At 50.8% G+C, this 140,581-nt stretch overlaps 5 protein-coding genes across 7 annotated transcripts; all 5 read right to left on the reverse strand.

The window, feature by feature from the left end:
* Positions 1-423: 423 nt before the first annotated feature.
* Positions 424-27,396, reverse strand: POLA2 (DNA polymerase alpha 2, accessory subunit). Of its 2 annotated transcripts, none has more exons than XM_080817106.1 (18): positions 27,220-27,396; positions 22,982-23,106; positions 22,404-22,483; positions 22,179-22,236; positions 17,703-17,809; positions 15,156-15,349; positions 14,469-14,557; positions 12,724-12,879; positions 12,050-12,112; positions 11,283-11,325; positions 7,534-7,658; positions 6,994-7,032; positions 6,223-6,296; positions 3,173-3,281; positions 2,836-2,942; positions 2,023-2,082; positions 1,663-1,789; positions 424-917 (listed from the first exon to the last, which is right to left on the reverse strand). In XM_080817106.1, exons 2-18 carry the CDS (start codon positions 23,063-23,065, stop codon positions 765-767), a joined length of 1,668 nt encoding a protein of 555 aa, XP_080673232.1. In that variant the 5' UTR covers positions 23,066-23,106; positions 27,220-27,396; the 3' UTR covers positions 424-764. The 2 variants fall into 2 exon arrangements, with proteins under 2 accessions (XP_080673232.1, XP_080673231.1); XM_080817105.1 differs by lacking the exon at positions 27,220-27,396 and adding an exon at positions 26,628-27,103.
* A 22,835-nt stretch (positions 27,397-50,231) lies between these two features.
* Positions 50,232-61,833, reverse strand: LOC308351652 (solute carrier family 22 member 20-like; the record flags this gene model as incomplete). Its single annotated transcript, XM_080817498.1, has 10 exons — positions 50,232-50,337; positions 51,302-51,505; positions 52,107-52,215; positions 53,428-53,642; positions 53,950-54,065; positions 55,369-55,492; positions 56,596-56,764; positions 57,296-57,450; positions 60,167-60,270; positions 61,450-61,833. 10 exons carry the CDS (start codon positions 61,831-61,833, stop codon positions 50,232-50,234), a joined length of 1,686 nt encoding a protein of 561 aa, XP_080673624.1.
* Positions 61,834-79,093: 17,260 nt separating this feature from the next.
* LOC308351521 (solute carrier family 22 member 20) lies at positions 79,094-100,155 on the reverse strand (the record flags this gene model as incomplete). The annotated part of the gene is made up of 10 exons (XM_080817250.1): positions 79,094-79,583; positions 87,087-87,290; positions 87,490-87,598; positions 89,610-89,824; positions 93,093-93,208; positions 94,097-94,220; positions 94,755-94,923; positions 97,804-97,958; positions 99,585-99,688; positions 99,781-100,155. 10 exons carry the CDS (start codon positions 100,153-100,155, stop codon positions 79,487-79,489), a joined length of 1,668 nt encoding a protein of 555 aa, XP_080673376.1. The 3' UTR covers positions 79,094-79,486.
* A 1,444-nt stretch (positions 100,156-101,599) lies between these two features.
* Positions 101,600-127,208, reverse strand: CAPN1 (calpain 1). Of its 2 annotated transcripts, none has more exons than XM_080817219.1 (22): positions 127,170-127,208; positions 126,079-126,346; positions 125,849-125,918; positions 125,454-125,572; positions 123,679-123,812; positions 123,422-123,590; positions 122,499-122,582; positions 122,071-122,156; positions 121,688-121,762; positions 121,393-121,553; positions 108,102-108,280; positions 107,335-107,346; positions 106,421-106,632; positions 106,285-106,324; positions 105,691-105,756; positions 105,542-105,599; positions 104,698-104,762; positions 104,120-104,188; positions 103,823-103,901; positions 103,125-103,241; positions 102,729-102,787; positions 101,600-102,394 (listed from the first exon to the last, which is right to left on the reverse strand). In XM_080817219.1, the coding sequence occupies exons 2-22, from the start codon at positions 126,343-126,345 to the stop codon at positions 102,368-102,370; spliced, it is 2,148 nt and encodes a 715-aa protein (XP_080673345.1). In that variant the 5' UTR covers position 126,346; positions 127,170-127,208; the 3' UTR covers positions 101,600-102,367. The 2 variants fall into 2 exon arrangements, with proteins under 2 accessions (XP_080673345.1, XP_080673344.1); XM_080817218.1 differs by lacking the exon at positions 127,170-127,208 and adding an exon at positions 127,004-127,092.
* A 7,561-nt stretch (positions 127,209-134,769) lies between these two features.
* SPDYC (speedy/RINGO cell cycle regulator family member C) lies at positions 134,770-136,140 on the reverse strand (the record flags this gene model as incomplete). Its single annotated transcript, XM_080817282.1, has 5 exons — positions 134,770-135,171; positions 135,257-135,428; positions 135,522-135,607; positions 135,698-135,756; positions 135,999-136,140. 5 exons carry the CDS (start codon positions 136,138-136,140, stop codon positions 134,770-134,772), a joined length of 861 nt encoding a protein of 286 aa, XP_080673408.1.
* Between the last annotated feature and the right edge of the window lie 4,441 nt (positions 136,141-140,581).

The following is a 140,581-nucleotide window of genomic DNA, read 5'->3' on the forward strand; positions in this document are numbered from 1 at the left end:
CAGGACACACGGGGTGTTTGGGGACCCTCGAGGGCCCCACCTGGCCAAGAGCTCCGGGCTCTGGGCGAGCCCCACGCGTTGTGCAACTTTGGCAGGGCCAGCGCCGGGGAATCCAGCTTTGGCTGGGCTCCGGGAGGCCGCCCCCTCCAGATGGAGTGGTCAGGCTGGGACCACCGCCCGCAGAACAGGGCTGCGCGGGGAGGGCCAGGCACGCCGCCAGCTCCTCGCTCTGCAATTCTCCCAACTCCTCGGCCCCCCCCGCCCCGCTCCCCAGCACGGAGGCCACAGGGGCCTGGGGAGGGTCAGGGCTGCGGCCGGACGGACACCCAGTGTGACAGACGTGCCGCCTTCACCGGGCACAGGTTAAGGAGGCAACGTTCTTTGTTCCCTGCCAGGAAAAAGAAAAAGGAAAAAGAACTCCGCTCAGGAGTCACCCTCAGAATTTACTTTTATTTCTCCGAAAGTTGTTTCTGTGTCTGATTCCCGCCGAGAGATCACCAAGCCTTCTGGCCTTTTCCGAGCACGCTGCGTCCACAGCCAGTTTGCCCCGGGCTCTGTGTGTCCACGAAGAAGCAAGAGCTTTCTTCCAGAGCAGCTCAACTCCAGGTCAGGGTCAGGGTCAGGGTCCAGCTTCGCCGGGCCCGAGCCCCCGCAGCCTCCCTGCGCCAGGTGACTGTCCGCTGTCCTCCACCTTCCAGCGGCCGGGCTCCCGGCGGAGGGCTGCTCCTGGGCTCTCAGACGTCCGTGAGCGCCACGCGACGGCCTCAGATCCTGACCACCTGGGCGGCCACGCACGGACTCCGCCTCCCCTCCCCGCCCGCCGCCGGCTGCCTCCTGACGAAGAGGCGGCCGAAGGTGCCCCCCACCTGCCCCTTGGTGAGGCGCCCGGGATTCACACAGACGCAGCCGAGGACGTCCTGGGGAAAGGAAAGGAGCAGACGTGAGAAAGCTGGAACCACCTAACAGACCCCAGAGAGGGGCTGGGAAAACGGAGTGGAAGGCAACGGAACACATCTCAAGTCCAATCTGTTAACTTACTATTGGAAAGCCCTGACTTCCTTTTGAGCCTCTGAACCAGAATTAAAAAGGGTAACAATCAGCTCCCCAACTTAGGAGACAAACCTGACCTGGTTATTGTTTCCAACAGCGGAACACATTTTTACCTCTTGAGGTCCCACTAGCTGATTTGGCAAGAGAGCTACGGCTTGGGTAGATCCCGAGGGACCCACCCCGGGGGTCGGGGGCTGGGGCCTCAGGTGGCCGAGATGAGAATGACCCAAGGGCTTCTTCAAAGTTCTCATGGCGGAGCCCTTTCTGGAGGTCACATCGGAGTTCCGGGGAGTGGGGCAGGCAAGTGCACGTGCGAAATGTCCCCAGGTCTCCCGGATATGGCCCCACATGACAACCACTGTGTGAGGGGCTTCCTACCTGCCCCTGGGCCTCCCAGGCTGGCTAGCTGAACACCCGGGAGGTACATGGGAGCAGGGAGACGGCTTTTACTCAAACATTTTACTAATAGACTCATTTTCTAGTCCTTTTATCACCTCTCCCAAAGAAAGGAGCACCATCCCCACCCAGCATGAGGAGTGGGGACCAGCGGTCTAGAAGGGAAAGTCAGACAGGTCCTGGTGTTTTGGGGGAAAAAGCAGAGTTCAAACCTACCTTCACAAAGTATTTCAGCTCTGATGGGATAATGAAGACGTCCGGGGTGACGGGCAGCTGTGCATAGGTGTAGAAATTCTCGTAGTCAATGGCCATGTCTTCCTGGGGAGGGTAGAGCGGGTAGTAGCTACAGAGACGGAGAGAAACAGTCAGCAGTGGCTGGGCCGGGGGCCCCTCTTCCCACATCGTCTCTCCCACTCCTCCCTGTGTTTGGGGGACAGAAGGCAGGCTTGTCATCACGGGGGCGGGGGGAGAGTTCCCAGGTAGTGGCCCAAGGAAGATGCTCGCAATCAAACCCATCAAAGCACCGGACCCCAAAGCCCACTTGTCCTGGTCAGAGAGCCCCACGAGCGAGCTCACCTCCTCTGGGTCAGGATGTGCTTGAGGATTCGGCTGAGTCTGTCCGAAGGTCCAGAAGCACTGGGGAAGCGAGAGAAGCAAGAAATGGAATGTAGAGCCTCGCCTCCTCAGCTTCCGTGTCTCTTTGGGGAGGACCTGAGGACTCGATAAACTGGGGAGAAGCTCCATGGCCCACAGGCAGTGATGAGAGGGTACCTCTGGGGAAGTCGAAAGACCCCCCCAAAAAAGAGCTCGGTCTGTTCCCCCCGAGAAGGGGAGCCGGCCACCGGGCTGCAAAGGCAAAGAGCAGGCATCCCAGGTGATCAAGACCACGCAAGCTGTTGGCTAAAACCACAGTGTGCGAGAACGTGCGAGAACGTGTTAGAAGCGCACCAGCGTGCGCTTGGCGTGAAGTCAGGGTGACCCTTGCACCTCGGACCCCAGCCAGCAAGCACACACCCATCTCGCCTAACACACACACTGCTTCACACGCCCTCCAGCGATGGAGGGACCGCCGGACGGCGGCCAGCAGGCAGGCTGGGTCTGGGTTTCTGCAGACCGACACCCGGCTGACCAGCTTTGCAGTCACTTGCACGAGCAGGGACACCCACTCCTGCTTAGGTCACGAGAGTGGGAGGTGAAGAAAAGGAGATGAACTTCTACGATGAGAAACGGAGTGCAAAGCAGAACGGCCGAAGGGTCTGGCACAAAGCGCGGCTCTGAGGACTTCCCAGTCAAGGCTCTGCCAAGCGGCCCCTTGGTTTTCTTGGTGGAAGAAAGGCCCGGGGTCCAGAGAGCCAGCGTCCTGCCTGCCGGCCCAGAGGTGCTCCCCACCTACTGATCTCCTCGGCTCCCATGTGGAACAGCAGATCCGTGGACGTCAGGCCGAGGATCACCCCGTTTACGGCGAGGCTGCAGGGCTCAGACACGAACTGCACTCGCTGAAACGAGAAGGGGCGAGACGAGCATTCGTGCACCCAACTTAGAAACGTCCTGCCCTTGTCGGGGGGGACAGCGGAGGGGGGTCTCCCGGGGGGGTGGGGAGACCACCAAAAGGGGGGGCCAAACCGATGGACAGTAAATCACAAATACATCCGTCTGTTAAACAAAGATGCTTAAGAGTCAGGCCCATCCACCCTCCACTCGGGGGCCAGAGTGGGGGCGCCGCTACCTTTCTGTCGTCTCGAAGCAGATCGGAGTAGTTGAAGGGCGGCTGCGGGTACACGGGCTCGCGGTGCACGTCCCTCACGGACGGGACAAAGACGAGGCGGGAGCCAGAGCTGCTTTGTCAGAAAACCGTCAGGAGAGGGAGAAAAGCGAGTGCAGCCGAGTTAGAACAGCTGGACGACAGACGGCAAACGTCGCGCTCGGGACAAGGGCCCCTGTCCAGGGAGGAATTTCCGAGCTGAACTCTAGCAGGAGAGAGGCTGTTTCCCACGGGACACTGTGAGCACAAGACACCTTGTTCCCACTTCCGCACATCTACCTCAGCGAGGCTCGAGTCACCCGGGACACGCTTTCTCCCTGCCCTGTGTGGTGTGCTGCTGGTGTGCAAGGGCAGGACCGTTTGGTAGGAAAGAAAGGGGGAGCCGAAATTGGGATAGAGAAAATCTAGAAAGACAAGGTTTTGACCAAAGAATCAGGGCCTTGCAGCCAGATAGGAAACCAAACCTCTGACTCCACACTGTGCACACACACGTGGTGTACAGGCGGGAGTCTCCCTGACCTGGTGGGGCGGGGGGACTCTTGCCCAGGGAGACACCAGCCATGCCGGCTGGACCCCCACACTGCTTCACACAAGGGGGGGGGTCAAACCACAGCCTCCTACCAGAACACTGGGTCCTTATTACAACAACGGACAGACACCTCCCGAGGGATGGGGAAGAACACACGTGGCCTTTCCCCGAGGCCCTTCCCTCTCGCACAGGGAAGCGATGCTCCAAGTTTCTCTCAGCAGACTGTCTAGCCAGATTGACAGGACAATTTAACAGCAACGGCACACAGAGATTTTCTTCGATGGAAGCAGAAGGGGGATCTCCAAGGTTCAACATGTAAGCGAAGAAAAACCTTCAACTCTAGGACCCAACTATTTATCCTCAGCCACACAAAAGAGGAAAGGGAAAAAAAGTCCTGTTTCCTTGGTTCCCTCAGCTGTGCTTGGCAGGGGGCCTACTACAAACCACACAGGCGCCCAGTGTCACTTTGAGGGCATGTTTAAATCCCTCCAACAGCGCCCACTGCCAGCTCCCTCTCTTGCTTAAACTCTACGGCCTTCCCAGACGCAGGTACAGCTCCGTAGCTGCCTGTCCTATGGGAGAAAGGTATTGGTGACTGTTGTCACATCTGTCACCTGTCATACCTGCTCAGAGCTTGAACTGAGACTTGTGCAACAGAAACCAGGACCTTGAGACCACTTTGGCCATCAGTTACGTCCTTGTGACATGGAGAAGTACACGATCAAGTCACCTGAAGCCAGGGCTGACCATCCCAGGACTAGCTGAGCTCCAGGGCCAGGGGCTCGGTCTGCGAGGGACACTGAGGGTGGAGATGCCGCTGGCCCCGTTTAAAGGGGGAGAGCTGCTGCTTCAGGGAAGGTTCTGGAAGAGCAATGGTTAAGGAGGAAACAGCCCTCCTGCTCATGGTTGTGAAGTGGCTGTAGGGGGAGGGATCAGAAAGAAAATTCCAACTATGCTAAGCATTGCACAACCTCGTGCACGGCGGTGGGAGGGTCCCCACAGCCGCTCCCTCTGTGGGGCTGCTGCTCAGCGCAGCTCGGCTCTCTGTGCAGGGGGCACTTCCGCGAGCTCTGACTTTTACTGATAAATCAGCTCTGCACATCTGATCTCTCAGGGATAAAAATAAATTCCCCCAGCACGGAGTGCTTATATACTGTTTTGGGCAGGGCGGGGCAGCTCCCCCTGCCCCGGGGCGCACGCTGGCTGCAGATGAAAGTGCCTGGCAGCGCTGGGCGCTCGCCACACAGTCACAATGCCTGGTCTGTTCTTTGTTTGTCCCACTGCTGTCACCACCACACGGGGCGAGGAACCAAAAACAGAACCCGATGTTGCACTGAGAGCACCCGGCCCGCTGGGGCACGGCTACTCGGTCCCTGACCATCCCCAGGGGACCCTTCTGAATAAGGACACCAGCCCTGCTCCTGGCAGCCGGGACGGGGAGGGGTATCTCTGAGGGGCACCAGGTGCTCCCCAGGTCTGGCCTGCGTCAGGACAAGCGGCAAGAGGGGAGGCACCTGTATTAACTTCATTTGAGGGACGGAGCGGGGAAGGGGCAGACCCAGATGCAGGCCCAGTCCCCTGAGCCCCAGGTAAGTTAGGGGGGCTTCTCCTCAGTCCCCGAGGCCTGCCAGAGCGGCCTTGCTGCCGATACAAGAAGGTAGTATTACGACTAATCGACTCCGGGATCAGTTCTCACCGCGAGCGGGCGGAAGATTATACATCTTGTTTTAAAAACCACCTTTGTTACAGACTTGTTTTCAAAAGCTTAGCCTCAGGAATGTTTATTTTCTCTGAGCTCAGCCACGGGCAAGGCAGATCCCTAGAGGAGAAGATCCATCACCTGTACCGGATCCCTTCAAACCCAGGCCCTGCAAGAAGAGGGCAGGAAGTGAGGACGTCTGCTTCCCAAGCAACTTCCTACTTGTAGTTTGGGACTCTTCCTGGAATAGTGCCTTTTCTCTCAAATTAGAGTTGCACGTCTCTCCTCAGTTCCTGCCCCTTGGTCTACAGCGAGGATCTAAGATCCCCCCCGCCCCCCCATGGCCTGCTCGGCCGTCAGCAGTGCCCCACGAAGCGTGGGGCAGCTCGGACTCTGGGGAAGGACTTGGACTCACCCCAAAACAATCACTCATGCAGCGAGATGCTTGGGGCCCCCGGGGATTTCGTTGGGGAACTCATCAAACACTTCTCAGAATCAGCTGGGAGGGTTCCCAGGAAATAGAAGTTTACACAAAAGGGAGCGAGAAAAGGAAGGAAGCAAAGGGCAAGCAAGGGAAGAGCGAAAGTCTGCGCAGCCTCTCCCCGTCGAGTGTGTTTATCTTTGTGTTTTAGAGACGCCTCTAAGCCCGGCGTCCATGCACTTGGGGGTCAAGAGGGGGATCTGATCTCTGGAGTTCAAAAGGATGAAGGGACAGGAGCTACCGTTACTTCCTGCCGCGGGGAACCCGGGCAGCGTGAGGTTCTGTCCAACGGTCTCAATTCTGACCTGCGCGTCCCTTCGATAATCGTCCGCAGACACTGCTTGAAAATATCTTCAAACGGACTCGTGAGCAGGCAGCTCTGCAAGAGGAGGAAGGAGACGATTCAGAGGGCAGACGCCGGCCTTCGCTGACCGGCCTGGCGTGCTGAAGGACCCCGGGGGCCGGCTGCTCAGCGAGGAGCTGAAGGACAGTCAATGATGAAAGACACATGCTCGCGGTCTCTGTCGTCAAGAGCAGTCTGTCTGGGGGCAGGAAAGCGGGTGGGGAGTTGTTCATCCTCTAGAACGTAAGCTGAAACACTAGAAGCAAGAGTGTTCTGAAATCCTTTCTGCGGAAGGTGCGACATCCTGAGACAAAGGGCAGGAGGCACAGACTCTCCGCCACGGAGATGTCCTAGGAAGGGCCTTTTGTGTTTTCTGCATCAAAGGACAGCAAGACAGGGGTCCTGGAGCCAAGGGTAGCAGCTTAATGAGCCACAGACCCCTGTGTCTGTGCGAGCGTGCTCAGGCCTTGGAACCGAGCATCACACGGGGACCCCAGACTCACAGATGTGTATTTCTTTCCCCAGCTTCCAAACGGGCCTTGTATTCTGGTGACACGAAGCCTTCCAATGCAGTATCTTTATAAAAATGCCCTGCTACAGTGTTTTTCTGATTAGCCACAGGGATTAATTTAGGCTTGTGACAAATACTGCATAAACTCCAAAATATGGGAACAAGAGTGAGGGCTCAATGGGAGGGAAGTATCTGGCACGTCCCCTTCCAGCCTCGACTTACCTCAACCTGTTCATGCTTTGCGTCCAGGAAAGGTCCAAACTGCAGACAGAGAAACGAAGTATCAGAACCACACGGGTCCGGGAGCGCCTTCACACACCCTCTCCTAGTGGTTCTCTGCCTGGGGTCCATCTGTCCCTCCGGACAGCAGACGGGGTTGGGGTGCCCAGCCAACATCACAGGCAAAGGCCGTGACCCTGGATGGAGGGAGGCCACCAGGGTCCCCTAACCAGGTGTGCTGCCTCCTACAACAGAGGGCCTTTCTTGGAAAAAAAAAAAAAAAAAAGACTTTATTTGAGAGAGAGAGAGAGAGGAGGAGCTGAGAGAGAGGGAGAGAGAATTGGAAGCAGGCTCCATGCCCAGTGCAGAGCCCGAGTGGGGATTTGATCTCACAACCATGCGATCATGACCTGAGCTGAAACCAAGCATCAGATACTTGACTGACTGAGCCACTCAGACGCCCCTGGGCCTTTTTCTAAGGTCTCCTCCCCAGTTTCCCCTTGGTGCCTCCCCCAGCGAAGCTGTCCCAGGACGCTGTCCTACCAGGATGCAGACATCCGGCAGATCGCGGTTGATGACGGTGATCAGATCGAGCAGGGGGTCGTACGTGATGCTGTCAGATGTGGTGTATGGGCCACAGGCTACCAGGACCATGTTTTGCTCAAAATCTAAGACAGAAAGGATTATAAGGTATTGATTAGAAGGTAATGGGATGGTGGGAGAAAGGACAGTTAGGGAAAAATGCCACAGGACTCAATTAATTGAGAGTCTCCCTATGTGTACAGCTCTAGGAATCCAGGATCTCATCCCCATCCACAAAGAATACTCTGCCAGCTGCTAGAGACAGGGAAGTATGCGAATAACTAGGGAGTGACAGGCAGTTTGCCAGCAGCACACGTGGGCGATGGGAGGAAGCAGCAATCAGGAAAGACCTGATCAAGGTGAGATTTGCTCATGCCTTTCCCCTATTTTTTTAATGATAAAACACAAATAACATAAAATTTGCCATCATCACCATTTTTAAGTATACATTTCAGTGGCATTAAATAAATGCAGAGTGCTGTGCAGTCATCACTGCCATCCGCTCCCACAACTCCTTCATCTCGTGAAACCGAAACTCTTGTCTCCATTAAACACGAACTCCCGCTCTCCCAGACCCTGGCCACCATTGTCTGTCTCTAGGATTCTGGCTACTCTAAGCAGCTCATGTAAGTGGAACCATACACTATTTAGCTTTTTGTGACTGGCTTATTTCACTTTGCTTATGCTCGTAAGTAGAATTTTCCGGGAGCAAGGGCAGGACAGGACCCTGGAGAGTGTGCGGCTTGAGGGAACATCTGTGGTCCAGTGTGGCTAGAGCACGTGGTCCGGTGAGGAGTGGAGAAAGACGGGCTGGGTGTGAGGTTCGGGCTGGGATTCCCGTGTGGGGTACGGAGGTGTGACGTTCGGCTACTTGTCTCGCACGGCCATTTCCCCACAGCATCGGCCTTCCTTTGGGAGAGCCGGCCCTCACTCGCCTCCACCAGGCAGTCCGGGGGACTGTAAATTGGGTGTAATGTTGTCCCCTAGCCAAGAGCCAGGTGTGTGATCAGTCTGAGCCATCCATACTCTCCTCTCGGGTTCTGGAATCTCGAGGTGAATCATTCAAGGAGAGAAGAAAAGGCGGAGCTGACCTATTCCGGCCGGAGGTAACTGGACGAGAGCTGGGGAATTCCTGCCGGCTGGACACCTAGAGTTGCTCCCAAGTCTGCATTTCTAGCTTCCCGTCCTCGCCGCGAGCTAGCTGGATTTCCCCTAACAAATTCTCTTTTTCTTAGGTTAGTCTGAACCGGTTTCTGTAGCTTACACCAACAAAACCCAAAGATCTCTGACTTAACATGGAGTTGTGTTAGTTTCCTATGGCTGCTGAGACAAATTATCACAGCCTTAGTGGCTGAAATCAAACACGTATTTATGATTAACGGTTCTGGGGGTCAGAAGTCCCACAATCAAGGTTCTGGCAGGGCTGCATTCCTTCTGGAGGCTCTAGGCGAGGGGTTCCCTTGCCTTCTCCAGCTTCTAGAAGCCACCTGCATTTCTTGGCTCAGGACCCCTCTTCCATCTTCCCAGCCAGCAGCCCACCTTTCCTACTTTTGATGTGGATCGTTCTGCCCTCCCCCTTACAAAGACCCTTGTGATGACACTGGGCCCACCCAGCCAATCCAGGATAATCTCAGGATTCTTAAGTAAAGGACACCTGTGAAGTCCCTTCTGCCGTAGAGAGAAACACAGTCCCCGTCCGAGGAAGTAGTAGGCCGTTACTCGTCTACCAGAGCAGGAACGCCGTGAGTCGGGATTGAGAGTTCAGGGAGAAGAGTCTGTTTCACCCTGGGCTAGGGCAGGGGGCAAAGTTAAATCTGGTTCTGAGGAGCCTACGGGAGATGTAAACCCTGGAGGAGAGCAAGGGCCAGCAGACCAGGGCCCACGTCGTATTCTGCGTCTCCAAGTGCATTATCTCAGTACCTCGGTTAAGACTGTTTGTTGTAACTAACTCCACGGCTTCCGGAGGCTTCCCTGGCGCGCGGCTCAGGCTCCCGGGCACCTCAGCCACGTCAGTTTCACCTCGCCATGCACAGTGGATCTAATGCCACCACGTTCACTGGTTCGTTGCCAAAAACATGGGTCTTCTGATACGACGTGCAATGTCATAAACCTCGAAATTTCATTCCTGATTCTAGGTCACCGCCAAGAACGCCCTCATCACGCACCGTTACTGTGCATGGGGTGCTGACAATATCCTTGAGTCAGCCGTCTCACTAAGAGTCCTCACCAGTCTTCTGTTTTCCTTCCAAAAATGCTCTGAATGATTCTGAAACAGTCTGTTAGAATTTCTTTTTGTCCTTTCCCACCCAGATTAGTTACCAAATAACTCTAGGCCTCCTTAGAAATTTGTCTTTTTTGCGGGGGCACCTGGGTGGCTCAGTGGGTTAAAGCCTCTGCCTTCGGCTCAGGTCGTGATCCCAGGGTCCTGGGATCGAGCCCCGCATCGGGCTCTCTGCTCGGCGGGGAGCCTGCTTCCTCCTCTCTCTCTGCCTGCCTTTCTGCCTACCTATGATCTCTGACTGTCAAATAACTATATAAAATCCTAAAAAAAAAAAAAAAAAAGAAAGAAATTTGTCTTTTTTTAAAAAAAAGATTTTATTTCTTTATTTGAGAGAAAGAGAGCATGAGCGCAGCGGGGAAGTGGCAGTGCCAGCGGGAGTGGGAGAAGCAGACTCCTGCTGAGCGGGGAGCCTAAGTAAGAGCATGACCCAAGCTGAAGGCAGACACTTAACTGACTGAGCCACCCAGGTGCCCCAGAAATTCGTCTAACTTTTTAATAAACTTTCAATTTTGGAATAACTTTAGAAGAATAGGAAAGTTGCAAAGATAATACCAAGTTCTTGTATATATACTCTTCCCCCCATGTCCCCGAACGCCAGCACCCTGCCTGACTGGGTGCATCTGTCAAAATGAACCTGGGGGCACTTGGGTGGCTCGGTCAGTTAAGCATCTGACTCTTGGGCGCCTGGGTGGCTCAGTGGGTTAAGCCTCTGCCTTCGGCTCAGGTCATCATCTCAGGGTCCTGGGATCGAACCCCACATCGGGATCTCTGCTCAGCGGGGAGCTTGCTTCCCCCCCCATCTACCTGCCTCTCTGCCTACTTGTGATCTCTGTCTGTCAAATATATAAATAAAAATCTTTAAAAAAAAAAAAAAGCATCTGACTCTTGATTTCAGCTCAGGTCATGATTGTGAGATCACGCTGTATGGGGCGTGCCTCGTGCCTTCTGCCCCCTCCCGCCCAATCCCTATGGACTGCGTGCATGCTTTCACTCTCTCTCTCAAATAAATAAATAAATCTCTAACAAAACAAAACAAAATGAAGGAATTCACGCTGGCTTATTATTGTTAACTCCTGACTGTTTGGGGGTCACTAGGTTTTCCATAATGTCCCTTTTCTCTTCCAGGATCCTAACCAGGATCCCACAGCACATTGAAATTCCTTTTAAAACCATTCCTATTTGGTCTTTTATAAAGTAACTTCCAGATACACATGGCATGCCTCGTGTAGCTAGAACCCAGGTGGTCAGGCTCACTGGGCTCAGACCCCGGCCTTCCAAAGGGCCCGGGAAGCCAGCCAGCTGCTGTCGTTCCTGGCCTCCCCCCGGGGTGCTGCCAGCCACAGTTTGCAGCTTTCTCGGGGCCTGAGGAACCCAGATCCTCCTCCTCCACCCTCGTGGTTAGCAGAACAATGTTTGAACCCAAACTCACCTCCATCCTCTTCGGTGGGCTGATAAAATGGAAGTGGCAGACCCTTAAAAACAGGAGAAAAGCTGAACTGAGTTCCTGGTTGAACAAAAAAAAAGGGAGGGGGTGGGCCCTGAATGTGGTTGGGGAACCGCAGCATCGGCAGGTGGGGAGGGAGGGCTGAGGTGTGGAGGGAAGAAAGCAGCCTCAGTCTTGCTCCTTGGAGCTCAAAGCTCGCAGAACTGATGGTACCTGCCGTTCTCCTACATGGCACAGAGCGGCAGAGAAACTCAGGTAATGGGAGGTCACGGCTAAACACGTTAACACCCAGCAGAAGGTGGGAGAGCACAGGTGCCCGGAGTCCCAGTATTCTAGGCAAAACCCAAGAGTAGGGAATCTGCCACTTTTGCTCGAGTTATTTGCAAATCCGTGGAGGACTAACTACTGCCTAGAGCAGGGGCTGGCAAACTAGGGGCTTTGGGGCCCATCCGGCTACCGCCTGCCTTCACGAAGCTAGCCACACTCACTGGTTGGCAGGCTTCTATGGCACTTCTGAGCCACCAAGGCCAAGTCATTGTGACAGAGACCGTAAGACCAGTAACGCCTCAGATATTTACCAAACGGCCCTTTACAGAAATGGTCTGCAGGGGGCCCAGAGGTAGCTTCCCATTCTATAGCTAAAGGATTGAGAAGCAAATAAATAGGTTCTCCTGTGTTTCCAGGACAGACGGAACGGCCCATACTGTGTCTGCAGCAGAGGAGGAGGGAAGGCGGGGCAGTGACCCTCGTACCTCGTAGAGTTTGGTGGCAATAAATTTTCTACCAGTCGTGTTGATTCCTTCCATAATTACAACCTGAAGGACAAGAAGTAGAATGGGAGATAAACGAGATCGGCAATAAAACTATTTTGATAAAGTTAAAAAGTATGAAGGTACTGGGGCGCCTGACCAGGTCAGTGGGGAGGACATGCGACTCTTGGTCTTGGGGTCATGAGTTTGAGCCCCACATTCAGCTATTTCACTTAAAAAAACATCTATTAAGTACTAACTGCACCTATCTCATTTTATAATTAGAAACTCGGGGGTATTTTTCTAGAAAACAAATTAAGAAGGTTGCACCAGTAATAATAATTATGCTCCATACGGATGATCTAATTTTTGGTAACAATCCTATGAGGTAAGAAGTATTATTTCCATTTTAGAGAGAAGACACTCTGCTTCAAGATGATAAGGAGCTTGTGACAGGCCCTACTGGGGTGGAGCTGGAGGCCGAACCCGGCAGCAGGTCTCAGGGCTGAGGTCAGAGCATTCGGGGAAATCTGGAATCTGTACACTGGTGTCTGCCCTCGGGCCAGCGCTCCCGCCACACCTCAAGAGAGTGTGAGGCAGCCCGGGAAGCAATGTTCATCCTACCGCCACCCCCATCCACGCTACAGAGTACACAGCACGCGTGCGTCCCATCTCACCTGTCCGGGAAACAGAGAATATTCTTTGAGCTCAGATAAATCCACTGGAATCTGAGCCCCCAAGGAATGTTCCCGGTCCCCCTCGAGAATCACGGACTTGCTGTTCAGCTTCCCGTTGGTGTCACAGCCGATCTGGCCCAGCAGAGTAATGGGCTCCTACCGAAGATGTAACATACGTGTGACAGTCTTGGGGGCAGGAGCTCGAAATCTGGGGTCACCAGAATGGACAGCGGAGCAAATCCCAAGCAGGAAGGATTTTTTTTGGCCGGGCCACCCTACTGACAAGCATCACCAGTGACTCTCAGGGCATCTGGTCTGCCCACCCACCCACTGCTTGAGGCCCTCTAAGCCGTCACCTAAGCTTGGGCATCTCTAGGGAAGACAAACTTGGTTCCTGCGCCCCAAGGCAGCCCACTGCATCTCTGGATAGTTTCAAACATTAACAGCTCCCGTCTGTTGGGCTTACGGGATACCAGGCACGTTCTAAAGGCTTACATGTATTAACTTGTTTAATCCTCGCAATGACGGTGAAGTGGACACTATTTCTGGACCCACTTTACAGAAGAGAGAAATCAGCCACAGGTTACATAATTTAGTTAAGGTCAAAGTGTGGGTCAAGTCTGGGTTTGAAGTGTGGCTCCAGAGCCATATCCTTAACCACATACCATATTGTCTCTTAACAGGAAATTCTTCTTCAAATTGAGCTGAAATGTCTCTCTCTGGCTTCCTCTGTCCTGTTCCCATTCCTGGGGGCAGACTGAGGAAGTCCAATCTTTCCCCACAAGACCGTGCATTGCTGCCTCCCCTCCACTGCTTCCTCCCAAACTTCCTTATATGACATGGTTTTGTGTATCATCCCCAAGTGGTCAATCTTCTCTGAATGCAAACAATGACAGAAGTTCCTTAAGGAATCTTCTAGAACACATTTCCCCTTAGGTTAAAAAATGTTTCAGGGGGGGCGCCTGGGTGGCTCAGTGGGTTGAGCCTCTGCCTTCAGCTCAGGTCATGATCCCAGGGTCCTGGGATTGAGCCCTGCATCGGGCTCTCTGCTCAGTGGGGAGCCTGCTCCCCCCCCCCCGCCTGCCTCTCTGCCTACTTGTGATCTCTGTCTGATAAATAAATAAAATCTTAAAAAAAAAAGTTTCAGAGAGAAAGCACTGGAACATATGCCAGATTAAACCACAATTAAAGATATTACTGGCAACGGTTGATCCATAAGGACAGACACCAAACTAGGGGAGTGACTATGGGTCACTGCTCCTGGAAACCCTACCCTTGCTGTTGTCCTCATAACCTGATCACTGAACACTTCTATCCGTGGGAAATCTCCAGGGGGCTACCTGCCTCACACTAAAAAGGGGAAGGCCTCAGTCTTTGCTTATGTAGAAGACCCTAATCCAAGTGCAAAGAAAATGTTATCAAATTCGACCAAGACAGATGTTCTAACTAGAACGTAGACAAGAAGTAAAAAAGGGAGCAAGGATGCCTTTTTACCATTAGTTTAAAATACAATATTAGGGAGCTGGGTGGCTCAGTGGCTTAAGTGTCTGCCTTCAGCTCAGGTCATGATCTCAGGGTCCTGGGATCGAGACCCGCATTGGGCTCTCTGCTCAGCAGGGAGCCTGCTCACCACCCCCCCACCCCCGCGCCTGCTTGTGATCTCTTTCTCTCTGTCAAATAAATACATAAAATCTTTTAAAAAAAATACAGTATTATTTAGGAAGGACTGTTAGAACGATTCTTACTTGAGCTGGGACCAGAACAGGAGCAAAAGCCTCGATCTTGTAATGTTCCTTGAGTTCACTGCCAAGTTCCTCTATCTTACAGGTCAGAACTGAAAGCCCAGAGGGGAAAAAGTATTGTGTTTAGGACATTTCACTTGCAAGGGGAGAAGATACAGCGCATTGTAAAATATTGAAGTCAGTCAATTTACAGAAGTAGGAGGGGCCCAGGACTTCCTTCTAAAGCCCTAGCCAATCTCCCAGTATCTGGTGGCTGAAATTTGGCCACAGATCACGGGGCACACTCCCCGAGAGTCAGCACAGATGCCCACAACCCAGCCTTCCTTTCCTTCTGGTCATCAGTGAGGATTAGGGCAAGTCAAGTCCCACCTGGAGAATCTTCCATTCTTTACAAGGAAGACACCACAAATGTCTTTGATTTTCATCGGCTTCTACACAGTTCAAATGGTTGTCACCGGGAAATGGTTATGTGCTTTCTTTTTAGGGAAGCGGAGTGACTTGGGAGAACTGCTGAGAGGGTCATGTCCTGTCCCTCCACTGCTAGGGGCATCCTGAGGACATCTACGAACTTCTGTATTCAAAGGCGACCTTGGAACTTGTTCTACCGGCCTAGCTAAAGCTGTGTTACTTACTCTACGCCTTTCCAGGTGGTTTTATATTCTCCAGAATCGCAAAGAGATAAACAATTACCGTCTCGAATATCTGGGAGCTTCTGGAACATTGATTTGTAGCTCCTGGTGAGGGACTCTGGACCCCCCAAGACCTTCAGGCTGAGGTTACCGGCCCCTCCTCTTCCAGACCAAGACACTCCCTGTGCTGAGCCAAAGGAGGTAACCACTTCTCCTCGGTTATTTCTCGAGTTGTATTTCTGAGAGGGAGTAGCACTGATTGGAAGCAAAACAGATACGCATTACTGAATTCCTATTTAAAGAGTGAGGTGAATATAATGAGGTAACCTTTTGGAAAGGGGGACTGGAGAAACGTCAAGCTGGCCGCACATTTTATAAATCTTATCAGCTTAATGGGGTTGGATATACCCAGACCTTTAAGGAATTTCAGGAATGGGGGTAAGTTTAGAGACAGACATATTTCAGAAGGTTTTCTCCTGGACTACAGCTAAACAAAGGAAAACCAAACCAAACTCTGGATTGATTAAAAAGCGAGTTTGAAGGACCACTTTCTTTTCTCTCTTACAATTTTTTAAGAGATTTTTTTTATTAGAGAGAGAGAAAGAGAGGAAACAAGCTGGGGAGAGACAGAGGCAGAGGCAGACCCCCCGCTGAGCAGGGAGCCCGATGGATGCGGGGCTCAATCCCAGGTTCCCGAGATCATGACCTGAGCCGAAGGCAGACACTCAACCAACTGAGCCACTCAAGGGCCTCTCTTACGAATTTTTTTTCCCCCGCACTTACTAGAATACCCTAGAGCCCGGCTGTGGATAAGCCCAAAGTTGCTGTGCATCTCTAATACGGCACAACACGGCTCCAGGTAGACACCACACTGAAAGGAAGGTCAAAGGACTTAATCAGCTCCCCCGTGTGTGCAGATGGGGCTGCACTGAGTTCAGCCAGCTGGTGGACAACCGTTCCCACTCTCCAAGGCCCAGCTGACAGGCTCTCGTATTTCCACGACCCGCCTGGTAAACAAGAACACGGAGGTCACTGAGCTCCCCGGAAGGCCGTGCGGGCCTCGCACCCCCTGGCTGGGAACGCAGCTGGCAGCGAGCTCACTTGCAGGCGTTCTGCCCCTCAGGACCCGAGCTCTGCACGCACCGGTTTCACGGGCGATACCGAAACTGGAGCCATCGTTCCTGCTTCCCACAGAGGCTACGGGAGAGGAGCTCGGTTAATGAGCTCGGGCCCTGCGCTGCTTCTACCTGGATAATTTACAGGTTACTTCCATAAATTACAAAACCAGTTTCTGATGTCAGCTTTATTAGCGTGCACTTAAAAAAATGCCGAGGCAGCGCACGGCTGCCTTCTCTGAGCTCCTCCCCGAGTGGCCCCGTGGAACAGCCATCACTGCTGGCCCCTTAGTGCCAGGACACTTCAAGGGACTGCTGCCGTCACCGTGCTGGCTCGGCTGATGAGAACCGTCTCTAGCCGGCAAGTTTCAAAGAGGCCCTCGTACGTCTAGAAAGCTCATTTCCCAAACCCGTCTGAGAACTCCCGAAAGCAGCAGTGGCTCATGCTAGGGAAACTGTCCTTCCGGGTCCCATGGCCGCTCTTCTGGAGTGACCGCTGTCACCTCCTTTCTCAAGCGACAGAGCTGGACAATCTTCAGCTCTGCTCTGTCGACAAGGGGACCGCGGCACAGGCAGTTCGAATTTCTCTAAACGGTGAACGTGACGGGTCCTTGGCCGGACGCGGCAGCACCAAGCTTCTCTTCTACCCGGCAGGGCCATCGCCTATGGAATGTGCTAACAGGAGACATGTCATTTACGGATTTCAAAAAAATCACATGTGATCTTTGTGGATTTACGTGCAGAGGTGGCAGCAGGGATAAAAATGCCAACTAAGTCCGCGTAGACGCACAGTGACATGCAAACTCTCAGAAACTAGTTGTAACCTGAGAGAGGAACAATAAGCAGGTTTTCCAACAAGATGAACACAGATACGTGCTTTTCTTTAAAAAAAAAAAATAGACGCTGTGGGGGCACCCGGATGGCTCAGTAAGTTAAGCGTTTGCCTTTGGCTCAGGCAGGCTCCTGGGATCGAGTCCCGCATCGGGTTCTCTGCTCAGCGGGGAGCCTGTTTCTCCCTCTCCCTCTGCCTGCCGCTCCCCCTGCTTGTGCTCTCTGACAAATAAATAGAATCTTAAAGAAAAAGTTGATACTAGAGATGAAAAGAAGAGGAAGAACAAGGAGAAGAAACCCAACAACAACAGAACAGGGGCAGATGGGAACCTATCTGTCTCCCCTGGCGAGACTCCCGAGACTCACGGGCTTCTGAATAGACAGGTTGTTTTCCGGAGAAGGTATCTGTTCCTGATCTGGGAAATGAGCCCCAGAAAAGTGGGTGGAAAGTGAGTTTCCTTAACGACTGGAAGACGCAGTAATTTTCCACCCAGGAAGGGAAGGCAGGGAGGGCAGACAGCAGTAAGCCCTCGAGCCGGATACCACAGAGCCACACGCTCACCTGCACGGACTCCCTCACTCTGGAGGGTCAGTCCCCCGACAACCACAGAAAGGGGAGAGCTGGCCCGCTGTCCGGCAGCTGGAGTCATTCTGATCCATACCTTGGAGAGAAACTCGACGGCGAAAGGAGTTGATGCGGGCTCCGAGTAGACACAGTCCTTTTCGTTAGGGGGGTCTCTGGAGTGGTGATAGCTCGCTTCTGAGAACCCTAGGAACAAAACAGAAAACGAGATCCCAGTCACCGAAAACCCAAGTTGTTACCTGAGGGTACGGCCGCTTAGGAAGAAAAGCCCGGTCGGTGCCCAAGAGAAGGGCACAAGGTAGGGCTGGGCTGGTTCCCTTCTTAAAGCCCCAGCTCCAAGCATAATCCCATATGGAAATCTTCAGCAGCTATCACCAAATCCATCGGAACCCTGTCCCCATTTTGAAGGCAATTAGGAAAAAGTATCAACATTTCCCAGAAAGGACTGCCAGGCCAGCAATCTGTCCTGTCAAACTGTGCATGTGGTCACCTTCTTTCCCTGCCCCTTTGCTTTGGAACAGCTAGAAATTTTAATCTGCACAGACACATTTTCCTGAGAAGGGGTGGGACCATGTTACGACTCATTTTGGCAAAATCCCAAACGTTTTCAAAATTAGAGAAGGGAAATGACTCCGGGAAGATAACATGGTTGAGCTCATCATAGTCGGAGTGTTTAGCAAACACCTCACTTCTGTTGGTCACTTCTGTTCTGAGCGTCACTTCTGTTCTCGGGCTTTTGCTCATCCACAGGAATCCAAAGGGAGGCCCAGGATTGAGACCCGTGGCTCCGAGATCTGCTGCTCCCCAGAGTCTAGGACAGCTGACTGGGGCAGAGCAGGGGTACACTCTTCGCCAGGACCACAACCAGGAGGCCGGCTGCTCTGCAGAGGATTCCCTGCTCTTGGGCTCCTCCTGGCTGCGTACCAAAGTCATGTCACCACAGCCACCTATTGGCGACGACTGGGCACAAACACCGGAGAACAGATGGCAAGGCCATTATCAAGTAGCTGGGACAGAAATTAGGTTTTATTTTTTATTTTTTAAAGATTTTATTTATTTATTTGACAGAGAGAGACAGATCACAAGTAGCAGAGAGGCAGGCAGAGAGAGGGAGGGGGAAGCAGGCTCCCCGCCGAGCAGAGAGCCCAATGTGGGGCTTGATCCCAGGACCCTGAGATCATGACCCAAGCCGAAGGCAGAGACTTAACCCACTGAGCCACCCAGGCGCCCCAGAAATTAGGTTTTAAAAAGACTCTGATGCTACCACTCTTGTACAATAACCAATTTTTAATACTCCTCTCTGCTATTTTCATATTTTTCCAATTTAAAAAATATATAAATTCTAATATTTACAATCTTAGTTTAAATATAAACCTTTATTTGAATATTACATATACTGTTTTTTTCACACTATACTAGCTATGAAGATTTTCCCACAAACTTTGTCCTTTTTTAGTAGCTGTGATTAAACTGATACATACAAGAGTTGACGTGAATACTTCTCTACTGCTGGGTGAATGGGTGCTTGTACCTTTGGCTGAATCCTAAATAACGCTGATGTCCATCGTCACACAGATGGCTTCTCCCATAATTCAGATTACTTCCTTAGGAGAGATTCTGACTAGGGACAATTAACGGGCCAAAGGATGGGTGAGATTTTATGGTTTCGGTGTATTTTCTCAAACTAATATCTTAAATGACTCTTGTAATCCACAGGGATATGGAACTCTAGGGTCAAGGTTGGGTGGGGGTATTTCAAGAGGACAGTCCGTCTCCTAGGACATGGCAAGAGGGTGGGAGACAGGGCAGTTTCATGGCCTTTGTCCTCAGCGCTCGCAGCCAAACCCGATGGCATCAACAGACCAAGTCCAGTCGGACTTCTCAGGGACGCGCTCACTCTAACTGCGCTCAAGAGATTTGCTATAAACGATGCACGTCTAGGCATCTGCAGTGAGAAGTGCCGGGACCGAGGAGACCATATTCTCATATCCTGGGGCAAGCACATTCTCATACCATCCAGAAACCCAAATTATAGCCCAGGTTGCCAATTTATTCACTGAAAGTGGATGCTGGTGGCATGGGAACTTCACATCCGCAGGCTAACCCATTCCCTCCAATCAGGCAGGGCATGTGGAAAGCCAAATGATCACCAGGGGATTATGGCGAGCACAGAGGCAGAAGAGTTGTTAACTGTACAAGTCAAACATTTAATGATGATCGGAGAAGGCCAACAGGTTACTCGGCTCTACACCACGGGCACGCCTGCCTCGGAGACCCAACAAGGGTCTGGCAAGCTCGCTGTGCACTGTTCGTGAGGGGAAAGGCCAACATTTGGCCCCATGACCACGCAGCCAGGAGGCCACTGATGAATGGCCTAACGATGACTGAGCAGTTTCCCTGGGACAGGTACGAATCAAGGTATTTCACGTTCCCCTGGGCCAGACCCACGTGGCGTCTCCTCTGAGCTTTCCACACGTCTTTCAACTCGTTTGCTCATTTCAGTCCAACCCACTTAACTCTGATTCCGTGGTCACCAGCTATGATTCCTAACTGAGCGTCCGTGGCAGGAACGGGCATCCTTAGGACGGTATTTCTGTCCCTGGAAGGGCATATACTCCCCTGGGGAACCAAGTAGATTTGCATCTGATCTACGCGTCAGTCCACGGAGCGCTGGGTGACCAGGAGTCAGTCCCCAAGCGCACGCTCGGCTCTGGACAGACAGACAGATCACACATGCTGGAGCTGTGAGACCGTCACATGAGGCAGCCCTACCAGGGTCCGCAATCCCGGCTGGTGCTACTTAGAGAGCCAAGCAACCGTCCTTACTCAGGTCTGTCCTTTAACAACGATGAACATGCCAGGCTCTGGAAAAACAGCAGCGAACACAGCCGCGTCTGTGCCGTCTGTGCCCTCTGGGAGCTTCTGCTCTAACACAGGGAGGCAGACTGAAACAGAGCAGAAATACACAACCTGCCTCAGGTTAGCAAGTGCCGCGGAGAAAAGTAAAGCAAGAGAAGGAAACAGAGGCGGGAACGAGGAGGGGCTCGCTCTCGGCGGCGGGTTTGCTCCCTCGGACGGGGGACAGATGAGGCGGACCCATGTCTGGTGTGTCTGAAGAGCAGAGAGACCGCCAGAGTGAGGCGGAGAGGGCAGTGGACACGGGAGTGGGCGGACTCCGACGGACCCTCACACACCTTCTGAATGTTATCGGGGCCGATGGGGGGAGCCGGCCGAGGGCAGTGAGCAGCAAAACCTGGCGCGACTTGCATTCGAGCGGAGCGTGGCACGCGGTAGCTGCTGTGTGAGCGGCTCAGAGGCGGACACAGCAGAAAGCAGCCAGGACAGGGAGCTGTCCCGCTCATCCAGGAGAGGACAGTGCCGAGGACCTGGTGGCAACAGGTCCCGGGGCACAAGGGGAGAGGGCTGGTGAATGAGCTGGGAGGGGGGCATGAGAGAGACGGAAGACTCAGGGAGGTCTCCGAGGCTCCTGGCCTGAGCAAACCCAAGAAGGAAAGCGCTTTTTAGTAAGACACGGGTTCTAGGGGCGCCTGGGTGGCTCAGTGGGTTAAAGCCTCTGCGTTCAGCTCAGGTCAGGATCCCAGGGTCCTGGGGTCGAGCCCCGCATCGGGCTCTCTGCTCAGCGGGGAGCCTGCTTCCCCCTCTCTCTCTGCCTACTTGTAATCTCGCTGTCAAAAAAAAAAAGACATGGGTTCTAGGACAGGACCATCTCTAGGGGGAAAATCAAGCACTGAGTGTACGATCTCTTCAGTTTTAAGCTAAGGGAAATTGCGGCGTGTCCAAGTAATAGGTTACGTGTGCCCGTCTTGTGTCAGCAACCTCACAGGGCGTGTTTTCGGCTTTCTAACTCTCCACAGGCGCACCTGAACTACTTGCCTTCTTCCTCACAATGCAACTTGACTTTGAAAAATTAAGGCTTCCTCCGTGTTTATGGATTTCTACAGATTTATTTTGAGCTTCTTGAGGGCAGAGCCCAGCCGTGCCTGTTCTCTCCACCACTGCTCTCCCGGCGTCTGGTACAGAGCCTGGCACACGGCAGCTGCTCGGTAGATGAACGGAAGCATCGGGATCTTAGAGGTAAGGAAGCTGCAGCTCAGAGGGATAAAACAACTCACCCAAGGTCCCCTAGGTCTTCTGACACAGGCTTTGACGCCAATACTATTCCATAGTCCACTACCCTAGCCTACCCCTCACGCTGGGATCCGACACTGGAACTGAACCATTCAGTTACAGCACCTCCACCGGATACAATGCTCTGCAACTTTTACGACGAGTAATTATGGAGAAACTGTATTTATGAACATTTCATGATGCTTATGCTAGTTGAAAAAAGGCAGGATAGCTCTATGGTTCCAAGGACTGCCATTACGTAAACATGGCTATGCCTGTGACGGGAAAGGACGACATGTAAGTGGCAACACAGTAGGAACCATATGGGTGGCTCCTTTTCTCCCTCAGAACTTCAAATGTCGTGACACTGTTTTTAGAATAAAGAAAAAAGGCTATTCATGGGAAGCGATCTCCAACATACACTGACCTTAGAGGGTGTGGTGTAGGAGTCCAAGAGGCTCTCTTCTTCTTCCTCCACTTCGATTCTACAAACAGTGCTCAGGAAAAACAGACTTCCACCCAAAATTGAAGGCAAGGGTTGATTACATAAAAAAGCCGACTAGTAGGTACTCTTATTATCTGTTTTTAAATTACACAAATTACAAGATACAGCACCCGGCTTTCTACAAAGACCAGCAGCAGGAAAGGATACAGCTCTTGGATGGAAACAATGTCTCTGGCTCCGGCATGCCCACCGTCCCTGGACGCTCTGGACAATTTTTTGCTTAGACACTGAGGAATAAAAGATAATGACTGTATTATTCCATAGTCAAGTAACAGAGGAGGTGTGTTCCACAGCTGTGAGGTAATAACAGGCACTCAAAATACAATCTAATATATAAAATTCCTCCAAGTACGAGTTAAGTCAAGACAGTGCACGGCAGGCTAGCGAAAAAGAGTCATCCCGGGACGGTCTGCAACCACTCAAAGCTACCACCACCACCAACGATTTGCTGAAGGCCTACATACCACCCAATATACCGTTTTAGGTGATTCTGACCCACTCTCGTCTAATTCTTACAATAACCATAAAAAAAAATACGGGTTATTAGAACCAGTAACAGAAGAGGAAACAGACGTTCAGGGACAGACGTTATGTTGGCTGCCCCCGTGCACACTGGGACCAGATTTCAGATGTGTTTCTGAAGCCCACACTCGTTTCACACCACCTCCCCCCGAAAGGGAGGAATGGAGAATTCCATTATCAGTTTCCTTACATTTTGTTCTTACCTCATGCTCAAAAGAGTTCAGGATCTCTGGGGTGAGGCCAACTTTCCCCGTTCTGGTGCAGAAGGCTATCAGCTCGGCTACCATGCCCTCCTCGTTCTGTCCGTACAGGAGGCACAGCTCCACCACTGCGGGAAGGGAAAGTGGGCAGGTGAGACCACAGTTCGTTTCCTGCAGCTTCCCCCCTCCCCGGGGAAAAGTGAGAACAGTCTTTGATTTCTTCAGTCAGTGTTTCCTCAGCACCCACTGGTGCCAGGCCCGGTTCCCGGCATGAGAATATAGCAGTGAACAACAGAGAAGAATCCTTATCTCCGCGAAGCTTACTCTTGGAGACAGAAAACAAGGAAGTAAAATCTGTGCTATGTTAGATGGTTCAATGTGCTGTGTAGAAACAGAAAGCTGGGGGCACCCGGGTGGCTCGGTCCGGTAAGCGGCTGCCTTCAGCTCAGGTCATGATCCCAGTGTCCTGGGACGGAACCCCGGGTCGGGCTCCCTGCTCAGCGGGGAGTTTAATTCTCCCTCCTCCTGTGTGCTCTCTCTTTTCTAAGATTTTATTTATTTATCTGAGGGAGAGAGATTGTGAGAGAGAGTGAGCGAGCACAAGAGAGGGAAGGGTCAGAGGGAGGAGCAGAGTCCCCGCTGAGCAGGGAGCCCAATGTGGGCTTGACCCCAGGACCCTGGGATCATGACCCGAGCCTAAGGCAGACGCTTAACCGACTGAGCCCCCCAGGCGCCCCTCCCCCCTTGCTCTTGCTCTCTCTCTCTCTCCCCCCTCAAATAAATAAAATCTTAAAAAAATAAATAGATAAGTAAGATTAAAAAGAAAAAGAAAGCTGGGGAAGGGATCAGGGGTTTGGGAGCAGGGATTGGTAATTTTCAATACAGTGATTAGGGAAGGCTTCGCCGAGAAGGTGGAAAGCGAGCCACGCAGTCTTTAGGGAAAGAGCTTTCAAGCGAAGATCCTGAGGCAGAAGCGAGACCAGCAAGGCCACTCTGGGTAGAACACAGTGAGGAAGGAGACAGACGAGGAGTTCAAGGGGGTGCAGATGGTTGGCCACTGTAATTACCCTGGTTAGTACTCTGAGCAACTTAGAAGATCACCAGGGGGTTCGGACAGCACGGTAACATGACCCAGCTTCCAGCGAACAGGGCCACTCTGGATGCCGTGTTAAGCAGAGAGCGAAGGGGGGAAGGGTAGCATCAAGGGAACCAATTAAGAGAACCGTGGCACAGCGCAAGCGAGCAATGATGGCGGCTTGGACCAAGGTGGGGGCAGTGAGGTGTGGGGAGAAGTGGTTGGACTTCACACAGGAAGCATCGTGAGGGTAAAGCCAACGGGATTTGCTGATGGTGAAGAAAAAATGGAATCACAGATGATGCGGTTTTCAGGGTGAGCACCTAGAAGGGCGGAGAAGAGAGCAGGAGGAAGTCCTATGACGAAAGGGAAGACACACAGGACCTTGGTTTTTAGATTCACGGAGTTCGAGGTGCCCGTTACACACCCAGCTGGCAGCTGGACAGGTGAGCTGCAGTCGAGCAAGTGGCCCGGGCTAAGACAGGCCCCTGGGACTCATCAGCAACACACGGGATGAAAAGCCGAGAGACCACATGAGATTCCCTAAGAAAGTGTGTGCATTTGCGACTCAGGATGAGCCTGAGAAGCGGTGACAAGCAAGATAAGAGAACAACTAGGTACAGTGTCTGAGAAGCTAAGAGACAAACGTGTTTCAAAGAAGACATGACGAACGGTGTCAAATGGGAATTCCGGATGAGGACTGAAAAGTCACCCCGAGTTTAGCTAGGTTAAGGTCCCTGGTGACCTTGAGAGAAGCAATTTCAGAGAAGCCCTGGGGATGAAAAAGATTACTGAAATGGGCTTAAGGAGGGCAAATCTGAAGACAGCAAATACAGACAACCGACAACCCTTTTGAAGAGGTTTGCTGTAATTGGGGAGGAAAGAACTGGAAGAGGGAATGAGTTCAACAGAGTATTTTATTTTTATTTTTTAAAGATTTTATTTATTTATTTGACAGAGAAAGAGAGATCACAAGTAGGCAGAGAGGCAGGTGGGGGGGGGGGCGGGTAGCAGGCTCCCTGCCGAGCAGAGAGCCTGATGCGGGGCTCGATCCCAGAACCCTGAGATCATGACCCGAGCTGAAGGCAGAGGCTTTAACCCACTGAGCCACCCAGGTGCCCCTCAACAGAGTATTTTAAAAGTGGAGCAAGAACCACACTACTGTGCTATCAGGAGAAAAACTCTTAAAGCGAGAAAAATAGAAAACATGTAAGAGGTTAGAATTACTGGAGCAATGTTCATAAGAAGGTTCGAGAAGGAATGGGATTTAGGACTCTAGTGGGGGGGTCTGGATTTTGCTAGGAATAGGGAGAATTTATTCATTGGAATAAGGCAGCAGGAGAGGTAGGTGTGAAGAAGTAATGGTGGAAGTTTTCTAACTGTTTCTAGTTTTTTGGTGAGACAAGTTCATCAGCTTTGAGTGGGACAGAAGGACCTTAAAGGAGAAGGTGGCAAACTTAAAAGTCCCACTGAGGTTAGTAATTATGAATTCAAAGCCTAGAATTCTAACACCACTGCCAAAGTAGTTCTGTGAGATGAAACCAACAGCATTTTGGAAAAGAATGCACTGGGCATAAGACCTTGGAGAATTTTGGTATCTCACGGAAAGTTAACATGTTTGCATTCTGGTTTTACACATTAAAAAAGAAGTTCTAGGGGCGCCTGGGTGGCTCAGTGGGTTAAGCTGCTGCCTTCGGCTCAGGTCATGATCTCAGGGTCCTGGGATCAAGTCCCGCATCAGGATCTCTGCTCAGCAGGGAGCTTGCTTCCCTCTCTCTCTCTCTCTCTGCCTACTTGTGATCTCTCTCTGTCAAATAAATAAATAAAATCTTTAAAAAAAAAAAAAAGTTCTAAGTGTTGACGAATGGTTAGGGCAGAGGCACGTTCATCATGATTCTGAAACTGAGAACTCTACACCTTCCAAGACACTGCTTCCGACATCTCCCACCCCAGAGCCTGACCAGTAAAAGGGAGCACCCACACTGGAGGAGAGGAGACTGGGGTTCACAGACTAGCGGTCTCCTGGTCTGTTTCTGCCTCTGTAAACAGCTGACAAGCTCCCCAGCGTTTTTATCAGAGCTAAAATTCAATTTGGGGAACCCACCTCAAGGGTTCATATCTGCACAGACCACCAACAGCTTTGATGAGACGTGATGGATGAGAAGTTTACAGCCAGGCTGGAAAGGGAGGAGCCACGAATAAAAAGTCACATTTCAAAACCCCCACGTCTCTTGTTCTGTTTCGGAGGCTTAAAGAATTTCACAACTCGCGCCACCGGGCCTAGTCTGATCCTGGCACGGCCCAGTTCCACCTTTCGGAAACTGCGCGGGTTTAAAGTCGTGCTTCATATTCTTACTCTCGAGTTGGGATCCAAGCAGGACACTGCAAACGCTGCCAAGTACCTACATCCCAAATCGCACGCTTGGTTTAATTCTTCGTCTCCCAAACACCAAGAGGCCTGATCTAGGGGAGGGGAGAAACTTGGCTGCGTTCCCTTTGGGGTTCTAGGCGACTGGGAACACCGAGCGGGAGCGCGGACCTCGGCTGGGGGCGGCGCGGGGCCGAGGGACTCACATTTCTCGGTCAGAGCCGCCTCGCATTCTACGTCGAAGATCTGCAACTCTTCCACCAGGCGCTGGGCGGACACGCTCATGGTGACCCAGCAGGGAAGCCGGGGGCCTGGCCCACCGAGCTCCGACCTGAGTTCCAGGAACCCACGGCGTGGAGACTGATGGGCAGGACGGGGCTCCTCGGATCCTTGCTCCCTCACAGAGAGCGAGACGGAAGAGGACCAAATGGCCCACGCCGTCTGGCGGTCGGAAGGCCCCCGGCCTCAGCCACGGAGAAACACTTCTTTTTAATGTGGGAGAAGCCCCCAAACGCCCGAAGGAAGGAAGCAGAAAGCTCGTTAACTCGCACTTCTGGGGAGAACGTCCTGCTCCCTAAACGCTACCGCGGAGCTTCTCCAGGACTGGAACAGAACAGCGAAACCAGCGAAAACCCGCCAAATGGTTTGCACGGCGCGCGCATGCGCGAGACGGGTTCAACCCCGCCCCTTCCCTTCTGGTTTCCTTCTTGTTCCCAGTCGTCGCGCGCCCCCGTGCGTCCAAGGGCGCGTGCGCACAAACGCCGACACGCCCGCTCGCGCGCCCGGCGGTCCGCCTACCTCATGGCGGCTCTGCAGTTGTGTCTCATGCGGCGCGAAAGCTGGGCTCTGGCGCGCGTCGTCCTTGGCCTGCATCACTTAAGTCGCGTCTGGGTGCCAGCCGTGGTTGCCTATATTTTGGCACCGCCTGCTGGGCCAAGCCTCGTGACCAGTGCTCGTCATCTTTTGGCCCTGCGCGTTGGTGCGCAGGCGCTGTTGTGTACCCACCCCCCAAACCTCCCAGAGCTGCTGTGCCCGGGCGCAAGTCGTTCCTTCTCTGTCCCCGTCTGCTCTCGGCCTGCCCTCACTTATGTTAAAAGAGTGGTTTTGTTAGGGAATCCGGTTGATTATCTTCAGTGGTTATCAGCTTGGGCCCGGCCACGGGGATAGGTCTGTTTTCTAAACCTGGGGCATTTTGGTGGAAAGATGAGGTTATGCCTTCTTTCGGCGTACGTTAGGTTTGGGTGCCTTTAGGATTTCCCAGTCGAAATCCCAGTTCCCGGTGGGCGACTGGAAACTTGGAGTGAAAATGGTTCACTAAGAGGGAGAGAGTGGAAGTAAAATGAAAAGGTGGCCTTCCCCTTGAAGTATCTCTTAAGTCTTTGATGAGCTGTTGGCTCAGCTTGGAAAAATAACCTTAGACATCGTGTTCCCCTAATCGGTGGTATACTGGTAGGATCTTTCTAGAAAAGTTTGCTAGTGTATATGAGGAGCCTTGAAGATGTTCATTTGCTCTTGACTCAGCATTTCTTATCCTAAGAAACTCTGCCAAAATCCAGGCAAATTTGTGGGTACAAAGATGTTTGCAGTAGCCTCGTTGACAACATTAAAAATGGAAACTGTTCCAACAACCAAAGATAGGGCCTAACTAATCACCGCTTACGAAAGCGGTGATTCCCAAGACTGCACCAAAGATCAAAGACTTCTAGGGGACACCTCAGGGAATGAGATGAGGGACAGGGGCCAGGCAGAGCCAGAGCACCCTGTCTTAGCTTCAGCCAGGCAAGGTGGAGCCGACCTGAGTCTGCTTCCCCATTCAAGGGTGGGTGGAGAGGGAAAATCCTCACTCTCCCCTAAGGCCTCTACTGGTAGGTACCTCTAGAGGGCAGAGGGTAGGAGTGGTTCTCCTGGGTACAGGCAATAAAGGGTGTAATCATTTTCTATTGTTATGTAATGATTTATCACGAATTTAGTGGCTTAAAACAGCATCCACGCATTTATTAGCCCAAGCTTCTATAGGTCAGCTGTCTGGACAAAGCATGTCTTCATGTCTCCATTCTCTGCTCGGTGAGGCTGAAATCAAGGTGTTGGCTAAGTTGGATTCCTTTCCAGGGGTTTCTCCCAGCCAGAGGAACTCTGTTTTTAAAAGGCTCTTGTTATTAGGTCAAGTCCACCCAGATCATCGCCCTTTCTTAAGGCCAAATGATTTGGAGCTATAATTACATCCATGAAATACCTTTACGTAGTGTTCGCTTAGTGTGAGGAGGGCACTGTCCTTACATAAAAAGACATTGACTCAGTAGAGCATAAAAAAGAAAAATTAAAAGCAAAAGAGGAAGTCATCAAATGTCTGGAACTATTTTGAAATATGTAAGGCCTTCCACGTTGGGTATAGTTTTCTTCACGATAAAAATAAATGCTAAAAATAATGTAGTAGAGAAGAGGAAGATTTAAATCATCTGCTCTCAGTGTCAAATAGACTAGGTCTGACCCCAGCTCTCCTCCCTGTCAATCCTTTCCTGAATTAGTTGCCTGTTACTGTCTGGAGGTGGGTGATGGGGGCCAGTTGACAAAAGACTGATGCTCGTGTTTTATAGAAAGCTTTCAAGAACATGTCAATACTCTTTCCCTAGATTGTGCGATTATTTGTCGTATGTTGTGCTCAGATAACAGGAAAAATCTCATTCTACATCCTGTTACAAATGCTTAGTGGTCATTTGGATTTCCTTTTCTGCAGCTGGCATGTCTACATCCTTTGTCATTTGCCTTTTATGACCAAGTAGCAGGAGCTCTTTGTATATCGTAGACCAAAGGTCGCAAATTATGGCCCTTAGACCAAAACCAGCCAGCTGCCTGTTTCTGAAAGGCCTTCTAGTAAAGAGTATTTTTTACATTTTTAAGGTGGTTGAAAAAAATTAAAAAAATATTTTGAGATGTATAGAAATGATATGAAATCCAAATTTCAATATGCATAAAATTTTATTGGAATGAAGCAGTGTTCATTTGTTTATGGTCTACGGCTGAGTTTGTGCTACAGAGACAGGCTTGAGTAGTTGTGACAGAGACCTTATGACCCTCAAACCTCAAATATCTACCCTCTGTCATTTATAGAAAATGTCTGCAGACCCGTCAAAGACGATAACCACTGTCTAGCAAGTGTGTTGCACCCAGACTTTTTCCAGTCTGTATTTTAACTTTGTCGTTTCTTCTACCAAAGTTTTAGAATTTTGTTTAAGGATTTTATTTTTAAGTAATCTCTACAGGCAACGTGGGGTTTGAACTCACAACCCTGAGATCAAGAGTCAATGACTCCACCAACTGAGCCAGCCAGGTGCCCCTCCCATTTTTATGTCCGTTGTTTCCTTTGTGGCTTTTTGGTTTCCTGTTCTGCTTAATAAAGTCTCCCTAAACTAAGCTTATTTATGCAAATTTCCTTCTAACTTCTCTTTGATTAATTTAATTGTTTTACATTTCATCTTTTGATCTCTACTCCCTCTGTAATTAATTTTATTTATGTTGTGAGGAATGATTTATCTTTATTTTCTTCCAGGCAAACAGCCAGTATGTCAGGTAAACTTAGTAAATGAAACATTGTTCTCCAAGTGAACCGAACTGTGATCTTTTCATGTATTAAGTCCCCATAAATACTTGGATCTATTTCTGGATTTCCCCCCCCCACCATTCTGTTGATTTATTTGTTGCCTTTTCTGTGTCATGATAATAATTTTTTTGATTATAGGAGTGCGTCAAATAGGTTTTGGATGAGGAACATATAGTCAAGTCCTAAAATAACAGTGACTTGGGCAAAAACAGAAGTTTATTTCTCTGTCAAATAAAAGAATTCCAGAAATAGGCAGCCTGGGGCTGATGTGGTAGCTTCATGTTCATCACGAGCTGGATCCTTCCAACTTTCTGTCCAACTGTGATCATGTTAGCATCCATACTTAAGGTCAGCTCAGAGTCCAAGATGGCTTCTGGAATGCCAGTCGTCACATCACTTTCCAAGTAGGAGGAAAGGGTGGAGGGTGGGGGAGACTTTTCCAAACCTTCATCAATTCCTCTCTGAAGGAGCCATTTTGTAAACCCTTCTGACAACTTTTAGATTTTAGTCACCAAGCCTTATCTTTAAAGGAGGCCAGGATATGCAAGTTTATAAGTTTTGATGTTGTAATATTATGGGGGTGACACATTGCTATCCTTATTAATATACAAATTTTGTTAGCAAGAAAGGAGAGTGCTCATGATGGCTGAGAACTTAGCAATCTTTGCCCCGAGTAACTTTATAGTTAAGTTACTTTTAAAAGCTGTTGAAGCATTTTGCTATTTTTTAAAAAGATTTTATTTATTTATTTGTCACAGAGCCAGAGAACACAAGCAGGGGGAGCATCAGGCAGAGGGAGAAGCAGATTCCCCACTGAGCAGAGGACCCGATGTGGGGCTCGATCCCAGGACCATGAGATCATGACCTGAGCCGAAGGCAGACACTTAACCCACTGAGCCACCCAGGCATCCCGACATTTTGCTATTTTTAAAACAATTTTTAAGAGATTATTTTATGGGGGTGCCTGGGTGGCTCAGTGGGTTAAGCCTCTGCCTTCGGCTTAGGTCATGATCTCAGGGTCCTGGGATCGAGCCCCACGTCGGGTTCTCTGCTCAGCGGGGAGCCTGTTTCCTCCTCTCTCTCCTCTGACTACTTGTGATCTCTGTCAAATAAATAAATAAAATCTTTAAAAAAAGAGATTATTTTATTTTATTATTTATTAAAAGATTTCATTTATTTATTTGACAGACAGAGATCACAAGCAGGCAGAGAGGCAGGCAGAGAGAGAGAGGAAGGGAAGAAGGCTCCTGCCCAGCAGAGAGCCCATTGCAGGGCTCAATCCCAGGACTCTGGAATCATGACCTGAGCTGAAGGCAGAGGCTTTAACCCGCTGAGCCACCCGGGGAACCCCTAAGAGATGATTTTAAACTTTAAAATCCTTTTATGTTTTCCAGCCCATCCCAGGCCATTCTGATTGGAGGTATTTAAAATTTTTATTTACTTGGGAACAATGGATACATTTTTTATAAAAAGATTTTTTTTTAAGATTTTATTTTTAAGTAATCACACTCAACGTGGAGCTTGAACCCACAACCCTGAGCTCAAGAGCCGCACGCTCCACTGACCCAGCCAGCCAGGTGCCCCAAGAATTGATACTTAAGTGATATAAACCATTCCAAGCAGGATCTTGATATCTCTTCATTTTTCTAGGCCTTGCGTTTATGTCCTTAAATACAACTTTCCAGCTTTTTCCATATAGGTCCTGGTTTGTTCAAATTATTGACACAATATTTTTTCTTGCTCTTGTGCATGGAATATTTTTTTCCACACTGATTTCTACTTGGTTATTGCCAGTTCAAAGAAAAGCTATTGGGTGTTTTTGTTTTGTTTTTTTACTTATTTGAGGGTGGGGAGGGGCAGAGGGAGAGAGAGAGAGAGAGAGAGAGAGAGAATCTGAAGCAGACTCCCGCTGAGCACGGAGCCCAACGTGGGACTCAATCTCACGACCTTGAGATCATGACCTAAGCTAAAACCAAGAGTCAGACTCTCAACCGACTGAACCACCCAGGTGCCCCAGCTATTGTTTTTTGGTACATATTTCTTGAAGCCAGTCATTTTTGCCAAATCCCTTCATTTTAATGTTTTAGAAGAGCCTCAGATTTTCTAGATTATATTGCTATAAATAAAGGTATCTGTTTCCCCTTCTTTTCCAATATTGATACTGATACTTCTATTTTCCTGTCTCAGTGCATTGATCCAAACCTTGAAATCACAGTTGAGGGCGCCTGGGTGGCTCAGTCGGTGAAGCGTCTGCCTTCGGCTCATGTTGTGATCTCAGGGTCCTGGGATCAAGTCCCGCGTCAGGTTCCCCGCTCAGCGGCAAGTCTGCTTCTCCCTCTTCCTCTGTGATCTCTCTCGCTTTCACTCTCTCTCAGATAATAAAATAAATCTTAGAAAAAAAGATCACAGTTGAATGACAACGGGCATCTTGCCCTTTGGCTGTTTCTAAGAGTAGTGGCTTTGGCATGGCCTCGTGTGGTTTGGTGATTGCTACTGGTTTTGTTAAGAATGCATAATCAGGGTTTGGTTGTTTTCTTCCAGTTCTCTTTTACTCAGAGTTTATTAGGAATGGCTGCTGAATTGTACACAACCACAACGATTTTCTCTTTTAACTCACAAATGTAATAAAGCAAATCTTGTCACTTCGCACCCACTAAGAAGGCTATAATAAAAGAGATCAGCGGGGCGCCTGGGTGGCTCAGTCAGTTGGGTATAGGGTTTCTTTTTGGAGTAATGAAAATGTTCTAAAATTCGATAGTGGTGATGGTTGCCCAATGTGTAAATATATGACACTATGAATATAATAAAAACCGCTGAATTGTACCATTTTATAGGGCGAGTTATCCCAATAAAACTTTTATTTTAAACAAGGTTATGTGTGTCCTAAGCAATATAGTCTACTATAAATGTCCAAAATTTTCTTTAATTTGAGATACTATATAATTAAAATAATTCCTGTTAAGCTGTGAAATAAACCTTATTATCCTGAAGGGCTTGGGGGTGGTGATGGGGAGTGCCTGTCACTACTTTTTTGAGTGGCTTGTCATCTCTAAGGAACTGTATAGTTGGGGAATAAAACACAGAGTCCCAAGCAGCAACATGCTAAAATCTGTGGGTGAAAACCCAGGCTGCTTGTGGTGCAAGGAAAGGCACCTCCTGGTCCATGTGGCCAAGGTTGGTCAGGAACGGGCTGCGCCCCAGGAAGGTTCCAGAACAGCCTGTGTTCTGAGCGAGCCTTGCTCTGGGACAGCCGTTTCTTTGACCTTTGCTATGTGGTGTGATGATAGTATGATCCCCGAGCTCATGAAATATTTACCTCTACTTCCCAAATGTGAATACAGAAGCTCTGAAAGGGAGGAGGAGTCCAGAGAGTTCTCAGCTAAATGGCGACGGTGGATCCCAGCCTAGCCCAGGTCTCCACCCCACGTCCATGCTTTAACTGCCGCCGAAGCAGTCACACAACCAGGGTCTCAATGTGGCCATGCACTATTTGCAGAGTGTCGTACAAGCGACAAGGCTTTTTCTACCCTTTGTCATTTGGTTTTTAGCATATTCTTGTGAGGAAGACCTTGTTAATCCCAGCTTCCTGATAGGGATTCCATAAATGCAGCGAGGTTAGGTAAGTGGCTGGAGGTCACACAGCTGGTAAGAGCGGAGTAGACTGCGGACTGGGTCTTTTTTGCTGTAGCCTTGAGTGGGTGTAGAGAAACCACTGTGGGAGCCCTCAGGAAACAATGAGGGGAGACTTCAAACCAGCTCCCGTCATTGCTTTCCAGGACTTGGATTGCAAACGGGGACCTCGAGGATCTCACATTTATTATAAATGTTAGAAAGGGTGAAGGCCAGGGCCCGGCGTACACTGCCGCTGGTCACACACCCGGGTGGGTAGGTCACACATATCCATTCCCTCGCAGGGGCGGACGCAAATCAGATGGAAAGTGAGGTTGAGATTTTATGTTTGGAAACTGCAAACCGACTCAAGTATGGCTTTGAGAGAATTGAGTCAAATTTGCAGCAGCAGTATATAAATATAATATGTGATATTTATAATCCATAACGTAATTAAAAACATATATCGTAAGAGTAAACCATCACACCCATCCCTGGTCCAAGGACACCAAAGAGAAATTTTAAAGGACTTGAGGGAAGTGCAGAGATAGGACGGAAATACTTTGAACTGTCATGTGATAATGTCATTTGTATTAAGTGAGAAATAAAATTTGAGAGTGTTACAACAGAATCCCAAGACAAGCAATGCGATATCCTAAGTGAGAAAGGACTAATTTTACTCTTTTTTAAAAAAGATTTTATTTATTTATTTGACAGAGAGAGAGATCACAAGTAGGCAGAGAGGCAGGCAGAGACAGAGGGAGAAGCAGGCTCCCTGCTGAGCAGAGAGCCCAGGGCCCTGAGACCATGACCTGAGCCGAAGGCAGAGGCTTAACCCACTGAGCCACCCAGGTGCCGCTAATTTTACTCTTTAAATTCATTTTACACCTTAATTATTTGCTTATCATGGTAAAGACACAACATAAAATTTACCACCTTAGCCATCTTTCAGTGTACTGTTAGTGTTACCTCCTCATTTATTTTTGTCACTCGTGCCGCCGAGAGCCGTTGTTCTACGCTGTAGGCATGTTGCCACCAGGTGGCGGCAGAGTGTCGCAGTCCAGAACTGTTACTCCAGCGGTCCTTCCCGGATCCCCTGTCGGTTGCTAGGTGAAACCAGGGCTCTTTGGATGGGGGGTTGGGGATGGAGACAGAATTAAAACAAAGCCATGAACCCTGAGCCAATTAACTACTGCTTACTGAGTTACTATCACGTCTGAGGCACTGGATTCTCTCTGTGGCGGAAGGGAATCTGGGTTACAAGGACAGTAAACCCTGGGAGCGTCTAATAATAAGAGCATAATGAGAGCAGCTGGATTCGCACCAAAGGGGCTGGGCACCATGCTGGGGCTTCTTTGGTCTTATCCTTACTCCTTAAAGCAACCTTGTGTGGTGTTATTGTTCCCCGCCTCTGCTCGCCACATGGTCCTCCCCATCGCGCAGCCCTGATCTGTTTGAAATTCAAACACGGTCATGCTGGCCCCACTTCCTGCTTAGAACACTTTCACTGGGTTCCTTAAGCCGCTCAACCTGGCATTGTCATCCCCACCTTTACTCACCCTTTGTTCTCCTTTCTGCGGCCACACCGGTCCATTGTCACCAGGCTTTTCATCGCCACTGGGGCCTCCACCAGGACCAGTCCCCTCTTCCCAGAGCTAACTCCAATTCTTTCCTGTTTCATCTTGGGGCTGTCTTCCCTGACCTCCAGGACCTCTCTTTTGGGATCCTAATTACAATTTTAATTTCACGTTTATTTCTTGTGTTAGTTAATATCTTGGGTTAGTCAATGTCTCTCCAGCCCATTTTACCCTAAGCTCCACTGGGCAGCTGGCATGTGTGTTTTTAGATCCTGGTGCCTGACACATGGCCGGCTCTCAGCCTGCTGTTTACTGAAGGAACAAAGGAAACAAGGTATTTGCTTAGGGTCCCACAGCCAGTAGAGATCCCAACCTAGAGGGGCTGCAGATTTGCACTCTGTCCTCTCAAGTTGGCTTTGAGCCCTTTGTGACCTTGGGGGCATTTCTGCACTTCAGTTTCCTAATTTGTCAAACGGGCATAAAACCCTGCCAGGGGTGCCTGGATGGCTCAGGCTGTTGAGTGTCTGACCCTTGATTTCAGCTCAGGTTGTGATCTCAGGGTCCTGAGTCCCGGGTTGCATTGAGCTCATCGGGGCAGTCTGCTTGAGATTCTCTCCCTCAGCTTGCTTGCGCTCTCTCTCTTTCTCTCTCTCTCTCTCTTTCAAATAGATCCTCTTTAAAAAAAAAAAAAAAGGAAGAAAACCATGCAGAAGGACTGTTGGACCCCAGGTCAGCTGTGACAGTGAAATGAGTTGATACATCCAAAGCATTTAGGCACTAGGGTGTGGGGCAGAGACCCACAGAAGAATGTAAATGATCTCATTAATAATGTTTTTATTATTATTCCTATTTAAAGATCTTATGTATTGATTTGAGAGAGCGAGAGAGCATGAGCTGGGGGGGAGGGGCAGAGAGAGAGAAGCAGGCTCCCCACTGAGCCGGGAGCTTGACGCAGGGCTCAATCCCAGGACCCCAGGATCATGACCCAAGCCAAAGGCAGACGCTCAACCGACTGAGCCACCCAGGCGTTCCTCATTAATAATGTTCTATATTGATTACATGTTAAATGATAATATCCAAAATACCTTGGGTTAAATAAAATATCTTTTATTATAGTGTATACTATAAATTAATTTTTCTGAAGCTTCTAAAAAATGTGGCCACTAGAAAATTTTAAATTACATATGTGACTTGGGTTCTGTTTCTAGCAGACAACTGCTGTTCTAGGTCACGGTTTCAATGTGGAATTAGCTGGGTGGTCTAAATGCAGGCTTTGACCTGCCCTGTTGGGTGAACTGGAAAGAGTTGCTGATATTTCTGAATCTCGGTTTCCTCCTGTACAAGCAGGAAAAGTCACAGGCATGTAGTGCCTTTTTATACTGGGGTATAATGCTGGTCAGCCCCTTGCACAATGCCTCGTGCCTGGTGCTTGGAATGTCCTTGATAAACATTAATTATCCTTATTGTGATCGTGGCAAGGAGTAGACTACATTCTGATGGTGGAAACTGCTGGCTGTCCTATACCCGTGTTTCCTTTCTTCTACCAAGACACACCAGCTTCTTAGCTGGGCCAGTGGCTACCCAGAATCAAGCCTACATCTCCTAGCCTCCCTTGCAGCCTCGTGTGGTCATCTACCAGGTTCTGGCCAATAGAATGTGAGTCACAGAGAAGTGGGTACCCTCTGGGCTGTGTGCTTAAGGGAAAGGAGCAGCAGGCCCCCATCTCCCAGTGACTGGAATGGGACATGACGGCAGCGATCTTGGATTGCGAGGACAAAAGGAATGCCCAAAGGATGACAGAGCTAACAAAAGAATGCTCTTAGGTCTCTGATGCTGTGGAGACACATTCCTTCCAGCCTGGATGCGTTGTGTCTGACCTATAACAGGAGAGTGAAATTGATTTTTTAAAAACCATCGTTGGGGCACCTGGATGACTCAGGCGGTTAAGCATCTGACTCTTGATCTCAGCTCAGGTCTTGATCTCAGGGTTGTGAGTTCAAGCCCCACACTGGGCTCCATGCTGGGCGTAGAACCAGTATAAAAACCACTATTCTTTTGTCTGTGCACTCTAATGCGTACAGCTCTGGTGTCCAGAGACTGTCCAAGCTAGCACCTGGGATACCAGGATTCCCATGAGGAGCTGAGTTTCAGACCCTGAAGGGTATAAATATTCTACTTGCCTTGGTCCAGATTGGTCCAGGACCAGGCAGGACTGACCTTGTGTGTTGAGGCCCTCAGTGTGGCTGGAGGAAGCCAGGAGTGGACATTCTGGCTTCTCCAAACGACTTCACCTCTACTCCTTTGTCCTGTTTCCCAAGGAAGGAGCCCTTGGGTATTTGTGTGCAACTCACCCCTTGGAGCTGCCCAGAGTGTAGAGCTCTGAAGGGACCTGCATTCCTCAGGCCCGAGGATTCCTGGGGCGGCCACAAGCGCATCGGTATCCTGGTTTAAAAATTAGTCTAGGTGTTTATAAGCTGGACTTTCAAAAATGAGTTCAGTGGGGACGACATCACCTGGCCTCTCTGAGGATGTGACAGCCTATGGTTTCTAGAGGTGCAGACTAAGGACCAGAATCCGGAGGAGGGAGGTGAAGGAAGCCACGGAGACCCAGTGTAGACAACCAGCTCCTCATCGGCCTCGCTTCTCAACTTAAGTCCATGGCTTGGACTCAGGCTCTCATTTTTTTGGTGTCTAGAATGTGGTGGGAAAAGCCCGTGTGTGACATCTGAAATTGGGACAGAAAAGCCGTTGCGGCTCCAGTCTCTCTCTCGGATCGCTCGCTCTGAGGCAGCCCGGTGCCATGTTGTGGGGACACTCCAGCAGCTCTGTGGACGGGTCGACGCGGCAGAGAACGAGGCCTCCCGCCACCATCTGTTGATGAGCATCTTTTGGCGACAGCTCCTTCAGGTGACACAGCCCTGGCCAGCCTTCTGACCGCCACCTCATGAGCAACCCGGACCCAGAAGCACCCGGCTCAGTGGCTCCCGAATTCCTCACCTGCAGAGACTGTGGGGTAAGACATTTGTTGATCTGAGCTGCTAACTTTCTGACTAATTTGTTACGCAGCCACGTATAACTAATACATTCGGGTTTCCAGAGATTTCTCTGGACGGAAGCTTCTCTTGGACACATGCCCTCGGTGCCCAGATGACTTCTTGCCATATTTTCAGAGATGCAAAATCTTCAGGAACAGCATAAAAACTTTAAAATATTTATCTGTTGAGGGGGCACCTGGCTGGCTCAGTCAGAAGAGTGTGTGGCTCTGGATCTCGGGGTTGTGAGATCAAGACCCACACTGGATGTAGAGATGACTTTAAATAAATAAAATAAAATGAAATATTTATTTGTTGACTTGAATGCAGAGCAAGAGTACACAATGCAAGAATAAACAATTTAATTAAGTTTGCAAATGATCCAAGTGGCGTTGAGGTGGCCCCCTCCACAGCTGTGGCCTCAGTGGCCCCCCTACGCAGATGGCTCATGGATTTTTTACCCGTAGTGGATCATAGTGGATTTTTCCTTTGAGGTCAGAGGTGCAGGCACAACTGCTTTCTTTGGGAGGGAAAACGTCTTAAGTTCAGTATTCCCTAAACTAAGTTAGGACCTTCCCCTACAACATAGTCCTCTTCCGGCATTGCCTGTCCTAGCGAATGACACCAATGTCCATCTAGAACCATGTGTCCTATGTCTGGGAGTCGCCTGGACGAAGCTCTCAGCTCCTCCCACCACATTGTTTCCCTCTTCTTCCCCAGTGAAACCCCTTTTCCTCTCCCCATCACCACCATTCAAATCCAGGCGTCACCCTATCTCCCCTGCACATCTGCAGTGACCTACCAATTGTCTCCACACCACTCTGGCTCCCTTCTCATCTATTTTCTACTCTACAACCAGCGTGATTTTTTCCAAAAAGCAATGTAATCCTGTCACAGTTGCCTCCTCTCACCTCTTGCCCCGTCTTGCATTAAGACTCAACCTTCACTTCCTGTTGCTTGCTCATAGGGTGATGAGCCATATCCTTACCGCATCCTCAAGACTCTGCCCAGTTTGGCCCCAACTACCTCCCTCAAGCCTCCTCTGATATTACTGCATTCCAGCCCCAGTGGCCTTGCTTCCATGATGGAGCCAAACTTCTTCCTGCCACAGGACTCTTGCACATGCCCTTCTCCTCTGATTGGGTCTGTCTTTACCCCTCTCATTGCTTCGTAGCCTCCATTCTTTTTTCACATCACAGACTAACTAGGAACTATCCCCAACCCACCTGACCAGGTCAATCCACACCCCCCATCATACCCTCTCATAACTCTTATCCTAACGGAAATTTTATATTGTTTTTGACCCCATACCAAATGGTAGGGACCCTGGCTATAAACTTGTGTTTCAGTGCCTGGATGTGAGAAGTGTTCAGTAAGTATTAGCTGAATGAACGTTACTTTCTGTTATCTTCAGAATAGCCCTGTGAGGTCACTATTTTTAATAAAGATTATTTATCTACTTGTTTATTTATTTAGAGAGGAGGGGGAGAGGGACAGAGACTCTTGAGCGACCCCCCCCCAACACCCCTCCGTGTGTGGAACCTCACGTAGGGCTCCCTCTCCTGACCCTGAGATCATGACCTGAGTCGAAATCAAGAGTCGGACGCTTAACCGACTAAGCCACCCAGGTGCCCTGAGGTACGCATTTTTATCTCCATTTTCCAGATGGGGAGACTGAGGTTAAATGACCTGCCCAAGGTCATGCAGCCAGAAGCTGAACTCACCTGCAGCTGAGTGCACAGACCACATCATCTGTTCCTCTGCTGCTAGGCCAAGGCCCAGATGTCTTTCTGAGTTTTATCTAAGTTTTTTTCACTTCCTTTTATAGAACCTGAAAATTTCCTGAGAAGCTCTTGAGTCAATAGCCCTCCGCTTAAAAAAAAAAGTTGTTATTGCCATGATGTTTTAAGAATTGTCAGTAAATTACGCATGATAAGAATCAGGCCAGGTGAATTGCTTTCCTCCTATTGTAGAACAGCTTAATGTTTGGTGATTAAGCAGAAACGCTGAGTGCAGCTGTGAAGGCTGTTCACTGAGCAAGGGTGTCCAACCAAATGGGTGGGGAAACGATGGTGAAATTGAGTCCACATTTTGCCGGCCAAGCTGTGCTATGAAGTCGTGTCTCCCCAGGGTGTGATGGGGGTTGGGACTCTTTCCAGCATGTGCAAAGGCACCCCTCACTCCCCAAGCTGGGGACTCAGGAAGCCGCCTCTGCCTGGAGGGGAGTAGCTTTCTCAAGTTCACTCGAGGGTGGTATATGGGCGAGGTGGCCCAGGGTTTATGGTCAGCCCACTTGCACATTTTAATTGAATCGAGCTTTCTCTGCTGTAGCAATTTTGGAAGAAAAGGGGCCTTGTGTATTTGGGGACTATCGTGTATGAACAGGAAAAGGTGGGAATGACATTAGCTATTCTCTGTCCCAGCCCCACTTTCAGGTCTGGTGGCTCCTCTGCTGGACGTTCTTCCGTAGGGCACAATGTTAACTGTCCTAGAACCAGGGCTAGACTGAGCTGGGCCCCAGTTTGTCCCTCTTGTCCTTGCAGGTGACGTTGTGGGAGCTGGCCTGGGTCTCCAAGGATCATGTGAACAGGCAAGATGAACTTCGCTTCTCTGTAACAAACACTCACTTGAAGGGCAACTTGAGGACACTGGTTTTGTTTTGTTTTGTTTTAAAGATTTTATTTATTTATTTGACAGAGAGGGAGAGATCACAAGTAGGCAGAGAGGTAGGCGGGGAGGGGGCGGGGAGCAGGCTCCCCGATGAGCAGAGAGCCGGATGCGGGGCTCCATCCCAGGACCCTGAGATCATGACCTGAGCCGAAGGCAGAGGCTTAACCCACTGAGCCACCCAGGCGCCCCTTGTTTTGTTTTTTTAAGGTTTTATTTTATTTTATTTTTTAAAAAGATTTTATTTATTTATTTATTGGACAGAGAGAAAGAGAGATCACAAGTAGGCAGAGAGGCAGGCAGAGGGGCGGGGAGGGAAGCAGGCTCCTCGCCCAGCAGAGAGCCCGACGCGGGGCTCGATCCCAGAACCCCGAGATCATGACCCAAGCTGAAGGCAGAGTCTTTAACCCACTGAGCCAACCAGGCGCCCCAAGGTTTTATTTTTATTTTTTTTATTTGTCAGAGAGAGAGCACAAGCAGGGGGAGCAACAGGCAGAGGGAGAAGCAAGCTCTGTGCTGAGCAGGGAGCCCCATATAGGACTCGATCTCAGGACTCTAGGATCATGACCTGAGCCAAAGGCAGGTGCTTAACTGACTGCACCACCCAGGGGTCCCAAGGTGACTGTTTTCACCGTGTTCTCCCCTCCCCCCCTCCAAAGAAGAGCGACTTCTCCCAGGCTCATCTCCCTCAAGCCTGGTGAGTGGGTGGGGATGGTGGCCGAGGTGGGGTGCTTTTCCCCATCTGAGGTGCTCCCCCTTAAAACCCCGTCAGAGGAGTGCTGTTGGCTCAGACACTCTAGCTTTCTCAGGCTGAACGGACTGGCCAGTTTAATAAATTCAAATATTCTAAATATTCTTCTGGCTTGTCCTGGGAATAGCATACATTTTCGGGGAGACGAGATGGTGTGTCAGGTGGGTCTGAAGGAGCTATCAAGGACGCCCATTTTTTGGCTTTATTTTGTTTTGCAGAATTAGCTGATTTTTTTTAGTACTGAACAAAGCCAATACCTTGAACGCATGCAGATAGCTAGATAGCCGAGTGTGTTTTCAGCTCCATTGAAAATGGAGCTCCATTTCAGCTCCATTTACATGGAATTAAAGCAGCAAATTTTGTGCATCACCTTATCTTGCTAAACACCAAATATTCAATTTGTTCCCGCAGTTAAAATGAGCTTACTCTGACATCTTATTGTTCATAATTATCAGGCTGACTCTGGCACTCTGTTCGCCCACAATTCTTTATCTTGTTTTCTTCTCATGAAAGTATTTCAACAGTTATACCTCCTTTCCTAACCAAGCCCAGAAAGGTCTAGAATTTTGAGCCCTTTTTAAATAAAAGGTGATGTTTAGCTATTTCCACTTTTGTGTGTAAGATTTAAGTCTCCCATTATGTTCTAAGGTCACTTGGTCGCTCTTTTAAGCATCTATCCATCTCTCTCTCTATATTTTAAAGATTCTATTTATTTGAGAGAGAAGGAGAGCACGCCAAGAGCAGGGAGAGAGGCAGAGGGAGAAGCAGACTCCCCTCTGAGCAGGGAGCCAAGCAGGTGATCCCAGGACCCTGCAATCATGATCCGAGCCAAAGGCAGATGCTTAATTAACTGAGCCACCCAGGCGCCCCTAAACATCAGAAATATATTGGATGGCTTGCTGATAAGTGACAATATCTTGTTAGGTATATTGAATGAAAAGTGATCATTGCAAGTTTGCTGATTGAATTTACTTTCAAACATTGAAAATTTGCTTCAAATGGACATTAAGGAGTCTTGTCAATTCTTCATTTTTACCTGCTTACATGAAGTTAGGCAAAAGTTGGGGAAGAGAATAAACTGTCCATATTATGGTAAAACAAAGTTATAACACAGAGACCCTTGTCATATGTCCCCAGGGTTTCCCTGAAGAGTCACATTCTTGCAGCAAGCAAGCATTTATCCCTTTAATGCCTGAACTCCAGCGCCCCCCCTCCCCAGGAGGCTCCCTGGCTCCCCGCCCATCATGCATGGCTTCCTCTCTTGACTCTGCCCTACTCAGCTTCTCCCCATGTCCCTTCTCTGTCCTGTTCTGTCTCTTGCTCACAGACGAACACCTTCCATGGAAAAGGCCTGGCTTTATGCAGATGGGACCAGCGACATAATTTAAAGGGCTTAGGGGGAAATAAAATCTCCCTATTCAGAAACGATTAAGAATTTCAAGAGGGCGGCAGCAGAGCATTAAACCAAATGTGGGACCCTCCCAAATGTGGGGACAGTTGGTGTTGACATGGCTTGACGTTGGCTTGAAGTTGGTGTTCAGTCATTCTCAGTTAATGCCAGAGGGTCCCTTTGCTTGAAGCCAGCACTGGGCCACGACTGAGTAATTGGCTGCCCATCTCTCGACTTGGGCTTCTCATTTGCTCTCTTTCTGCACAATGGGTCTATACTATAATCCTTACTAAATCTTCCTGAGACCAGCTGCTGGTCTATGAGAGGTAGAGGGAATGCTAGTAACAGCCCTGGCTGGGGAACCAGGAGATCTGGAGAGGATTATAAGACAAATGATTTTAGGTTGCCCTCAAGTGAGTGCTTGCTAAAGAGAGAAATGGCTCTGGGGCCTGGGAGCCAATCACAATCACTGGGGGGTATTTTCTTTAGACATCCTCTCTGGCACAGAACTATGATGGAATAAGGCAAATAGAAATGACCCAGAAAAGTCATATTTTTCATATATTACCTTGTCTACTCAAAGTAATCTGCAGCCAGGGTGCCTGGTGGGCTCTTGATTTTAGCTCGGGTCTAGATCTTATGGGTCATGAGATCGAGCCCCACGTTGGGCTCTGTGCTCAGGAGGGAGTCTGCTTAAAGATTCTCTCTCTGCCCCTCCTCCCCAACAGATAAATAAATCTTTTAAAAAAAGAAATCAGCACCCATAAGGAATGGTGGCTGTTTGCAAATGAAGGAGACTTCATGCTTGGGTCCTCTTCGGTCGTCAGACTCCAGCACCGGTCAGGTGCTCCGAGACAGCTGCAGAGGAAGTGTCGGGAGCAGTGCGATGGTGGAAATGTTCTAGATCTGTGCCGTCCCCTACAGCAGCCGCATATGGTCGCTGAGCACTTGAATTGTGGCTGGTGAAACTGAGGAAATGAATTTTAAATTTCATTTAATTTTAATCAGTTTTGGTTTCAATCTCGGTAACCACCTGTGGCCGATAGCAACCACACTGGACAGCACAGACTAAAGCCCCAGTCCAGACAGAGACACCGTATCTTCAAACAACTTTGTATCTTCTAGGGCAGGCAAAGCACAGTGCTGGGAACCAGAGGGAGGGCCGCCGAGCCTCCCACCCTTCCTGCTGCTGGACGCTTGTAGGAGACAAGATGGGGAACAATAACTAAGAATTAGAGAATCTAGAGCTGATGAGAACTCAAGCTTACTTCGTCCTTTTCTGATGATGTTGTTAGACTCTGTCTGTTGTAGAAATGCCCCTAGGACGGGATGATGATGGTGATGTGATGAGAATTTTCCACTGGGAAGTTACCCAGGACCATGGCCCGTTTTTTTTTTTAAAGGTCGTATTTATTTACTTGACACAGACAGAGAGACAACAAGAGAGGGAATACAAGCAGGGGGAGTGAGAGTGGGAGAGTGGCAGGCTTCCTGCTGAGCAGGGAGCCCCACGCGGGGCTCGATCCCAGGACCCCATCGAGCCCCGAGATCATGACCCCAGCCGAAGGCCGACACCCAACGACTGAGCCGCCCAGGTGCCCCTGGGACTGTGGCACTTCTGAAATGGTGGAGCGAGGACCTTCAAATATCTCTGCTCCCAAAACAATGTGAACACTTAAAAAAGATATAAAAATCAACTTCATTCAGAACTCTGAAAATGAATCAAAATTAATCAAGAGGTTTGTAACAGATGCTCCACAGATTCGTCATTAGCAAAATACCCATCAAAACCACAGTGAGATGACACTACACCCACTGACTCTAATTAAAGAAAAAAAAGGAAAATAACAGGTTTTGGCAAGGATGTGGGGAAATTGGCGCCCTCAGACATTGCCTTGCTGGTGGGAACGCAAAATGGTGCCATCTCGGTGGAAAACAGTCTGGCCAGCCCTCCAAAAGTTACCATATGGCCTAATGATTCCTCATGCAGATATACAACCCGAAGAACTAAAAACAGGCGTTCCAACAACTACTTGTACACCAACGTTCATAGCAACACAAATCATAGTCGCCCCAAAGTGGAAACAACTCATATGACCAATAGTTGACGAATGGATGAACATGTCGGTAGATCCCTGACATGGAATGTTATTGGGCATAAAAAGGAATGAATCACTGACACATGCTATGGCATGGTTGACCCTTGAAAGCATTATGCTGTGTGAAGAAAAGCAGACACAAACGACCACATATTATACGATCTCATTCATATGAAATATCCAAAATAGGCAAGTCTACAGAGGCAGAGAGTAGATCTGCACACGCCAGGTATTGGGGGAAGAGAGGTATGAGCGGTGACTGCTGATGGATACAGGGGTTCTGTTCGGGGTGATAATATGCTCTAAAATTACCCAGTGGTGACAGTTGCACAAATTTGTGAATAGACTTCGAACCACGGAATTATGAACTTTAGAAGGTTAAATGTTATGGTATGTGCATTATAGCTCAATAAAACTGTTATTAAAACAACCACACGGAGCTACCGAGTACGAAAAACCTACTTTGTCCTTTAGCTTTATTTTGTTTTTAATTATTTATTCTAAACATTATGGTGAAATAGACATAACATGAAATGGGCACCTGTCAGCCATGTAAGAACGATTAGCCCGGGCGCCGTTCTTGTCTTGGGTGACAGGCTCTCTGGGCTCCTTTCCAACTGATCCCCACAAAAGAAGTTGGGAGTGTCAGTTTGGCGAGGACTCAGAACTCCTTTCGGGGCAGATCACTGGATGAGAGGGACCTAGAGAAAAGCAAGCAGCCACTGAGGTTCTGACCAAGGCTACCTTTTGGACCCCTGAAAGCGCTTCAGGGGACCTGGTGCCTTACTTGCCCATCCGCGCATCCAGAGAGGACCCCTCTACTACTTTTTTCTTAGCTGATTCCTCCCGTAGGAGAATGAGGGGAAAGTCCAGGATGGGCCTCCGGACGTTCTCTTGTGCGTAGATTGGGTGGCCTCCAAGGGACCTCATTCGCAGTTCCCTGTTCCGGTAAGAACAGTCTCCTGTTTCTGATTCCTCCTCTCCTGAGCATTACGGGGATGCCCTTTGAACGGGTCACACCACCTAGTAGAAGGAATGGCCAAGCAGGGCAAAAAAACCAAGATCTAAGGGATCTCCCAACTTTTCGGTTCCATCAGGGCTTATCCCAGGTGGATTTCTCCTCCCTGGGTGCCCCATCTTGCCCCTCCAGGTGGCTATGCCAGAAAGAACAACTCTACTAAAAGAAGTCTAGAGTATCCACTGACTTCTAAAGGAGTCCTAAGGGTGGGAAAACCAGGGTCGCTCTCTGGAGGTAGGGCCAAGCCTGGGTAAGTGTGACTTCTCCCAGCACCTTTCAGAGAGGACGGGGTGGGGGGTGGGGATGGGGGGGGGTTGAGGGGGGCTCTGGCTGTCAGAGGCGTGAGTAGGGCCACACATCAGGAAAAGATGAGGAGAACTGAGGTGCGGAATGCCTTGGTATCAGACCCGTAAATCACTCAATATCGTTTACTCGGATGCCTTCCTGGTTTTAACTGGACGAAGGCAACTCATTTTCTTTTGTTCTGGGGCACGGCCACAATACAAGTTGGAGGACGAGACTTGGCCACCTGAGTGACTTTGCCTTCAGGGTGTTAACTGGGAAAAAGGTGGCTCATTTTCTTTTGTTCTGATCTTCGCCATGTAGGATTGATCCCAGCCTCCTGGCTGCTTTCTTTTGGACAACCCCCCCCACCCCACGGGGGTAGGGAGGAACGAAGGAACATCACATCCACATCAAAAGTTGGCAAATGGAGTCTGCAGGGGAATCCCGCCTGGCTTCATCTTTCCTGGGGTGAGATCAGGTCCCGGAACCCATCCCACCCTATCTTGGAACCCCTGCTGGTGCTCGAGGGTTTGACCCTCTGTGAGAACAGGTAGTGCTCCAAGGGGGACCAAGGGGAGGGGCTGCTACAAGACCTGAGATGAGGGGGGACCTCAAAGTTTTCCAAACTCGGATGTAAGGCTTCTGTTAAATCAGACCCTCTCTGAAGCAGAAAAATGGGGCGTCCTGGCCGCTGCTGAAGGATGGGTGAGCCCATGGATGGCCTCGCTTTCCTACTGGAGTGCTTGCTACTCCTCCTCAAGACCCCAACTGGGGACCCTCTAAAGACCTCAATGAGGATCCTAATGATCCCTTTGGAAATTGGTATCACCGGCCCTTCCAAGCCCGCATCGTAGAGGGACTGAGCAGTACCTAGGGGTTTCTCTCCCTCATTCATTTCCCGAGTTAATGGCTATAATTGGAGCCAACTGTGGTTAGTCTGTCTCAGGATGGAGACTTTTAAGGAATATTCCCAAGCCCCTGCCGAAACTCTGTTTGCTTTGCGGAAATTCCCTGTCTTCTCTGGCCTGACACGGACTGCATATTTCCACTTTGGTGGAAAAAAACACGACGTCTACTCATCTGTCCAAGCTGGTAAGGTTTAGAACCGGGAGTGATTCCATCTAGATTTGCTGAAGGTCAAATAAGCTCACGTTAAAATGGCGGCTAATCTCGTCTCAGAGTCTTCCGGGGTAATTGTTCAGAAAGTTCTCCTTGGATGTTAAATGAGATTACATCTAGGTCTTTTCCAAATAGGATAAAGTACTAAAGCATTGATTACCGGACATAGGTTTGTGCTTTTATTTATTTTTTTTAAAAGGTTTTTATTTATTTATTTGACAGAGGGAGATCACAAGCAGGCAGAGAGGCAGGCAGAGAGAGAGAGAGAGGACGAAGCAGGCTCGCCGCAGAGCAGAGAGCCTAATGCGGGGCTCGATCCCAGGACTCCGGGATCATGACCTGAGCTGAAGGGAGAGGCTGTAACCCACTGAGCCACCCAGGCACCCCAGGTTTGTGCTTTTAAAGGATATCTGGGTCTATTGGTAAAAAATTGGTGGTTGATCTTGTTTGTCTCAGAGTTTTCAAGGAAATTGTTAAGGAGGTGACTTTCAAAGTTTCTGGTAAGGGTGTCTGGGTCTGTTGGTAAATTAAGTGTCAACCCAAACTTGGGAAGAAAACCCAACGATTTTCTTAGATTGGGAGAGGCTCTCATTGAATACACAGCCGTCTCTCTTGGTGCTCCCCAGGCCGAGGTCATTCTTAAAGACCCAATCAGCTCCAGATAGTGAGGAAAAAGCGTACAAGTTGGCTGCTGGCCTCAAGGGGGCCCTGGAAGAGCTCTGACGAGCTGCTGGTGGGTCTTTAGACCAAGAGGAGAGTGAGGAGGAGAAGCTACAGAGGAAGTCTGCGACTTTGGTGGAGGTTCCGAAGGCTCTGGCACCAAATGCCCTGTCTATGGCCGCCCGGGACACTGGAAGTGAGAATGCCCCCAGTGACAAAAACCAAGGAGGACACTGGAAATCTGAAGGCCCTCGGGGACCTTAATCCTCAAGGGCTCAGGTGGCCAGAGCCCTGACTGGGACTGCTGGGTCCTGGGGCTCTCCATGGGGGCTCCTCCCCAACAGCTCACCCTAGGGAACCCAGAGCCCCAGGCCATTTTGGAAACACCGGGAAAACCAGTCCATTTCCTTCTTGATACAGGAGCCACCCTTTCTGTTCTCTCTGCCCTGGGCCAACTATTCAACTGCAATGTTGTCGCTAAGGGTATCCCTGGGCCACCCATTAGCTGGATTTTTTTCTCATCTTCTGGGATGCACCTGGGGAGATCTGATTTTCTTTCTTCCTTCCTCCCTCCCTCCCTCCCTCCCTTCCTTCCTTCCTTCCTTTCTTTCTTTCACTCGTTTCTTTTCTTTATTTTGGTGCAAAAAAGTGATTTTATTAAAGCATGGGGACAAGACCATAGACAGAAAGAGCCGCAGCGGAGTCAGAAAAAGTGGCCCATTATATACATTCAAGTCGGGTGGGGGTTAGGGAGAGTGTAAGTCTCTAAAGAATTTTGGAAGCAAGGTTTCCAGGACCTTGAGGGGGCTAGCTGTTGTTGCCAAAAAGTAATTTATTACCGTCTAATAAAACCTTAGTCATGAGACCGTTCAGATGTATATCAATGGGCCATAAGCTTGGGTGGGGGGAGGTGATCGCTAACATGGATCTTGGTGGGGTTTAGAGATAAAGGAATCTTCTAAAGGAATTTTTATATGTTAAAGTGGACTTACAGGACCCCGGGGGGTGGGGGGTGGGGCTAAGATTGGCTTTTGCCCTTAGGAAAGTAGCATCATCGAGGCAACTGAATCCTTAGAGGAAGGTCCCCTGCCTATTTCCAGGACTGTCAGTGGGCTGTAGGTAGTGAGGAAATTTAATAATTTTTCTTCTGCCTTTGTTTCCCACATCACTCATCACCTGAGGGCTGTTTTGGGGTTTCATTTGCTGCAGTTGAGGTCTGCTGGAAAGAAGAACTGAAGGAAAAATGTAAGACAAAGGTCAGGGAGTACAAGCAGGTGGGCAGTGAGCATCAGGCCCTATGGTCCAGCTGGTGAAATCCCCGAATGCTGTTCCATCATAGGGATGTAGGAAAGATGTTAGGGTTCGAAGCCAACAGCCAAGGTCATGATCTCAGGGTCCTGGGATAGAGCCCCGCATCAGGCTCTCTGCTCAGCAGGGAGCCTGCTGCCTGCTCCCCCACCCCACCCTGCCCCGTGCCTGCCTCTCTGCCTACTTGTGATCTGTCTGCCAAATAAATAAATAAAATCTTTAAAAAAAAAAGTCCAAACACCTCCCAAAGTAGGAAGGTCAAGGAACTCCCTACTTCAGCCCTGGCATTCACTCTGTCCACTTTTCTAGGATTTTAAGGCAAATTCCTGATGTTTCATTTCATTCCTAAATACTTCAGCTTCACATCTTTTTTCTTTTTTAAAAAGGGACGTTGGCTTCTGTAACCTAATGCCACTTCACAAAATTGACGGATCCTTTCATATCTACTTAAAGCTCGTTCTTCATATTCAAATGTCACAGATTGTCCAATACGTATCATTTCTCAGTTGGTCTCTAAGTCGAATGACTCATCTGCCTTATAATATTTCCAGATCACAGCCCTATCGTTGCTTTTTCCATGAGGCGGTCAAGCGAGGTGCCACCGCATTTCCTTGGAAAGATGTGTCACATTTCCAAAACAGGAGAAAGTGAAGAGAGAGGAAGGGCCATTCAGAATACAGGTGTGAGTCCGGAGAAATCACACCGTGCATTCTACTTTTGTCTTTTCTGGGAGAAGTGAGGCCAATCCTTTCTTTGTGGTATTTTCACTGATGTTTCTTTGCTTGTCACGAGCCATCTTCATTCTGGGCAAGAAAAGACACAGAACAACACACTCTGAGTGGAAAAGCGAGAGCTTCAGAGCTGGACGGGCTCTTGGGTCTCTGCCACCCCCCTGAGAAGGAGGGTGCTTGCTGTCCCAGAAGAAGGGTGAAATGGAGACGCAGAACTGCCCCCTGAGAGGTGCCCCCAGGCCAGGCCAGCCCAGCCCAGCCCATCTGACCTGCAGACACACCCAAGCCCAGCCCAGATCCTCCAAGCCACAGATAAGGAACCCACTTGCAAAGAAGTGCTTCATGGATAGATTAGATGACCGTCTTCCTTCTAACCTAGAAAGCATGGCTGAACTTCATCTGAAGGGACAGACTGACTCACTTGGTCCCTACCACGTGGTTTTGCAGCCACAGGTTAGGTGACAAGAGGGATTTAGCCATGCGACAGCTCCCCTCCACATACAAAGAGATGATGTATTTAATAGAAAAATTTGGGGGCACCTGGGTGGCTCAGTGGGTTAAGGCCTCTGCCTTCGGCTCAGGTCGTGATCCCAGGGTTCTGGGATCGAGCCCCATGTCGGGCTCTCTGCTCAGCGGGGAGCCTGCTTCTCCCTCTCTCTCTCTCTGCCTGCCTCTCTTCCTGCTTGTGATCTCTGCCTGTTAAATAATTAAATAAAAATCTTAAAAAAAAAAAAAAAGAAGAATTTGGCAGCACTGTATATGGCCTCCTGTGTGATTTACCTCCAAATGCTTCCTCAGGCTCCCAGACGATCACCACCAATTTTAAGACACCTGAAGCCATTACGACATTTACAGAAGGAGGGGCAGGGGCAGTGGGAGTGGCCCCAGAGGTCCTGATATGGGCCCGGGGGGCGGGGGGTGCCTCACTCCCGCCAAGGCAGCAAGAGCCCCAGCAGACACATTCCCACTGCTGCGTCCCCACAGGCTACAAGGACTTTCTGAGATGCTGGAGCGATGGGAGCAGGAAGTCTCCTACCTCTTCTCTGTCTCCTGGATGGTGTTGAGCAATGGCTGGTTGTTTGTCTCTATCAGGAAGGAGCCCGCTGTGGCCGCCAGAATAGGGACCAGGCCAAACATCACCGGCTGTAGCACTGGGCTATGGTTGCCCAGGATGTAGACCAGCGGGGACAAGAGGGAGCCCAGGCGTGTGCTGAAGATCCCAGCACTCATCCCTGTCTGCCTGCAGAGACAGAGAACGTGGAAAGGGTTGGGACCGTGCAGGTGCACTGCCCGAATTCAAGCACCTTCACCAAGCCTGAGAGGATTTGGTGAATGAATGAATGAACCAGGCCCTGAGTATCAGGGCTGGTGCATGAGAGATAAGAAGGCTGTGTGGCAAAGGGCCTGATCTTGGGATGGGTCCTGTGGGGGCACATCATGGGGAAGGGAACCTTGATCTCAGATGCGGCCGGGGGGATGCTTACTGGGAACCATGACAATGACGGAAAGCCTGACAGCTGATACTTACTGAGCACGTGCTCTGTGCTGGGTGCTGCTCCAACACTCAACTCCTCATTTCCTACCACTATCTGGGATACTGACATTTTTCTGAAGCTATAGACATAATACCATTTATGGAGTGCCTGCCAAGTTCCGGTCACTATTTCAAGAGCAGCGTCCTACGATACCCCAAATCACGTTAAAATAGGGACAGGAACCTGCGCTTTTGAGACATGAAACCACAAAACCATTTCCAAATGGAGGCTGGTTTGCTTAATGGCCCAGCTCTGAGCGACAGAGGCTGCCGTCTCAGTCCCAGAGTCTCTGACCCATCTTCTTACCTGACTTCCGTTGGGAAGAGCTCCATGGTGTATAGGTAAAGACAAGTGAAACAGCCGGCCAGGCTCCCTTTCCCGAACAAACAGAGGATCATCTTAAAGGTATTCAAGTCTGAGAGAAGGCAATGGGTGGGGTGTAGACAAAAGGGAGTTAATGAAATGTCGAGGCAATCACCTGTTCTGACATGTCATCGTGTCAAGCACCTCCCTGCCCCATGGCCTTTGCACTGGCCGGACTCCCTCCTCAGCGAGCTCTTCTCCCCACAATTCACCTTCTCATTTCTCTTCTTCTTCTCATCCTTCTCAACTCAAATACTACTTTGGCCAGGAGGACTTCCCTGATCTGTTTCACTGGGTGGAGCCCACCATATATTCCCTTACTCCTTGGACATCTCCTCTGAGGCACTGATCTCAACTGCAGTTGATACAATTGATACTGTCTCCCTAAAAACTTCTGTGTTCCCTGAGCCTGGGTCTGGTCTGAGCCCCAGGGTAGGCAGGTCCTGGAGAAAGAGCTGTGAATAACTAACAACCAACCAAAGTTGCTATTTTCAGATGAGGCAGGGGCAGTTGGGGAGTGAGGAACGCTGAGATTTAGCCCTGTCCTGGGGAGTTGGGGAGGTGACTGTCGCACGGGCACAGGGTTTTCATCAGTGAAATGATAGATGCGACAGTCTTCAACACATCTTTCACTTGCAGGATTCTAGACTTCTGTGATTCCTACGACCATCTCAGATTAGTAGCCCTTGCTACTTGATCTCAGAAGGCTGAATTTATCTCTTTATAAACTTACCTACATGATGATAGATGATGATAGCTAAAATTTATTCAATGTTTCCCATGAGCCGGGCACAGGGATATGAACTTTTTACGCAGGACCTTTTATGATTTTTAAAAAATTATTTCAAACATGGAAAACTATAGAAATTGCTATAACAAAATGCCCATGCAGCCATCATGTTGTTTTCCTGATGTTAGCACCTATTAGCTGTGTGACCTTGGACAAGTCACTTCACCTCTCTGTGCTTTATTTATTTATGTTCAGTTATAAAAGCAGCTCATGACAATCAGATGAGTCGATACATGTGAAGGGCTAGCACAGTGCTTGGCAGGCAGTCAACCCCCAAATAAGGGCTTCTTAATTATTCTTCCTAAACAACTGTGAGGGTCAATGGAGGGTAAGTGGGTCAACTTGTCCATGATCACAGGAAACCAGCTGAAAACAGGTTCATCTGATTCTCTAGTCTGCTCTGAATCATCAAACCAGACCTGTCATCCATCATATCAGAAGAGAATTTTCACGAGACCCAGAAGAAAACCTCACCTCGAGGAAGAAATGCGGTGACAAGGATCACGCAACCGGCCACCAGCTGCAAAGAGATGGCGGTGATTCGGCGGCCAAGGTAGCCCATACTCAGGCCCGTCACCAGCTTCATGGGGAAATCCACGACTGTAAACAGCAGTTGTGTCCAGTAGATGTTGAACCCAAATTTCTGCACATCTAAACCCAGCCCATAGAAGGAGAAGCCTGCGGAAAACCTGGAAGAGAGAAAGTGCCAGAGACTTACTTCCTACTCTAGAGGTGACCCATGGTTTGCTTTTCTTTCCAATGGAAGAAGTCTCTCCAACATTCTGGCCATGGATAGGATGCGATCCTATTCCAGAACCCAACCCTCTCTGGTTCCAGACTTTGCCAGGTTTTCCCATCTTCTCGGATTGCTTCACCATGATCTGTTGCCTCCATCTCTATCTCGAGCCAGTGGGGCACCAGGGAATGACAACTCAGGAGCAGCTGTCAGGTGACTGACTCAGGTGGGGGGGTGCCACTCTTTGGGGTGCCACTCACCATCCTAGGGCGATACAGCAAGTTGTCCTGCAGAGTCCCGGAGTGCGGAAGAGATTGAGGAGGAATGGGGTCTCCTTGATAGCAGCTGTATCCTCCTGCATGTGGAGCCTTACTACCTAGCAGGAAAAGACCAGAGTGGGGATGGCGGAAGAAAGGGCTCCAGCCCTTAGTCCTTCCACTTCCCGATGCCCTACAATTACTTGATTCCTCCCACGTTGGCCAGTTCCCTCACACACACCCTCAAGGAGAAATAGAGGGCTTCAAATTGTGGGCGTGTATTCTCTTATGTAGCAACTTCTCCTTATCTTTTAACTAGTATTTCTTGGTGGTCAACAATGACCACCATTTATTGAATACTTGTTATGTGCCGGGGGGGGGGGGGTCTAAGTACTGGATGTGAACTAACTTATTTAATGTAAAGGAGATTCCGCAATCCTTTTTACAGAAGAGGAAACAGAAGCTCCAAAGGTTAAATAATTTGCCCAAGGTGACAGAGCTCTAAGTAGGGAGCTGGGGGTCAAACCCTGGTGAATGGCCCCAAGTCTGGGATCTTAGCCATTGTTATTTTGTTTCTTCATGTTCATAGTTAGAAAGGTCCCTACCTCCCTTTTCTCCAGCACCACTCTCAATTCCCCCTCTCCAGAGCTGTCTTCTACTCTTCTAGGTGTTTCTTCTCATACTTATTTCTTATTTCCGGATAAAATGCTACACTGCTATGGCTTGATTTTCCAACTTTAGATTGATTTATGCTAAGAAAGAATGAAGACTTAACCCTCTTGCTCTACTACCTCTGACCTAACCCTTCCCTTCTGTAATTCTCCCAATGTAAGTCTCATTCAGAGTTGAACCATGTCGTGTACTCTGATTACATTTCTTTCTGTGATGTGAGCTTTTTATTTTCCTGGAGTTAATAATTGCCTCTTTATTTGTTTGCTGATATTCTTGGTTTCTTAAGTCCTTGGCACTTATTTTTCCCCAAATTCTTTGATAGAATGATAAAACTCCTGTTAAGAGGATAAAGTATAATGAGCAATCTATCAAGATCATTTTTTTTCTTCAGGAAAGGCCTCTGGTATATGTCTATTCATTTCAGTACAGACTGATTGTTCTCTAGGTTTTCCGTCCAACTCTTTCCCTTCTTCTTTACCTTTCTCCTATTTTGGGTCTTCTATTTCCTGGATTCCCTGGTTTACATCCTTGTTTTGGTGGAATGTCCCCTGTGGTAGCTTCTGAGAAAGGGTGTAACAAGACACTTTCCCCACGGGTCCTCTGCCTATCTGATGGTGACAGCAACTGCTTCTGGGTGTAGAAACTTACCTCTTTGTTCACCCTCGGGAGGCCAGCCTAAGCCCTCACTGAGAATTACCGCCAACTCAGGAGGAAGGGTTTGGGTAGTGTGTGGGTTCCCTTTGTGCCTACCTCTGGAGTGAGTTTCCTCCCCTGCTCCTTTCTGCCATTTAATCTTGCCACAGCCTGCAGATTTTTCACAGCCTCGTCAAGTTTGTTGTGGGTGATGAGCCAGCAAGCCGATTCTGGCAGACCCCTAACAGTGAGAGGGCATGGGGTGAGGGAGGGACCGGTCTGGAGGGAGGGACCGATCAGGCAGGCAGAGCCTTGAGCCCAACCCTAACCCTGACCAGCTGGAAGGGCCAAGGGATCTCCACCCACAGTGCTCGTGTAAGTACGGGGCTCACACTCCCAATCACCACAGGTCAAGGGCTGGCCCGCTTGGAAACAGGGAGATCCAAGAGAAAAATCGGAAAGAACAAAATGGGAGGAGCGGCAGTGAAAGTGTGGGTGGTTGTTTCCACCATTTTTCTTTTGGTCCTAGCGCAAGATACAAATTCGGGCATGTGTTTGTTTTTGCAAAACTATCACCACATTGTACACATTTTCTGTCTCCTGCATTTCTCATTTCATGCTGCACTCTCAATACCTCTCATGGTGTTAGTTTGGGTCTCCACTGTCATTTTGAGAATTTTGCCTCCTTTCCCATGGCTCTGGATTTGTAGGGTAAACCTCTTCTCAGTGGCCGGTGGGGCCAAGTGTGCAGCCACTTAGAACCCCAGATGGCGCAGGACGATTCACCAAGGTTGATATGGAGAAAAAGAAACCAAATGAAAACACCTCGTATATCAAGGGTCCTCTCTTCTCTCCTTAAGGAGGTTGGCCCGGTGGTGGGTGTTAAGGCGGGCACGGATTGCAGAAGCACTGGGTGTTATACTCAAACAAGGAATCATGAACACTACATCAAAACACTAATGAAGGGGTCCCTGAGTGGCTCAGTGGGTTAAAGCCTCTGCCTTCGGCTCAGGTCATGATCCCGGGGTCCTGGGATAGAGCCCCGCATCAGGCTCTCTGCTCAGCAGGGAGTCTGCTTCTCTCTCTCTCTGCCTGCCTCTCTGCCTACTTGTGATCTCTATCTGATAAATAAATAAAATCTTTAAAAAAAAACACTAATGAAGTACTGTATGGTGATTAACATAACATCCAAAAAAAAAAAAGAATATTAAAAAAAAAAGAAGGAGGTCAGATCTCAGCAGAGCCAAGCCAAGGTCGGCTCTGAGGTCAGCAAACACTTCCCATGAAGTCAGACCAGACAAGGCAACTCTACGCAGGCCACGGGGCGTCTGGGAGCTGACGTACCAGGAGTACAGAAGAATGATCACGTAGGCGACAGATAGGGTGCCCTGGAGCCAGCGCCAGGGGCGGATGAGGTAGGCCAGCCCCGTGAGGACCGCCTGGCCCAAAGTGATCATGTACATGGTGTAGATATTCACCAGCGTCCGCCTCTGCGTCGGGGTCCACTCCATGGCTGGGGATGACAAGTGAGGCAGTGCTGGTAGTGAGCTCCCAGGGCCAGGGAGAGAGGTCAGCCTGGGTCAGTCAGGGGCAGGGACCCCAGGCAAGGCCCCTGTGGAACTTGCCCCCGATGAACCCCGTTGATGGGTGGGCTCTGACCCCGCTCGGTGCCATGCAGGGCAACTGTCCTGAGCATCCCAAACAACTTTGCCATCTCATTTGATCTTCGTAACACCCCTATACAGGGCCATCTGGGATCATTCCCCGCCAACACAGGCAAGGAATATGTCCCGGGGGCTGGGAATTCGAGCCTGGGGCTAGCTTAAGCCACCACCTTCAAAGAGCTGACATTTCCTGAAGGTTTTCGAGGGGGCCAGGTGTCATTCTATAAATATGTATGAGATGAGGGAGGTTCGATCATTATCACCCCGTATCACAGATGGGGAAACGGAGGCCCAGACAGGGTAACTGAAGTGCCCCCCCCCCGGCCCCCCGGGTCGCACAGCGGTGAGCGGAGCAGCCAGGGCTCCGCAGGGGTACTCACTGAGGCAGAGGCTGGTGATAATGATGCCGGTCATGGCCATCCCGCTGAGGAACCTGAGCACGCAGTAGGCCAGGAAGCTGGGCGAGAAAGCGGTGCTTGTGCCCATGACGATCATCAGCAGTACCCCGCTCCGAAGCGCTGTCTTGCGTCCACACCTGCCACCGGGACCGACGGAGCGGCCGGCTGAGCCCCGGGGTCTGGCTGCCAAGTGGCCGCTCTGCCCCCGCTTTCGCCCCAGCCTGCTCGCCTCCACCAGTCCGCCCCCCACTCCCCCGCATCCTTAGGAAAGGCCTTGGGAAGGGACTCCCTCCTTGCCCCCGCCCCTCCCCACACGAGTTGCCAAGGCCTAGAGTTCCCCTAGGGGAGGGGGGTTAATTCTTTGCCTCTTGGCTCCGTTCCGTGTTGAAGTACAGCTGTTTCCAGATGGGGCTGTGATGCGCATCTGAGTGTGGCTTCTGGTCCCTGCCCCATGGGGAAGGGAGTGTGAGCAGTGCCTCGAATGTTCCAAGGGGCCCTCGACCCCATATTCATTCTCTTCTACCTCCTCTCAGACCCCTATGTGCCAGGCAGGTGCCAAGTGCTGAGGCCTCGACCGGGAGCTCCCTTTTCCCTTCCCACGGGACCCCCTACCCGTACCCACTGCCCTGGCCACTGTGCGAGAATCAGACAATAAGGAAGATACGTAGGTAAAACACACAGACCGTCAGAGGCCACAGAACAACGCGGAGCAGAGGAGAACAGGGAACATCAGAGGGGCTGTCGTTGTAAATAGGGTGGCCAGAGAAGGCTCCTCTGGGCAGGTGACACCACAGCGTGCCACGGACATAGCACTGAGGTGTGTCACCTAAGGTCAAGAGCGTCATTATCCCCATTTTACAGATAAGAAAACAGAGGCTCAAGTTGAAATGACTTGCGCCACACCCGCAGCCAGTGAGAAATCGCCATCGTTGTACTCTGAGGCTGTGAGACGTGGCCTGAGGAGGGGTCCTGGGAGTAGTGCCCCTCATGGGGGAATGGCCAGTGCAAAGGCAGGAGGAAGGAGTAGGAGGGGCGGGGCGGGTGCTGGGTTCACAGGAGTCGCTCCGCGGCCAGCCCGGGCAGGGCCAGCAGCCCACGTGCCCATCAGGCTTCACAGGCTAGGAACCGGCGAGCTGGCGGAAGGTCGAGCAGATTAAGGGCAGGGTCTGTTCTGCACCTAACAGGATCGCTCTTCCCATCGGTCTGAGAGCAACAGAAGGGGTCAAGGATAGGAAGAAGCAGGGAGACTCCTTCAAAGGCTGTTGCAGCCAGCCAGGGGCAAGGGGAACGAGGCTGCTCCCGGAGTGGTGGCCTAGGAGGCGGCGAGGGGAGGAGGTGGGTCCTGGTCTGTGACGATACAGAGCCATACAGAGCCCACAGGGTTTGCTGGGATACCGGAGAGGAGGGAAATGGTGGGTGAGGTAGGGGGTAGGGGGCAGGGGAGGGGAGCCAAGGGGAGGTCTCAGAAGGGATCAAGCAAACAGTGGAGAAGAGGTGGGTTCACAGACTCTGGAGGTCCATCGAGCTCCTACCTGGGCTCTTCCCAGAGGTGAGAACTCTCGACCTGGAGCTCTACTCGGATGTGCTGTGTCTGTATGCACAGTGCGAGCTGGCCAGGCCGCAGGCCCCTTGTCACTGGGGACCGGCGTTGAAAGCAAGAGATCCTTGCCAGCCCCATGGAGATGACTTTAACTCCCTCCTTTCACCTCTGAGTAGGTGGGGGGGGGGGGGACAGAGTCTGGGGCCTTCCAGGTGGCCGTGGCCTCCTTTCCAATGAGCAACGCCTCTGCTTTGCCAGCCCCTCTTGCCCAGAGCTTAAGGCTGGGTGTCCCAGCACAGGGGACCGCGGTTGAGTGTCCCAGGAGCCCAGCCAGGGGAGCCAGGGGTGACTGGGGTCACTGGGTGACTGGGAGAGCCCCTCAGTTGCAGAGAAATGATCCCAAGGGCTAAGTGAACTTTCCCAGGTTTCCTAGAGGGGCAGAGCCCAGCTCCGCTGATGTCCACCTGCCACGTTCTTTCTGCGGCACCGGGCTGGGGGTGGGGGAAGCATCCAACAGGCTGGTAAAAACCAAGAGAGGCAAAAGATTAGAAGACACTGTACCCGGGGGTGGAGTTCTCAGAAACGTGCCTCGGCCTGCTCAGCTTGAACAAGGATCATCTGTCTCGATACGATCGAGCACAAAGCTGCTTCCTGATGAGAACATTGTCCTCATTTCCAAGAACATGGACCCAATGTCCACGCTGGAATCAGTTTTCCGTGGGACAAGTGGTGCTGAGCCCCCACGGCATCTCTGAAATGGGAGCAGCCGCCCAGGGCTATTGGGAGGACCTGGGAGAGCGCTCCGGAGAATCAGCCATTCACAACAACGACCGACCATCCCGGGGGCTCCTGCTTCCTGGGGAAGCGACCCGTGGAGGCAGCCCAGCGGAGGAAATCGTGGCCGGCAGAAACGAGACCACGGACCCAGCTTCATCACCATTCCCATGATGAAGGCCTTCGGCCGCGTGACTCCAAATTCACCCCCAAGCAGAGAGTAATTCGAGAGTCATGATTGCAATTCATTGCAGAACAAAAAAGGGAGATGTCATCACCCCCAGGCCGCATCGGATGCAGGCCCAGGGACTGTCTTCTAGGAAAGTACGGTGCCCGGGACCCGGGCAGGGAGGGGCGAGCGCTCTAGCCTGACCCCTCTGTTTGAGGTGTTGGGTGCAGCCCTGGCTGTCTGGTGGGGAGAAGGAGGTGCGGGGGTCTTCTCCAGTGGGGTCCTGAGCCGTTGAGGACAGTGGGGGGATAGCATGAACTCTAGCCTAGTTGGAAGCTTCTGGAGACTTCCTCGGACCTCCTCCCCTCACCTGTCAGAGAAGATGCCAAAGACAGTAGCTCCGACCAGCTGTCCCATCATGTATATGGACTGGGCAATGGACTTCAGTGACCTGTGCTTGCACACCAGGTCCCACTGGACGAAAAGAGACAAGTGTCAGCAGGTGGCTCACATACCCTCACCGTGTGGCTTTCGTAGGACAGTAAGAGCTGCCTTGTCACCTCCTACACGCTAATACGGTCCCACAGCTTGCCCTTCAGCTCATAACCCTGCTGTCATGAGCACTGCCCTTTTAGTTTAAACGGCGGAAACCTCGATATCAACGTCACCGTGATGAATTAAGCACGTTATCCCAGATGTTTTATGAAACACTTGGTCCCGAGTCTTAGGAAACTTCTACCCTAAAAGAAAGATGACCAACACAAATCTGGACCCAGTTTACTGGAAAGGCTTCCTTGTTTCCTTCTTTTTGTTCCCATTTCATTCAGCGGTCTGAGAAATTTGGGGGAAAACAAGAAAACAGGGGCGCCTGGGTGGCTCAGTGGGTTAAGCCTCTGTCTTCAGCTCAGGTCATGATCGCAGGGTCCTGGATTGATCCCCACATGCTGAGCAGGGAACCTGCTTCTCCCTCTCCCTCTCTCTCTGCTGTTTCCCCTGCTTGTGCTCCCTTGCTCTCTGCCAAATAAATAAATAAAATCTTAAAACACACACACACACACACACACACACACACGAAAATGGATGTCATGTCGATTTTCTGACTGCTTTGCAAATAGCTAAGCGAAGGCAAAATAAAATCATCAGACCAAGTGTCGGGGTGGGGGACACAGTAGGACGGAGCCCTCCGACATGTCTGAATGTCTTATACACAGAGAAAACTTTGGCAGAATCTGGGACCACTCTCTGATCCTACAATCCCACTCCTGGGCATACATGCAGCAGAAATGAAAACCTGTGTCCACCCCAATACGTGTGCAAGAACACGCATGGCCATGATATTCATAATAGCCCCAAACCGGAAACAGTGCAGGTACATTTCTCGGTAGAAAGGACATAGACTGTGTGGCATATTCGTGCCATGGGATGCTCCATGGCCCTGAGAAAGAACCAGCTCCCAAAGCATGTATCAAGATGATGACCCTTCTGGGGTCCTTAGAAACAATCCGTATCTTGATCTGGTGTTTACCTATGTAAAATTCATCCCGCCGCACCCTTAAATTCCGAGCATTTCATGGAACAAGTTACGTCTCCATTAAAATAAAACAAACAAAAAAGCATCTGAAGACGCAGCGTTCAGCTGTAGCCTTGTCTCACCTCAGAAACGATGGAGGAGGCAACACTCTGGTCATACACCCACCCGTCCAGGCAGACCTCGGTGTCCAAGCTTAAAGAGGAGGTGTCGTTGAGGCTTAAGATCTGCCAATGGGGCTCAGAGAACCGCAGGCACCGCTCGGGTTTCTGGTCCTCGTCCAGGGGGATGAAGACCCTCAGTAAGTCCCCATCCCCCACACCGCCCGGGACATGAGACCCATTGGTCCAGTTGGCCGGCCGGCAGTGATGCTCCGGGGTTATGGCGGTGAAGTTCTGCAGAAAGCTGTGACAGCTGATCAGGAGGGCGGGGAACATCATGAGAGCAGTCTGGAGGATCTGGAACTTCCCCATGCCGCCGATGGTGTGGAGCAGCTCCGAGAAGCCCATGGTGCGCTCTCCGCTGTGGCTGTTGACGGAGGTGTTTGCCCACACGCACCGCGGTCTAATTTATAGACTCTCTCACCTCCTTCTAATGGGTTCTTGGGAAAGAGCTTCTGGGTATCTGTCCAGAACCATGATACCATCACATCTTATTTGCTCTGGATCAGGAAATAAGGTGTTTCCAACTTGAATATTTGTTCAAGGGGCGCCTGGGTGGCTTAGTCGTTAAGTGTCTGCTTCCTGCTCGGTCATGATCCCAGGGTCCTGGGTTTGAGCCTCGCATCAGGCTCTCTGCTCAGCAGGAAGCCTGCTTCTCCCTCTCCCTCTCCCACTCCCCCTGCTTGTGTTCCCTTTCTCGTTGTCCCTCTTTCAAATAAATCTTTAAAGAAAAAAAAAAAAGAAAGAATATTTCTTCAAGGAATAAACTTTTCACATGACCATTTCAACAGAAGCCTTCCAGGTAAGTTCCCTGTGTCTTTTTTTTTTTAAAGATTTTATTTATTTGACAGAGATCCCAAGTAGGCAGAGAGGCAGGCAGAGAGAGAGAGGAAAGGAAGCAGGCTCCCCGCTGAGCAAAGAGCCCTATGCGGGGCTCAATCCCAGGACCCTGAGATCATGACCCGAGCCGAAGGCAGAGGCTTTAACCCACTGAGCCACCCAGGCACCCCTAAGTTCCCTGTGTCTTAATTGCATAAGTCCATTGTCAATATTTACTAAAAACCTGCAAACTGGTTATCATTGCCAGGCTCATGGGCATCATTACAGCTGAGAAGCCTGCTCCAGACCGCAGCCGAGTGCTGTTGTACCCTGCAGCTCTCTCCCAGAGGGGACACTCAGAGGCCTCTGACCCCATCAGAACACAGGGTTGGTGGGGGGGTGACAAGAAAGTCTCACGATGCTCCCGGGTACACAGGTAGGCAAGGGGCAGATGGCGTTGTGGTGGCTCCCACAGTCATCTCACCCTCTTGTGTCCCAGAAGACAGCAGCTTCTCGCCCAGAAGTAGACGAGCCGTGGTTCAAGCCTCTGCCTGCGTGGCCTGGGTGGGGTCTCCAGGGCGCCATGGCCAACACATTCCCCTAAAACTCCACCCCCAACCCTTTACTCGCAGCTGAGGCCACCCCGTCAGACACTGATGTTAATTGTACTCATAGGAGCTTGAACCAAGTATTTTTTCCAATTTTTTTTTTTTTTAATTTTTTTTTTTATTTTTTCCAATTTTTAAAATTGTGATTTAAAAAATTGTGATAATGTACACATAAAATTTGCCATCTTTTAAAAAAATATTTTATTTATTTATTTGACAGAGAGAGGCACAGAGAGAGAGGGAACCCAAGCAGGGGGAGTGGGAGACGGAGAAACATGCTCCCTGTTGAGCAGGGTGCCCAATGCGGGACTCGATCCCAGGACCCCGGGATCGTGACCTGAGCCAAACACAGATGCTTAACGACTGAACCACCCAGGTGCCCCATAAAATTTGTCAGCTTAACCATGTTGAAAGGAACAGTTCAGTGGTATTAAGTACACTCACAATGTTATGCAAACATCACTGCCGTCTACCTCTATAACTCATCTTGTTGAGCTGAAACTCTGTCCCCGTGAAACACTAACTCCCCATCCCCCACTCCCCCAGCCCTTAGCCCCCAGCCTTCTACTCCCTGTTTCTACGATTTTCACCAACCTAAGCACCTCATATAAATGGAGTAACACAGATTAGGTTTTTTTTGTGACCAGCGTATTTCACTTAGCATAATGTCCTTGTGGTTCATCCGTTCTGTAGTGTGTTCAGAATTGCCTTCCTTTTAAGACAGAATAATAATATAATAATATAATATATATATATAATAATAATAATATCCCATTGTCTGTCTAGACCACATTTTGTTTATCCACTCATCCACTCATCCATCAGTGGACACTGATGGATGAGTGGACATTTGCTTCCACATTTTAGCTCTTGTGAATAATACCGCCAATCACTGTGGACGTACAGATACCTCTTGGATGTCCTGCTTTCAGTTCTTGGGGGTATATACCCCAAAGTGGGATTGTTGGATCATTAATGTAATCCCATGTTTAATGCTTGGAGGAACCGCCATACCGCTTTCCAAGGGAGCCGCGCCATTTAGGTTCCCATCAACAGTGCCCAAATGTGGCAATTTCTCCACATCCTCGCCAGCACCTGTCATTAGTAGCCATCTAATGTGTGTCTGGGAAGGTATCTCATTGCAATTTCCATCTGTATTCCCCTAATGATCAGTGGCATGGAGCATCTTTTCACGTGCTTACTTACTGGCCATTTGTCTGTCTTTGGAAAATGTTTATTCAAGTCCTTTGCCTCTTTTTGAATCGTATTTGTTGGGGAGCTTTGGGTGTCCTCTGTGTATTTCTGGATATCCACCCCTCCTCAGATACATAAACTGCAAATATTTTCTCCCATTCTGTGGGTTACCGTGGACCAACTTCACTTTCCTTGTCTGAGAAACCATCAGACTACTGAGCACAACTGCCCCTCTGCGGGCTGCCCAGGGCTGCACCGCCCAGCCCCCCTCTGCAGCCTGCCAGCAAATAGGTCATTGAACAAATAACACAGCAAGAGTGGCCACCAGCCATGCACTTCACCTTGCCAAGCTCGCAGGAAGTTCAGGGTGATGTGATTGCCTGTGGCCACCTGTGCTGGAGAGTGTAGAGTGACAACCAGTCCGTGAGAAACACAAAAACCCATCCAACAATAACAAGAGGAAAGCAAAGGGACCGAGCCAGTGTCCAGAATGTTCATCTTGTTCTGTCCTCTAGAGTGGAGGTCGCTCCTCTCTTGGGTTCAGTAGCTTTTGGCAGGTGTCTGATTAAGACTTTATTATGGGCACCTGGGTGGCTCGGTCGGTTGAGCGTCTAAGCTTGATGTTGGCTCAGGTCATGATCTCAGGGTGGTGAGATCAAGTCCTGTGTTGGGCTCCAGACTGGGCGTGGAGCCTGCTTGAGATTCTCCCTTGCCCTCTCTCTCTGCCCCTCCCCCACCCCCCAAAAGACTCTTTATTAGTCGGTGGTCAAGTTGAGGGTGGCAGCGAATGGCTGGGTTAAACCGGCCGGATGTCCCGTGAACGGGCGAGAAAGAGATTAGTGTCCCTGTCTGTGCCCTGACCTCCCAGGTGTAAGGTAATCCCTTCCTCCCACAGCCCTGCCAGCCCCATGGCTGCTCCGTCCACAATCGCTTCGCCCCTCTCCAGTCTTCTCCATGTCTCACCTGCTAAATAATGACATAAGCATCCCTAGGGGTGGGCTTAACCTAGTACTGGTAATTTTTTTTTTTGCACTGGTATTTTTATTTTATTTTTAATTTTTTAAAAGATTTTATTTGTTTACTTGACAGAGAGATCGCAAGTAGGCAGAGAGGCAGGCAGAGAGGGGGGTGGGAAGCAGGCTCCCCACTGAGCAGAGAGCTGGATGCAGGGCTTGATCCCAGGACCTTGAGATCATGATCTGAGCTGAAGGCAGATGCTTAACCCACTGAGCCACCCAGGCGCCCCTGCACTGGTTTTTTTTTTTTTTTTTTTTTTAAAGCACGAAAGTGATTCCAGAATTGAGAATCAAGATTTTACATTTTCTTTAAAAATAAAAATTACAGGTGTTTATATAACAGACTTGTTTTTAAAACTATAATAAAAAGAAAAAAAAAAAAACACTTTCCCCAGATAGTCACTTGTGCTAAATCCCACACCGGCCAAGCAACGCTTACTATCTAATTGCCTAATTGCAGTTTTAGTCTCTCCTAGGAGTGGAATTTTAAACCAATTAGCGTAGCATTTCCTGATCCACACTAGTGAGGTCGTCTGCTAGAGAGACCTCTGTCCTTCTGCCCAAAGGAAGGGGACTGTAATAATCCTTTCTTCCGTTTGTGACTTCCATGTTGCTGCCTTAAAAAAGCTGTTTGCCTTTTGCCTTAAAAAGTTGTCCATTTTGTACAGCTCCTTGGAGCTCCTTTCTGTTTGCTAGGAGGGACGCTGCCCAAGTTATAAATCATTGAATAAAGTCAATTAGATCTTCAAATTTAATTTGGCAGGAGTAACAGAATCCAAAGCCAAACTCCTTTTTCTTTTTTTTTTAAAGTAGGCTCCACACACAACATGGGGCTTGAACACAGGACACTACCAACTGAGCCAGCCTGATGTCCCAAAGCCAAATTTCCGATGGCATTTGGCAACGGCAAGAGGCATAGGTGTGGTGCCCTAAAACCTCTTTTTTGAGTTTTCTTTCTTTACCGGTAAGTTCCTCTCGGTTCTGAGCTCCTGGTCTAACTGGCCTTTGGATGCAGGACGGCTCAGGCTGAGCTAGCAGATGATTCCATCCAGAGCCCAACTGTGCTCATGAGTGGGTCTGCCCAGAGGCAAGCCTCTAGGCTTTTAGACTGCGATTGCCAATTTCTTGAGTGGAAAGCACCTAGCCCTTAATTGCTTTTGAAGATCCATGTGGGAACTGTTAGTGGCAGTCCCCAGTCCCCAGCTGTTGGGGACTGCTGCTTCAATTCCCTCCCCAGTCCAAGCTTCCGAGGGAATTGTTGGTGCTGTGCATGGGCCATTTGCTGCGCCAGGACAGAGTGACATGTGTCAGTCATTGCTGATCTAGTAAGGTGCGTGTGTTTCTTCATCTTGTCTTGTACAGGTAAAGGCTAGTTGCTCATGAGAACTCCAGGAGTCAAAAAAGTCCACCAAAATTGGTGGGCATTTAAAGCATTTATTTAAGAGGGTTCCCCTTTCTCTGCATCCTCTCCAACACACGTTATTTCCTGTCTTGCTAATTTTGGCCATTCTAACTGGTGTCAGGTGGTATCTCAATGTGGTTTTAATTTGAATCTCCCTGGTGGCTAGTGATGATGAACATTTTTTCATGTGTCTGGTAGCCATTTGTATGTCTTCATTGGAGAACTGTCTGTTCATGTCTTCTGCCCATTTTTTGATATGATTATCAGTTTTGTGTGTGTTGAGTTTGAGAAGTTCTTTATAGATCCTGGATATCAACCTTTTGTCTGTACTGTCATTTGCAAATATCTTCTCCCATTCTGTAGGTTGCCTCTTTGTTTTGTTGACTGTTTCCTTTGCTGTGCAGAAGCTTTTGATCTTGATGAAGTCCCAAAAGTTCATTTTCGCTTCTGTTTCCTTTGTCTTTGGAGACATATCTTGAAAGAAGTTGCTGTAGCTGATATCAAAGAGGTTACTGCCTATGTTCTCTTCTAGGATTCTGATGGGTTCCTGTCTCACGTCGAGGTCTTTTATCCATTTTGAGTTTATCTTTGTGTACGGTGTAAGAGAATGGTCGAGTTTCATTCTTCTACATATAGCTGTCCAATTTTCCCAGCACCATTTATTGAAGAGACTGTTGGTGGGAATGCAAGTTGGTGCAGCCATTTTGGAGAACAGTGTGGAGATTCCTCAAGAAATTAAAAATAGAGCTTCCCTATGACCCTGCAATTGCATTCCCTATGACCCTGCAAAGATACAGATGTAGTGAAAAGAAGAGCCATATGTACCCCAATGTTTATAGCAGCAATGGCTATGGTCGCCAAACTGTGGAAAGAACCAAGAAGTCCTTCAACGGACGAATGGATAAGGAAGATGTGGTCCATACACACTATGGAGTATTATGCCTCCATCAGAAAGGATGAATACCCAACTTTTGTATCAACATGGACAGGACTGGAGGAGATTATGCTGAGTGAAATAAGTCAAGCAGAGAGACTCAATTATCATATGGTTTCACTTATTTGTGGAGCATAACAAATAACATGGAGGATATGGGGAGATGGAGAGGAGAAGGGAGTTGAGGGAAATTGGAAGGGGAGGAGAACCATGAGAGACTATGGACACTGAAAAACAACCTGAGGGTTTTGAAGGGGCGGGGGGTGGGAGGTTGGGGGAACCAGGTGGTGGGCATTGGGGAGGGCACGTATTGCATGGAGCACTGGGTGTGGTGCAAAAACAATGAATATTGTTACGCTGAAAAGAAATTTAAAAAATAAAGCATTTATTTATATACATTTTTGTTTCATTTCATGTCATTTCATTTCATTTCATGTCATGTCATGTCATATCATTTCATTTCAAGCATCTAAAAGTTGCTACAACACTGCCACCAAACCCAGAGACTCCGTGTTAGGATAAGCTGCTCACGGAAGAGGTGAGATTAACACGAGGTCACTTACAAACCTCAAGAAAATTTCCGTGCACCAAGGTACACTGTGTAACATCACACAGTTCCTGACCCACAGTGGCTCATCCTTTTTGGGTATTAGTTTGGCTCCAAGATCCCCAAAGCCACAGCTGAAAAATAAATAAATAATAATAAAATAGGATCTTTGAATTCCAAAGAGTTGAGCACACCTCCTCCCAGCACAGCTGGTGGGTTTATATCTAAGAGCTGTGATCCCTGAAACCGTAGGCAGCTACGAACAGGGCAAAATCATGTGATCACAACAATGGGCCATGGGAGCCAACCTACGGAAAGAGCCCGATGTCCCGTTGACAGGTGCATGGACAAAGCACATGTGGTGGGTCTGGATATACAATGGAATATTACTCAGCCATCAAAAAGAATGAGATGTTGCCATTTGGAACGCCAGGGATGACACTAGACGGTGTTGTGCTAAGTGAAGTCGGTCAGTCAGAGAAGGATGAAAAACAGCATATAATTTCACTCATATGTGGAATTTAAGAAAAAAACGGATGAACATAGGGGAAGGGAAGGAAAAATAAAATAAGATAAAAACAGAAAGGGAGGCAAACCATTAGAGACTCTTTTTTTTTTCTTCTTACCATTAGAGACTCTGGAAGGGAGGGTTGGTGGGGGCATGGGGCAACTGGGTGATGGGCATTAAGGAGGACACATGATGTGATGAACACTGGGTGTTCTATGCAACTGATGAATCACTGAATTCTGTGTCCGAAACTAACAATACACTACAGGTAAGCTATATTTAATTTAAATTAAAAAATTTTTTATGAACGCCTGGGTGGCTCAGTCATTAAGCACCTGCCTTCGGCTCAGGTTATGATCCCAGGGTCCTGGGATCGAGCCCCGCATCGGGCTCCCCCCTCAGTGGGAAGCCTGCTTCTCCCTCTTCCACTCTCCCTGCTTGTATCTCCTCTCTCTCTGTCTCTCTCTCTCTTTCTCTGTGTCAAACAAATAAATAAAATCTTTTAAAAAATTTAAAAATTTAAAAATAACTAAATAAAAACAACCAGATATTACAATGGTCATTACAGGGAATGTTCCTATAGGTAAGTTTGGTCATTTAAAAAGTGCATGGCTAGCATGCAGAAACCTCCAAAAGGCTAAGATTTTTTTTCAAAAGGCTAAGATTTATGGTAAAAAGCTAATGAAAAATTAAAGATACAAAATGTACCTAGAACAAAAGACTGTAAGGCTGAGAAAAGCAAGCCTTCTGCTCCCTTCAGTCCTCCCTTGAGCATCTACGATGCCGTGTACATTGCTTGTCCCCTAGGGAGAGACTGCTAAGCAGGTGCCTTTTGAAATAAGACCACTCAAAGCTGCCGATGGTCCTCTTCCGGTCTCTTGCCCTCCTTGATCAAAGGCCCATCTGAGAGCCAGCACCGCATCATCCTTTCCAAATCCAAGCCAACGGTCATTGGCCTTCGGGAATGACACCAGATCTTGTGACAATAGTGTCTTGTACACCTTCCCTGCGGATGGCTCCTGGGCCCACAGGGTGAATAACACCGGAAAGAGTTGCTGTTGTCCTAGCTGAAACTGACAAAATATTTAAAAGAATGTTTAAGTAGCTCTATGGTTGGAAGTTGGACAGGTGGTTGGATGATATTCCAAGCCTGATAAGAACTTTTTTTTTTTTTTTTTGGCTTTCACCCCTGTGCTAAATGTATCCAAAGGGACAGAAAAACTTTCTAATATAGTTGGATGGATATGTTAGTCTTTTGCTATCTTTTAGGCGGCAATCCGATTCCCCAAGGAATTAAAAACAGCTCTCCTCGTTTTACAACTTGAGTCTTTACAGAATCCAGGTAAGGCTCCAGAATACTCAACGTCTGTCAGTCTCTTTTACCAATCCCTCAACCTCTCCTACTGATCTCCAGAGGCTCTTCCTCGTGCCTCTGAGATGTACGTGTGCTACCTGGTCTTCTCCAGGAACTTTTATCTAGGTCATGTCTTTAACATACCAATGGCAGGGGCACCTGGCTGGCTCAGTGGGTGGGGTGTTGTGACTCTTGATCTTGGGGTCGTGAGTTCAAGCCCCAAGTTGGGTGTAAGGCTTACTTAAAAATTACTAAAATTAAAATTTTTTTAAATAAAGTAAAATATCAACTTCAGGGAAGTCATTCTTATCAGAAGAAAAACAAAAGTAGGAAAGCTTATTTGAAATTTAAACAAATAAGAAACAATAACGACTTTAAGTGTCTCCTCCACAAATGCCTGTCACGTGGTGGGAATCTGAGAGTGGAAGCTGTGGGGCCTTTCTGTGTCTGTCCTATGTCCACGTGTGTGTGTGTGTGTGTGTGTGTGTGTGTAAATTCGTAGCATTTTCTAACTCCAGATGGTATTGCCAAAATTAATTCCTTAAAGATCTCCCCTTAACTGGCTTAAAGAAAATCAAGTGCTTACATAAATTAAATTCTCAGAAATATAATAGAAACTTAATCTGGATGGGGGTGCCTGGGTGGTGCAGTCAGTTGGGTGTCTGACTTTTGGTTTCGGCTCTGGTTGTGATCTCTGGGTGGTGGGATCAAGCCTTGTGTCAGGCTCTGAGCTCAGCGAGGAGTCAGCTTGATACACTCGCCCTTTGCCCTTCCCTACCACGTGTGTGCGTATAAGCACACACACACACACACACACACACACACACACACACACACACACTCTAGGAAATAAATCAATATTAAAAAAGAAAATCCAGATCAATTTCCGGGTCATGTGATGTGGGGGAAATATTTGATATTAAAGCTAGTTTCAGTTTGTGGGTTTATTTTTATTTTTATTTTATTATTTCTTTATTTGACACACAGAGAGAGATCACAAGTAGGCAGAGGCAGGCAGATAGAGAGGGGGAAGCGGACTCCCTGCCGAGCAGAGGGCCGGATGCGGGACTCGATCCCACGACCCTGGGATCATGACCTGAGCCGAAGGCAGAGGCTTAACCCACTGAGCCACCCATGCGCCCAATTTGTGGATTTAATTAAGGCAGGAATATCTTTAGAGTTACCAGCATTGAATATAATCTTTTTAGTCCCCCTAGACTTACTAAAGGCCTGGTAAGTTCATATTATTGCTTACAGAATTCATCAGCAGGGAAAATTGAGACAACGGCTGACTGTCTTTTTAAAAAATATATATATTTTATTTATTTATTTTCAGAGGGAGAGAGCTTGTGCAAGCACATGAGTTGGGGGGAAGGGCAGAGTGACAGAGAGAATCTCCAGCAGACCCCACAGTGAGCCCGGAGCCTGGCCCTTTGCCATCACCCCGAGATCATGACCGGGGCCACTACCAAAGAGTCGGACACTCGATGGACTGGGCCACCCAGCTGCCCCTGACTTTGTGTAGAATCTAAGTGTATTCATTAAGAGGCCAATCTGTAGAATGCTAGAGTAACATCTCACAATTGTTTGCTCCTTTTTCTTTGTTTTGCTTTTCTTCTTTTAAGGGTTAAAAATTCCAACATATCAGCTACTAGAAATAATAAGGTAAATTGTCCACATACAAGGAAAGTTAAGAGTGTGAGAAGGTATGGGGAATGGAGGCATGTTTTTGTGTTGAGGGAGAAGTAATTTTGTTCCAATCTGAAGCTGGTTGTCTAAAGGGGAAAACATAGGATGCAACTGGAAGTAAGCAGGTTTTGTGGAAAGGAGTCTGGAGAAAGGAATTTTAGCGTGATCAGGCTAAATGAATTTAAAGGTTAAAAGAAGTTTTAACATCAATAGCATACTTATGCGAAACTAAACTTTAGTTTTTTCTTTTATCTGCTGAAAGGACATGTTTTCTTTATTTTTCTAAAAAAAAGGGTGTTTTAAAAGATTTTATTTATTTATTTGACAGAGACAGAGAGATCACAAGTAGGCAGAGGCACAGGCAGAGAGAGAGGGGGAAGCAGGCTCCCTGATGAGCAGAGAGCCCGATGCGGGGCTGGATATCAAAACTCTGGGATCATGACCTAAGCTGAAGGCAGACACTTAACGAACTGAACCACCCAGGTGCCCCAACTTTAGATTTTTTTTTATTATTAGCATATAATGTATTATTTGTTTCAGGGGTACAGGTCTGTGAATCATCAGTCTTACACAATTCACAGCGCTCACCATAGCACATACAGTCGTCAGTGTCCATCACCCAGCCACCCTATCCACCACCCCCCACCTCTAGCAACCCCCAGTTTGTTTCCTGAGATTAAGAGAGTCTCTTATGGTTTTTCTTCCTCTCTGGTTTCGTCTTGTTTCATTTTTCCCTCCCTTCCCCTGTGATCCTCTGTCTTATCTCTCAAATTCCTCATATCAGGGAGATCATATGATAATTGTCTTTCTCTGATTGACTTATTTTGCTTAGCATAATACCCTCTAGTTCCATCCATGTTGTTGCAAATGGCAAGATTTCAATTTTTGATGGCTGCGTAATATTCCATTGTATACATATACCACATCTTCTTTATCCATTCATCTGTTGATGGACATCTGGGCTCCTTCCATAGTTTGGCTATTGTGGACCTTTGATTTTTTTTAAAGGTTTTACTTATTTATTTGAGAGCGAGGTTGGGGGAGAGCACGAACAGGGGGAGGGGCAAAGGGAGAAATAGACAACCCACTGAGCATGAAGCCCAATGTAGGGCTTGATACCAGGATCCCAAGATCCTGACCTGAGCCTAAATCAAGAGTTGGACGCCTTTGAGCCACACAGGCACCCTATCTTTGATCTTTTTAATCAAAACTATTTCCTGTGTTTGCTGTCTTTATCTGATCTTTGACTACTTAGCTAATACTTTCAATATTAACAGTACTAAGTTTTTCTCAAAATTACGCAAGTCTATATTTGCCTGTGAAGTCTTTGTCACTTTGGTTAAATAGATAACTTAGTCATGTTTTACAGTGACCCATGATCCTATTTGACCAAAAGTTTTAAAAACTTTTGATTTTTTTTTTGAGAGAGAGAGAGAGTGTGTGTGTGAGAGAGAGAGAGCGAGAGCGAGAGAGCACATGTGTGAGTGGGGGGTGGCAGGGCAGAGGGAGAGGAAGGGAGAGAAACTCCTGCAGGTTCCACACTCAGCACAGATCCTGACTCGGGGCTCGATCTCACAAGGCGGAGATCACGACTTGAGCCAAAATCAAGAGTCAGACATGTAACCAGCTGAGTCATCTAGGCTCCCCAAAAACTTTTGATATTTTTGACAAACTTCCCCAAAATCAAGATCTTAAATGAAGTTTCCTTCTCCTTCTCCAAGCAGGCTCCATCCTGGGCATGGAGCCCAACATGGGGCTTGAACTCACAACCCTGAGATCAAAACCTGAGCTGAGATCAGGAGTTGGATGCCTAACTGACTGAGCTACCCAAGTGCCCAGTGAAGTCTGTTTGATCTCAAACTAACTTGGGGATTTTTTGGAGGTCCTTGGAACATCTCAAAAGGTTTGTTCTCTCTCTTTATAAGAAGGGAGATGTGAAACAAATTAGGCTGATTTGATATGTTAAATTACATAGGAAGCATTGTCAAATAAGAAGTTATACTGGGGCACCTGGGTGGCTCAGTGGCTTAAGGCCTCTGCCTTCGGCTCGGGTCATGATCCCAGGGTCCTGGGATCGAGCCCCACATCGGGCTCTCTGCTCAGCAGGGAGCCTGCTTCCTCCTCTCTATCTGCCTGCCTTTCTGCCTACTTGTGATCTCTGTCAAATAAATAAATAAAATCTTTAAAAAAAAAAAAAAAAGTTATACTAAGGGGTGCCTGGGTGGCTCAGTCAGTTAAGCAGCCAACTCTTGATTTTGGCCCAGGTCATATCTCAGGGTCATGAGATCAAGCCCATGTCGGGCTCCATGCTTCATGGGGAGGCTGCTTGAGGTTCTCTCTCTCCCTCTCCCTCTGCCCCTCCCCCTAGTAGGACTCTTCCCCCTCTTCTAATAAATCTATCTTTAAAAATAAAATAAAGGGCGCCTGGGTGGCTCAGTTGGTTGGGCGACTGCCTTCAGCTCGGGTCATGATCCCAGAGTCCCGGGATCGAGTTCCGCATCAGGCTCCCAGCTCTTGGGGAGTCTGCTTCTCCCTCTGACCTTCTACCCTCTCATGCTCTCTCTCACTCTCTCTCTCTCTCAAATAAATAAATAAAAATCTTTAAAAAAAATAAATATAAAATAAAATATTGTGTCACAGAAATAACCATACTTTCTTGTCAATTCCATTATAATGAACTCTCATCAGATCTTTAATAATGGACATTTAAGAATCTTTGTCATTTACAGAGTTTTTATTTTACTCTGATGCTTTTAAAAAAGTGTTCCAACAAATTGCTTCATCTTCAAGGAAACTCATGGAAAGTACTCTAGAGTAGAGGGTTGTTTTCTTTTTTAAAATCACTTTAAGTTAAAAAAAATAATAAAATCACTTTAAGTTCATAAAACTGAGCTGGGTAAGAATTTCCAGAACTAATGGAAAAACTGGGTTCAAGCAGAACAAGAATGAATAAAGTGGGACCAAAAGAACTGATGAGGATGATTATAATTTTTACGACTTTTTGTTTGAAACGTTGCTGGTTCTTGGACATTTGTTTTTTCCAGATTTAAGAAAACTTTGTTCTCTTCTCTCTTACTATGGCTCATGGCAATTTGCTAAGGTATAGATTTGTAAACAAAGACGAAACATTAATTTCCTCTCCCTCTCTGATCCTGCCAGAAACGCTTGTGTGTTCTTTTCATGGTAATATATTTAGTTATGTGCATAAGTTCAATAAGAATCTATTCTCCTTGTAACAGGACACAACCAGAGACACTGGGTGTATTACCAAACCTTTGATTGGAATGTCATATTTGAGAGAGATATGCAAGCCTCAGATATGATCAGATAGCTTTAAGGAGCTGTTTTAACCTTGGCTTGGCTTCCTGGCCTCCGGCTTTTAAGAATTCAATCTGAGTTTCGTTATAGAAAGTTCCAGCAAAGGGGCACCTGGGTGGCCCAGTTGGCTAAGCAGCTGCCTTCGGCTCAGGTCATGATCCCAGGGTCATGGGATCGAGTCCCTTATCAGGCTCCCTGCTCAGCAAGGAGCCTGCATCTCCCTCTGCCTGCTGCTCCCCTTGCTTGTGCTCCATCAAATAAATAAATAAAATCTTAAAAAAAAAAAAAGCTTTCAGCAAAGCTGTCTTAAAAGGAGCTTATATGGTCAATCACTATTCTTGCTACACTTATGTAGATAATCAGGCCAAGTTTAATACAAATAAATTAGTTTTACTGTGATTATCTTTGGCTAAGAAAAAGCAGGCAGGTGGGAATGATCGCCGAGAGAAAAATTATGTTTGCACCTTTGCCTAGATATTAGATTCTCATCCTCTCGTTGCCTTTGAGGTTTTGGGACACACCTGCAAAATGGACTCAATCCTGAATTCTTCTAGTTTCCTCAAATATCTGGCTGTGACTCCCCAAATGTTTCTAATTTTCTCCCACCCTTCCGATCTGGAATAGCCCTTGAATCTCTTTCAAAGGGACTCTCCCAGGTCCGTGTGGTCCTGTGCAGACCCGGGAGACCTCCAAAGTGAACTGACCAGGAGGAGAAGCAGCTGACCTTGAAGTTGAGTGCGTCTACCCAAGATGCTGAGTCAAAACTTCGAAGTTCAGCTGCACATGAAATCCTTCCTTCTTTTCTTTCATTTACTCCGGCCTTGGCCTGAAGAGACAACACCATCGTCGGGATCTTCCAGGCCATTACGGGGAGTGGGGGCTGCTAATCTTTCGGACTGCCGGATTGGTCATCAAAAACTCTGACCTGGGGGGCGCCTGGGGGGCTCAGTGGGTTAAAGCCTCTGCCTTTGGCTCAGGTCATGATCCCAGGGTCCTGGGATAGAGCCCCACATGGGGCCCCACATGGGGCTGTCTGCGAAGCAGTGAGCCTGCTTCCCTTCCTCTCTCTCTGCCTGCCTCTCTGCCTACTTGTGATCTCTTCCTGTCAAATAAATAAATAAAATCTTAAAAAAAACAAACAAACAAACCTCTGACCTATCTACGATGCCAGAGACCCCCTGGTCCATTTCGCTGTTGCTGGTTAACAGTGCCAAACTTGGGGGACTGCGTGTCGAGGCTGTATGCGAAGAAAGTTGATACAAGGCAAAGGTAACCAGAATAAAATTCTTGTGTGGCCTGCAGCCCTTTAAATATTTCCAGGCCTCGTGGATGTCACCTTTCTGGTCCAGAATCCAGCAGGAAATTCCCAGAAGCCCTTTATGAGTCATTCATGCCTCCATGCAGAGCCTTACTTCCCCAGTTAGGGATAAATGTAAATGAGGCTATAATCAGGAACGTCTTCTTAACTCTTGAAATTATTGCAGAATTTGCTGCTAAAGCGATAGCTACCCAAGAAAAAGGCTTAGGTTCTCTGGCCCAAGTTGTTCTTGATAAGAGGATGCCCCTTGACTATCTTTCAGTCTAGCGAGGTGTCTGGGCTGAGGCCAATACTACCTGCTACACCCGGATCGAAACTTCTGGGGAAGTTGAAACTCAATGACATGAACCCAGTTGTACCTAATTACGTACCATGACATAATTACACTGAGCCAGTTGCTTGGCTTAGAAAGGTGACTCCTTCAAAGGGGTCTTGGACTCACCTGATTTGGGTTGGTTTGGGTCCCAGGCTCTGAAGTGGGCTCTGGACACTGGGAATTATCCTGTCTGTAATAACCCGAGTAATCTCCCTGGCATATTGTATTACCTCAAAAGTTTATTTGTTTTTAAAGGATTTTATTTATTTATTTGTCAGAGAGAGAGAGAGAGAGCACAAGCAGGGGGAGCGGCAGGCAGAGGGAGAGGCAGGCTCCCCGCCGAGCGAGGAACCTGATGCGGGACTCGATCCCAGGATCCTGGGATCATGACCCGAGCCGAAGACAGACGCTTAACCGACTGAGCCACCCAGGCATCCCTCTCTCAAAAGTTTAAATGCATGTTGGCAGCTACTAACCACCGAGCAAATGATCTCTCGAAGACTGGAACATCAGAAAGGAATAAAGACTAAAAAATTGTAAACCTGAAGTCGTGATTTGTGAATACCAGAGATTCGGTAAAAAACCTTGCAAAAACCATCTTGACTTGTGGGCTCTATGTCACCCAAGGGATCAGTACACGCTGGGACAAGTACAGAGCAGTTGCTGAGAGTGGCACCCATGCCTTAAACTTTGATCACATCCTCTCAGGTTGGGAGTCTAATCAAAAGGGCAGAATCGTTTAAAAAAGGAAGAACAGGCCAAAATAGAGTCACTTGTGCCAAACCCCACACCAACGAACCAAGACTTTAATACCTAACCGAATGGCAGTTTTAGCTTCTTCTGGGAGAGGCTGGAACCAATGAGTCTGGAATTTCTTGATCAACCCCAGTGAGGTCATCTGCTTGATCAAGTCCCTCCGACACCCTGTCCTTTCCTAAAGGAAGGTGACCTTCTTGAAATAATCCTTTCTTTTGTTTATGACTTCCATATCCCTGTCCTTTTCTGTCCACAAAGGCTTTCCACTCTGTGTAGATCCTCAGAGCTCCTTTCTACGTTCTGGATGAGCTGTTGCCTGGTTCATGAAATGTTGAATAAAGTCAATTAGACCTTCAAATTTACTCAAATTCTGGGCTTTTAAAAAAGATTTTATTAATTTGAGAGAGATAGAGTGAGAGAGCACAAGCAGGGGGAGCAGCAGAGGGAGAGGGAGAAGCAGGCTCCCCACTGAGCAGGGAGCCTGATTTGGGGCTCGATCCTGGGACCTAGAGATCATGACCTGAGCCAAAGGCAGACGCTTAACTGACTGAGCCACCCGGCTGCCCCCAAATTCTGCTTTTCAATAAAACATGTACAAAATCTTGTTTCTCTATTCAGGTCTTCCATTTTGTTTTTCTGCCTCCTCCCTCAGAGTTCAGCAGTGACATATCATTTTTTTAAAAAGATTTTATTTATTTGACAGGAAGAGATCGCAAACAGGCAGAGAGGCAGGCAGAGAGAGAGAGGAGGAAGCAGGCTCCCCGCTGAGCAGAGAGCCCGATGCGGGACTCGATCCCAGGACCCTGAGATCATGACCTGAGCCGAAGGCAGAGGCTTAACCCACTGAGCCACCCAGGCACCCTACATGTCACTTAAAAAAAAAAAAATCCTCATGACCGTTTCATCCACTCCAGCAACATGAACTGAGTTCCTGCTATGAGTGGACCATAGCACGAAGTTGACATAACTGTCTTCAAGGAGCCCCTAGGCTAGAACAGCCTGTAATGAATCCATCACAACATGGTGAGGACGGAATCACCCAGAGGCAGGCAGGGAAGGTCGGGGAATGCTGCTGCCTGGAAGGCAGGGACTGTCACGGTGGATCTTAAGGCATGACCGCAGCCTTCTGCCTTTCAAATGTACTGATCTGCTGAGGGCTGTGGGTTGAGAACCACTCAGAAAGGAAACTCACATCAAAGATCGCTGAATGACAGGTGAGATCTATGGGAGAGACAGACTGAGGATTTGGTGCATCAGGGCTCATGCCTTGGGACAGCTTTCTGGAGGATTTTTCAAGCTCTGTTCCAAAGGGTAAGCTGCTGAAAGAATTGACCTTGGCGAAATGACATGTTGCCGTGGTTCCTGCCCAAAGTGTGATATTCTTACTTTTTCCCCAGATTGTCCTTTTTTCTAGAGCTTTAGGGGTGGAGCCCTGATCTCATCGATTCTCTGGTAATTCTAGGGGGAAGGGATCAGACAGGGAAATTTGCTCAAGACTACTCAGTGAACCAGGATTTGAATCCTTCATGAATCCAGTCTGAGGGACAGTGAAGGCCAAGGTCAGGGGTGCTGGCACCTATCCAACAACTGGACTGGGAATGGATCTGAAGTCAGAGGGATTCCAGGAATTCACCTCCCTGTGAGACGTTTGGAGAACCAAGCCACGTCCTGTTTTTGCAAGGTGGTATTGCCAGGAATGCCCGGGAGGGGTAGAGGTCGCCATCCAGTGCCTGAGTCCGGCTTCATCACATATTCAACCAACTACTTACTAAGCATGTGCCACGTGCAAATCCCACATTCGCTAGTCGAGAAGGTAAGTCATACAAACTAGGGGAAGAGAGTTTAATTGCATATACGGGCAAGGCAGAGTAAATGCCAAAGGAGTGGAGTAGAGTGAGTTCGCAAGGACAAGCTGGGTGGGGCCGTCCCAGGGACAACCAGGGGCACAAATGTCAGCCACCCTAACCTTGCAAAGACACAATATTTGGTACCTGGACAGGGTCTCTCTTGACTTTCTACACATTTGTGATGGCCAGTTGGCTGCTGGTGGTCAATTTCTTTCCAGGAACCAGAGCCCTGGTTTGTGGCTGGCTCTTTGGGATGGACTTGAAGAGTCACCACGGTCCTTGGCTTACCTCACCCCCATCAGCGTCAGAAAGAGCCGCCGGGGGTGTGTGAACACCCAAAGAGGTATTGTGAGCCAGCACCGGGCTCCTGGCAGCTTAGATGGTTTCTTTGAGGGGAGAAGATCCCAGCTGCTGGAGAGAAATTTCTTCCTTCTTCTCTTCTTCATCCTTCTTGGAAAGACCTCCTTTGACTCTGTTGAGATGAAAAGGCAAATGGAAAAATAAGACAGAAAGGCAGAAAGGAGGTGGTAAGAAGCAGGTGGTGTGTGCACAGCCTTCAAGACCTGGGTCTCTACTGTCCGCAAACCCCCAAGGATGGTAGAAGCCACAGCGGCCCTTCCCCTACTTCTCATGGGGGCCCCTCACGGAAAGACTGCAAGGTTAAAAAGTTTTCCAGTGAAGGTCTGAGGCCAGACACACACCCAAGGTCTCTCAACTGGTGAATGGGGCACCAGGCTCACTGAACTTGCTGGGGCTGGGCCTGGCTCCCTTGCGGACCAAGGACACCCACCGAGACTGTAGGGGGACGGGGCACTGCCAAGGCCCTTCTCCCTCTGCCCCAGGTAGAGAATCAGTCAGGCAGGAGCAGAGAGGAGAGTCAGGGGCTGGGCCTCCCAAACGGTGTGAGGGCTGCCCCATGGGGCTTTCTGTCCTTTGAACAGATGTAGTTTTGCCTTTTTCGATTCTATTCCCCTGTCTTTGAAATAATTTGTGTTCTGGTCTCTTTTATTTTATCCTGGAACTGTGCAGCCTGAGAATGGTTTGTTCTACATAATTTTGTTACTCTTCATTTTCTTCTCGTTTTCATCAGTTACACCTCTCATCAATTGCTCCGGTCTACTTTCGCTGGCTCCGGTTTGAGAACATTTTCAATGTTCCAGATGTTTTATCAGAGTTTTCATCCTTAATTGTAATTGTTTATTTCTAAACTTTTAGTCCAATGATTTAAGCCATTTTTGGGTGTGATTATCTCTTCACATAATCCCAAAGAAACGTCTCTTTCTTCTCGCTCTACTGTCCTCCATGTCTCTCTTTTCTGCACTTGAAGCCTTGTAGCCTTTCTGACTCTGTCTCTTGGGTCCATTCAGCTTATTGGTTTTACCCGTTGTGTGCCTGCAGGGTGAGGGTTGAGGGCCAGAAGCCTGTCCTGCCTACCTCTGTCTCCTCAACTCCCACCCATGGATTCCCCATCCTTTCCAAAGACGATTCCTAAAAACCCAGAGGCAGACATTCTCCAGATTCAACTGCTCCAATGGTCAGACTGGCTCAACGCCATTTTTTAAATTCATCATATGAGCAAAGATGACCAGAAGGCCTGTTGTGGGACCTGAAATCCATGGTCTTCTTTTTTAAAATTCTGGAATATAATACAATAAGCGTTAAAAATGTGCTGGGGTCAGCCAGGCAGCTGGTGTTCACCGTGCGTGAGACGGTGGCAGGAGGTCCCAGCTGACCAATGGCTTGGGCTTTAGTTTTGGTGGAGCGTCAGACCTCCTGCTGAAAGGCTGCAAGCCATCCCCCACCCCTCACCTCTCTAAGCCCCCACTACCAGTGGGAGAAACTCCATGGAAGGTCACTAACTAGAGCCTCACAAATTTGTCCAGGCCCTGTGGCCTCTCATCTGGGTCTTTCCACCACCTTGGCAGGCTTTAAGGAGCGTTAGCCTCTTCCCAGACCCATCCTTAGCTTCTGGGCCTTGAGAAGGGCTCCCCTGTGCCTGGGAAACGACCTAATTGAATTCTTTTTTTATTTTTTAATTTTTTCAATTTTTTAAAGATTTTATTTATTTATTTGACAGAGAGAGATATTGCGAGAGAGGGAACACAAGCAGAGGGATTGGGAGAGGGAGAAGCAGGTTCCCCGCTGAGGAAGGAGCCCAGTGCAGGGCTTGATCCCAGGACCCGGGGATCACGACCTGAGCCGAAGGCAGAAACTCAATGACTGAGCCACCCAGGTGCCCCGACCTAACTGAATTCTTATAATTATTTTCATTGTGTGCCTCTCCACCTTGGTTACCAAAGAAAGCCTGCTCAATATAGACAATTTGGAGATAATTTTCCTATTAAAATATTTTAAAAGTTTTATTTATTTAACTAATCTCTATCCAGTGCGGGCTCAAACTCAGGACCCCAAGATTGAGTCGCATGTTCTTCCGACTGAGCCAGCCAGGCACCCCTTGAGATCATTTTAAAAAATGTAAAGTAGCCAGGGGGTGCCTGGGTGGCTCAGTTGGTTAAGGGGCTGCCTTTGGATCGGGTTGTGATGCGGGGGTCCTGGCATCGAGTCCCACATTGGGCTCTCTGTTCAGCAGGGAGCCTGTTTCTCTCTCTCCCTCTGACTGCCTCTCTGCCTACTTGTGATCTCTCTGTCAGATAAATAAATAAAATCTTAAAAAAAAAAAAGCAAAGTAACCAGGAAAAAAATTGTCACTCATACCTTGAGGCACCAATTGTCACCATTTTAAGATATTTCTTTCTTGCGGGTCTCTATTTCTTTTTTTTGAAGTTTATTTTAATTTTGTTTATTTATTTATTTATTTAAGTAATCTCCACACCCGATGTGGGGCTCAAACCCATGACCTCAAGATCAAGAGTTGTATGTTCCACAAACTAAGCCAGCCAGACGTCCCTTGAGTCTCTTCTTTATTTTTTTTTAAAGATTTTATTTATTTATTTGACAGACACAGATCGCAAGTAGGCAGAGAGGCAGGTAGAGAGAGAGGAAGAGAAGCAGGCTCCCCGCTGAGCAGAGAGCCCGATTCAGGGCTCGATCCCAGGACCCTGGGATCATGACCTGAGCCGAAGGCAGAGGTTTTAACTCACTGAGACACCCAGGCGCCCCGAGTCTCTTATTTCTTGACATAATTAGGAAATATCATAGTTGATTTTAATATACTATTTAAAAATATAGTATAAACATTCCCCGGGCCCTTAAAAAGTCTTCATCAGGGGCGTCTCGGTGGCTCAGTGGGTTAAGCCTCTGCCTTCGGCTCAGGTCATGATCTCGGGGTCCTGGGATTGAGCCCCATATTCGGCTCTCTGCTCGGCGGGGAGCCTGCTTCCTCTCTCTCTCTGCCTGCCTCTCTGCCTACTTGTGATCTCTGTCAAGTGGATAAATAAAATCTTTAAAAAAAGCCTTCATCAACATAACTTTTTACTATTGCACAGTATATTATAATTGATTGAAATTGTTGGAGAGCTAGAGAGTTTACATTTTTTTCTGGGCGTATTAAATATGGTGATGAATACCCTTGTCAATATCCTTTGTCCACATTTCAGCTGATTTGCTTAGGGCAGAGTCCTGCAAATGTTGGGATAAACCTGGTGGTGGGTGGTGTTGGATTGGAGTTGGAAGTAATGGTGTGACTCACGGTTTTCAGTACGATCTACAGATATAGAAAAAAAGATGTACGGGTCTGTGTATCTATATGTATATTCATATATTCCCTACTTACGTCTGCTGAGAGGGCTTGAGAGCAGGAAAAAAAAACATAATAATGAGTCCCTCATACCTGGATCTTGGATTTGTAAATTTAAGATTTATTTGAGAGGGGGATGGGGTGGGGGAGGAGCAGAGGGAGAGAGAGAATCTCAAACAGACTCTCTGCTGAGCCCCATGAGGGGGGGGGGCATCTTACAACCCTGAGATGGTGACCTGAGCCAAAATTAAGAAGCAGACGCTTAACCAACTGAACCACCCAGGCGCCCCAAGGACCTTGGCTTCTAAATACCATTCTTCCGTAAAATGAACCAAGAAGTCAGGGAAAGGGTTGCTGTCAAGACAGCTACGGGGAAATGAGCCTAGACTATCCAGAAAACAAGGACATACTGGAAGAATTGTGAAAGAACACAGAAGTCAAAAGTTGTACCAGCTGATGGGATGCAATGAGCGGACTCGGGCTCACGCCTGTGATAACAGTACCAGAGATGTCTAAGCTGCAAGCGGTAACATCAGAAAACCCCAAACCGGGGGAAAATCTACAGAACAACTGGTCTGGCATCTTCAAAACAGTCAAGGTCATGGTGAATTCACAGCTAGTCTGTGGCAGCTCCACGTTCAACCTCAAAGACATCTGGAGCCAAGACACTGACCATAAACGACAAAGGATGAAACGGACTAGCCGGTAATTGATCAGGTGCTGTCAAAGTGGGACTGTCCCTCTGGAGGCCGCCTCTCCCAGCCCGTCTAGGATTGTCTGTTACAAATTATGAGTTTATGGTCTGCAGTTGGTTTACCTGGTTCTACCACCTGATTTTAGCTGTGACCAACAGGATACCGAGAAAACCCCTCAGCAGGTGTATGTGCCTAGGCTTCCCTGAGAGTTCGGTATCTCCCTTTCATGCTGACAGCCTGTGACAGAGACCAGAGGGCAGACAGTACCGCCAGGTGGTGCACCAGGATGCCCTGGGCCTTCCTGATGGTTGCCTGCATTTTTTTTTCCCTCTTAACTGTTTTGTATCCTTCATCTCCTGAAAGCCCTATATAAGTGTGCTTTATGGCCTCACACTTGTCCTTCCTAGTATAAAACCTTGTCTAACTGTTGGAGTCTAGAGAGTCCGAGAACCCTGGAGGACTTCGTCCAGCCCAAACGAAATGCAACGTCTAAATGCCTCTTCTTTTTTTTTTTTCTTTTAAGATTTTATTTATTTATTTGTCAGAGAGAGAGAGAGGGAGAGAGAGAGAGCGAGCACAGGCAGAGGCAGAGGGAGAAGCAGGCTCCCCGCCAGGCAAGGAGCCCGATGTGGGACTCTATCCCAGGACGCTGGGATCGTGACCTGAGCCAAAGGCAGCTGCTTAACCAACTGAGCCACCCAGGCGTCCCCTAAATGCCTCTTCTGATTTCGAACCACATCCTCTTGCTCTATAGGATGTTGGGGGTGGGGCCAGGGATGGGGGTGGGGAAGACGAGCAGAACTTGACCAAGGCCAGTGGATTAAATGGAAATCATGTATCAATATTAGCTTTCTGACTGGGATGGCTCCGCTGAGGTTGTGTAACAGAACATCCTTGTTGGAGAGAATTACACATTAGAGTATTTGGCGGAGGGGTCTCCACAACGTTCTCTCCCAGGGTTCAGACAAAGAGGGTACTTTTGAGATTGTCCCAGACCTCGCTCAACACACAGATACAGACGCAAACGGCCTTAAACATATGTTAATTTAAAAAATAAATGATAAGGGGCGCCTGGGTGGCTCAGTGGGTTAAGTCTCTGCCTGCGGCTCAGGTCATTATCTCAGGGTTCTGGGATCAAGCCCCACATGAGGCTCTCTGCTCAGCAGGGAGCCTGCTTCCCTTCCTCTCTCTCTGTCTGCCTCTCTGCCTACTTGTGATCTCTCTCTCTGTCAAATAAATAAATAAAATCTTTTAAAAAAATAAAAATAAAAAATATAAACGATAAAAGCATACAAAATCTGGGACGACTATGCAGCATTTGTGAAGCTTCAGAGAACGCCCTGCTTTTGAGATGTTGGTTAGTTTCCCCGCGTGGTCAAGGTCTCCACACCCCCTGGGACGATCGGGCTCCTGTAGGACCAGCTAGGTCAGATCCGATCAGCAAATCGTTGTGAGAAAGAGTGCTTGCTCCCAACTATTTTATTCTATTTTGTTTTAAAGATTTTACTTACTGGGGTGCCTGGGTGTCTCAGTGGGTTAAAGCCACTGCCTTTGGCTCAGGTCATGATCCCTGAGTCCCAGAATCGAGTCCCCACATCAGGCTCCCAGCTCTGTGGGGAGTCTGCTTCTCCCTCTGACCTTCTCACCTCTCTTGCTCTCTCTCTCAAATAAATAAATAAAATCTTAAAAAAAAATAAAGATTTTACTTACTTATTTGACAGAGAGAGAGAGCACAAGCACAGGGAGTGGCAGGCAGCAGGAGAAGCAGACTCCCCGCTGAGCAGGGAGCCTAGAGCCCAACTTGGGGCTTGATCCCAGGACCCCAGGGTTAATGACCTCACCCAAAGGCAGATTCTTCACCAACTGAGCCACCCAGGGGCCCCTCAACAATTCAAAAAAATAAAATTATTTTTAGGGGCGCCTGGGTGGCTCAGTCAGTTAAGCATCAGAATCTTGATTTCGGCTCAGGTCGTGATCTCTAGGTTGTGGGATCGAGCCCCGTGTCTGGCTCCGTGCTCAGCATGGAGTCTGCTTGAGAGTCTCTCTCTCCCTCCCTCTCCCCCTGCACTCTCTCTCTCAATAAATTAAATTAAATTAGTTTTAGTAAATGGTCTCCATCAGGTAATTGGTTCACATCTGTAACAACATACAGTAGCTTTATAATAAATGTTCCTGGCAGGATCAAAGAGAGCTCTGTTACCCAAAATTCGAATTCATTCGGCATTACTGGGATTTTTCTAGAGCTAGTGTAAGTTAAATGTGAGCTTAACAATGCCCAGGCCAGAACCATTACAGTAATACTGGGGGAGGGGGGGCGCTCCTGCAGTTGTCTTTTCACGTTCCTTGGGTCCCTCGGGCAACATCTCAGAGCCCCTGCGGACAGGCTCTGCGTTGGATTAACCCAGCATCTGGGCTGTCTAGACCTGTACCTATGGCGTGGATGGGAATTAAACAGGCAGAGAGCAAAGGGAGGAACATTCCAGACAGAGAGAGCAGCCTTGGTGCTGGCCCGGGCCAGACCCTGGGAGCCTCGGAAGATTTCAGATTTTCTCTTCAACGTAAAAGGGTGCCGGAGCAGGGACGTGATTCTTCCCGTGGCAAGCCTTGCACACTAGTGGTGTATGAAGAATAAAGAGGAGGGGACGGGGGAGATAGGAGGCTTGTAGAGTCCAGACTCGGAGGGGGGATGGTCACAGGGGTGAGAGAGGGGGACAGATTCAGAATGTATTTTGGAGGCAGAATTGACAGGACTTGCCAAAGAATTTGTCCTTGAGCTACGTGAGTCCAGCCATAGTCCATGGCTCGGGTTAGAAGCAGGATGCTCTCGGGGGATTATTTTAAGGATTTCAAACACAGTCCACCTCGCAGGTCCCTGGAGCAATGGCTCTGGCTGCCGGATCAAGCTGGACTCCGAGAAAGCTACAGCCTCGGGCCCTGTTCCCTTCCCCCGCCCCATTCCCCACAACCAAGGGTCTTCGGTGACCCCACTATTGGGGGGAAATGCACCAAGTCCACCTGGCATTTTCAGAAAGATCCTCAAGGACATCACCTTACTCAGTGACCGCCCTGAGGAGCTCCATGAGAGAAATTTCTTCCAGTGTTAATTGCGGAGGAAAGGCTCACTTTCCCCAGAGAACTGGTAGCGCTTTTCCTCTCTGACAATATGATGAAAGTCATTAAGGGGGCGTCTCCCTTTCTATTGCGCTGGGTCAAACCGGAAGTCTACCCCGGCAGCCGCACAGGCCTGTCTTTGCTTCCGAGTGTGGCACCTCTCCTCCCCACAAACCGTCATCCCCACGTCTCTGCCAGGCTTGACCTCCACGCATGTCCCTGTTTTGCCTGGTCTCCAGTTTATTCTTCGTTCCGTGTCACAATTCACGGTTGGGTCTGTCCTTGATGAAAGCCAAGCCTCTTAGACAAAGGTGGGTGGGTGAGGCTGGTCTTCCCGGTGTGGCTCCCACCCACCCGCCATGACATTGGTACAGCAGCGGGGGGACCCTCATTGCCCCAGGTCGTTTCACAGGAACCCGCAGCCTGTTTGGCCATCCCCACCCGCTCCCCACCATGCCCAGAGGCTCCTTACCTCCTCTCCATGGCCTCGATGGTCTCCAGCAGGGGCGCGTTGCGGGTCTCAGCCAAGAAGCAGACAGCCAGCCCGGCCAGGATCGAAGTGGCCCCAAAGCCCATGGGGGGCAGGATGGCACTGAACTCCCCGAGCGTGGTGATCAGGGGTGCAACCAGACCCCCAAAGCGGGCACTGACCGAGGCAAAGCCCATCCCCATCTGCCTAAAGAGTGCAGACTGGTCAGTGGCCGTGGCCCAGACTGCCTAGAGGGCCGGGAGTGCCAGGACCCGGGTGTCAGGGGGCAGAGGGAAAGGAGGAGGGGTCCTGCTTCAGCAAACTCAGCAGGTGCTGAGGCCTGGAGCTCTGGGGTCTCCCAGGTTGGGGCAGGTACTGCTCTGCTCCCCGTACCCCACGGACCCACCTGATCTCTGTGGGGTACAGCTCTCCAGTGAACAGGTACACACAGATGAACGAGCTGGCCAGGCAGCCTTTGCCTAGTGCTGCCTGGGCGGTGCGCAGGGTCTGCATATCTGCAGAGGGGTGGACAGAGTCGGGGGGTTTGGGGGGGCTTAGAGCCCCAAAGGGGTCAGGGAGGCAGAGGGGTAGCAGTGGGAGCAGGGGTGCTCGGGAGGGGATGGGATATGGGGAAGAGGCTGAGGCTGAGGCTGAGGCTCAGAGCCCGAAAAGGCAGGAGGGAGGCCAAGCAGTGGGTGGCAGGGATTGGAATCCGCACTACCTCATGTTCCCACCGAGGCCCCGGGATGCCCCACACTGCCCTTCTCTCACTTCTGCCTCCTTTTCCCCTTTCCGAGGCAAGACAAACTTTGGAGTGAGGCCTGGATTCAAACCCCAGCTCTGACCCAGCTGGGTGATCCTGGTCACTTGTCACTTAACCTCTCTGAGCCTCCATGTCCTCAACCATAAAATGAGGAAAATACCAGCGCCTGCTTCGCCGGGCTGTCATAAGTTTCCATGACGTCAGGAGTGCAAAGGGCTCAGCGCTCACTCAATGTTTGCTCTTACCATTATTAACTTGTCCTGCTGTTGGTTATGTCTAGTAAAACCCCCACGGCACGCCCAACCTCCAAGCAACGGTCAAGGAAATTATGGTAGGTCCTCCGGCTGCGCACTGGGTCCAGGAGGGGAGACTTATAAGATACCCACACCTGGGCCCTACCCCCTCTCCGTGACATTAAAGCCTCTTGGGGAGAGCCTCAAGTTTGGGTATTTCTTTCAAGGTCCCTCGGAGATTCCAACAAGCAGCCAGAGTTGTGAAACACCAATCTGGATGAATTGTCATACAGTAATACAACACTGGGGTCATGGGACATTTGTATGAACAGGTACAAGCGGAGTCTACTTAAAAAAATAATAATAAATAGGGGATTCTGGGTGGCTCGGGTGAGTGACTGACTTCAGCTTCGGTCATGATCTCGGGGTCCTGGGGTCAACCCTCCTCGGCAGGGAGTCTGTTTCTCCCTCCCTCTCTGCTCCTCCCACCATGTTCTGGCACTCTCTCTAAACTGAATGAAAAAAGGTTTAAAAATAATAACAATAAATAAATAAAATGAAAAAGCACATTTATGTTATATAGTGAAATAAGATATATTATATATAAATTATATATATAAATATAAATATGTATAAATATTTTATATATATATAAATTTTATATATAAATATTATATTAAAATATATTACATATTTATATATGTAAAATATATAAATATATATAGTGAAATAGGATATATTATATATATAAATATACACACATATATTTAATCATATGTATACACACATATAATATTATCTCAATTATGGCAAATACAAAATCTACAAAAAGATTGGAAGAAAATATGTCAAAATACCAATAGTAGTAATCTACCATTCCACAGGAAGGTGATAAGACACTGAGGAATCAGACAAGTTGCCCAAGGCCATGAGCCCTTGGCTTCCCACAAGCTCTAGGACTCTTTTTTTTTTTTTTTTTTAAGATTTTGTTTATTTATTTGACAGAGATCACATGTAGGCAGAGAGGCAGGCAGAGAGAGAGAGAGGAGGAAGCAGGCTCCCCGCTGAGCAGAGAGCCGGATGCGGGGCTCGATCCCAGGACCCTGGGATCATGACCCGAGCCAAAGGCAGAGGCTTTAACCCGCTGAGCCACCCAGGCGCCCCGAGCTCTAGGACTCTTGATACTCAACCCCGGCTTCTTGTTGGAATCACTGAACCGTTTATTAGATACCTACAGTTGGGTCCCATTCCTTGACACTGGAACCCCTGAGCACTGGGAATTTCAAAGGTCATCAACCTGATCTCCCTGACAAGATGGTAAATGCCTTGGGGGCAAAGACTCCTGTCTCTGCCAATTCTCCACCGTGACCCTGATACTGAGCCCTGAGTGCTTAGTAAAAACTCTGCTAACAGATAGTCACTTCCTTTCCAGATCCTGGAGAACATCCTCAGCCCTGTTCTCTTATTGCAGTCAAGGCCCACCAGACCCCAGAGACTCCCGGGCGGTCACGGCAGAAGCAGATGGCTCACCTTCAGGTACAAACATGTTCACGATCACCATGAGCCCGGCCAGGATGAGGAAGGAGGCCACGGTGGCCCGGCGGCCCACATAAATCATGGTGGTCGTGGCCACCAGCATGGCCGGGATGTCTATGACCCCGAACAGGACCTGCACCAGGTATACACTGAGTCCAAACTTCTGCAAGTCCATGGCCAGCCCGTAGTAAGCCATGGAGTTGGAGAACCTGGAAGAGGCAGCAGAACGGTCCTGCTTCAGCCCAAGGTCCACTGTTCTGGACCCAGGGGATGGCACACTCCATTTTCATGTCCCTCCCTTTCCCCTCACCAAATCCAAGTCTCTGACTTGGGTTTTAGAGCCCAGGCTACCCTCCCTCCACGTCCCTGCTTAGGCACCTGCTCCCCAAGTCCAAGTGTGGTGCTCTGGAGTGTGAGTGTTTTTCCCTATCTGCACTGCTCCAGCCCCTCCTCCTCCCCTCAGTGGCTGGTCTGAGCTTCACATCTAAGAGCTGGAAGGAGAAAACGAGAGCCTCCCAACCAGCGAGGACCCCGTCGGACCCTCACAGCGTCTCCCGATGTTTACTGAGAAGTCTGCACCTGTAGATGGCTGCTTCTGCCAAGGCGGGGTTTACACTCAATCTGATGGCAAAGGTCTGGAGTTCCCACACTGGGGGGGGGGGCGCTCTAGAGAAATTTAAAATGTCCCTGTGGCAGTGTCTCAAAGAGACATTTATACATCTGTGTTCATAGCAGCATTGTTCACAAGAGCGGGAAGGTGGAAACAAGCCCAAGTGTCCATCAACCGATGGGTAGATAAACAGCACGTGGGGCATGCGGGTAATTACTCAGCCTTTGGAAGGAGGAAGCAGGCGCTGAACTGCATGGTTATCAACCATCACGATGCCAAACTTCGTTACATGTCATTTAGCCCAGTTAACAATAAAAGTGTGGAACTGGCCCTCATGCACCTGCCGCGGTGGCCTGGCTACGTTTCCCTGCAACACCTCATGCTGACACAGGCTCTGGGACATCTGGGGGAGGGGAGGTAGAACAATGGAATTTGGCAGGGGGCTCTCTCCAAGCAGGAGCCCGGCCTCTGCCCCCTTAGTGCTTACTGAGAAACGCCTCCCATCCTCCCACCTACCCCCAGCTACGTGAGTCAGGAGAGACGGAGAAGAAAAGACCCTTCTAGAAAGCTGATACAGTAATTCTTGTTGACTCTAGGCAGGTCTGGGTGCATGTAACACGCAAAGATATTTACAGACATGGTTGCGTTATTAGAAGCAAGTAGCGGTTATGTGTGGTACTGACCCATTTTTGTAAGAATATATGTGGGTGTCTTGTGTGGACAAAGGTCTGGGAGGATACGGACTCGTGCTTGGCAGGGCTTACTGCTGGGGGGGTGGGGCGAGCAGAGTGGGAGGAAGAGCATTCGCTTTTCTTCCATACAGTGATAACAGGTACGAGTCTTGAGTTTACCAAGATACTGTTCTATACGTGAATGCTTCTAATCTTCACAACCGCCCTATGTGGTAGGTACTATTATGATATCAATGTTACAGGTGGGGAAACTGAGGCACAGAGAGGTTAAGGAACTCGCCCAAGATGACACAGACAGAGCTGTGGCAGATAAGTGACACAGCTGAGATTCAAACCCAAGCAGTCGGGTTCCAGAGTCCTGTCTTTTGTTTTGTCTTTTTTTTTTTTTTAAAGATTTTATTTATTTATTTGACTTTATTTATTTGACTGTTTACTTATTTATTTGACTTATTTGACTATTTATTTATTTGACAAGTAGGCAGAGCGGCAGGCAGAGGGAGAGGGAGAAGCAGACTCTTCATTGAGCAGGGAGCCTGATGCGGGGCTCGATCTCAGGACCCTGGGACGACGGCCTGAGCCGAAGGCAGGGGCTTAACCCACTGAGCCACCCAGGCGCCCCTGTTTTGTCTTGTTTTTTAAATTGAACTACACTTGAGTCCTGCCTCACAACCAATACATGACGTGTCTCTATGTTTCTGGGTTATTTGAAAAAACAAATTTTTTCCCAATGAGTATGCAGTGGTTTTGTAATTTAGGAATAAAAAAACAACCAACCAGTAGAGAAAAAGAAATCCACGTTACGGGAGGCATGTACAAAAGGAGCTTGTGAAAGACTACCAGTTCCTCAAAATTCTTCTTCCTTCTCCCAAATCTCCCCACTTGCCTGCGGAAAGTCCATCGGGCTGACCCAGTCCCCAGCTGCCCGAATTACTTCCTTCAAACAGAAACGGGCCTTAGCTTATTCTCTCCAGAAGGATCCAAGAGGGGACTTCCAACCCTGGAATTTTTCATTCATGATGATTCTTCCCGGTGGGAAGAGGAGAGCAAAGCAGGGGGCGGGCCGGCGGGCCTGCTCATGGTAGAGCATCGCCTCCCCAAGTTGGGTTCTGAGGAGCCCTCTGGCTGCCCAGGGCAGGAGCCCTCCGGAAGTCCAGAGTGGTGGACAATCCCACGTTTCAAGTGTACAAGGGACACAGCTCCAACTTAAATCAGAGACTAGACTACCTGAGCACTTACCTCGGCCAGGTGTGGGGGTTACATGTCTAAACATTTAGTTCTCAAAAGGACCTTAGTGGTAGGCATCTAGGCCGGAAACTGTGGCACCAGGAGGCTGGCTGCCTCGCTCAAGGTCACCCAGGTCGTCTGGTCTTCTACCACAGCCTGGGCGGTAACCACTGAACAAGAATACTGGGTGTCCTCCTGAGGACAGATGACTTGTCGCCCGTGTTCCCTACTTCACAAATATCAACCCTTACTATTTACATACCTAGGACATCCTGATCCTTAAAATGCCGTCTACCCCCTTTTTAAATCCGTTCCTCATCTTAGGATTTGCCAGCTCCAGTCTGTGCTAATGGGAACAAGTTGCCCTTGTGGTTTGATCCGTTTTACCCTTCCTGTTTATCTAGGTGACCGCTCTGAATTCCTTCCTGGTCCCCTGGCAAACCCCACAGCCGTTTTTGTAAAACCCACTTCGATGCCATCTCCTGCGTGAAGTGCTCGGCAGCTTCAGTCAGGAGAACTGCTGTAAGGACGCTTGTCACACGTCATAGACATTGTCTCCCTGTCTGTCCCTTTCTGACCCACAAGCGTTTTTCCGGAGTGGGACACTTCCCAGAATCTCCTGGAGAGCCCCAAGGGCCTATCAGGAGGGGACAAGGTGCATTTTGGAAAAGCTGCGTGTGTGATTCCAGTGGGTACCCCCACCCCCACCAAGGTGAGACCCGCTGCCCAGATGTGGGGTCCCCAGGTCCGCACAGATGTCTCATCTATGACCACATCTCAGCGCTGAGCAGAGGCCCAGAGGACCGTAGAGAAAGGGTAGGGAACAAGATCGGATTCACGAGGCTCACCTGCTCGTTGCATTAAGAGTATTTGAGAACAGAGTTTGGAAGTGGGGATAAGAGCCTTGGCCCCGCCTCAGGTCGAAGATGTGGGCTCGAGCACATCACCTACCAGACCACCATGAGACAGCACGTGACCTTCCGGATGGCCGGGGTTCGGAAGAGGTCCAAGACCGAGTTGGAGGGGCGCACACTTGCGATCTCACTCTGGAGGTAGGAGTTTACCACCTGGACAAGGAAAGTTTGATCAGCAGAAGGAAAGGATCTGGGACCCTGTTTTCCCGCGAGGAGTGCCTTCATCTGGGGAGAGGAAGGTCCCTGGCAAGACGGCTGGTTCTAGTCTCTGCATCCTGGGACTGATGGCTCTCAACAGATTGCTTGCAGAGCTTCGGGATGAAGCAGAGGCTCCAGTGTGAGTCCCAGGGCTCCTGAGCTGCCTGCTGATTAGGCTGAAATCACCCCCTGTGGTTCTCGAGGGACCCTCACACCTCACTCCCAGTAGAGACCCCGAGACAGGCTTGGGCCGTGGTTAAGGGCGGGGGTTCTGAGCGGTTCTGCCACTTCCCACTGTGTGTTCTTAGGCAAATGACCCGGCCCATTCAAACTTGGCCTCCTCAACCGCAAAAGTAACACGTTAAATGAGGTTATGGACATAAAGCCCTCAGCAGAGTGCCTAGCACGGGGCTCGAGAAACCCTACTTACTCATAATAAATGGTGACGATCTTACAAATGGTAATTCTCTGATGCTGGTATTTATCGTAAAGGGTACCTTTATTATTGATTCTTGGATAATTTCCTTTTATGGCTTCTACTTCAATATCTTCACTTTATCTTTTTATTTAAATTTCGGCAATTCCACAGGAATGGGGTTATTTCCCCATGGCAGAGATAGATGGACCGATGAACAAAGCTGTTAAGTGCTTTCTCGCAGACCACCCAGCCCTTCGATGGTTAGGCCTTCCCGCCTCCCTGGAAGTCCTCCCTCTCTCCTTACTCCCAGCCTCTCCGCCTGGATGGCGGGCTCGTCCCGGCAAGCTACGGAGTCCCGGCACACGTTGAGGCCACCAGCCGGAGCAGAAACGGTCCCTCCCCTTTCTTCCAGCCACGCCACCTACCTCTTTGGTCAGCCTGTCCCCTTCCTGCGTTCTCCCGTTCATGACGGCCACCTTCCGCAGGTTCTCCACGGCTAACCGCGACCTACCGTGCAGCAGGAGCCAACGGGACGACTCCGGCAGCCACCTGGGACCAAGGGAAGGATGAAGGACGGCAGGCGCGACTAGAGCTCCTTCCGTTCTCCAAACCCAAATACACCTTCGTTCCCTTTCCAGCCGCCTCCAGACTCAGGGAGACTGGGGCACACGCCAGCTTCCCCTTCCCAAAGCACAGCGGACAGGGACCCACTGAAGGGCACTTAAAAACGGTCACAGATCCGGTTTTGAATCTGGTTCTGACCCTGCCGCGTGGCTTGCATCAGTCATGGCCCTCTCTGGGCGGTGTCTCAGTTCCCCTCCTGTTGCGAGTTGCAAAGGAACTGACGAGCAAAGCAAAACCATTCGAACGTTCTGGAGCCGTACATCAATGTAAGGGATTTTATCAGAGCTTCCTGATAGCCATGGACAGTGCCCGTGAGCCCGTGGTCCCCACAAGCATCCACCCCCTTTCAAGTCCCCACCATGCCCGGCAAGTCCCAGTCACTACATAGTCCCAGATTGTCACAACGGGGGGCTCAGTCACACAGGTGCACCCTCCCACCCCCCCTCTGTCGGGACGTACCAAGAATAGAAGAAGAAGATGAGGAAAGGAACAGAGACAGCAAACTGCAGCCAGCGCCAGGGGCGGATCAGGTACGCCACTCCGGCCAGGATGAGCTGACCCAGGGTAAAGGAGTACCCCAGCAAGACCCCTGCCACGGTCCGGCCCTGGGTGGGCATCCACTCCACGACTGCAGAGGGAATCAGGGCAGGATCAGTGGGACCCACAGCCCCCACAGTTATCTAATCCACCTGTGCACTCATAGTGACTCTGTGGCCACTTGAAATTTTTCCAGAGCTCTACTGAGACACAGGTGCACCAGAGAACTAAATATAGCCAGTAAGGGACATCTGGGTGGCTCAGTCGTTAAGCATCTCATTTCAGCTCAGGTCGTGATCCCAGGACCCTGGGATCGAGCCCCACACCCACTCCTTGCTCAGCGGGGAGCCCGCTTCTCCCTCTGCCTGCTGTTCCCTTTGCTTGTGTTCTCTCCCTCTGACAAATAAATTTTTAAAATCTTAAAAATAATTTAAAAATACATATAACCAATTAAACCACAAGAATGTTAGAAAAAGTCATGGCAATTTTTTTTTTCAAACTTAGCGTCGGGAAAGTCTTTTCTAAGAACGCCACAAAACCCAGAAAAAAAACAGAAGCAATGAAAGGGAAGATCAACAAACTTGACTTTATAAAAATAAGAGTGTCTGCATATAAAAACAAACACCTTGACTGGCTTTAACAAAAACAAACCAGCACCATAGGTCAAGTCATAATGTCAGCAAAAACATGTAAACAAAAAATTTGCAACTCAGATTATAGATAAAAGGTAAATTTCCTTAATATTGGAAGGGCTCTTACATATCTATAGGAAAACCACCAAAAGGCAAAAAAAAAAAAAAGAAAAGAAAAGAAAAGAAAAGAAAAAAACAAAAAAAGAAAAAGAAAAAGCCCACAAAACAACAGGCAAAAGATATAAATGGTTGGTAGGAAAGGAAATATTATGGCTCTTAATTACATGATTTTTTGGTAAATAGCAGAACTTGGAAACAACCTAGCTGTCCATGCATGGGGCACTGGTTAAGAAATCACACGCGCTCTTACAAGGCAACCGTAGCACATTAACGAGGACACTTCCCCTTCCCAGGAGCAGTCAGCTCCTGCGTCCAGTCCATCACCAAATCCTGTTGCTTCTACCAACAGAATCCGGTTGAGCACTTCCTGCTAGCACCCGCCCTGAGCCACCACCCCAACCGCCCTACCCCACCCCACCCCTGCAGCCAAGCCACTCTGCCGCTGGCTGGTTGGGGGAGGCACGGTGGCAAATGCTCAGTCCAATCAGGTCAGGCCTCTCCTCGGCTTGGGCTCCTCCAGTGGCTCCTGCCTTTCAGAGTCAAAGCCAAAGTCCGTAAGTGGTCACAGGCCCTAAGGACCTGCACCCCCAACTCCCTGACCTCATCTGTCACCACTCCACTCCCTGCTTCCCACCCTCCCGCCACAAGAACCCCCTCCTCGGGACGCCTGGGTGGCTCAGTCAGTTAAGTGCCTGCCTTCAGCTCAGGTCATGATCCGGAGGTCTGGGGATCGAGTCCCGAATCCGGCTCCTTCTCAGCGAGGAGCCTGCTTCTCCCTCCACCTTCTGGTCCCCTGTTTGTGCTCTCTCTCTCTGACAAACAAATAAATAAATTCTTAAAAAAAAAATAAAAGAACCCCCTCATCTTGAGCCCCCAAGAAACACACACCCCTCAGGGCCTTTGCCTGGAATGTTCCTCTCGCAGATAGCCGCAGGGCACACTCCCTCCCTCCTGCAAGCTCTGCCCGGTGACCCCTCTCAGTGAGGACTTCCCCTGGCCACTCCACCGTCCCCCCAGCTCCCTGCTTGCTCATTCCCTCTCTGGGTTTTAGTTTCCTCTGCAGCATGTGTGCTCTTCGCACATACTGCATAAGCCGCTTGTTCGTGCAGCTGTCTTTCTTCCTGCACAAAACAGAGGCTCCGTGAGACCAGAAATCTGCTTTGTACCTTGTTCACCTCTGGTGCTCAGAACCGCATCTGGTATGTAGTGGTAGTACAGGGTGTGTGTGTGTGTGTGTGTGTGTGTGTGTGTGCACGTGTGTGCATGTATGCGCAGGGATATGCGTATATGGGGGCGTGCACAGGTAGGAGTGTATGTGTGTTTGTAGGGGTGTGTCTCACAGAGGCAATTCTAGCACGACACGGACCATGCATGTCTGATCCCGCCTTCCGATCCTGCTAGCCGTGGCTGGATGCCCGCCCTGGAGGCTGAGGCGAATGGGCTGGGATTTGTCGGGATCATGTGTGAGATCAACAACCTCGGGGGATGTCAGGTGTGCAAGCCTGGTGCGGCCTGGCTCTCCGGCCCTAAGATTGTCCCCCCATCCCTGAAATGAAGGACCCATCCCGTCTTCGGCAGCAGTCTCTGGATCTCTCAGACCCTCCCCGAGCCTCGTAGTGTCCCAGGTGCCAACTAAGCCCTTAGCACAAGCAGGTGGCCGGCCTGTGTGCACTATGTGCTTTCTACTGCCTGACGGTGCTCCGTGCCGGAGCGATCAGCCGCTGCCGGAAACCAGCCTGGAGTGAGGACTGACCCTGTCACTTTGGGAGTGGGGGACAGTCCCACCTGGCTTCCAAGGGGCCAGGTCTCCACCACGGGGCTAAGGAGCCTGGGTGAGCCCTGCCCTTTTTGGAGCCACAGCATCTTAGGACAGCCTGGAGCCTTGGGGACCACTGCATCTCAGCTCCCTTTGTGACCCCACACTGAGCCTGGCATACAGTAGGTGCTTACTAAGTGGTTCCTGGGGACTATCACACACAGGAAAACAACCCAAGCCTCTCAGCATATGGAGGGACACGCTGCCACCAGGGTCCGCAGCTCACGGCCAGCAGGGAGAGCCCAGATGCCTGAGAACCCGGGAGGGGGAGGCGGCGAGTATTTCTGAGTGGAAGTCACTGGACACGAATCCCAACACAACAGGAAATTCGTCCACTGATAAGGCACGACCCCCACTTTCCCAAGCCCACCGCCCCACCAGGGCCCTCCTTGGCTGGACTCACCCAGGGAGAGGGAGTTGAGGATGATTCCAGAGAAGGTCATGCCCATCAGGAACCGGAAGACACAGTAGGCACCGAAGGAGCCGAAGTAGGCGGTGGCGGCCCCGGAAACTGCCAGCTGCAGGTACGACCAGACCAGGGGGCCCTTGCGGCCCAGCCTGAGCCGGGCGCCGGGCTGCGGTTAGCTTCCGGGGGCAGCAGCCTCATCCCTCGTGGGGGCTGCCGGGGGAGGGAGAGAGGAAGCGGCTCCCCCAGGCCAGTCCCTCCAACAGAGCCAGGTGCACCTGCTGGGACCCAGGCGCTGGTGGCTGAGGGTCAGGGAGGGAAAACCGGACACGAAGACTTGTCTTTTCTCTTTTATTCCTTCACTCAAGGAGTATATCTGCCTCCCCCCGCCCCAACCCAGCTCCTAATCTTCGGGGCTTGCGGTCAGAAGGTCCCGAGTGAGCTTCTGGCTGGACGGAGGCCTCACACCAGGACTCAGGGGCCAGTGGGAGCAGGACCCCAGCATCGAGTCCTCATTTGAGCTGGTCATGCTGGGGAGGTCCGGGTCGGGCGGGGGCTTGTCACAGCACAAATGGGTCGAAGGTCAGGGTTCAGGGTAGCAGGGTTACCCCGGTCTGGCCTTGGCCATGCCCCATGTGTGAGGATCCAGGGCCAGAGCCCTGGCGCGGCTGGGAGGGCAGCAGGCCGGGAAGGGGGCCGCACACTGCCCACCCCCTGACCCATTCACTCGTTCGCACGTTCATTCTCTGACGCAAACATGCCTCGATCACCTCTAGGTAACTAACCGTCCTGCACTGGGGGCTGGTGACGAACACGATGCCGTGGGTAAGAGACAAGCTCGTCCACTGGAAGGCCGGGCTGTGCCATGACCTAGTACGGCCACGGTCATGGCGGAGCTGCCCACGAGGGGCCTGAAGCACGCAGCCCGGGGTGAGGGGCAGTCTGCACTCCAGGGTGCGGGGCGGCAGTGGGGGGTTGGCGCGGTGGGGGGGTAGGGGCACCCCTGGAACTGGAGGGAAGAGGAGGGGGCAGGGGGAGGGGTGGACGAGCTGGAAGGTAGGGGAAAGAGGACAGGAGGTGTGGAGCTGACTCCATCACAGTCAAGCGCCGGGTTGGGTTTCCTGGGGTCCCTCTGGAAGGGCTGCCGGATACCCTCAGGGGCCGTTCTGCTTAGTTCTGGTCTTCCATACCATAGAATTTCAGCAGGGACAATAGGGAGGCCCAGAAAGTTCTTTCTAAAGGAACATGCAGAGGCCTCGAGGGGAAGTAAAAGCCAGGTCCAGAAGCACCCGTGGGGTGTACCAGCATTGGCATGACAAAGGTGGGACACAGCATATGTACCTGGTGGCACGGATGACATAAAATCATAAAATATTGGGGCGCCTGGGTGGCTCAATCATTAAGCGCCTGCCTTTGGCTCAGGTCATGATCCCAGGGTCCCCGGATGGAGTCCTGCATTGGGCTTCCTGCTTGGCGGGAAGCCTGCCTCTCCCTCTCCCGCTCCCCCTACTTGTGTTCCCTCTCTGTGTCAAGTAAATAAATAAAAACTTTTAAAAAATCATAAAATATCTCTGCAAAGAGACACAGAAACCAGGCTGCCCTCTAGAAATCAGTGGACGGTGGGACAGCAGTGGGAAAGGGACCCTTCCCTGCGGACTCTCCCACACCTTCTAGAACGGTGAACCATGCAAATGGCTCATCTCTCTACCAAGCAGCGTCAATAAAGTCAAATGAACGAAGAGGCTCAGGTGTCTGGGACCCTCCCCGTCAAGGCTCACCTGTCCGCGAGGCTGCCGAATACGGCGGCGCCCACCAGCACCCCGGCCATGTAGATGGACTGAGCTAGGTCGCGGAGGGGGCGGGCCTCACACACCAGATCCCACTGCAGGGGAGAGAGGGAGAGGGGCGCTCCAGCCTCGGCCTCGGGCAGCAGCCCCCCCCACACCGGTCCACCGCGCTGCCTCCCCCGCGGACCTCTGTCACGATGGTGTCCGGGAATGTGCTGCGGTCATAGACCCAGCCGTCCTTGCAGCCCTCCGTGGCTGCCCCGTGGGCAGAGGTGTTGGGGCTCAGGAGGGCCCACTGAGGCTCCGCGAAGCGCCGGCACGGTTCGGGGGCCCCGAGCTGGTCCAGGGGTACGGTGGCCCTCAGCCAGGCCCCCGAGTGGTTGGTGGCGGCCATGGTGTGGTTGGCGGAGCCCCGGCAGTGGTGGCCGGGCACAGCGGCCGTAAAATTCTGCAGGAAGTTGTGACACGCCAGCAGGCTACAGGGCAGGAGCAGCAGGGCCGTGTAGACCAGCTGGAACCGCCCCACACCACCCAGGCTGTCCAGCAGGTCCGTGAAGGCCATGGTCACGAGCTATGGCCCAGCCTGCTGCGGCCTTATGTAAAGGACAGGCCCCCGGGGGGTGGAGGAATAGGCCCGGGGTCAGGACCGCACGCCCCGCATCCGGCAGGTCAGAGGGGTCTGGTTACACCTCACAGGAGGCCCTGGGCGTCCCCAGGCCTGCAGGGCTCCCCCTCCCTCCAGGGCCTTGGTCCTCACTTCTCTCCATCTCCACTCCCAGCTAGAAAACCAGGGGTCCCAGAGCGCTGCCTTGCAGCCCACCGCCGGGATCCGCAGGCCCAGCCACCCCACCCCTGCCGGCCTCCCCGGGGGACCCCAGCAGTCACTGCCACCCCATCATCACCCTCCCCTCTCTCCTGAGGGCCACCGTGAGGCACCTTCCAGAGCCCGATCCAGACAGCGTAGGGGACCCAGTCCCTGGGCCCCAGCCCCCGAGAAGAGGCTGCACAGGAGAAACAGGGGTGGGGCGGGGTGGGGATGCTGGAGCAGGGGCGCTAAGAGGCAGCCCGGGTCTCCCCGCCTCGGTCGCAGGCACTCAGCCTCAGCGTGGGGGTGTGTGGGCGGGTAAGGCCACCAGACCATCCAGACCATTACCTCAACCCGCTCTCAAACAAAACCCCAACACAGAGAACTACAAGGAGTGGGGGGCATGAGACTGTCCTCCCAGCCCCCCACCTGGCCCCCTCACCAGCCTGGACTCCCAGCAAGTGACAGGCACCCCCCCTTTCTGACCGGACGCCAAGGCCCAGGACCAGCTCTAGGACTCCTGGGGGCCAAATGCCGGCTCGGGACAGGGGGTCCAGGCCCTGCACCAGCCTGTGGCAAGCAGTGCCCGGGACGTCTGCCACTCGGGGCTCTATCTGGGCCTCCCCTAGCCGCCGAGGGCAGCCCCCATCCCCACCCCAGGCTCCGTCAGCCTCTGCCCTGCAGACGCCGTCCTAGTTTGTGGCTTACCCCCACACCCCTGCTTCCCACCGTCCTCTCTCTTCTACCCTGACCGCAAGCCACTCTTATCTCTGGTAAGAAAAGCTGCGACCCAGAGGGGCTGAGCAGCTTACATAAGCTGCAGGTGTCCGGGTGAAGGAGGCCCTTGTGTTCTGGAAGCTTCCTGGGGGGTCAGGTTTGTGCTCAGTGGGAGTTCGGGTCGCAGCCGGAACCTTCCGGGCAGAGCATACATGGAGGGCAGGGGTCAGGCCTCTGGGGCTGCGAGGAGGGCGAAAAGGACCAGTGGGGTCAAGGGGACCTCCCCAGTATGGCCCTGCCCTGCAGCCGGGAGCCCCATCCTCCCCAGCTTCCTAGATACCCGGGACTCCAGCAGGGGTGAGAGCCCCCAGGAGGAGCCGCAGCGCAGGGGTGGCGGGAGGCCCCGGGCTGTCCCTTCAGCTGCAGGATTGCTGGTGCCTTCCTGGGCAGCAGCTTGGGGCAGAAATACACTCCGGACACAGGTGTGGGGCCTTTTCCTTTATTGTTTGGGGTTTCTCGGCATGGAAATGTGAGATCCCCACCCCACCCCATACCCAGGTGCCTCTGGCACCCCCATTACTGGTACACCAGTCCCTGAAGAATCCCCGTTAAAGTCACCAATATAAAAAAGGAAGGAGCAGGGGAGGGAGCACCTGACTACCCCTCGGGCCAGGTGACTCCTGGCTGGCCGGGGGGGGGGGGGGGGGCAGGGCAGGCCACGGAGGCGAGGGGCACGGGCTTCTGCGCAGGAAGGAACGGGCCTTCCCAGACCCAGGAGGAGGCCTCGGCTGGGAAGGGCCCTGCACAGCTGGGCCGTAACTGTGCAGAGCTAGTGGTTCTGTCTGAAGGTCTGCAGGTGACACTGGGTGGCGGGGTCGGGGGGGGGGTGGCCTCTGGAGTGAGGGGAGAGCACATGTCATCGTCATCGGGGCGCCGGGAGGCCTGGGGCTGTCGGCTCCCCCTGGAGCCCCATCCTGAGGCAGGGACAAGCGAAAGCTGCCTTCCTTGTTTGGCGACGGGAGGGGCGGAGGAGTCCCTCGGAGCCCACAGCGGGCAAAGGCAGGGAAGGCCCCCCCGGCTCTGCGCAGAGCAGATGAGCCGTGGCAGCTGGGAGGTGAAGGACAGGAGGACGCGGCTGCCTCCCGCTCCGAGGAAGGCACTTGCAGCTGGTGTGGCCTGCTGTGGCGTGGCGGGAAGGCATGGCTTGGCAGACGAGGGAGAGGAACACAGCAAGGGGGCCTGAGCCCCCGCCTCATGCAAACATGGTTAGCTGTAACCACTGCCGGGGGTGGGGGGTGGAGAGACGGGTCAGGCGGGGACAGCAGAAACGCCAAGTCCAGCCTCCCACCCCAGAAGCCACTGTCGCTTCACCCACTGAGGGCGGGTGGGAGGGGACCCTCTGGGGGAAGGAGCGCCGCAGAGACCTCCGGGAGCCTCGCCCTCCCTTCCTGCTCCCTTCCCAGGACCCAGACGACCCCACCCCATCCTTCCAGGACTCAGGAGGCCTGGCCTTTGGGGCTGGGTCTGAAGCCCTGGGCTGCTACCCCAGGCCGGTAAGAAAGTTCCACCATCCCTAAACGCCCTCCCCTGCCACAGCCAAGGGCAGTGCCCACCTTAAACAGATCAAAGGTCACGACACCATCCAGATCCGTGTCCAGAGTTTTGAAAAATCCTACATTCAAAAGAAGATGTTCTGGCACTGAGAACCCAGTAGGACATTCCCGCAAGACCAGGACCCACCCTGCCCCTCATTCCCCATCCCCACAGCACCCCAAGCCCTCACCTGTGCCTGCCGGGGAACAGATCTTCCTGCTGCCTGAGCCCCCCTGCTGCCAGGTCCACGCTCCCCTAACCTCCCAGCACCCAGCCTGCAGGGTCCCAAGTGTGGCACCCTTCGCCTCTCTGGCACACACCGTGGCACGTATGTCCTATCTCTCCCTGTTGCCCTGTTGCTCCCCCCACAGCTGCCGAGAGACAGAACCAGAGGCAGGAGCCCACGAGGCACTCACGGAACATGGTCTCCAGCCGCACCAGGCAGCACACGAAATTGTCGAAGTCCACGGCCAGGTCTGGCTCCGAGTAGCGGGTGATAATGAGCTCATACAGCTTCTTGTTGAGCTTGAAGCCTGGCCCGGGAGAGTGGGTAAGGGCCGGGGGGGGGGGCATGGCCTGGCCCGAGGGTACAGGGAGGGGGACTGGATGCAGGGGGCAGGGTGAGCTCTGCAGCTCCAAGGCCTGAAGGCCTCCTTGGGTGGGGCGCGCTGCTGGGGGGCGCTGGGCAAGCAAGTGCCAGCCCCAGAGGGAGCGAGGGCCTGACAGCCCCAGCGAATCAGGGGCCAGAGGGCCCAGGGGTCCAGTTTTATTTGTGCTGAAAGCCCTGGCCTCATCCTGACACGCACCTCCCTCACTGGAGGCTCAGGCACCCAGCTCCACCCCTCCCTGGCTGTGTGGCCGCAGACCAGTCGCTTTCCCTCTCTGAGCCCTACTTTCTTCCGTGTACAGTGGAGACAGTAAGAGACTCTTGCCCAGTCAGGCTGCAGCGAGGGCAAAAGGAAATGCTGACAAAGCTCTTAGCTCAGTCCCCACAGGATGCCACAACCCATCACCACCACCACCCCAGGGACAAGGACAGTGTGCTAGCCTGCCACCCTGGGTCACCAGTGGGGAATCAGCCTGGGGCCATCGGCCTTCGGCACTCAGGCCTTACCCGCGGACTCGATGGCCATCCGCATCTCGTAGGCGCTCATGCTGCCCGACTTGTCCAAGTCAAACTTCCGGAAGATGGACTGGAGCGGGGAGCGGAGGGTGAGGGCCGGGCCGAGGGAGGCACCCAGCCCTTCCCGTTCTCCCCAGGGTAGGGGCTTGCTGAGGGTACAGGGGAAAGACCCGAAAGGTGGGCCAGGGGCTGGGATCTGGAGAGGTGGCCCCAGGGCGGGCAGAGGCCCTGCCTGGGACCAAGGCCACAGCAGAGGGCGGGCACCAGCAGGGCTGAGGGACCACCTACCAGGTAATTCCGGATTCGGTTCCACAGGATGTTAAACTCCACCAGGCCCAGTTTCCCGTTGCCGTCCCGCTGGGAGCTACTGTTAAGAAGCTTAAACTAGGGGCGCGGGGGTGGCTCATTCGGGTAAGCGTCTGCCTTCAGCCTAGGTCATGATCTCAGGGTCCAGAGATCGAGCCCCGCATCAGGCTCCCTGCTCAGCAGGGAACCTGCTTCTCCCCCTCCTTCTGCCTCTTTTCCTGCAACCGGGAAGCAGGGGAGACTGACCTCGAGGTGAGGGGAGATGGGAGGAGGCAGGAACCTGCAAAGCCAGGGGGGTTGGGTTCGGAGGGATACAAAAAGCACCAACTTGAAGGTCACTCAAGGACCTAGACCCTGCTCTATCACTCGCTCAACACAAAGCCTGTGCCTCCGTTTCCCCTTCCCAGTCAACAGGAAGTTGCCCGGGAAAAGAGCTGGTCTGTCCACACCAGACAGGGCTTTGTCCCTTTCTCTGCACTGTTCCCAGGAGAGGTCACAGGGCGTCGTCCCACATGCCGCCCAACCCCAAAGCAGCCTCAGGAAACAGAAGCGAAGGATACGTCCATGAGGTTCACCATGCTGCGGCACGACTCCAGGCTGAAGCCCTTGGTACGCAAGTCCTTGTCTGCAAGAAAACCAGTCCCAACACCTCAACCCGCGAGCTTCTGTGGCACCGCGCAGGGGGCCCCGGGTGGGACGGGGACCAGGACCGGGACAGCACGATTCCTGGCACCTGGCATGGAAAGTCTAGCGGAGTGGGTGTGTCAGGTCATTTTTATCATTAGCACGGTTAAAGTACTAGAACAATCAAGTTGGTGTCCCGCCAGCCGTGTCCCTGCCACGGAAGAGCCACGAGTGGAACGGAGTCAGTGCCAAACAGAAGTGGGACAGACGCAGTACAAACGTGAGGCCAAGGCGGCCACGGCAGGGCTGGGGTTTGCCACGGGCCCCACAGGGGGGGCACAGGAGAGGGCTCTGGGTTGAGGGAGCAGCATGGAAGGAGGTCAGAGGCGGGGCAGAGGGAAGTTCGGGGGGGTGCTGCCCTTGGCTGTGCACACGGGGGTGGGATTGGAGGATGAAGCCAGCCTTGTTCTGCTCGATGCCACTTGGCCCGGCCGTGGGGTGTATCTTCTGGGGGGGGGGGGCTGCTCCTTCATACTATGGTGCTTGTCAGCAGCTCCGCTTCTAGAGCCACACCAAGTCCGGGCACGCGGGCATAGAGAACAGGTGGTGGAAGGCGTTTGAGAGGAAAGTGGGGGTGAGCGGGGCTCGGAAAGGCAGTGGGGGCTTGCCCCGCCCGCGAAGACGGAGGACTTGGGTTTGGCTCCACGTGGGAGCAGAAGCCCAGATTGTGGAGTTCAGAGAAAGTGAGGACCCAGGGCGGAGAGGTGCGGGGACGCTCACGTTTGCTGATGATCCTGTTCAGAATGGTCTGCAGCTCCTTGACGCTGATCTCCATGTCCTAGGGGGAGACGGAGGATGGCACCACCCACTCTGGGGAAAGGCTGCCCCCCGTCGCCCCAGAGCCCCTCACCCCAGCCCACCCAGCCTACCTCCCCTGCCAGCTGCCTGAAGAGGGTCTTGAAACTCGCATCAATCTCCTCTTCCGAGAGCACTTGCTGGAAGGAGAGCAGGGGAGAGCGGGTCAGGGGCGAGGCTGGGACCGCTCGTCACCACCCGCCCGCCTCATCATGTCTCGGAGCCTCACTCTTCTCACCTGGAAAGTGGGAATCTAGAACCCCCCTCTCCCCCTGCCCAGGGCTCGGTGGCCCAAACGGGGCACCCTTCGGATCCGTGATGGGGGGGAGGCCTTGGGCAAGTTCCCGAACCTCCCTGAACTTGAGTTTCTCACTGAAGGGGAAGAGGGTGATGGCATCCTGACACGGTTGTCATGGAGGAAATGGAGTGACCAAGTAAAGAGCTCAGCGCAGACCCAAAAGAGACAAGAGCTCAGGGATCTCGCACCACTATTACCTCAAAAGCCTTTGCAAACTGTCAAGTGCTGGGCGGATGAGGGATTAGGATCCCTCTCCCGGCTCCTCACAGGAGCCAAGACGCCCAGGTCCCCACGACACACCCAGGGTGAGGGCAGAAGAGGAAGGCACCGGGCGGGAGGGGGGGCTGGGGGGGGTGGGTAGGGCACGCACCTCATCAGGGAGATTGGCCTGGATCTGGTCGTCCAGCTCCCTGCAGGGGTGGGGAGAGAGGGGGGCCAGTCAGGAGGGCGCAGGGAGACCCGGGGCAGGTGGGGAGCAGGCACTGGCGAGAGGCCCTCTAACTCACTGGGTCCCGGCGCTCTTCTCCGAGAAGAAGCGCAGCACGAAGTCCCCCTCCTTGTTGGGCTCGAAGGTGGAGGGCACCACCACGTACTCCCCGGGCGGCAGGCGGAAGCGGGTGCTGACCTCCCGCAGGTTGATGAACTGCTCGGAGCGCGCGCGTGACGAGTTCGCCAGGAAGAAGTCCCGCTTCAGGTGCACTGCGGGCTGGCCCACCAGCTGGCGGGAGGCACGGAGGGGGCGGGGCTGCAGCTGGCCACTCCCCCCCCCCCCCCCCGGAGCTGCCCACTGACCCAGACCCTGACAACTCTGACAAATGGTTCCATCTGTTTCCTCATGGGTCAGGCGCAGGCGACAACCCTCCCTACTGCACAGGGCGGCGGGGAGGAGACACTCTGGAGGTGGACGGGGATACTAGGGCACCACCGAAGAAACAGTCCCACGATTATTCCCCAAGTCACGCAACACGGGTACGTTGGAGGGGGGGGCTCGTTTAAAGCTCATGCCGGCCATGTGAGCTAGTGTTCTCGCGCCCATTGAACAGACACTGACACTGAGGCTTGGAGCTAAGGCAGCTTGCTCGGGGCTGCGGAGTACTCGGCTAGTCCCAGGCAGCCGCAGCCAGCGCTCACTCAGGGAAACAGCAAGACGCGAAGAGCCTCAGGTGTGTGGGGGAGGGCCGTGGGGTGCTCTGAGGGCCAGGGTTCAAATCCAGCTCCCTCCCTTGTTACCTGCCCTGGCGCCCAGGACAGCAGTGTCTGCCCCCTGCCCCGGGAGCGGGGAGGAGGGCAGTTAGCGAGCAGTAAGAGAAGGTGACTTCTTAACTCTCTACGTGCGGGCCATCTTGCTCCCCTCTGGGCACCGTCAGGCCCTCTGTGTTCAGGGGTATGGAAATCCAGGTGATTCCGGCGTCACACCTACCTCCGGAGGGACCTGCCAGAGAGATGGAGGAGTTGAGAGACGTGTGCTTGGCCCCGAGGTCGGTGGGGGCAGCATTTGCTGGGCAGAGGCCCTGAGTTCTTAAGAACGATGGGATGAAGACACCAGGAGGCAGAGCCCAGGACCACTGGTGGCCCCAGACCCATCGTCACAGCCGAGCGGGATCGCAGGACCTCAGGAAAGGGAGCCTCGTCCTCTTCAGGCAGGAGGCAGGGTTCTCTTCATCCTCAGAACGCCCTGGGCCTTGGCTCGGAATCAGAGCACCCAGGACAGACCCCAGGTGGCCAGCTGCCATGTCCCAAAGGCCAGGGACATCAGAGGTCTACACCAGTTTGCGGCCAGGAGCTCTGGGCCCGGGCCAAGACTGCAGCCATTCTTTGCCCCTACCAGCAAGGTCCAGAAGTTTCTGTCTTAAACATAAAGGGTGAAGCAGGGCCCTCCCAAGCCAGCCTCTGCTTATATACTTCTAAGACAGGGAGCTCACTACTCCACCAGGACAGCGCACATGCCTACTTCTTTCTGAAGCCGAGCCCAAGCCTGTCCCCTAGAAGCTACCTCCCAGGTGTCAACTAAGCCAAACCCCTCTGCCCAAGAGCGACCTCAGCAGGTGCCTCTGGGGGACAGTGTCCCAGGCCTCCTGCCTGAACGCTCCGGCAGCAGGGTCCTCTGGCGCCCCCTGCTGGGACTCGACTGCTGCGCACCGGGAGGCCGGCTTCCCCGCCGGTTCTGGGCAAACCCCTGGGGCTCACCTCGTAGACCGCGAAGCCAATGGTCTCCATGTCCCGGCCAAAGCGGCGCTCGCGGCGACGGTGCTTCTGCATGAGGGCGAGCACGAAACTGCAGCCTGACTCGCGACCCCCGTAGTCGTCGTCTGCATCATCCGTCTCCTCCAGCCGGATCTTGAACTGGGGATTGACCCAGAAGGTGGCTGCAGGAGGTTGGTGGTCAGCAGGAATCAGAGGAGAAACAGCGCGGAGTGGCCCCTCCCCGTATGTCTGTTCACCCACTCAACCAACACATAGTTCTAAGTGTGCACCGTGTGCCATGTGACAGCCCTGCAGCAGGGACACACACGGTTCCTACCCTCCTAAGCTCATGTTCCAGGAGGGGAGCAAAGTATGAGCAAGTCAGTGTAACTGATAGAACAGTTACAAAAATAAGCAAGCTGGAGGTGGTCAGGCCCGGCGAGGAGGTGATAATTGAGAGAGATGGGAAGGAGAAGCCCTGGGAAGACCCTGGGCAGCAGGAGAGAGAACCAAGAGCCCCACACATGAGGGACAGCCAGGGTCTCGGGCAGCATCGTGTTCCAGTGAGCACCGGGATGCAGAAAGGTGACAAAGGGGCAGGAGCAGGGTGGGTGGAAAGGAGTGTGGTTTGAATCGAAGGGCAAAGGGACCTCCCCACCCCCAACAGGCTTGCGCCAGGAGGGGCCCGAATGGATTCGGGTGACTGCTGTGTGGACAATGACCTAGGAAAGAAAAAGAGAAAGCAGGGTCTGCCAGGAAGCCTCAGAGCTGCCAAGGGTGACAATGACATTTCTGGCAGTTGGGTAATTCAGCGGCCCACAGCCCCTAAAACCACCAGGTGCTGGATACGATACTCGAAACCGCTTTTTAGACACCAATAAGCCACAGCATTCCCCTCCCCGCAACACAAGGTGACATTAACCAAAATGAGATGCGCTCAAGTGCCAGCCAGGAAGTGGAGAGCAGAACCTCTGACAGGGCTGGTGGGGGTGCAGAACGGGGCAGCCACTGCGCAGAACAGTCCGCCAGTTCTTCGAACGGTTAAACACAGAATGACCCTATGACCTTGCACTTCCACTCCGAGGCACATCCCCAAGTAAGCAAAAACATACATCCACACAAAAACTGGCATGTGGGTATTCTTAGTAGCATTATTTGTACCCAAATGGTAGAAAAAACCCAACTGTCCATCAACTGAGGAACGGATAGGAAAATTGTGGCGTAACCAAACGATGGAATATTATTCAGCAACAAAAAAGGAATGGTGGGGCGCCTGGGTGGCTCAGTGGGTTGAAGCCTCTGCCTTTGGCTTGGGTCGTGATCTCAGGGTCCTGGGATCGAGCCCTGTGTCGGGCTCTCTGCTCGGCGGGGGGCTTGCTTCCCCTTCTCTCTCTGCCTGCCTCTCTGCCTACTTGTGATCTTTCCCCCTCTGTCAAGTAAGTGAGTAAAATCTTTAAAAAAAAAAAAAAAAAAAAAAAAAAGGACTGGAGCACGGATGCACACTCTAACATGGGTGAGTGTACGAACAGGCAAATCCACGTAGACAGCCAGTAGGCTGGTGGCTACATAGGAACGAGGAGGAAGAGGGGCTCAGGAGAGACAGCTATAGGGGTAAAAAAATGTTCTAAAATTGATGTGGTGATAGATCTACAATATATGAAAATACACAGTGATTTTTATACACAGTGAATTTTATACTTGAGGTAGGTGAATTGTATCATATGTGAATTACATCTCAGTAAAGCCTTTTTAAAAAATGGACACGAGGTGGGGGGCCTGGGTGACTCAGTTGTGCGTCTGACTCCGGCTCAGGTCACAGTCTCGGTCTTGGGGTCCCGGGATCAAGCCCCTCATCGGGCTCTCCACTCAGCAGGGAGCCTGCATGTCCTTCTCCCTCTGCCTCTCCTCCTGCTCATGCTTTGTCTCTCAAATAAATAAACACAGTCTTTAAACAAACAAACAAAAAGGACACTAGGAGCCTACAAGGTAAATAACGCCAAAGGACTTCTGTTGGCTCCTGGAGACCCTGAGCCCTGGGTACTGGGACACTATAGGGTATATACAGTATAGGATGCCATCTAATAGGATGGCACCTGGATGGCTCAGGTGGTTAAGCATCTGCTTTTGGCTCAGGTTGTGATCCCAGAGTTCTGGGATCGAGTCTGGCATCGGGCTCCCTGCTTAGTGGGGAGTCTGGTTCTCTGGCCCTCCCCTGGCTTGTGTGCTTTCTCTCTCTCCCTCTCACTCATTCTCTAAGTAAATAAATAAAATCTTTAAAAAAATCTAATAGGAGATCCTGGTAATAAAACTGAGACCCTATAAGGAATGGCAACAGTGTTAATAGTGAAAGAAAAAAAACCCCGTTGGGAAAAAGGGGAAAAAAATCTCCTGGAGAATTGAGACCCACAAGCCTTCAAGTGAGCTTGCGGTTTTATTTATTTATTTCATTTTAAGATTTTATTTATTTATTTGACAGACAGAGATCACAAGTAGGCAGAGAGGCAGGCAGAGAGAGGGGGGAAGCAGGTTCCCTGCTGAGCAGAGAGCCTGTTGTGGGGCTCGATCCCAGGACTCTGGGATCATGACCTGAGCTGAAGGCAGAGGCTTAACCCACTGAGCCACCCAGGCGCCCCGAGGTCAAGGAAATCTTAAGGAGAGAATTTGTTTTTAAAAGAGTCCTGGGTTGGCAGCATCCCAGGTGACTGACAGAAACACTGGAGGAACCTAACTTCACCCAAGGACTCAAAGACCTCCCACCCATGAACTTGTAGGCCAAATGGGTCAAAAATCCCACAATGCAGGGGAACCGGGGTGGCTCAGTTGGTTAAGCGTCTGCCTTTCACTCAGGTCATGATCCCAGAATCCTGGGATCGAGATCCACACGGGGCTCCTTGCTCAGCGGGGAGTCTGCTTCTCCCCCTGCCCACTGCTCCCCTGCTTATGCTGACAAATAAATAAAATTTTTGAAAAAATCTCACAAGGAAAGAAGGCATGAGGAGTGAAAACCAGCAGCCACAGTGGACAAAAACCAACTCACCAAGACTTCAGATATTGCAATAATCAGACACAGAATATAAAAGATGAGGCTTATATGTTTAAAGAAATAAATGAAAAACTTGATAATATGAGGAAGAATGAACAGATTTTAAAAAGAGACATTAGAACTTCTAGACATAAACTTTTAAACAAAATTAAGTACTTGTTAGAAGGATTAACCAACAGGGGCGCCTCGGTGGCTCAATGGGTTAAGCCTCAGCTTTCGGCTCAGGTCATGATCTCAGGGTCCTGGGATCAAGCCCCACATTGGGCTCTATGCTTAGCGGGGAGCCTCCTTCCCATCCCCACCCCCCCTGCCTACTTGTGATCTCTGTCTGTCAAATAAATAAATAAAATATTAAAAAAAAAAAGGATTAACCAACAGATTTTATGCAGGTGAAAAAAAAAAGATATTAGAGAATTGAGAATGGAAGGAACTATCCAGAATGTGACCCAGGGAGATTAGATGGAAAACTGAAGCGATGTTAAGAGACACAGATGACTAAGCGAAAAGTTCCAGCTTACATTAGATTGGAATTCTAAAAGGAAAAAAATGAAGAGTGTAAGACAGAGCTGCTATTCTAGAAGATCATGACTAAAAATTTTCTAGAATTGTTTGAACACATCAATTTGCAGACGGAGAAAGCCCAATGACTCCAAAGAGGAATGAAAAGAAATCCACACCTCAGTACATCATGGTGAAATGACAGAGTATCAAAGGTAAACAATCTTAAAACAGAAAAGACATCGCATTGCAGGAGGCGTGGGAGACCGAGTCCTGATTCCCAGGGCAACAGAAGCTGAATAAAGAGTAACAACTTCCTTCAATGGGCTGAAAGTCACGCAATCCAGAATTCTGTGTCCAGAGAACTGTCGAGAATAAACACCCTATAAAGACATTTTACAGAGATACTGAGAACGTTTACAGGAGAGGGAGGAGGAGATGAAGGAGATTAAGAAACACAAAGGGTGTATTTCGGGGAGATGGAAAATGGTCTCAGATGAAAGTTGTGAAAATGGTGAGAAAAAAATTGTTATGTGGATAATCTAATGAATATGAACTGTATCAAATATTGATGATGATGATATTTAAGAATTAAATATTAAGAAAAGTGTTTAGAATTAAAATCTAAAAACAGCATATTAAACAAAGGGAGGGGTGAGCCAAGTTAAGTAGTCTAAGGTCTTTGCATCGTTCAGGAGGAGGGTAAAGATATTGATCAACTAACTTCAGAATGTATTAAGAACATATATCTTCGGGGCTGCCTGGGTGGCTCAGTCATTAAGCGTCTGCTTTCCGCTCGGGTCATGATCTCAGGGTCCTAGGATCGAGCCCCACATCGGGCTCTTTGCTCAGCGGGAAGCCTGCTTCTCCCTCTCCACTCTCCCTGCTTGTGTTCCCTCTCTCACTGTGTCTCTCTCTGTCAAATACATAAATCAAAAAAAGAATGTATATCTTCCAAATTCATAGACTGAAAATCCAGCAGAGAAAAAGGTTAAAGAATTCAATCCAAAATAAGGCATAACAGGAGGGACAAACAAAATATGCAGTAAGTCTGCTGAAATAAATTCAAAGTTATTAGTAATCACTGTTACTGTAAGTGGATTAAACTTTCTAATCAAACGGCAAAATTTTTCAAAGAGATTATTAAAAAGCCAGCTACAGTCTGTTTACAGGAGATAACAACTAAAACACTGAGCTGTAGAAAGATTAGACATCACAGAGTATAATGAAACATACCACAAAATTACTAACCAGAAGAAAACTGCAACTGCTATAGTGACATCGACTGAAATAGACTTAAAACTAAAAGATTTGTTACTGAAGGGGGAGCCTGGGTCGCTCAGTCACTAAGCATCTGCCTTCGGCTCAGGTCATGATCCCAGGGTCCGAGGATCGAACGCCACACCGGGCTCCCTGCTCCGCGGGGAGCCTGCTTCTCCCTCTCCCACTCTCCCTGCTTGTGTTCCCTCTCTTGCTCTCTCTTTTTCTGTCAAATACATAAACAGAATCTTAAAAAAAAAAAAAATTGTTACCAAAAAAGGCAGCCATTAAATAACAACAAAACAGGTTCAATTCACTAGCAACTTAAAACAATTCTAAGCCTGATGCACCTAATATCATAATGCAGAATATGTAGAGAAAAAGAACTGATAGATATAAAGGGAGAAATCAGCAAAACCATCAGGAGGGTGTTTGACTTTATCCTCCCTCTTCTAGTAATTAAGAGATTAAGTTTCATATGGTGAACAATTATAAAGCATTCCCCCTAGCATTCAAGGAAACAGACCGCAGGGCTGCAATCCTGGGTTCAAATCCCAGCTCCGCCACTTCTTAGTGACCCACCTTCCTTAACTGTTAAACACGTAATAATAAAAGTACCTACATCATAGGGTCAGTGTGAAAGTTAAGCAAGTTACTGCACTTCAAATACTTAGAGGAATGCTTGGCATATAATACAAAACAGATAAGTGTTGGCCAGTCTTTTTGAGAATGTGGGGACACTGAGGAAAACTCACCACGTGCGCCTGGCCTGTAGAACCAGCTTCTATTTATTTCAAAGCAATAATCTCATACAGATTGTGTTTTCTGACTACAAGGAAATTAAGTGAGAAATCAACAATAAAACAATAATATAAGCAGGTTATAACTGGGAGGTTTGGTTATAGACTCAATCTTGTTACAGGCATATTCAGATTTTCTGTTTTCCTTAAGTCAATGTTGGTAGCCTGTCTCTAGGAACTTGTCCATTTCATCTAGGTTAGCTGATTTGTTGGCACACAATTATTCACAGTATCTCCTTATAATCCACTTACTTCTGTTGGGTTCCTAGTGATGTTCTCTCTTTAATTCCTGATTTTAGTAACTGGAGTCTTCTTTTTTCTTGTTTAGTTTGGCTAAAGATTTGCCAATTTTGCTGAGCTTTTCAAAGGACTGACTGTTGGTCTCCCCGATTTTTCTCTATTGCTTCCCTATTCTCTACTTCCTTTCTTTGGACTTTCATCTTTATTATTTCCTTTCTTGTGCTTGCTTTGGGTTTAGTTTGCAATTTTAGTAGATTCTTAAGGTAGAAGATCAGGTTATTGATCTCAGATCTTTTTTTTTCTAATATAGGCACATGGTGTTTTAATTACTATTCTACATGATTTCTCATTTACATGATCTTTTTTTTTTTAAAGATTTTATTTATTTGACACAGAGAGAGAGAGAGATCACAAGCAAGCAGAGAGGCAGGCAGAGAGAGAGGGGAAGCAGGTTCCCTGCTGAGCAAAGAGCCCGATGTGGGGCTCGATCCCAGGACCCTGAGATCACAACCTGAGCCAAAGGCAGAGGCTTAACCCACTGAGCCACCCAGGCGCCCCATGATCGTTTCTTTTTGATAAACTAACTCATTCTATGTGACACTACCTTGACACCAAAGCCAGATAAAGACGTCACAAGAAAATCACAGGACATCACTTATAACAAAGTAAAAATCCTCAACAAAATACTAGTGAATCAAATCCAAAGGTATCTTAAAAGGATTAGACCCCATGAAATAGGATTTATCTCAAGAATGAGGGATAGTTCAACATAAGAAAATCAACCAATGTAATATACACTGCATTAACAGAACAAAGGGGAAAAAACCTACATGATCATCGTAATTGATATAGAAAAGGCATTTCATGAAGTCCAACAGACATTTATGATTAAAAAAAATTTTCAGAAAACTAAGAATAGGGGCGCTTGGGTGGTTCAGTCATTAAGCATCTGCCTTGGGCTCAGGTCATGATCCCAGGGTCCTGGGATCGAGTCCCATGTCGGGCTCCTTGGTCAGCAGGAAGCCTGCTTCTCCTTCTTCCACTCCCCCTGCTTGTGTCCCTCTCTCAGTTTCTCTATCAAATAAATAAAATCTTTAAAAAAAAAACCCACTAGGAACAAAATGCCATGTCCTCAATATGACAAAGAGTGTTTATAGAAAAGCCAGTAATATTATACTCAGAGACTACAACTTTCACCCTAAGATCAGGAACAAGATGCCTGCTTATACCATTGCTATATAACCACGGTATGGGAAGTTCTAGCTAGAACAATTAGTCAAGGGGGGGGGGGAAGACATTCAAATTGCAAAGGAAGAAAACTATTTCCATTTGTAAATAACATGATCCTGTATATAGAAAAACATGAAGAATCCACAAAACAGTTACTAGAACTAGCATCAAAGTCAGCAAAGCTGCAGATGACGAAGCTCAAGATACAAAAATCAGTTGTGTTTCCATGCACCAGCAATGAACAATTGAAAAAGGAAATTAGTAAAATAATCCCTTTTCAACAGTCTCCAAAAGAATAAAATACCTAGATATAAATTTAACAAAGGAGCTGAAAAACTTAACACTGAAAACGTCAAAACATTGCTGAAAGAAATTAAAGACATGAAAAAATAAAAAGATACCCCAAGTTTATGGATCAGAAAATTTACTATAATTAAAATGTCAATGCTATTGGAAGTGATCTGCAGATTCAATGTGATCTTTACCAAAATCGCAACATCTTTCTTCACAGAGGTGGAAAAGCATTATCCTCAGACTCATATGGAATTATAAGGGGCCCAGAAGTCATAATGATTATGAAAAAAAACGCAAAAGGTAAAAGACTCACACTTCTGGATTTCAAAGCTTACTACAAAGCTACAGTAATTGTTACAGTAACTATAACATTGTGGTACAGGCTTAAGAATGGATATAGAGGGGTGTGTGGGTGGCTCAGTCAGTTAAGCGTCGAACTCCTGATTTCATCTCAGATCATGTCTCAGGGTTGTGAGACTGAGCCCTGCGTTGGGCTCTTTGCTCAGCATGGAGTCTGCTTTGGATTCTCTCTTCCTCACACACGCTCTCTGAGGGAATGAATGAATAAATAAAATCTTAAAATAAAAAAGGGATATAGAAACTAAAAGAAAAGAACTCAGTCCAAAAATAAACGCATACACAGAGATGGCCAGCTGATTTTTGCCACGGGTGCCAAGACCATTCAATGGGCAAGAAAATAGTTTTTTCAACAGATCATGCTGAAACAACTGATTTCCACACACACACGAATTCAGCTGGGCACCTATCTCACACCATATATGGTACTACAGTGATCAGTGATCTCTTCTATTACTATTGTGCTTATTAGGGGGTACCACAAATTGTACCCACTTAGACAAACACCATGCGTGTTCTGACTATTCCGTCCACCAGCTGTCCCACCTTTCTCCCTCTTCTGGGGCCTCCCTATTCCTGGAGACACAACAATATTAAAATGAGACCAGTGAATAACCCTACAATGGCCTCTGAGTGTTCAAATGAAAGAGTCCCATGTCTCCCACTTTAAATCAAAAACTAGAAATGATTAAGCTTAATGAGGAAGGTGTGTCAAAAGCCAAAAGGGGCAGAAGGCTAGGCCTCCTGCATCAAACAGCCAAGTTGTGACTACAAAGGAAAAATTCTTGAAGGAAACGGAAGGCTATTCCAGGAGCACCTGGGTGGCTGAGTTGGTTAAGTGTCTGCCTTTGGCTCAGGTCATGATCCCTGGATCCTGGGACTATGTCCCACGTGGGGCTCCCCACTCAGCGAGGAGTCAGCTTCACCCTCTACCCCTCTCCAGCTCATGCCTGTGCGCACTCTCAGAACTCTCTCAAAATAAATAAAATCTTTAAAAAAAATAAAAGCACTATTCCAGTGAACACATTATAAGAAAGTGAGATAACCTTATCACTGATAAGAAGTTTTAGTGCTCTGGACAAAAGATCAAACCAGCCCCAACATTCCCTAGGCGAAGACCTAATCCAGAGCAAGGACCTAATTCTCTTCAGTTCCATGAAAGCTGAGTGAGGTGAGGAAGCTGCAGAAGGAAAGTCTGAAGGCATCAGACGCTGGTTCATACATTTGAGAAAAGAAGCCAACTCCGTAACATGAGGGTGCCAGGAGACACAGCAAGTAGGAGCAGCAGCAGGAAGTTCCCAGCAGATCAAGCTGAGAGCATGAATGCAGGCAGCTATACTAACCAACAGATTTTCAGTGTAGACAAAGCAGCCTTCTATTGGAAGAAGATGCCATCTATGACTTTCATAGCTGGAGAGGAGAAGTCAATGACTGGTCTCAAGGCTTCAAAGGATAGGCTGACTCTCTCATTAGGGGCTAACACAGTTGGTAACTTTAAGCTGATGGCAGTGCTCATTTACTATTCCAAAAAACCTAGGGCTCTTTAGAATTATGCCAAACCTACTCTGTCTGTGCCCTCTAAATTATTAATTTTTTTTTACATAATCTCTACACCCAACCTGGGGCTCAAACTCACGACTTGGAGATCAAGAATTGCACGCTCCTCCTACTTATCCAGCCAGGTGCCCCCAGCTGTGCTCTCTAAATGGAATAACAAAGCCTGTGCGACAGCACATCTGTTTATAACATGATTTACAAACACTTTAAGACCACTGTTGAGACCTCCTGCTCAGAAGATTCCTTTCGAAATATGACTGCTCTTTGACAATCCACCTGGTCACCCAAGAACTCTGATGGGGACACACAATGATATTAATGTTGTTTTCATGCCTAGCATAATACCCATTCTGCAGTTGCTCGATCAAGGAGTAATTTCAAGTCTTTCTGCTTAAGTCTTTCAAGTCTTACTACTTAAGAAATACATTTTGTAAGGAAGATAGTGATTCCTCTCATGGATCTTGGCAAAGTTAATTGAAAACCTTCTAGAGAGGCACCTGGGTGGCTCAATCGGTTAAGCGTCTGCCTTCAGCTCAGGTCATGATCCCAGGGTCCTGGGATCAAGCCCCACATTGGGCTCCCAGCTCAGCAGGGAGCCTGCTTCTCCCTCTCCCTCTGCCTACCGCTCCTCCTGCTTGTGCTCACTCTTTCTCTCCATCAAATAATTAAAATCTTAAATTAAATTAAATTAAAATGATCAAACTATTTGAATAGCAACTCCGAAAAGTATACACAAGTGGCCAATGAATACATGAAAAGACATTCTTATCAACATCATTCATCACTAGGGAAATGCAAATTGTCAATGAGATGCCATTTTATACCCACAGGGGCAGCTACAATAAAAAACCTGGGCAATGACAAGTGTTGACAAGCATGTGGAGAAACCGGAACTCCGACAGCACTAGCGGGAATGTATCATGGTGCTGTCACTTTAGGAAACAGGTGGCAGTTCCTCAAAGTCAAACATGGGGTTACCATGCAACCCAACAATTTCGCTCCTAAGAAGAGACCCAAGGGAACATCTGTTCCCACAAATACAGGTACATGAATGTTCGCGGCAATACGACTTGTAAGAGCCCAAAACTAGAAACAATCTCAATGTCCAACAACTGATGACTGAATAAGCGTAATGTGGTGTTATACACACCATGGAGTATTTTTCAGCCATAAAAAAGAAATCCAGTACTGGGAGCATGCTGCCACAGGGACAACCTTTGAAAACGTTACAATAAGGGAAAGAAGCCATGCATGAAAGGCCATACGTTGTATGATCCCATTTACAACAACGCCTAGAAGACACAGATCTACAGAACAAAATGTAGAGTAGTGGTTCCCAGGGGCTTAGGGGGAGAGAGGGAGTGACTCCTTATGGATACGAGGTTTCTTTGGGGAGTAGTGAAAAGGTTCTGGGATTAGATAGTGGTGGTGATGGCCCAACACTGCAGGTATACAAAAAAAAATCACTGGTGCCTGGGTGTTTAAGTCATTAAGCATCTGCCTTCAGCTCAGGTCATGATCCCAGGGTCCTCGGATCGAGTCCCACATAGGCCTCCCTGCTCAGCAGGGAGCCTGCTTCTCCCTCTCCTCCCAGTTTGCGCTCTATCTCTGTCACTCTCTCTCTCTCAAATAAATAAAATCTTTAAAAAAATTATAGTTTAAAAAATTTGCTGGAGGGGCACCTGGGTGGCTCAGTCGGTTAAGTGTCTGACTCTTGATATCAGCTCAGGTCATGATCTCAGGGTAATGAGATCGAGCCCTATGGGCATGAAGTTTGCTTAAGATTCTGTTCCTATGCCCACCCCCCCAACTACTCTCTTGCCCCATGCACTATTGAATAAAAAAAAAAAAAGATTGCTGGATACAAAATAAATGTAAAAGGTCAAGTGCATGTTACTGTATTATTTGGGAAACAGAATTTTAAGAGAGGCCATTCATAATAGCAACAAGATGATAGAGTATCTAGTAATTAACCTCAAAGGTATTTAAGTTTTCTAGATGAAAATTATAAAATTTCATTGAAAGACACTAAGAAGACCAAAATAGAGATATGCCACATTCTCGGATAAGACAACTCAAAGCTGTAAAGATGTCAGTTCTCTCCAAATCGATCTATAAGTGTCAGCGCAATTCCACATAAAGTCTCAAAATGATTCTCTGTAAGGCTTAGTAGCTGGTTCTAAAATTCGTACAGGAAAACAGAGGGCAAGAAAGGCTAAGAGCCTCTTGAAGGCATCTGCCCCGCCCCCGGAGGACTTCTTGCCCATCTCTAGCGACGAAATCAACATGCTATCCGCAGGAGGGGAAGACCAAGGGATGGAATGGTGAGTCCCGAAGGAGACCCACACAGACACGGGAACTACCGGATGGAGCATCACCGCAGGGAGAAAAGGACAGAGTTTTCTTAATAAGTGATGCAGGGCACAGCCGTTACCTATTTGAGGAAAAACTGGAACTGGATCCCCACAAGGAGGAAAAAATGCTTCAAAACAGGGCTGTGAGCCATGCTGGGAACACGGAGGACACAGGACATGAGAACAGAGCAATGGCGGGGGGTCTGGGTAAGCCGAAGATACGGGTGGCCCTCCAAAGAGGTCGCACGGTGAGGACGGAAGCTAGACCACAGCGGGTTAAAAAACTGAACTGGAGGGCACCTGGGCAGCTGAGTGGGTTCAAGCCTCTGCCTTCAGCTCGGGTCATGATCCCAGGGTCCTGGGATCGAGCCCCGCCTCGGGCTCTCTGCTCAGCGGGGAGCCTGCTTCCTCCTCTCTCTCTGCCTGCCTCTCTGCCTACTTGTGATCTCTGTCTGTCAAATAAATAAATAAAATCTTTTAAAAAAAATTTATAAAAAAAAAAAAAAAAGACTGAACTGGAAGCAGGAAAGGAAACAGGGAGTGTAGCAAACGGGAACATTTTGCTTCGAAGGGGAGCAGAGCAATGGGCGGGGAAGTGCGGTCATGAGAGAGCTGCTCTAAGACAGGCGAATTCTCCATAACGGAGAACAGGGGCCGGAGGTGACGGATGATGGAGCCAAAGGCTTTCAGACACGTGGGAGAATGGGAGCCAGAGCAGGGGCAGGGGTGGCCCCCCATGAGCACGGGCAGTTCTGTCATTGTCACAGTCAAGAGAGCAATAATGACGGGCATAGGCCAAGACAGGCAGGGCGAACACCAGAAGCGCCCTGCGGGAAGAGAGGTATCCCTCAAGTGCAAGGCCAGGTCCGCAGACAGGAGTAACCGCGGAGGCAGGTCTGAGGGAGTGGAAACGTTCCTAACTGGCAAGGGCATTGGCAGGGAACCACGCAAGGTGGTCCTCTGAGGGCCACGGCTGTGAATTTACAGGGAAAATGCTGCCCCCGTTGCGTGATTTTCCCTCCAGCCCCACTCAGTGGTCCTGGAGTTGATGGAGAGGGTTCAGCTGGGATTCTGCGGGGGCGGGGGGAGGAGGGGAGCAGAGGGAGCCAGGAGCCAGAATGTCTGCAGGGACAAGATGACAATGGTGACTCTAACCGGTGAGAAGAAAAGACACAATGACTGGGGAAGGACAGAGCAACAGTGGGCTTCACAGACCAGATGGTTAGACAAGGCTGAGGGCTGCCGGAGGAGGGGGCCCAACGGGTCACGGCAGAGGTCAGGCTGCGAGGTCTGGCCAGGCTCCGGTGGGCCTTTGGGGGATGCCTGAACTAAGGCGGAAGAAAGAGTCGCTGCAGGTGCGGATGGGGAGGAATGGAGAGCCCAGGCGTGGCCCACGTCACCCTCACGGATTCAGAAGCCCAGGGAACAGTGCCGGAGGCCCAGGCAGGAAGACAGCAAGCCAGGAGGGAAGGTTCCAGAATGAGGAGTAAAGGATGCTCCTTGAGGCAAATCCCAGAGGTTAGCACAACCACGCCATCTCACAAATGAGAAAAACCGAGGCTTGGGGAGGAGACGCGCGGGGAGCAAGGTGAGCGAGCCAGGAGGCAGCCGGGGCCCAGACGCCACCCCTGGGTGCCCCGCGGGCCGCAAGGCCAGGTCACCTGGGTAGTTCCGGCAGCCGCCCGCGGTGCTCCCCCGCCGCCAGGTGCCCTCATACAGCGTCGTGTTCCACTTGCGGATGGACCGGCTCTTGAGCGCATCGGGCGTCAGGTTGCAGATCTCCAGGCGCGTGAACTCACGCATGAAGTCCCGGAAGGACATCCTGGGGTCCCGGAACAGAGCTGAGCCCCGGTCCCCAGCCAGGGCACAGAGGGAGGGGGCAGGTGTGGGGTTCGTGGGGCTCGGGAGCTGGGGCGCAAGCCCCAGAGGGGCCGGATGGGGCAGGGGGCCGCTCACCAGAACTCTCCATCCTCCATCTTCACCCGGAGCTGCTCCCGCTCGTAAGGGTCCACGCTGTTCCACTCCGAGGAGCTGGGGGGAGAGGGCACTGCCAGGCGCTGGCAGGACTGACCAGCGGCCTCCGTCCCTGGGGCCCGTCCTCCCTGAGCCCGGGTCAGAAGGCCTCCGCGTGGCCCAGCCCAATGTCCCAATTCCAGGGGTTGTCACAGGAGGGCCAGCTCCAAGGATGCTCGGCCTGAACTGTGTCGGGACAGTCCCCCAGAACCAGTAACACAAAGATGCCCCCCCCCAAGTCAGTCCTGAGCACAGCCCCAGCACAGACGCCGGCAGCCCCGACCAGCCTCCCCCAGCCTCCCCGGCCAGGGTCCGCTGCCCCTCACCCGTCACTCCAGGCTCCCGTCCACTCCACCTCGCCCCAGGGGTTCCGCATCCGGATCAGGCTCACCATCTGGCCCTGGTAGTGCACCTGTTCCCCAGAGCTCCCGTCAGCGCCCCCTTCTGGCAAACGTCCCTTCCCGCCCCTTCACCCTCAGGAGCCCTGTTCAGCGCCCAGCACCGCAGCAGGGGACATACAGCCCGTTCTCTAAGAATTGAGCACGGAGGGAGGCAGCTATGCACACAAGCGACCAAAAATCAGGGCAGAGCAAGATAAACATCTCAGGATCAGGGGCCACAAGACACAAGTAAGATGCTTTGGGAGGTCAAAGAGCCAGCCCCTCCCCCACACCCTGGGCACAGGCCAAACAGGCAAAGGCAAGCGAGGAGACGGGAACCACCCCCCAGGGAAGGCCCCCATGTGGGCTGCTACCTGCTTGGCCCCTGTCACAGAGTAGGCGTGGCCCTTCACCAGCTTCTTGAAGGTGACGGCCTCCATGTCCAGAACGCTGGAGATCTGCACAGCAACACAAGTGTCACGGTCAGGGGCCAGGTTCCAGGGACCACAGGCACCCCCATCCCCAGTCAGGAGGTGAGCCCCAAGCATCACAGGTCCCAGACATCCCCCATGCACATATGACAGCCACTGAGAGTGGCAGGCGGGGACCCTGACTCTGCCTAACACCCCCACATACACTGCACCCCTGCAAGGGGAGGGTCCCTCCTCCAATGCCACCACTGGGGGGGGGCCTGGGCAGCCCACTGATACTGCTTTGGCCAGAGCTGGCCAGACCCCGTGCAAACACACATGTGCACACACATACAGAGTGCAAACACACACATGCACACACACATGCACACACAGCGTGTGCTCTCCCAGAGCCCCAAGGCCCTCAAGTGGAGGGATGCAGTGAGGCGGAGAAGGGGGTGAGGACAGGCTTGAGTCAGCGAGGAGTGGGGAAGGGGGGGGGCGGGGATGGGGTTAGAGCTGAGGACACAGTGATGTAGGGGGAGGAGCCTGAGGTCAAGGGTTAAGTGGTAAGGACAGAAGAGCAGCAGAGGGGGTGGTGAACAGCACTGGCCGACAGCACCGGGCAGCAGAAGGACAGGAAAACAAGCTGTCTGTCTGAGGTCTGGGGGACAGGAATGACACCAGCCACGAAGGAGGCAGACGGGACTGAGGTGACCGATGAGGCTGGGTGAGAATCCAGCGATGGGGTGAGGTGATGGGTCTGGAGCCAAGTCTGGGGCCAGGACAAGGCCCCGGGCTGGGCTGGAAAAGGAAACCGCTGGAAGAGAAGACAGGTCACGGGGGGGGGGGGGGGTCGCTCAGGGGTCAAGGCTGGGTGCACTCACGTCAATGGAGCAGCCCAGGAGGGACCCCCGCTCCAGGGCCTTGAGGATGATTTGGTAGAGGTCGCTGGGTGCCTTGCGCAGCTCATACCACTCGGTGACCCCGCCTGTGAAGTCCTCGAAGCCTTCTGAAGTGCTGCCCCCGGAGAGGGCCTCGTAGCTGCCATTTACCCTGCAGGCAGTCCCAGGTCAGCGCTCCGGCAGCAAGCAAGGCCCCGAACCCCCAGGGTCCCCTGCCATGGCCCGCGGCCCCTACTCACTTGGCATAGGCCTTCTCGAGCAGGGCACTCCAGAACTCGTTGCCTTGGGCAGAGTGAACAAACACCAGCTTCCCATCCTTCATGGGCAGCAGGTCGTCCACGACCACGTCCACCCATTCCCCAAACTGCCACAGCTGGAGGGGACGAGAGCACGGTGAGCACCTGAGCCCCACCATTTGCTAGATGCCCGACCGCGCACCCCAGATCCAGGAGCCTGAACGAGGTGGCCTCTCCGAGCCTCAGTTTCCCTGGCCAGAAAAGGGAACAGCGGGGCCTTCTTCAAGGGAAATCCAACCATGCTCACCGAGCTAAAAAGTTTCTAGGGCAGCATTACTGATACTCTGGAAACAGACCAAGGTGCTTTCTCAGGTATGGAGGGGCTGGAAGGCCCTGGGGGCTTGGCTCTCGTGGACCTAGTCCCCTCCCCTCTGCATTCTGGGTCTTATTCTAGGTCATTCTAGGTCCGGATGTGTCTGGAGGCAGTGCGCGACAGGATACACATGTAAATGAAGTGTGGATCCAAAAATGTGGCATCTAGACCACGAGATGGATGCGGTTCCCGCATTCGTGGGTTTGCTTCAGAGATGGCGGGAGAGACAGGCTTCCCAGGCCCAGAGACATCAAGAGCCTGGGGCCAAAAGCCACGGTGTGCCAGGGAGGTGGGAAGGAGTACAGAACAGCCGGGCCAGGAGAGGAGGCGGGCCCAAGTAGTTAGGATTTGGGGGCGGGCGTATGGAACAGGCCAATCAAGAGGCCAGGGAGGAGCGGATTGGAGGAGGGACGGAAGGGGAGGAGCAGCGAAGCCACGCCCCTGCAAGTGGGACCCTGCAGGTGCAACCCTAGGCACCTCTGGTCCGCTCCGCTCAGACCCAGGGCAGGATGGAATAGGGAAAAGGACCCCCTGAACAGGCCAGAGGGGAGAGAGGGCCCCGGAATCCCCGGGGCAGGGCTAGGGCCACTAGCGCCAGAGGGTCTCATCCAGGGTTGATGGGGGTTTCTCTCTCCCAGTATCAGCTCACTGAGAATTCTTTAGTATGACTTGAGAAATGGGCTCTGTGTGCAAAAAGGGAATAGCAGGGAGGGGCGCCTGGGTGGCTCAGTGGGTTAAGCCTCTGCCTTCAGCTCAGGTCTTGATCTCAGGGTCCTGGGATCGAGCCCTGCATCAGGCTCTCTGCTCAGGAGCGAGCGTGCTTCTGCCTGCCTCTCTGCCTACTTGTGATCTCTCTGTCAAATAAATAAATAAAATATTTAAAAAGGGGGGGGATAGCAGGTTTAAACAGATTTAATCCCTTCTTTCTTCTCTGCAGGGCTCTGTCAGAGGCTAGAGGCTGCCAAAGTGCAGGAAGAGGTGGGGGAGGGGGGCCACTTGCGCCACCAGTGGGGATGGCCACCTGTGCTGGTCTGTTTTCCCCCAGGGAACACTATCCATTCTTCAGATGGGACACTGAGACCCTGTGGAGGAAAAGCATTTGTCCCACAGGAAATACTACAGAGATCTTTCGATTCCTCCGAGCACTTTCCCCCTGATACCCACAACCACACGGGAAAGCCGCCAGCCGAAATACCTGCCTTGCCCAGCCATTTCACACATGACAGATCTGAGATGGCATCGAGAGGTCAAATTCTTTATAGAGGGAGGACCGATCCCTGCAGGGTGTTGACTTAAGCTGCCCTAACTTCAGAGCGCTGTGAGTCACCTGTCCTCCCCTCCTCCAGGGGCCTGCTACCCCCTTTTCCCTCACACCCTGGTCCTAGGTGGATCCGGGGCTCCTCACCTGGAAATGGAAGATGCCGGCATAGCCGTTCTGGAAGCTCTGGCCGTGTGGAACCACTCGATGCAGAAGCGTGTCATTGAGGGTGAGGGAGGCAATGGCAGCCAGGAGCCAACAGTCCCCTGGGATGGGAGGGACCCGATCAGGACTGCTCTGCACATCTGCTCCCCGGAAGCACGGGTGCCCATGCCTGGGAGAATCTGGGATTCCCTGGGCGCCATGTCCCTCGACAAAGAGATCTGACCTAGGAATCTAGGCAAACCAGCCCAGTGCTGATAGCCAGAGCCTGCCTGAGCTTGCAGGAGGGAGGGAGGGGTTAGGGCAGAGCCGGAAGGAACAGGCAGGGGGAACTACTCTGGAAAGAATACCTAGAATCCGACCCCCCACCAAGGGCCTACCCAGTGCTCCCTGGCAGATGTCTGTGCGGGTGGCCCCATCCACAATGAACTGGGGATTCGAGAGCAGCTCCTGCAAGAGACCCGAGTCCTGTCTCTGGGCCAGCCCCCCCAGAAACTGGGACCCAGCCCCCCCACAGCCCGCTCCCCACCAGGGAGCTGGAGTCCTATTCCCACTCCCAACCCAGGACAGGGGTAAACTGAGTCCCACCCAGGGAGGGGGTCCTTCTCACCGTGGGACGCTTCCACTTGATGCCATAGGTTTTGGAGGAGTTGGGGCCCAGGTCCTTGTAGCCTAGGCTCTGGGGCACCGGGGGGAAAGCCTCGTCGCGAAACAGGGCCCCACTCTGCAGGCAATGAGCCCGCAGCTGCTCATAGTCTTGGCCCATGTACTTGATGGCGTTTTCATGGCGGCCAAGGCCCAGATCCTTGGCCCGCTGCTTCTGCACTTGAGCAGACACCCCGGTGCAGTACACGGGGGTGATGAGCTCCTCAGCCATCCTGCAGGACAGACCAGCGTGCTCAGAACCCAGGCCTTCCCAGAGCTAGAACTGGGGCTCCTGCCTGCCCCTGACCACCCCTGCTTTCCAAACCTGGGGTTTCCCCACCTCACAGAACCCAGGACTCTCTGCCACCTCCTTATGCCCCCAGAGACCAGGAGGGGGGCTGTTCCGCCCCTTGGTGCGCTGGCCACCCCCTCCCCAACCCTACATAATGCTAACACCTCCCCTTCCCCGACTTCCATTGTCGCGGGCCCGCAGTGCTGGGCTCAGCCGGCCAGGCAGGTGGGGCAAGGCAGAGCCGGGAGATAATACAGGAACCCCTTCCCCAAACAGCCAAGCTCCTAAGCACCGGCCCCTCTACCCGACTGGGACGCTGAGAACTCCAGGCAGCCTGGGTCCCCCTCCCTAGCGCCCTGAGACGGGCTGGATGATCCAGAGCTGCCGGGCCTCCGTCCCGACCCCTCCGGCCTTCCCCCAGCCCAGCCCCTGGAGACAGTGGTGAGCGCAGGCTGGGCCGGCTGCCTGGGCTGAGCGGCTTCCCGAGCCGCCGCCCCTGTCCCGGGCACTCAGAAGACTCGGCGCAGGGGGCAGCCCCTCAGCCCGAGAGCAGTGGCCAGAGGTCGAGAAATCCTGGCCCGGCCACCCTGCTCCTTACCTGGGGGAGCAGTGTTTGGGGGATCACTGCAGTCCCTGCGGCTGCCTTCCCGGGTGGCGGCTCAGGGCAGGGCCCAACCAGGAAGAGCGCTCCTCCCCGCCCTCCTCCCGCCGCCCCTCCGCCCTCCTCTCCCCCTCCCTCCTCCGGCTCCTCCTCTGCCTCCTACCCGGCTTCCCCTCGGCTCCCCCTTATCTCGGCGTCCCCTTCTCCGACTATCTCTCTCCCGGGGTCTCCCCGCCCCTCCCACCGCCGCCGAACCCGCGCGAGGACAGATTAGTGAAAGGCACAGCGGTGCCCGGGGAGGGGCCGCGGCGGCCCAGACGGAAGGGCACCGCGGGGGCGGGGGAGGGGAGCGCGGGGGAGGGCAGGGCCGGGGGTATTTTTAACCCGGGGCAGCGGCTCGAGTTGCAGGGCCGGGCCGCCCCACCCCACGCGGCGCCCCCGGAGGGCATTCCCCGGGGCTCAGCTCGCCTCGCCTCCCGCCGCCCCCCGCCCGCCCCGCCGCGCCCCCAGCGCGGGGCCGAGATTGCCTCTGGCAGCGGCCGTCGCTCGGAGGAGGGGCCGGGCTGGCGGCGGGCGCACCCCTGCGGGACGCTGGCCACACGGCAGCCGGGGTCCCGCCGCAGCCCCGCTCCGCGCCGCCACCCGCTACCCGCCCCCGCGGCTCCAGCTCGGGGCGCCTCCACCCGGCCCGAGCGGCTCCGCGCGCCCCCCGGCCCCGGCTCGCGGCGCGACCTTGGGCGAGTCCCGGCCCCTCCCCGCCTCGGTTTCCCGGGTGTGTGCGGCGAGAATGGGACGGAGCCCGGCAAGGGCGGGAACCCATCTTCCTCCTGCGCTCGGGGGTTTCTTGAACCCGGAACCGGCGAGAGGTGGGCGTCTCTGCCCGCGCCCCCAAGTCCTCGGCCCACCCACCTGGGAGCGCCCTTCTGCCGCCTTACCCGGGAGGGGGCGGCAGAGGCTGCAGGCAGGTCGGCGGGCCCAAGCTAGACCGACAGATCCGCCTCCGGCCTCCGGAGCTGTTCTGGGAGAAGTCGGAGAGGCCAGAGCCCAAGGGTGGAGGACAGCGGCGTTCCCCCAGCTCAGGGCTTTTCACGGACCTCGGGGGCCGGGCCCAGCGGCTGCTGCCGCTCTCCTAGCACGTATATACGAGCATTTTGTTGGGAAAACAGTGCATACCTTTCCTAGGATTTTAGGACACATGACCCCAAGAAGGGTGAGAGTCCCTGATTTAACCCGACCTCATTCACAGCCTCACTTTAGAGATGAGGAAAACTGAGGCCGAAGGATGCGACTTGCCGAGCCCCCTCACCTGGGGCAGGAACCAGGGCTCTTCGCCATTCAGCATTCATGTATCCGATCTTGGCTAAACCTTCCTGCCAAAGCCTCTGCACAGCGGAGACCCATGACTAAGATACACCAGCCCCCGCTGGGGGAGTGGGCTCTCCTGGTCCCCTGGTTTTGGTGGTTGGGAAGTTGAGTCCTCATGGACAAGTAGAAGTTAACTAGGCAATGAATTGCTGGAGAGGGTGTCCCGGGGGAACACAGCTTATGCAAAGGGCCGGAGGCTGCGAGAAGACATGGCAATGAGGGGAAGAGCAGGTGTTCCTTGTAACTAGATCACTGGGAATAAGGGGGCCTGGAAGAAGAAAGCAGTTCTGGAGGGGTACGTGGGTCTACCTGTGTATCCCACAGTCCCCAGAATCACCTTCAACCTATCACAAACCTATCACTCCTACTGCCTTTGATTGTTCACGAAATAGGCACCGACCATCTCCTGTATGTGCAGAGCCTGGGCTCGCCTGAGCCTAAGATGGTGAAGACCCATGGCCACACCCCCCTCTGAAGGAGGGGCTCACTGATGTAATTATGATCCCCATAATTAGGAAGAATTGATGCCAAGCCCTATCTAGTCCAGGGGTTAGAGTGGGCATAAATCAGACACAGGGAGGTATGAGAGAATAGGGGAGATGCCAGGTTGGGGAACTGCATTGGCACAGTGGAGGGACTAAAATATGCATAATGTAACTTGAGCAGAGAGAGAGAGTTATAGCAGGACTAGGTGAACCATAGGAGTTTCCATTTTATTCTCCTAGAGGTAGAAGGCTGTCCGATTTGTGCAGATGAAGAAGGAGGCTGCAAGGGAGTGGGTTGGAGGGGGCAAGAGAGGAAGCAGGGGGTGCAGATAAAAGACCAGAGAGAGGGGCGCCTGGGTGGCTCAGTGGGTTAAGCCTCTGCCTTCAGCTCCGGTCATGATCTCAGGGTCCTGGGATTGAGCCCCGCATCAGGCTCTCTGCTCAGCAGGGAGCCTGCTTCCCGCCCCCCCCCCCCCGCCTGCCTCTCTGCCTACTTGTGATCTCTGTCAAATAAATAAATAAAATCTTAAAAAAAAAAAGAAAAGAAAAATACTGACCATATTGGCAAGGATGCAAAGGAGCTGAAACTCTCAAATGCTGCTGGTGGGAATTCAGAATGACATCACCACTCTGGAAACCAGTTTGACAGTTTCTTCAAAATATGTTTCTTAACCATATATTTAGCAATAAATAAAAGTGACCTATTGAGCTTCAGAAAGATGGTAGAATCTCAAATGCCTGTTATTCAGTAGAAGAAGCCAGAAAAAAAGCTGTGTAGTATGTGATTTCAACTACATAACATTCTGTAAAAGGCAAGACTAGAGAGAGTAAATAAGGGACCAGTGGTTGCCAGGGGCTTGCGGGGGGGGGGGGATGAGTAGGACATTTTTAGGACAGTAAAAGTTCTGTATATTATAATGGTAGATACATGACATTACGCACTTGTCAAAACCCATAGAATGTACAACATTAAGAGTAAATCCTATTGTAAACCATTACCTCTCTCTCGCTCCCTGCCTCTGTCCAGTGAAGAAATAAAATCTTTTTTAAAAAATGGTCTTAAAAAAGGAAACAGTTAAACATAAACCTACCATATAGGACCCATTATTCCTCTCCTAGGCATTTACCCAAAAGAGATAAAAGCTTATGTCCACACCAAAACTTGTGTATGAATAGTCATAGATTTTTTTTTTTCCTTTTGGTGGTCAAAAGATCATGGAGTGTTCTCCTTTGTAGCCGGGGATTCCACTGCACCACTGCTGACGTCATCCATGGTCATGACGTTGGCAGCCATTAACCCCACTGCCCACAGACTGGGCAAGCCCCATGATTTCTGTAATGGCTCCCGAGCATTCTAGTTAAAGATCGGTGGGGTATCTGTCCGGCAATGTTGATGGATAGATAGTGTCCAAAAGAGATGTTTCCACTGGGTTTAATTCTTTTCTGCTTTGTCTTTTGGTGGTTCCTTGAGGGTTTTGATGAGCAGGGCAGAGGCAAAAAGTACCACCCCAACCAATGAACAAAGGAATATCATAGCCTGACTTCTTATATGTAACTCACTAAATTAAATAAAACTGATTGTACACACACACACACACACACACACACAGAAAAAAGAAAAAAGGTGCCACCCCCATTTGGTCCTGTCCGTATCCTCAGTCCCTTGTAATCACCAGTTGCTTTTGGCAATGTCATCTCCAGTCTTCTGGGGGGGACAGACCCCAAGGGCTAATCTTAGGGGCCAGCGCCGATGGGGCCCTGACCTCCCCACCAGTGCATCTCAGGTATACAATTCTGATTGCCTTGGGGTCAAACCTAGGCAGCAGGGTGGAGGCAGCTAGTGCCAGATGAAGCCAGATTCGGGATGAGCCAGGAAGCTGCACCAGGCCCTCCTCAGAGCAGAGAGCTGAAAGCTATTCATAGCAATTTTTGTCATAGCAGGCCAAACTAGAACCAATCAAATCTTCATCTGTGCATTGTGAATACATAAACAAAAGGTGGTATACATGCACAGTAGAATACTACCCAGCTATAAAAAGGACCAGATGAATCTCGGAATAATTATAACAAGTGTAAGAAAACAGACAAGAATATATATTATATACTTCCACTTCTATGAAAAGTCTAGAAAAAGGATGCCAATCTAGTGATAGAAAGCAGATCAGCGGTTACCTGGGGGTGAGGAGGGGGCGCTGGCAGGTGGGAAAGTGTGGGAAGGAAGGATTACAAAGGGGCTGGAGGAAACTTTTGGGGGATGGACCATGTTCATTACCTCCATTATGGTAATGGTTTCAGGGGTGTATATCTGTCAAAACAAAATGTGTATTTTTTCTTAAAGATTTTATTTATTTATTTGACAGACAAAGATCACAAGTAGGCAGAGAGAGGAGGAAGCAGGCTCCCTGCGGAACAGAGAGCCCGATGCGGGGCTCGATCCCAGGACCCTGGGATCATGACCTGAGCCGAAGGCAGAGGCTTTAAAACACTGAGCCACCCAGGAGCCCCCAAAATGTATTATTTTAAATGTGTGTCGTTTATTGTATGCCAACCAGACCTCAATAAACCTGTTAAAAACACCAATAAGATTTGGAGTGCCTGGATGGCTCAGTTGGTAGAGCATGTAACTCTTGAGCTCAGGTTGTAAGTTCAAGCCCTACGTGGGGTATAGAGACTACTTTTTTTAAAAAAAAAGTATTTTTTAAAAAATCAGTCCTTAAAATAGGACTTAGGGTTAGACACAGTCTAATTGTGTCTTGGGACAGAGTAGGGAATCAAAGACAACTCTAAATCCTTGACGTGGCTTGACCACCTGAGTAAGTTAAATTAAAAAATGGTCTTAAAAAAGACCATTTGGAAGTCATTAGCCACTAGTGCCACCTGAAAGAAGAGGTCAGGGGACAGACACTCTACTCTGGATACCAAGATACCTCATAAAGATGTCAATTCTCCTTAAAGCAATCTATATAAATATCACAATTTATAATCTAACTGATCGGGGGTGGCTAGAAAAGTTGATTTAAGGTTCATATGGAAAGTTAAAAGAAGAAGAATACCCAGGGGGCGCCTGGGTGGCTCAGTGGGGTAAAGCCTCTGCCTTTGGCTCAGGTCATGATCCCAGAGTCCTGGGATCGAGCCCCGCATTGGTCTCCCTGCTCAGCGGGGAGCCTGTTTCCTCCTCTCTCTCTCTCTCTCTCTCTCTCTCTGCCTGCCTCTCCGCTAACTTGAAATCTCTGTCAAATAAATAATAAAATATTTTTTTAAAATGTAGCCAAGAGCTAAGGAAAAAGATTCTTTAGTCATCTCAGTGTGGAAAAGGTCTTTTTAACTATGACACAAAATCCAGAAGCCACAAAAAACAAAACAAAACAAAACAAAACAACAACCCTTATTTTACTACATTAAAAAACCTGCCCAGCAAAGTCAGCAAGAAACTCAATACTTACAACTGACATCCTGAAGGGCTAATTTTCCTGCAAACCCTTGTATGTCATCATTCAGAAACAAAAAATGGGAGAAAAGAACAAAGAATAGGGTTGTTCACAGAGAAGACAAACCAGCTCTTAATCGTATGAACTTGAACTCACTCAAAAGAAGAAATGCAAATTAGAACTTCACCAAGGGACCATTTTTCACTTAGCAGTTTGGCAAAGATAAAAATTCTGGTATGTCGGGGTGCCTGGGTGGATCAGTCAGTTAAGCGGCTGTCTTTGGCTCAGGTCATGATCTCAGGGTCCTGGGGTCGAGTCCCACATCGGACTCTCTGCTCAGTGGAGAGCCTGCTTCTCCCTCTCCCTCTGCCTTCTGCTCTGCCTACTTGTACTCTATCTCTGTGTCAAATAAATAAAACCCTAAAAAAAAAAAACTGGTATGTCACCGATTGGTGAATGTTCTGGGAAACAGCCTTTATATGTACTGCTGGAGGTGGGGCTCGGTATGTGCACGGCCTCTATAAAGGGACATTTGGCAAAAATTGTAAAAATGACTATTTTGACATGGCCTTGGGGCAATTCTTCTAGGAATTCCTACTACAGGTATCTTTTCACATTTGAATAATGATGTCCTTACAAAGTCTTGGTGACTCTCTGTAGGACTATTTGGAATAGCAGAATTCTGGAAGCAACTTAAATGTCAATGGATAAGGAACAAACTACATTTTGGTACGGCTGTGAAGAGGAATACTATACAGCCGTCAAAAGGAATGTATGGCTAAGGAACCATCTTCAAACCTGGGGTGCCCACAACCCCCTCCTCAGGTTTGATCGTTTGGTATTAGACTCGCAGAACTCGGGAAAGTACTTTACTTAGGAGTTTTATTTTAAAAGACACAACTCTGAAGCAGCCAAATAAAAGATGTGCCTAGGACAAAGGATGGCAGGGAAGGACACAGAACTTCTGTGGCCTCTCTGGGCAGCCCACCGTCCCAGCACCTCTGTGTCCACCCATCCAGAACTGCTCTGATTTCCAGACCCCCCTCTCCTCCCTGCAGGAGGTGGGGAAGCTGAAAATTCCTGCCCCTGATTGGTTTTTCTGGGGTAAGGAGGGGTCCCACATGCAGTCACTTCATTAGCATGAACTCAGGTGTGGTTCAAAGGGGCTCACGGTGAGTAACAAAATTCACTCCTGTGACTCAGAACATTGTAAGGATTTTAGTAACTCCAGGCCAGGAACCGGGGACAGGGGACAAAGACCAAATCCATACATTTTTTTTTTATCATACCACATTTGGTTAGGTCTGCTTATACTCTTTCTCTGGAAGGGGAACCGGGGATAGGAGGTAACTCTTAGTTCGAAATTTAAAACGTACACGTGAATATATTACCTCTCTGAAAAACAAATGAAAAGGACTTTGTAGCCCTTGTCTTGGCTTGTAATGCCCGCAATCTCCCAGCTTTCTCATTTCCATGCTTCCTGGGAGCCACCCGGTGTGCAGGGAAATGATGTACCGATCCCCTTGTCTGACCCTGGTTTCACCAGCTTCAGACCAGCCGCTCCCCAAACACACCCTCCCCTCCAGACTTTCCCCAGGCAGCCGTTCCCTCTACTGGTGACACCCAGCGCTTGCCTCTGAGCTCCATTCTTGAGACACTTCTAAACACTTCTAGGATTACTGGGCTCAAACCTCACAGCAGGGGCGCCTGGGTGGCCCAGTCAGTGAAATGTCTGCCTTCAGCTCAGGTCATGATCCCAGGATCCTGGGATCGAACCCCACATGGGGTTCCTCGCTGGGTGGGAAGCCTGCTTCTCCCTCTCCCTCTGCCTACCACTCTGCCTACTTGTGCTCTCTCTCTCTCTCTCTCTCTCTCTCTCTGATAAATAAAATCTTTAAAAAAAGAATTCCTCTTGTCATCCAACCTCACAGACACCATGCACAGGTGATGTTATAGAAGGGAAAGTGAGGCTAGGGTGACTGGTCGTCACTGGAAAAGGGAATTGTTATCAGAGCCTGTACTCATGAGTCTCCATCACTGGCGCTTAAAGTTGGCAGACCCCCTTCTCCTCCCATCCCCTCCCCACCCCTGCCCTGGGTCAAGGAGCCAGGCCAGGGCCTAAGCACAGTCGGTGTCCTATGGACACAAGTTTATTAGAGGGGACAGGGTCAGAGTGGGTACATCTGGGAGGAGGTGACAGGGGGCCTGGGCAGCTCAGCCAGCCTGACGTCAATAGGACAGAAGGCTGGGGTGGGGGGACCCACAGGTAGTGGGCCTTGGGTCAGCGGGCGAGCAAGTGGGCTACTCTTCACCCTGCAAGTGTCAGCGCCCAGGGCACGGTGGAGGCTTCGGGAGGACTGGGGACAAAGGACGAAGAGGCTTTGAGAGGAAACTTACCACATGCACACAGCTAGGAAGAGGCAGGGCTGGGACAGGGGCCCAAGCCTGCTGGACCCCAGGTCCTGTGTCCCTTCTTCCCATTTTATCAGGCCCCACACCTGCCTCCTAGGCTCCCAAGCCCAGCCCCAGCTGCTGTCCCCAACTCACTGTGGAGAGTGTAGGTGCCTGGCTCCAGCTGTAGTTGGGGGGGCGGGATGATGAGGAAGCCCCCCGCCAAGGGGTCTTCAGCCACTGAGAGACAAGCTTGTAGGGGAGGGCAATGCCACTCAGGGTTTGGGGAAGGGCACTTGGATAAGACAGGCACGGGGTGGGGCTGGTGGCGGCACTGGCTGTGGGAAGGGGGCTGGCCATGGAGGACACAGGGAGGTGGCGAGGGGCTGGGGGGCCCAGGGAGGAGGACCTGGGCCTTTGGACCCCTCTGAGCCCCACCGTGCTGGGGGTGCCGCTCTCGAGTCCAGGCCCAGTGGGACGGCTCCTTGGCCATGACCTGGCGTGAGTAGAGTACGTAGTAAATGGGGGGGTGGGAGGTCCAGCCTTGTGCCCCCCACCCCAGAATGATGGTGGGGCCTCACCTCCTCACAGCACTCACGGCTCACCATGGCCCGGAAGCCCATCCGGGCCCACAGCTTATCCCTTTGATGCAGGAAATCTGCCACCCGGAGATGCCAGTCTTTTCCCAGGGCCCACAGAAAAATCACACATTTGGGGTCCTCCACATCCTCCTCCATGTCATTGGCGAGAAACCTGGCGGGCAGCGAGCAGAGGCCATAAGCATGTGGCCCCCCTGCCTCCCACAACCCCCAGCTAGCGTCTCCACCCCCTGCCCTGGCCACTCACAGAGCCAGGAACAGGTTGCTGTGGGTGTACTCGCTGAGCTTCAGGTTGGCGCGCCGGAAGTAGACCAGCACCATGGCCAGAAGATACTGCAGACCCAGAAAGGGGGAGAGGTTACAGGGAGGCACAGGGGGGTGTGCTGGGGTGGGGGGGGCTCTACTCCCACGGTGTCACCTCACCTTATCTGAAATCTGGAAACAGGGATCTTTGGAAAGGAATTCCTGGAGGAAACTGTGCTCTGCGGTAGAGAAGAGAGAGGGTGGACTGGGGTTACCATCGGTCCCCACAAGACAGGAGCGGCTTCAGGCTTCCAAAGCCCAAGCCTCGGCCAAGCCCACATTCTGCCAGGACCCCTCCCTTCCCCTTGCCACACTGGGGGCACCTGCAAAGGGAAGGGACAGAGATTTCAGGGGCGAGCGTGGGCAAGTGAGACCCCCACCTCTCACCCTGATGTCAGTGCCAGCCCCCAAGTGAACTCACCCAGCAGGTTGAGAAAGGCCTGGAGCTCCTGGCGCGGCCGCTGAGGGACAGACCCGCCCCCCCCACCTGGACGGCTCCAGCCCCCCAGCTTCACCTGGGCGGCAGCCGCGGGCAAAGTGGCCAAGTCTTGAGTGTCGCTCATCTCACAGCGGGTGGGAGCGGGTGGGCCGGGCAGGACGGCCTGTAGAGAAGGCAGCCTCCGGAATTAGCACCTACCCTCCTCGCCCCCCACAAATCCAAGGGGTTGATGAGGCTGCCCTGACAGAGGACCTCCAGGAGGTGGGGAGATGGGCGTGGAGACTCGCGGTGGGGGGCGGGGCGGCGCTGGGAGCGGACAGAAACTGGCCTCTGTGTGGGGTGAGGAGGCCCGAAAAGCAGCAGAGGTCCTGGAGCCCACAGCAGCAGCAGCAAACCCCCCACCCCCACCCCACTCCATCCCGGCACCCCAGGCCGGGCCAGGGAGGAAGCCGAGCAGCAAAAGGGCCGGTGGAGGGCTTCCTAAGTGCCTGGAGCTGTGCTAAATTCTTTAAGGGCATTCTCTCTCTTCATCCCGGTAGGTGGGTCTAGGTCAATACCCATCTCGCAAACATGGAAGTGCAGAGCGGAAGTCTCACAGCCACTTAAATGTGGGGCCTGCCTGACCCTCAAAGAGCAAGAGTTGAATTGCTCCTCTGGCCCCCCCAAGTCCCCCCTCACCCCACACCAAAGCAGCATTTCACCAACCCCCTTCTTCACGGAGAGGAAAGTGAGGCCCAGAGGGGGGATGTGATTAGACCAATACCTGCATTTAGAGTCGTTTGAGGTGGGGTCACCTCAAAATTTTCACGCTACGTGGAGAGACGCCAACCCCGGGGCTCAGAAGTTGCCGCGCACCACCCTGTGGCCAACCTGGGGACCTCCACCTAGGCTCCCACAAGCAGCCCACCCTTCTCCAAACAGCCTTACCTGAGCTAGGGGATTACCTACAGCATGACTCCGGCCCCCCAGGCCGGCATTTATATACCCCGGCGCTGCTCCGCCCCCGCAGCCCTCCACCAATCAGACCCCTTCCTGGGGAGGGGGTGGGGCTTTGGGCCATCACCACCCACTTCTGCCGGGAGTGAACTTGGTCTCCACGTTCGCCTCCCAGCTGCGGCCCCCCCACAAGGTAAGAGCTTCTCCAAGGGTTCATCACCTGCAAGAGGGGTAAAGGCAGGATGAGGGGACCCCAGGACCGGAATGGCGACACGGCCCCCTCCCCACCTCTTCATAAAGGTGGAGCCAAGGGGCGGGCCGGAAACGAGACCTGGGCCCCATTCACTGATTGTGCCTTGGTGGGGCTGGGTTGCTGACCCGGGCTGTGTTTGTTTCAGATCCAGGAACCTCAAAACCTAGGAGCCAGAGAGGAGAGCGTCTTGGCATAAGAATTCCCAGAGTCCACATCCCCCTTCCAAGATCCTTGAGCGGCAGGGGAAGCCTAGGCAGTGGCTCCAAGGTAGGAGAAGAGACCTTTGCCAAAGACCAGCAAACCCCTCCCACCCCACCCCACCCCACCCCACCCCACCCCATCCCAACCCCGCCCCCAGCCCGGTGCACACCTTAAGCCTTTCGCCCTCACTGGGTCATTTACTCTCTACAATCCTATGGGACAGTCAGCACCTTTATTACTTTCTACATTTGACAAGTGACACTTTTTCCCCCCATTTTTTTTTTATTGTGGTCAAATACACATCACGTACAATTTCGTATCTTAGCCATTTTTGAGTAGATTTAAGTACATTCATACCGTTTTGCCAACATGACCATCATCCATCTCCAGAACGCTTCATCTTGCAAAAGTGGGTGTCTACACCTATTAAACAATCACCCTCCCCTTCCCCTCCCCCAGTTCAGGGTAACCACCATGCTGCTTTCTGTGTCTGTGAATTCAGCTACTCTAGGGGCCTCCTACAAGGGGAATCACACAGGAGTTGTCTCTTTGTGACCGGCTTCTTTCGCTTAGCATGTCTTCAGGGTTCATCCGCACCCTGGCATATGTCAGGATTTCCTTCCTTTTTAAGGCTGAGTAATATTCCGTTCCGCGGATAGACCGCAGTTTGCTTATCCGTTCATTCACCGATGGGCACATAGGCTGTTTCCCTCATCCTGGCTCTGGTGAATAAGGCGGCCATGAGCATAAGTGTACAAATATCTCGAGACCTGGCTGTTCATTCTTTGAGGTGTACACTGAGAAGGGTCCGGTGGTAATTCTATATTTAATTCTTTGAGGAAGCATCAAACTGTTTTCCACAGACACGGCACCATTTTGCAGTCGCGCGAACGGAGGCCGAGGGTTCTAACTTCGCATTGTGGCCAACATTGCTATTTTCTGTTTTATTGATGGTAGCCACCCTAATGAGTGAGAGGTGCTAACGGATGACTTTTAAAATACGTATTTACGGTCACCTGGGTGGCTCAGTCGGTTGAGCATGTGCCTTCTGCTCAGGTCATGATCTCGGGGTCCTGGGACTGAGTCCCCACATCGGGCTCCCTGCTCAAGTGGGGAGCCTGCTTCTCCCTCTGACTCTCCCTCTCTGATCTCTCTTGCTCTCATTCTCTCTCGAATAAATTAATCTTTAAATAAAATAAAATAAAATAGGTATTCAATAAAAATGGAGGCCAGAAAGAAGTTGAATCATTTATGCTCCAAATCCCACCAGTGGTGACAACATAAGTGGGCTCAAGTCACATGACCAACACGTCTGCCGCTGCGGGGTCGATTTTGTGGTTCTCACTGACATTTTTCAGATGCGAAACTGAGGCTCATTGGGGCCTCAACCTGCCGACGTTTGAGTGAAGGAGGGAAGAAATGTGGCTGGGCCCGGTGTGGAGGCCAGGTCCGTGGACCTCAGTTGCCACAGTGCCACTGTTCACTGTTGGACACTCAGCAGCCGCCTCCGCTTTGCCCCCAGTCTCAGGGTTTGACCCTGGCCGCCAGTGTGAATTTTCATTCCTAGGGACTCTCCTTCCTGTCCCGTGTCCCTTCGTCTCTGTCGGTTTCTGAATCCCTTAATCTCTTGATCTCCGTGTCTCTCAATCTCTCTGTGTTTCTGGGGATCTGGGTCTCTTGGGGTCTCTTGGGGTCTCCATGTCTTGGGATTTCTTGGTGTCTCTGGATCTCTCCAGGTGTCTCTGGATCTCTGGATCTCTCTCAGTGTCTGGGTCTCTATATGCATCTCTGGATCTCTTGGTCACTCTGGATCTCTGGACATCTCTCAGTTTCTGCGTGCCTTAGAATCTCTGGGTTTCTGAGTCTCTGTGAGTATCTCTGAATCTCTCCTTTCTTTGTCTCTCTGGTCTGAGTCCTCTCCTTGGAGCCACCTCCCACGCTCCCTGAGGATGCTGAGCCTCTCTCCGACTACCGGGTCCCATCAGGTCACCCTGCTTGTGTGTGTGGTGGGGGGGCAGTGTCTGTGTTTCCCCTTGTGTATTTGATGTTGGCCTCCCCGGAAAGGAAGCTGTGACCCCCCACGGTCTCCATAGCGAGTCCCCCAAAACATGTCACTAAAGAGCCTATAATTGAATCAGTTCCCATGTTTGTCACGACCACCCACGATGTGGATATGGTTAGTGGCCTCGTTTTACAGATGAGAAGGACAACAACTAAACCCCAGAGTTTGGATGGTCCCTGGGAGGTTACGTAACTCACTGCTGGCCACGCAGCTAGTGAGGGGAGGGCCGCATCTCAACCCGGCGGTCTGGCCTAGGCCCCACGCTGAAACCTAAGCCACGGAGCCTGGCTGTCTGGTCTCGCGCTGTTTCCGGACAGAGCCTGACACACAGAAGGTGTTCAGAACGAACAAACGAATGAATGAATGAATGAACGAATCCCCCAGACCAACTGTGTTTTCAGCCTCCCACCCTCAGCAGGTGGGCACAAAGAAGCCTCGGGGCCAGTCCCTTCAGTGCCAGCCTTGGGTTTCCACACTCCACATAGGAGAGAACATTTTTCGTTTTTCTTTTTTTTTTCTTTTTTAAAGATTTTATTTATTTGACAGACAGAGATCACAAGTAGGCAGAGGCAGCAGAGAGAGAGGAGGAAGCAGGCTCCCCGCCGAGCAGAGAGCCCGATGCGGGGCTCGATCCCAGGACCCTGGGATCATGACCTGAGCCGAAGGCAGAGGCTTTAACCCACTGAGCCACCCAGGCGCCCCTTTCGTTTTTCATTTTGAAAGAATTTTCGACTCACATAGGTGTTGCCTAAAAAGTATGGAGGGGCGCTTGGGTGGCTCAGTCGGTTAAGCGTCCCACTCTTGATTTCGGCTTGGGTGGTAATCTCAGGGTCATAAGATCGAGCCCCACATAGGGCTCTGCGCTGAGCGTGATGCCTGCTTAGGATTCTCTCTTCCTCTCTCTCTGCCCCTCCCCCACTCCCATGCCTCTTTAAAAAAAAAGGGAAAGTATGGAAGGGTTTTGTGTCCTCTTCGCCCAGCTTCCCCCAATGCTAACATCTTACATAACCAAAAACACTGAGAACCAGGAAATTGACATTGGTATAACAAAACTGTGCACCTCATCCAGATTTCATTAGTTTTGACAAGCACTCATTTATTTATGTGTTTGGT

This window comes from Martes martes (genome assembly GCF_963455335.1).
Source record: "Martes martes genome assembly, chromosome: 10".
Taxonomy (NCBI): domain Eukaryota; kingdom Metazoa; phylum Chordata; class Mammalia; order Carnivora; family Mustelidae; genus Martes; species Martes martes.

What these genes read in the sequence shown, in the direction of transcription:
- POLA2 (XM_080817105.1), bottom strand. Translation starts at nt 26,706, where the DNA reads ATGAGCGTGTCCGCCCAGCGCCTGGTGGAAGAGTTGCAGATCTTCGAC. An exon ending in ATTGTTTCCATCCAAGAGCT is followed by an intron (nt 22,237 to 22,403) that starts GTATCCTTTCCT and finishes CACTGTTTGTAG; the next exon opens with AATCGAAGTGGAGGAAGAAG. An exon ending in AGCTGAAATACTTTGTGAAG is followed by an intron (nt 918 to 1,662) that starts GTAGGTTTGAAC and finishes TCCTTTCCCCAG; the next exon opens with GACGTCCTCGGCTGCGTCTG.
- CAPN1 (XM_080817219.1), bottom strand. Translation starts at nt 126,345, where the DNA reads ATGGCTGAGGAGCTCATCACCCCCGTGTACTGCACCGGGGTGTCTGCT. An exon ending in ACGGGAGCCTGGAGTGACGG is followed by an intron (nt 121,763 to 122,070) that starts GTGAGGGGCAGC and finishes CTCTCCCCCCAG; the next exon opens with CTCCTCGGAGTGGAACAGCG. An exon ending in ATGGAGGATGGAGAGTTCTG is followed by an intron (nt 121,554 to 121,687) that starts GTGAGCGGCCCC and finishes CCGGGACCCCAG; the next exon opens with GATGTCCTTCCGGGACTTCA.